Here is a 109059-nt window from a genome sequence, read left to right on the forward strand (position 1 = left end):
ACATACCACATATGTGATATTAAATAATGACCTTGCGATTCTTAAGCAACATGATATGCTTCAGCTTACGAGATTTATTCCAGACATGTAAGAAACTTGCCAAGGAAGATACAAACTAGGAAGCTGTACCTGGTGGAATTCAACAAGGAGGTTATTGCTTGCAAGATATCTCTCCACTGATAAAGCAGCAATACATCCTGAACCTGCTGCAGTTATGGCTTGTCTCCACTCGTGATCCTACGGAATGCATGACAGAATCATATAGAAACTTCACTTATGTACTAAAATGAATTTACAACTATCAGATATTAGCAGCAAGACGCAAGTGACTTCAATTTACAGCATATACAACTGAGAGATGACTGCTGAAGATTCAATTACTGCAGTCTCCTTATAGGTTTTAACAAAAACAAACCACCGAGAGAAAGATATCAGGAGGACTCAGATAAGGAGTATAAACAATTTATAGTAAAAGTGAAGAAATGGAAAAGAAAAAGGACAAAATAAAAGGCCGAACGAAAAAGAAAACATGTCCCTTCTGTGTGAATTCACTGTGCTAAAAACATAGTGCAAAACATAATCCTATAAGATAATGCTTATTGCAATAAACAAAGTAGAGCAGGAAACTGTTACCTGTACATCTCCAGCTGCAAAAACACCTTCGACTGAAGTTTTTGCAGTACCCTCCTCAACTAATACATACCCTGATGTGTCAAGATCAACTTGTCCTTCTAACAACTGGCTATTTGGTGAATGCCCTATCCCGTAAAATAAGCCTTTAGCCTCCAACACTGAGTTCTCAGCTGTATCTGCTTTTTTAACTAAAATGCCAGACATTTGTCCTTTTGTATTGCTGACAACGTCCACAGTCTCCGTATTGAAGTGCACCGTGACATTTGGATTGTTGAAAACTCTGAAAATTCGCCAGAATCAACCTGTTAAACAAACATTCAGGAAGTTGAAACTTAACACGTACTTTCGATTAGTAATTTAGTTGATGTAGAAACAAGGAACCAGAATTTCTTTGATTTATATATGATCTACAACCAAGGATAAGAAATGATATTATGTTTAAACTACATTCAAATATATGCAATCAACAATAAACAGTATGGTCCAGCATATGATATTGACAAATGTAAGAAATGGAAGTTCAATAAAATTTTGGCCAACCTATCTTGCATAGCTCTGGATGCCCTTAGTTGGTCCTTGCGTACAAGCAAGTGTACATGGCGGGCATATTTAGTCAAGTATAATGCTTCCTCTGTAGCTGTATCACCCCCTCCAACCACAGCAAGAACTTGTCCCTTAAATAGCGGTGATGCACCATCACAAATAGCACATGCACTGATTCCTCGACTCCAGAACTCTTCTTCACGAGGTAAGTTGAGCCTTCTTGCTGTGGCTCCAGTGGCATAAATTACGCTATGACACTTTACCTGAAGATACAAGACAACAAGAAAAATCAGGAATTTAAAAACCATGCAAGTTGTGATAGTTAAAAAGGAGCAACGAGGGGCTTCCTTGTGCAACCAGGAGTGAGATATTAGCATAGCCCAGCACAGAACTAGTTTACAAAGACACATTATTGGTGAATTTGATTTATTTAAGAGTTTATATGTATCCACATGGATGGTGACAAAGATGCAGGTATCTTCACACAAGCTACAAAAACTTTACCAGGCATGTTAACAGGGCTCATCTTCTCTTCACTACTCCCGTGACTATAGCCTCATCTTTCTAGAAATACTCATACAATATGTACAAAATGCAAGCTAGATGACACTGACAATTAAGGATATAAAAGCACCTGTCTTGATGGTTTCTGCCATGAATTACAATAAACAAATTAGATATCAGTATCATCACATTCTTACAGGCGACAAATATGAGGCATTAATGACACCAGTTTCTAAAGCGCGTCATATTCGTGGATTTGAGAGAATGCATCTCGCAACATTATGGATACGGCTCTATATGGTACTTTGTATTTTAGGTCAGAAGCCGTCCCTAATAAGAGCTCAAGCAACAGAACAGATCACATTTTTATTTAACATGGTGCCCACACATTCCTGGAAACTGCTTTTAAAATTTCTTCTTTCCGTTTACAAAATTGGTTTCAACAATTCCACAATCACATTATGATTGTAAGAGCAACAAACTGTGTTACCACTATCACAACAAAATACATTGTCGTGTTATGGTAGACAAGTTATAGTTAATCTGTAATGAAAGCAAAACTTAAAGGCCACCGGAATAGATAAGTTATTGGCAGCTCAAAGATTTATTCACCTTACGTTCACTGCTTTGTACTGTAAAAGGTCTAGTCTTGACATCAAGGAATTCAACATCTTCTTGAAACAATTCTGCACCCCAACGTTCAGCTTGCTTTCGCATCCTGATCAAATTAATTAAAATTGAGTTTCCATGGATAGAAATAAAAACTTAACAGCCATTTCACGACTGAAAAGTGATCTGCTCCCAAGTCCCTCAAAGAAGAAACGAGTAAATCTCAAAAGTTTTAATTACCCATCCATCAAGTCAGGGCCAGTTATTCCCTCCGGAAAGCCTGGAAAATTCTCTACTTCGGTAGTGGTCATCAATTGTCCCCCAGGAACACCTCCTATCTGATACCCTTCAAACACTATGGGCTTCAAATTGGCTCGAGCTGCATAAATAGCTGCAGTGTATCCAGCAGGGCCCGAACCTATGATCACCACATTCTCGATTCCTTGATCTGAGAGACAGGGAAAAAGGGTTATCTGATAACATATCAAATTTCAAAAGAACAAAAAAAAACAAAACCAATATCATAAAACAGAAACAATGAACTTGTTATAATATGAGCACTTCAAATAATGTGACACAAATGAACTTGTAAGATGAACAAGAAAGTACACAAACTTTTAAGTCACTGACATTAATAAGATTGCTGTGATCATATATTCATATGCAATTTGTACACAACTATTAACACTTAACAGCTTAATATAAAAAATTAATAGACTAAACTAATTAGAGTAGAAATGAGAGAGACCTGGAGATGCAGATGAAGAAGAGGCTGTGACACGTGTGGAGACACGGTGGTGAAAGAAACGAGGTGAGTTGAAGCAGCGAGTTAAGCGATGGTGACTCGGTCTGAAAGAGGACGGCAGAGTGGTAGAAGCAGGAGTCGAGCAAGTGGCGGCTACAGGGCGGCGGTGGTGGGTGAGAGGGATTCCGACACCGCTAGCAGCAGCAGCAGCAGCAGCTATCTTGGCCATTGGTTTCGGACCATACAATACGATACAGTCTGTTACTACAATATCGTATATATATGTACTTTATCTATCGACTTGCTTTCTTTTGCATAGTTGCTAAATACACTTCATATTTGCTTTGTGCAGTTCGCAGAGATTACAGTTGTGTCCTTCCTAAACTTCTGTGTAATACTATGATACTCCCTCCGTCCCTTTTTATCTGTCCATTTTGGAAAAAAAAACACATACCAAGGAATACTTGATTGTATAAACTTTTTCATTAAATACCTCTAATTAATATCTTGAAAATGGTGGAATACCCCTACTTTATGTCTTGAAAACATGAATTCAACCAAGTTTTAAATAAGTCAAGCCTTGAAAATTGAAATTATGAAGATATATTTGAAAAACTATCATTAAATTAGTTTTGAAAGTATAAATGGACAGATAAATAGGGACAAATTTTTACTTCCAAAGTGGACAGATAAATAGGGACGGAGGGAGTACAAAACAAAGTCAACCCTAATTTTTTGTGCACTTTGAACAGGATTAATGTAGGCGCACTAACTAATTACTCCATTTAATTATCTTTTTTCAACTATTAAGTGATACATGAATATTATTTAAATTATCAGGCTCTAATGGGTTAAAATCCCCGTAACTTAAAATATTACAAAGTTAACACTAATATTTGATATATTATTTTAGTCAAAATAAAAAGTGCTTGGATTTTTTTTTTTAATATAACTTTTAGTTGGCCTAAACTTTTTAATATGTATTAAGAATTTAGAAAGATAATTTAATTGTATAAATAATCTTTATTCGTATAATTTTTATTTTAACTTTATGTATAATCATATAATTTAAATACTTGACTTTATATATAATTTTATCAATGTCTTTATTTTTTTTATCGATGTGTTTAATTTTTTTACTTTGTTCATTCTCATTTAATCAAAACAACTTAAAATTTTGAAACTATATTATCACGGCCAATTTCCAATAATATAAAATATTAAAAAGTTAACACTAGTGTTTGATATAATATTTTAGTCAAAATAAAAAATACTTGATTTTTTTTATAAAATAATCATTAGCTGGGCTAAAACTTTTATTAAGTATTAAGAATTTAGAAAGATAATTTGTTATATATAATTTTTATTTGAATTTATGTTCACTTTGTTTCGATATGTATATATGTATGCACAGTTTATCATAATTGAATTATTAATTCATATCATACTTTTTAAATATTATAATCATTATTTTAGATCCCTTTGAACAAAAATTGCCGGGTTTTGTTTCAAATTTCATGAAGATTATGGATCCTCCTATAAAAGCTAGAGTCGGGGAATGGAAGTGGCTGAATGTTTTTATTTTTAATATTGAATATTGTCACGTATTTTAATATATTTTTAAAATACATTGTTAAATATAAATTTTAAATGCATTTTAATGTGTTAAATGTTTCTTCCCTTCTTTAATTTCCAATTCTTTTATTTAAATAAAAACTTTAATATATATATATATATATATATATATATAATAATCCATCCAAAAATAACGATTACAAAATATTGTGAAAGTATTTTTTAATAATTTTCTTGTGATTTTAATTATTTTTCTTGTGAATAAAATTTACTTTTTGCACAAAAATTTGAATGTATTTAAAATTTATAAAAATGAAGAATATAAAATTTGCCAAACTAATAATTACTGAAAAATGTGATAATCATATTTTATAATATATTTTTGAAAAGAACGTGTGTTTAAGAATTAAAATCTATATATTCTAAAATTTAAAATTAAAAAAATAAGAAACTGTTTGAAATGTGATGTTGTAGCGCAGTCTTTTAGGTCACATACTCACATGTAAACACGCCGTAATCAACGCCTATTTATTAGGTCTCACACATTTAATAAGCTAAAGGTCATATATGTAATCTCTGCAAACTGCACAAAGCAAAAATGAACTGTATTTAGCAACACCCTTCTTTTGGTTCCGTCTTGGGTTGTGTAAATTCATACGTGGAGCCTTGCTGGATGCCCCATCCTTATTGGTTATCGAAAGATTCGAAACTCTGGCCCTTAAGAATCACACATCAACAATTATTTTAATCTAGTTTTTCTTGTTATGTTTAAATTTTAGCAAAATTTAAAGTCCCGTCAAAAATATTTACGTAACATTTAAAGTATCCTTTATAATGATTATGTTTTTACGTAATATTGATTATTAAATAAATAAATCAAACAGGCCGTCCTCTGTTGTGTTTACGGATTATTGGGCCAGCAGCGCGGGAAGCATCGCTGGACTTGTCTCGGTGAACACTTTCAAATTGGGGTTGCGTTTCCTGTTCAAGCCCAGTGCAAAATTTTAAGCCTCGAATGGGCCGAAAGTTGTGGAGTTGAAATCGAAAAAACTAGGGATCAAGGTCCAAGGATCATAGATTCATGTTAAAATCGGTAATATTAGGGAATGTATTTCAATATTTTTTGGGGCCCATGAATAAGACTATTTTATAAATATTATATTTCCTTATTCAAACTTCACATTTTTTATTCTTTTCAAAAATATCGACACACATTATTAAAGTCGTTGTTTTGAAGGATCATTTTTTGATTGCATGCTAGTAGTGTATTTAGTTAGCTAAACATCTCGCTAATTGAATTTCCATCTATCCAATCTTTCTGATGTGTGTACAAGGTCACACAATAAGCACCAACTTTTATGAAAATGATTTTTTTGATTGGTAGAATTGATGTGAATGCAGAGTGTATTAATATTTATTATCTATCCATCAATCAAAAATCAGTATTCTCATAAGAGTTAGTGACTATGTAGCCATACACACACCACAGAAAATTCGTTAATTTTTACACAAACTCATCAAACTATCAGGTTTTATCCTCAAGAAAATCTAGCAATTTCTTCCCTTCCTCGTGTTGTTTGAAAATTGAACCCGTCAAGATCATATGATTCTTTTTCTCTCTTTTTTTTTGCCTTGTAAAAAAAAAAGAAAAAAAAGATTACATGATCTTTCTTTAATCATGATCGATTAATCTACATTCATTTACAATCACACAAAAATAAACTATTAAAGGTCTGTAAAAATCTTAAATGCATGCTACGAGAGGTATGTTCATTTTTCGAGATTAAAATTGGAGTGAATCAAATTAAGACGGAAAAAAATCATAAAAACTCAATAAATTCTGAAACCATTTATACACCTGTATTTGAGGGACTAGCATGTCCCGCAGTCAGTGTTTAAAAAATCCCCGATTAAACCGATAAATCCCCGATTAATCCCGTGGTAGGCCACCGATCCGATTTTTGAAATCCGATTAATCCTTATATATATAAGTATATGTGATAAATTATTAAAATTTAAAATACTATATTACTTTAAATATAAATAATTATAGTGTTTATGAATATTGTAAATTTATTAGTTACCAAATATCTAATATAATAATAACTAAATATTAAATAATATTTAATATTAAAATAAATCCGATTTTAACTCCGATTAATCCCCATTTCCGATTAATTCTTGAATCGGTACCTCAACCGATTAGGTCCGATTTCCGAATTTTGTAACACTGTCCGCAGTTAGGTATTTTTCAGTGGGAAAGGACGGGTTGACAAATGAAAAGACAAAGTAGATTGTGGTCTAGAATTATGTACACTTGTGTCGGGTACGATTGATATGTGGATGCACATTCTTTCTACTTAAACAAAGGCAGAGATAGAATAGAAGAAAATAAATGAAGAAGTTGAGGAAAATGCGCCCGACTAGAGTTCCAGCTAATTCCAGAACCAAAACCTCGTTTTGCCTTTCTTTTTCTAGTCTTACGTGGGCAATCGTCTTTGGACTCTCCTGTTAGCACAGTACTGTAAAAACTGAATAAGTACACCTGTTACGCACACGTATTTAGCATTTTGGTATTTTTGACAGAATAGTTGGAATTATTACTGTTAAAATCAGATGAAATTATCAAAACATTTTTAACCCTATAAAATTCTTAACAAAATTATTAATATATGTTATAAATAAAAGATATAGAGATTATATAAAATCTTAACTCCAATATATAATTCTTCTCGTTTATAGTTGTAGCTAATTTTTCGATTTCAATTTAATCAATCATTTATAGCCAATCTTGTTGATAATATTATTATTCCCGTCAAAAATTAGATGAGCCAACTGATTCTCAATTTAGTTAAGCTGGTTGATTCTGCATATGCATTGTAAGGTATATTGACCGCATCGTTACATAATTAATTTTTAGATATATTTATTTGCAAATAAAATTTATTAAAAAATTGCAAATAGAAGTTATACTTTTCTAACATGTCACTTAGATGCCGATGGTACATGCAGTGGCCAGCTCCAGCCGAGTGAAAGCACATAATTTTTAATGCTTTTTTTTATATATATAATTGGGTAAAATTTTGGAGGTAAAAATTAAATAACTAATATCGAAACATTTACTATATGTGTATATAGAATAGAACTATAGAGATTGCAAAGTTCATTTCTTTTTTAGACAGCACACTCAGTTTAAATAAGATATAATGTATTAATAATTTATGAGCTATAATAAAATATTTGCCGGGTGAATTTCTTTAGCTAGATCTGCTCATATATTTATTTTTCAAAAAAAAACAAAACACACTGATCAGCAATAATCAGTTCAAACCAACAGAGGCTGTAAACACTCCAATCCTCCATATTTTTGACGAATCTTAGAATCAGAAAAAGTATAAATTCCTAACTCCTAATTCTATAGTCCCGGTCTCTCCTTGTAAAATTACATACTAAAGACCATTGAACATGTACACAAAACATAACTTTGGTCTTCAGGCGTATTGTTTACGTCATAGTGAGGCACCTTCGTGACATGATGTTTGTGAATTTTATGACTTGGATATGAATTTCAGCATGTTTTCGGTCAAAATATGTAGCATATTATCTCCTCCGTTTAAAAGATATTTCAGTTTGTTAGGAATATCCTATATTACCTGAAAGTAAAATATAAAAATTCGGTGAGAGATATGTAGAAAGTGTTTTAAGGGCATATAGGAAAGAAATGGTGAATATGGAAATTAGCATTTCACCGTACAATGAACGAATTACCTTCAATTAAAATTATGATCGAAATAACAACATAAGTTTTTTGTTACTATTCTTGTTTTTTTTTTTTTTTGAGAATATTGTTACTATTCTTGTTAAACTGATCAAAACAACCCTGAATCTTGTAATAATATGACATATATATATTCGTAATATTTAATAACTATTATTATATTAATTTAATATTTATCTTCCAATTTTCTCTCACAATATTTAATAGCTGACTAATATTACTATTACGAGTAATATATAATTACGGTTTTCAATCAAATACATCTATATGCAATCAGAAATAACCTTTACAATCAAAACTAATTTCATTTTTCTTAATAAAAGTTGTATTTAATTACAAATCATATAACTTTTTTTGCATATAGTTGCCTTTAGTTGCACACTTTATTTTTGAAAACAATTTCAAGAAATGGTAAAATCACAAAAGGAATTAGAAAAATAAGTATAAGTATATATGTTAATTTGCATTATTGATGTAATTTATGTTTATAGATTTAATTATTTCAATAATCTAATTATATTAACAAGCTAATCTCATAAGTTCAAATTATTTTTAAAAACAAATAAATAATAATAATAATTTTTTCTTTTAAAATTTTAAATAATTATATATATATATATATATATATTTAAAATATCTTATATAGATGATCGATGATTTTTATAATTTAATATATTCGCCGGGACAATCAATCGAAGAGCGGCACTCCCACAAAGAGTCGGCCTTTTTTTTTTATAATTTTAAAAAATTATATTAAAATTTATTGTGTAGACGTATATCTCTACCTATTTGTCCAAGTCGTCCTCGCAAGTCATGGCAAATTAAGGAATGGGAAAGAAGATTGGATGACATGTAAGAGTTTCAATTCAGATAGATACCTACCACCTTATTTGACTCTCCTCTCCCTAAGTGAAGGCTTCTCGATCACGGTGTCTAACTTAATCAATAGGATTAATATTATCAGTTATAAACATTAACAATAAATATATTAACAAAATTGGACCAAAAAAATGGGAGGGCTGGCTGACCATCATAATGTTGTGTATATTATTAAACGACAGAGAAGAGAAGATAGAGAAGCAGCGGGTCTTCTGGGTCGAGCTAGCTAGGTCGAAAAAAATGGTAATGTTCTAACTTCTAACAAACTTAATAAAGTGGCTAGTCAAGATGATGACCATTCGTTTTAACGAATCAACGAAACTGGTTAATGCTCAAACCCTTGAAATAGCATGAAACCCCGCAAACATATATCTTCAACCTTATGATCATCAGCTTCCTGGTCTTTTCATTCTACGGCGTTTTTTCTTTAATTTGAGGTAACTCGCACGTAAGCTTAAGAATAATCAGTTTTTTATGAATTAAAAAATTATTAATACAAATTGTAATGGGAAAGTAAAGCTCTTACAAATAACATAAATATTTTCCCGAATCAGTTTTGTTTCTGAAAGCAGGAGGCTCTGAGTGTGAGCTGGTAGCGGTTATTTGACTGACTTATAAAACAAAGTAATTAAAGAGCTAGCCATCACTAACAAGTTGATTTGGCTAATTATCCTAACACGTACACGTCTTTGTGAAGAGCAGGTCTAGAATTGTCCGTGTTGAACATAAACAATTTCTACGCTCCAGCTAACAAGATTTGAATTTATATTTATATATACATTTTTATATGGACACACGAAACCCAGTCAAAACTCTAAATTAAATTATGTCCTTCCTCGGCCAAGAAAATGCAACTTCTCCGCTCCCAATGCGCTGTGCGCAGTCATTCACAAACAAATTTATATACTCGGGAAAGATTGCAGTTTATGAAAGTTCTGTTATTATACTAGTTCCTCGTCACAAAATATATTTTGGTTCTGACTTTTAACTAGTCATATTGATTATAATTAAAATTCATATATATTATATATTTGGAAAAATATTTTAAAAAATTATATCATTTGGAATACATCTAATCTATTTTAATAAACAATTGTTTATATTTTCAAAAAATATATAATTATTTTAATATTTAGATAAAAACTAGTCAATTTGAATTATAAAAAATCGAAATGAACATGTAATTTGCCACTTACATTTGGGACAGAGAGTATTATTATTATTATTATAAGAAACTGCATTATTGGCACAACATTTTTACCCATAGTAATCAACACCTCCCCTGCCGCCATGTTAAAACTGGTAAGCTTTTGGGAAGCTCGATCTATTACCCTACCCGAAGATAATTTATTTTATTCAGAATTTGTAATTAAGCAATATTCCCATATTTTGTCGTTTGTACATACGAAACAAAATCCTATATCGTGGCAGTTCACGAGACTGAGTATATATAATAAGAGAAGCGGGTAACATATCACATACGTTTTAATCATTCTCTGTGGAAGAGGAGAGAAAGAAGAAATATAAGAGTCTACTTCTCCCTTGCATTTCTCATGAACTGCGTTGTCGTGTTGGGTTTTTATTGTTGGGGTTGGAAACACATCACCGCCCTCATGCTCTATCCTTCCACTTCTTCTAATACCCCCGCTCCTTCCTTTTCTTCCATTTATTTCTGTTAGTTACTCATCTTACTCCGTTCTGTAATATTAAAACCGAAACATTAAAAGTTATCTCGTAGATTTTATAAATAGCTAGGTGGGTGATGGAGGGTGAAAGTGAGAAGGAATTGGTGGAAGAATACATGGCGAGAAAGTCATCGCCGCCACCTTTCTTGATGAAGACTTACATGCTGGTGGAGGATCCGGCGACGGATGCGGTGGTTTCTTGGAATTCCGAGGGGACGGGCTTTGTGGTGTGGCAGCCGGCGGAGTTTGCGAGAGATTTGCTTCCCACACTGTTTAAGCACAGCAACTTCTCCAGCTTTGTCAGGCAGCTCAACACGTATGTACGTCAATTTCTAGCTTCTTTTTATTTTATTTTTCTTGATTTTTGCTTGGTTAATTTATTATTGATTTCGTGATTTTCTGCGGGTTTAGTCTAGAATCTGTTTGTGCATGTCGTCGTTTTCCCTTTGATCAAATGAAGTGGTTAAGATGTCAAGCTAGTTACGTTGAGAGCAAATTATGCGTGTCCGACTAATCATTATTGATTTGCAGTGCTTAAGCTTTACTCCATATACAACGTTTTTCAAAGTTTCTATTTCTAACGATTATTTTCTAGTTATATAATTCTTCCACTGTTTTTAATATAGGATAGGACTAAACTCTATACTATTAATTTCTGAACACTGTTTTTTATATTTTTAAAAGTTAAGAATAATTTTCTTTTCATAAAATCAAACATCCTCTAAGATATTAACGATTTCTTTGACATGTTCTTAAGTAGATTTTTTAATATACTGGTTTCAGACGTTCCTTCAAAGTATTTTCAGAGAGCAAAATAACTCAATTTTTTTAGTTATGAAAAATATATATATTTTTTATTCTGTAAATTGCAATGTTATATATATGCACATGATATAATTACATATGGGCGAATGTAATAGCAAGTGATTTTGAAGACGTGAGAACGTCAATTACGAAGAAAGTCCATTTACGTTGATTGATTGATAAACATTTTTGACAAAAGCTGTTTTGACTTATCTTTTAACTCGTCATGGAAATTGTTTGGAAGTTGTACTCACTACTCAGTGCTCTTTCATGCTTAAATTCTTTTATTTAAGAAGATTCTTCGCTATACCCGTCCCGAGCTGGCTCCTTCACTTTCTATTCGGGTCATACGCCATGCATGAGCTCACCAGTATTTGGTTGACAGAAAACAGTTCTTCTTTTTACAAAAGCTTGCTGATTACAAGTCCAGCAATATACACGAACCGATTTAACCGGATAAAATTTGAAAATGACTCGAAAATCAATTAATTGATCTGAAATTAATTCAATAGTATTAGAATTTTTTTTAATTTTAAGTGATTGTATTTTCATCAAAATCGACAAGTTTGCCAACACGTACACATAAAAAATATACAGACACAGACACGTGTCTGTGCATGCAGATATAGTACAGCACGAAATAAAATTTCTTTTTATAATTAGTTGCTGAATTCAAAATGTAATCTTCTGTTCATGTGTATTTACAATGCTCAGGGGTTTCGAAAAGTGGCTACAACAAGGTGGGAGTTCTGCAATGACATGTTCTGCAAGGGCAAAAAAGATCTCCTCTTCAAAATACGTCGTAGAAAATCATGGACAAACAAGCCACATCCAGTCGCCCAGACCCTGAAAGAACAATCCGCAGATCACGATCAAGATGATGCCAATCAACGGTCCAAATCAACTTCTTCCACCTCTTCGTCGTCCGGATACACGAGTCTTGTGGACGAGAACAAAAGGCTCAAACAGCAGAATTGGGTTCTCAATTCTGAACTCTCGTCTCTCAAAAACAAGTGCAATGAGCTGCTCGATATGGTGGCGATTTACACAAAGAAGGAGAACATATATGATGATGATGAAAAAGATGAGGGGCCCAAGCTGTTTGGAGTGAAGCTTCAAGGCGAGATGAGGAAGAGAAAGAGAGAAGAATCGAATATCGGTGATGCGAATGCTCCAACCTATTTTGTGTCCCAGTTATGCAAATAATTATTTAAGAGAGTTAGTTACATAAATAGCTAGATTAATCAATTAATATAGCTTCGAAATATCTGTAATACAACTTCAAATATTAAGACCTAGATATATATTTAACTGTATCTGCCAGCCATATCAAAAATGTGATTTGGTTTGTGGATATACGTACAGAGACACCATGAATATATATGGATGCATGTACTTTTAAGTTTCAACTGTATTGTATGTTTTATATATGTAATGTTTTTTTTTTTTTTTGTGATGTGAAAATGGGGCGCAAGCCTTTAACTATGAAAATGTACGCGGTATAGAATTATTGGAAATCATGTCCTTTGCAAACTGATTGCGTTCAAATAAATTAATTAAGTTATTTACTTTTTTCAAATGTAACTTGTTATTTTTTCTGATTGTTTATTGCATAATAATTCGAAGTTGTGTAATATTCAAAAAGAACTTCTTATATAATTTATAATATTTAAATAATTTTTTTAAAAAAACAGTGAAATTAAAAGTTAATATCACTAAAAAATTAAATATATTTATAAATTAAATATGATAACTTAGGACGGGAAGGACTGAGGAGAATCAAGAAACACTTCTACGATGGATCTCACGAAATAAATTGTAACAATACAAACTCTGTGAAAATATAAAATTTATTGACCGACTATATACAGGAAATGTAGTAAAAACGCAAGAAGAAATTATTAACTCATAGTATAATCTTTATCATGAATAATATACATCATTGTGAATTTTCTTTGAAGCCTGATAATGCAATTCGTGTCTATGTATACTGAGGCTTTTAAAATTTGTAGGTTATGAAATGTGCAGTTTGCTGTATATATGCAATAATTATATAGTTATAATTAAATTATTATGTGATCACAGAGGGTGATAGAAGATTACAACAAAATTATTAATTAGAATACTCTTTTATTCTGTTAATTATGTTTATTAACTGTGAAGCAGACAGCCACGTATATCCGTTGAGAGTGTGGGGAAAACGCACACTTGCAAGTTGCAATAAGGCATTATGCAATATTAAAGTTGTTTTCACTTGGATGGATCGGAATTTGGATGAATGAGAATGGAGTAAGTTTGAAATGAATTTTATATTCCGATCATATGATGCTATATATGATATTGTTAGATTGTTAATTAGAGAAAATATCTAAAATTTTCATTTTTTCATTTAGTTCATTACTTATATTTTAGCTAAAATTCTAACTCACATGTTTTGCAAGAAATTCTCATCCCATTTTCACATCATCTTTTCTTATAATATTTATCACAAAAAATTTAAACTCATCCATATTTAATCATTGTTATTTTATATTTTGTTCTTCTCTATAAGATTTATATATAATTTTCATTTCATTCTACACTCATTTCATTCTGTCCGAGTATCCAAGTGAACACACTATATAAAACATGATTTCCAGACGAAGACAAAGTAATTTTTTAGATCGCAAGAGACTATGCTCCTAAAGTTGAAAAGAAAATTACAAAGCAAATGAGGACAAAGTAATTAGTCAATAATAAAAAGCAGTTTTGGTGTTGTAAAAGCAATCTAACAACCATTTACATGAGAGTATCCTTTTCCAGAAGAAAACACATTCAATGCATTTGATAAAGTTCGAAAACAATGCTTTCTTTGTCACGCTGTATCCTTTCACATTCACTCAAATCCATCCAGCTTATTCACTGTGGTTGATTTGTTTACTCTTTACTTTTTTTTGCTGATCGAATTTCAATCTTTTTCACTCTTTTCCGTTGAAATATTGATAAATATCCTTGAATTACAAAACTTATTCATTTATCAAAATAAGGTCGAAAATATATTATTTTCCGACTTGTCTATCAACAGATAGAAATCAGAATTAATACCCGTATTTGGTATTAACAAATATCTCCCGACTTGTCTGTTGATGTGCAGTCATTTAAATTATGATTATGATATGTAAACACATTTTTGTCAATTGGTTGGACCGAAACAGTAGTATCTCCATTGCAGGAAGTAGAAAGATGAGGAGTCTCTTATTTCAGTCTTGTTCACCTACTGAACTATTGAACTACCATCACCTCGCATTTCTCTTTCAAAAGAAACATATATAAACTGAAAATCAACAAAAAATATATATATATGATAATGCGCAAAATGCCAAAATCACAAGTCCACAACTACGACTCAAACAAATTTCATAGATACACACACATTGGATCCCTACTCGCAGTACAATTCTGTTGTTGAATCAGAATGTAATCACGTTTGTCAAATTATTGGTAGAGGAACAAAACACATTTGTCAAGACAAGTTTCACGTTCACATAAGTAGCCACGTTATTTCAACCGTGGCTAAACTGTGCAAATTATTTAATCCAAGTACTACTAAAATTGCAGATGCGTATATTATATATACAAGACATCGTTTCTTACATATCTAAAAATATTCAGAGAAACTAAAACTTTACAGGACAGACCATATGTGCAATCAGACACAATTTTACCTGAGCCTCCATCACAATTTTAACAATTACTGTATGCCATGCACATTTTCACTTGCACTCAGAACCTCAGTATTTAAAATTCCAACTATTTCTACCTTTTTTTTTGTGTTAAATTTACTCCAGTTTTATTAAATATTAAAACTTTGACTGAAAATTTATTTTCGTCTTGTATTTTCTTGAAATCAAAAACTTCTGATATTCGTACATAATTAAAATTTATATAACATGTTCCACAGCAAACCACAATTAAAATTGCAATTTGCAATCGGGTGCGATAACTAAAGCTCACCATGGAAAATCTATCCGGGAAAGATACAGGTGGACGCATGTCTCTTTAATTAATCTTTTCAAGATAAGGGAAGTCCCATTTCCACAGGGCAACTCTTGCACTCTTGTAATACTCCATAATTTCAAAATCTGACATCTATGAATATCATACTTAAAATTTACGGATACTGTACTTGGATAAAATCTATGATTTTTCAATTTTTTATCCTAATTTATTGAAAATTTTGTGCAAAATCCTGACTGGATCAGATCTGCACATGGGCTTTTCGATTCCCCCGCCCTATCTGGCTAGACAAGCTTTCCACATATTTTTGTGCATCTCTCGGGCCTATGCGTCTTGAATTTCAGATTGTGATGTTTATTCTCCTTTTTCATTTTTTTTTTTTCAGTTCCGGAACTCCTTATTTCCAGAGTTATTTGTAGCATTGAATATACTGCGAACCTGTTTACATCAAGTGCAAGTGTGTAACCCTGATAGTAGTTTATCAGAACATGTGCCTGTGTGTGGTTTAGCAGTCAGATCTTAACCTGTTTCTTTTAGCAAATAAGCAGGACACAATTGTTCAAAAAGAACAGAAACTCAACATTTCTAAGAGGAAACTTTTGTCTTTTATATACAAAAGGACAGAGTCCAGAATTCAATACAAAGTATATATATACACTTCAAAGTTCACTCCTCCTGACGTAAAATGAGGATCAAGTTAAGTTAGTTTGAATTTGCCGCAAAATGATTAAATATTGTTTCAAGTGTTGACTGACTAATACTGTAGTCTGCAATGCTCAACTGATTCCTGCAAATAGGTTCACATAATGCATTAATACAACAAACTACAATCAAGGTTTAAACAAATAAGTCAAGTGTTTCCACCTGTTTCGTTCTATATGTCCAAAAATATCAGCGATAGAATGATCTTCTCCGTGCGGCAACTGTAGTAATTTTGAGAACAATCATGAACAGGCACACAGCACATATAGGGAATGGCATGAAAAAATAGGCACTACAAGCTTTTGTAATCTTTAATTGTTATTCTCAACAGGTGTTTCATCAGATATCTGTGAATTGTTTTATTTAACATAAATGCATAAATTTCCCAGTTCCCACTATGTGTTCAAACAATGAGCATTGAATTATCTTCCCACAATTTACCCAGTCCCACATTTTCAAATGGAGCATTAGGTTTTGACCTCAAAATATATATATAAAAAGAACAGTATTACATAAATGAGATACTACCTAAGAAGGCTTGCTATAAAATTACCTGATATTTAATACTTAAACCGTTGCAACCTTGATAACTTGAACCAGAAAAGGAAGACAGAATGAAGGAATTTATTATTGAGAACTTTTCTTTGGTTAACCACCATTCAGAAAATATTGGCAATGGGATACCACCTATAAGAATACCAATGGAAAATTAGTAGTAGTCTTCTGCAAATAATAAAAAAACAACGATACTGTATATAGCATTATTAGCAACGCAAGCCACTACAAAGTTGAGGGGAAACTTAAGACATCATCTATTAAGTTGTCCCAAGACTCATTACTCAGAAGTCAAATTGCCTAGAACATAATTAAGAATGAAATTTATCATTGGTTCAGACAACCAACTGAAATGTTAAACATCTGAACAATTTAAGCTACCAACACTACTGCAAGAAAGGGAAAAAAGATAAGAGATGAAAAGTTTAACTATACCATCACGAGCTAACTGCTCAGATAATTGCTCATCAGAAATTTCATCAGAACCACGACTTGGAGATAGAAGTGTTTGTATCCTATCTTCATTACCAAGCCAGCGTCCAATTGTCACCATCATTGCTGCTGATAATCTAATCTCAGCAACTGATGCATTTTCTGATGGTACAGAGTCAGTACCCCCAATGCAGATCTCAAGTTCACCTAATATGCCCCTTCTCTGAGATGGAAGGTCAAAGAGCCTTTCTTGGATTATCTGACACATATACTCCAATTCTGTAGAGATAACTTCAGTAGGCTTGACCTAAGGAGAGGATAAAGACAGTCATCATACAATATACATATGAAAATTTTGAATATTGGGGTACTAACATTTAATTACCTCCAACTCAAGATGGTTTCCGAAACGCGTCTTTAAATGTTGAGGACTTCCAATGCATCTTAGCTGACCTCCAACCTTAAAATTCAATGCCAAAAAGAATAAAAAAAAACAGATCGATCAGATAACACTAAGCATTTTACCCTGAATGATTTGTATGGCTACTGATCATACTAAGCATTTCGACCTGTATGATAACTTGTATGGATAAGTACGTACCATTATTCCTATCCTGGTGCAGAGCGCTTGAGCTTCATTCATGCTGTGAGTAGTTAGGATAACAGCTGTTTTTCCTTGTCTGGTTGATAATCGAGATATAACCTCCCACATGAACCGTTTGGCAATGGGATCCATACCTAGTTATAGTTAAAGCACCAAGCTTTTCACATGAGTTTTAAACAAGAACATGGACCAGTTTATTTTAAACTAGAGTGAAAATTAAAAAGTACAATGTTAAATTTGAAGTAGTCGATCTAATTTCATGAGGAACCTGGATAGTGTTTGCTCTGAAGCAATAAAAAAAGCATCAGAAACTAATTAGAAAAAAAAAGGCACCAGAAACATGAACTCGACCCAGATAATTTTCTGTGCAGCTTTTTGTTATGCATGCTTATTGCTGGTAGTATATGACGAATTTTGATGATAGAAGGAATTAGCCAGTAATATATGACCTATAATTTGCTAAATCTTCAGGCATTCCCGTTAATTATATAAAGACTGACTGGCGCATTATTCAACGGACAAGAGTTCAACATCCAGGTCTTTTTATTTATGGAACATTTTAGCAACAAATGGGGTTTAAATTGTTTGTGGCTTAGAGGATTATTATGCACAAAGAACATTTATGATATTTAAGGAAGTGTATTGATCTCAATATCAAATATTTGTACAAATTTGCTTGAAAATATATTTCAATATATATATACAACCCGTGCCTTGCACTGGCTAGTTCTTTTCCAAATAGAATCTGAAAATAATATGCCCATGCAAAAAAAGGATTACACCAAGATTTTTAATAGCTTACGTAGCAAAGTTATACATTGTATACCATGTTTGTATAGAATTATTATCATCGTAAGAATGATAGAATAAAATGTTTATTAAATAATTTTTGACAGACAAAAGGATTGTTGAAAGCACACACTATCAACTAATGAACTTAACTTGTACTTGAGCAATATAGCATCAAACCGCTGAGTACTTTAATATGTCAGTCTTGTAGAAGACAAAAATTGGAAACAAGTGAAATATGAGATATATGATTACTTGGAATGTGAAAGTTAGAGAAGCATAATTACCTGTAGATGGCTCATCAAGTATTACTACAGGAGGATCTCCAATCATAGCAATCGCAACAGATAGTTTCCTTTTGTTACCCCCACTAAGGGTAAAAGATGGTTTATTAGAATGTTTTAACAAGTCAAACTCCAGTAATTTGTCCATAACAACCTGACAAGTGCATCAATAGAACTAGTTTTATGATTCACATAAATATATAATCATTAGTTATACTTATTCAAGTATCCCATGCACCGTAACAAAAAAAGAGACTATTCCATGCATCAATACTTTTAAAGGTACTTATGCCAAAGAGAGCCTAACTTCCTCGAGCATAGTTAACTGACCAAGGGGAGATCTAAGCAGAAGGATGAGAATCAAATTTGGCAGAACAGATCCACTGGTTGAGAGGTCCTGGAGTATGCCATAAAGGGGACGGAGCCGTGTCATGCAAAAAGTCTCACGTACGGTTCCCTGAGGGAGGGAGTTGGGGGGGGCATGGTAACTAATCGTGTTCACCAGTGATTGGACTGTGAAAATTGACTAATGATGTTCATAAGATTGTGAACATGGACTGTCAGAATAAGCATTAGGGAGTCATGCTGGTAGTGACTGGGTGGGAAGGTGGTTCCAATAGTTCTTAGCCAGGTTAGACTTTCTTCAAAATGAACAATTCATGACATTTTTTCCAGGCACTGCTTCCCCTTTCGTGGCCATGGAGAACTCACTACTCAGACAAACTTTAACATATCTATGTCACTATTAATGTTCTTATTCAGAGGGGAATGAATTAAACACTTCAGACCCAACTGCCAGAGGGGTTTTAGGGGTAAATAATTCCATCTCAGGCAATTGTGGCTAAGTTATATAATTTATGTGCACAAATCAACTTTTTGCCCTGAAAAGACTGGACAGCAAAAAAACCTACAATCACATAAAAATTAATATTCTATGCACTTAATAAGGCTCATGGTTTCGGAGATGGACCAGAAAGATCAAACTGGGTGTCCTATTTTCCGTTAGGTTTCCTTTCTCAGCAATAGTCATGAAGGAATTCTTAAAACTGTTCGTATTTTTCTCGTGAAGTATGGATTTTGTTCATTCCAAACCCATACCTGGGGTTTGGTTGAAGAAAAGATTTTTTCATAACCATACTTCAAACCCATAAGAGCAAGTTGCTAAAATAGATAGAGCTACGGCTGTAATTTAGCACCAAAAAGTGATTTTTGGTGCTAAAAAACACGTCTCCAAATGTTGGTTCTATATGTTGTTCCAAATTTAACTTATTCTCCAAGTACCCAACTACTTGAATACAAATTTAATATTTCAACTTAACTTAACATCAAGGACCCCACTATTTTTACTTTTTGGCGAGTTGATAATTATAGAGCTCCATCTATCTTTTGAAAACAAACTATTGTTCTATCTTAGCACAAAATATAGAACACCGTTGGAGTGGTGGATTTTAATTTTTGTTCTATAATATAGAGATAGAACAAGATATATCAGAACACTAGACTTGTTCTAAGGTACGAGATTTTCATACCCAAGGGTAGAGGTGGGTATGAAGTATGAGGTTGGGAAATCATTTTTTTTCCCATTTATTTTCATCTCTATTTATACCATTACATGTAAATTGTTAATACACAATGGAATTAATGACTCAAACATATATAAAAATTTAATTAATTTTTTCAAAATTAATTATAATAAATCAAGTAAAAAAATATCAAATCAATCATATTGATTCCACCACTCAACCAAACACATCATATAAGAAATGATATCTCAACCCCATACCCCCTTAACCCGATTCTTAATTCCAACCACATACCCCCTCTCGAACCAAACAATCCCTCAACTTTCAGCCCTCACTTGCTTCCACCTTACATAACATTGGCCAACAGCTTTAGATAGTCATCTTAACCTCTCCTTCCTCACGTGCTCTTGCCTTTTTGTTGGGTTTCCAAAAGGAATTGAAAGGTTCGACACTGTTTGAGGCTTTGAGCACCTTCTAAAATGGATAGGATCTTTTTTACATCTGTAAAAGACAATATTGCTTCTTTCTTAAGTTGTTAAGACAAAGAAATAATTTATCCTCATTGGTCCTGTTGATGGTTGGTGAGGCATTGAGACAGTTAGTGGACACTGTTTTTTCCAATGTCAATCAAGAGGGTCTACAGAGGGAATTTCTACTACTTCCCTCCTATGTTGTTCACTGACAACCCATCATCTCTGTAAGACAGACAAGCAATATATACTAAACTAAGCTTTGATTATTTTGGAGGTTATGCCATAATGCCAAGTTGGTAGTATAAGTTATGTTGTAAGCTCGAGAACTAGGATCTGACTTGTACTTGCCTGCATCCTTATGTAAATGTAAAAGTATGAACTACGCTGCTTAGTTGTTTCAATTTAATCAATAAAAAATTTAAGTTTCCGGTTAACCATATATGCTAGTTAGAATCAATAAATATGAGAATTGTTTTAAGCAAGACATACATCTGCGAGATTGTAATCTGGGACCCCTTTTATTCTTGCGTACAGCTGAAGATGTTCTTGGACAGTCAAAAATTCGAGCAAAGCATCAAACTGAGGGCAATATCCAATCTGAAATAGAAAATCATTTGCACTTCATATAATAGTGATCATTTATATCAAAAAGGAAAAAAAGAGATAAGCTTACGCACATGCTGACGAGCTGCTTTGGGGTTCATTCGCATGTCACTGCCAAATATATATGCGGTTCCACCAGTTGGAGATTCCTCACCTGCATAAAATAATTAAACCAAACATAATCATATTACATGGTCTTCCAGTTAACTATATCGATTACCCCACTAGATACTTATCAAAAGACTGGAGACAAAACTCTAAACCCTAAAGCAGAAAGACAAGAAACCAGATGACACAAATAATTTTCAATGCAACAAGAACAAGATGGAGAATGGTACTATCCTATATCATTCACGTGAGGAAAAGTATTCGGTAATACTAGGAACCAACTCATGATGACCACACTTCTTTAATCGGAGTTGTAAGGCTCTATCGCATATATTACGTGAAGCAAGAGGCTTCCCTACTGATATGTTATAGCTTCCTCTCATCCTCATGAAAGGAGGTACATAGATCTATCCAGCAACAGCCTTTACAGCGAATGAATATTATATTTTGTGACATTTTTTAATAATCTGTTGGTATGTCCAAGTATACTAAGAGCAGGTGCTTTACCTCCCCCTCCCCCATAGCTTGGACCATAAACACTTATGAAATACACCAAAATAAGAATACAAAGGAGAAGTAAGAGGAAAGGAAGCTCTCCTTGACTCAATTTTTAGTCAATGAGTCCAACCTACAACATGATATTAAACATCAGACAACGTTATTAGGAATAGGCCACTGTTGGTACTTGAATGTTATCGAGCTATGTTTTAACTTTTAATTATACTCATAATGACATTGCCGAAGATGGCAAGGTGCTGAAGTGCAACTGCGGACTGGCACAAAAGAAAGGAAAGGATTCGACATATTGCAAAAATATAAATCGATCCATACAACAAGTTCAACATGAAATTCATCATATACCAGATAACATCGACAGGGTTGTAGTCTTCCCTGCCCCATTAGTTCCTAGGAAGCCAAAACATTCTCCTTCTTGAACAGCAAAAGTCAATGAATGGACTGCAACTTTTGCTCCACGATGCCTGCCTCCAGGATACACCTGAGATGAGAGAGAAACTACTTAACACTTGCAGATTTCTTCCATGGATCAGATAAATGTGAGGAAATTCTGAACTAATTAAGTACCTTCCGTAGATTACGCAGGTACAAAATCGCTTTATCAACTGATCCTGATAGGACCCTATTTCTTTCTGATTGAACATCTATATCTTCACGAAGGTCAAAGTCAAGATTAACATTTTCGGATTCGGAGGACGAGCGTAGAAGAGGCTCTGAATGACTTTGGGCAGTCGGACGACATAATCTCTTTATACTTTCACAGCACTCGTTGGCAAAAATTGAACTTACTTTTTGAGGTGGTAACAGTTCAAACCCAAGAGTCAAAAGGAAATAAACAATTCCCTGTCACAAGTAAACATGATGACCATAGTTAATCTGGTTTTCCAAATTCAAAAGTATCACCATGTTAAGCTATGTTAGTTCTCAGATTTGAGAGTATGAGTCGAAATTGTTTATTATAAGCTGATGGTTCAGAAAAGTTTGCGAAAAAACAGAAATAATCACGTCAGGAAATATGTTATCCTTACTTACATCTAAAAAGTACATGGATAGAGGAACCCAAATCAACCAGATTGGGTTCTTGAAGAAGTAAAAATTGTGTTTGGTTAATGGATAATTCCCTATCTTAAAGAAAATAGAAAAATAACTGCATAATGCTTCGGCATGGAACTCGACTGTACTTCAGAAAGAAGACAATGCATGTTTGTTTTTAGATTAAATTCCGAAGCTAGAGTTTTCCTACCCCTACAAGCTAAGGACCCTACATTAGAAAGGTGTCAGTCAAAGTCCAAAGTACACTGTTTTCCTATAATTTCTTTTTGATAATTGTCCTCTCACACTCCAGTTTATAAAAAATCCTCAGAACATCATGTTTTGATGGCATAAGGCAATTTTCTTGATATATCTTCCTGACAGAACCAAGAGCATTTTCTTCAAGCTAATAATGTTTGGAACACATTTCATTAGTCAGACTATTTGATAAATAATGCATTTTATTAACTAACAGTGTATAATTTAATGGAAAAGTTCAAAAATAAACATTCATTTTATGGCCACTTTAATATTTTTTGCCTAAAATAAAAGTGTAAACATAACTCTAAATAACCCAGCTGTAGCACCCTACTGTATTACTCCCTCCGTCCCAATGTATTTGTCTTGTTTGACTTTTTAAAATCAAATTGACCAAACTTTGACTGCAATTTACATATATAAGATAATTAGAAAAAATTACAAAAAATATATTAATAGAATCCATATCTATTCTAGTTTAAAATATATTTTTCCGATTTTCAGGATCATATACAAATAATTACTAATTATCAGTCAAAGTTTGGTCAATTTGACCACAAAAAGTCAAAGTCAAACAAGACAAATAAATTGGGACGGAGGGAGTATATGCTATCAACAAGATTTATACTTGTAGAGAGGAAGCAAGGAGCCAGTAGGATTTCAACAATTATTAATAAATGATGTCCCAGGACTGAGAAAAGCACCTCTACAGCAAGATAACATATAGAGCCCCCCGTAACATTCCAGTCAAAAACACCAGAACCATTTTCATTTTTCACATCTTGGCGCAAAAGAGCTAGGGAAGCCAGTCCGTCAGCAAAGCAAAATCCTGGAGATATTCTGAAGAAATTCTGGAAAATGATTGTTCAAAGCTTAGAAGTGAAATACACTGTATAACAAGAACACATGAATGAAGGTTTTTTTTTAATAGAAAAGGACAACCGATCTTAAAATTACTGTAAACAAAGAGAAATTAAAAGGATCATTCAAAATTTTATTATTTATGGACATAAAATGACAATTTTAATAAATTTTAGTAGTAGCCATTAGCCAATTATATAAAGAATAGACAGTGCTTGGACAAAATATCCAATTGAGAAAGTCTGGTAGAAAGAGATTCCAATACCGAATTCCCTATCAGTTTTTAACAAATATATATCATGCTCAGCATATACAATTTCTAATAAATAAAAATCTTCGGCACTAGGCGATGTTTGTGATATGAACATAAAGTTGACAGTGCGAAATGTTTAAATCAAACAAACAGCTCTGACCTTAAGAAAAGAGTTAGCATTTGCAGTGGTCGGTATAACCCCCATTATGAATGATATCACCATCAGAATAATCCCAGAGAAGAAGTGGACCAAGAGAACCACGTTCTGCACACATATTGATTGCATTATCATAGAAATGTAAACAGGGATATCAACAATCTATTTACTTGAAAGGTCTTTTAAAGGGGTGAGAAGTAGATGTACCTGTGCCATGCTATGTTCAGAAAAGAAAAAAGTCAGACAATATGTTGATGACGAAATTGCAAGTCCATATTCCAAAAGCATGGTGACAGTGGGTAGGAACGAATATCTCCCAATAAATTGTTCCAAGCCTAAATACCGTACAGAGATTTTAAATCAGGAACTTGTAGGATACACAACACAAGTTACAGGCGATGAGCATAAAAAAAATAAAATTATTTTTCAAATTTTTAAACCAACTAATTTTAAATGAAACATTTTTTTATCAGTAACAATGTAGGATGGTTTACTGGCGGATCTAGAATTTTACCAAGGAGGGGGCTTCATTAATATTAAAAAAAAAAAAATTACTGAAGTTAAATCTTGCGGAAGGGAAGGGAATTAGTGAAGCACTGAACTACTGAAGTCGACCAAGAGCAGCAGAGCACTATTTTTTCTTTTAATTCATGCACTTCACCAGCGGCAGCCAGAGAGCAGTAGGTATAATGTAGTAGATTATTTAGTCAATGAGCTGGGCTTGCAATAAAAATGGACTGGCTCAAAATAATTAGGGTGGGCTCAATTATAAAATATACAAATTTTACAACGAAAACTGAAGCTGTTATGGACTCAAGGTGGGCTAAAGCCCCCTGAGCCCACCATATAAATCTGCCACCGTTTACAACACCAAGGTACAGGTGATGAGAGCAACAAAAGCACAGACAATAAAGAAAAATCAGTATCAGAGGCTCTACAACAATATTTAAGTCTTACGTAGAATATTCTAGATACAAGAATACTGTAAGGAGCTTAATAATCACAACACAAGGTGCATGATTGGTAAACCTTTCTTCATGATGAGAGATTCAGAAAACATAAAGCCACAGAAATCCACAAGGTTCATGATTGGTACATCTTTCTTCTGAATCAAGTGAGTTGAATGCTAAAACGCACATAAAGCCATCACCCAGGGCAACCATCTGTCATTAAATCTAAAGGCTTGGACTTGCATACTTTATCAATGGCTGCACAATGCCTAATAGAACTATGACTCAGTTGGCAATTTGATCGATTTGTCTAAAGGATCTATACAATTAAAGTGTGCAGTAACAATAGCAATAAGAATTCCTAATCATATCTTAATAATGATGATTAAAGAATGAAGCTAAGAAGATATACAAAGAATATAAGAAATGAAGGACAACGGTTGAAAATGCCCCAAAGGCTTTGGAATCCCATTATTTAGAAGACACAAAAATAAGTTGATTTATTACATTAGTATGACAACCCGGGTCAAATCCCAAGTCTTTTTTGAAAATCGGGTCAAGTCCCGAATTCTGAATCCGAAAATAAGCCGAAATACACCCGGCCCAAATGCCAACTTGGATAGTCCACAAGCCCACCACAGGCACCAAAAGATCATGATTTGTTGGTGCTTTTGATAGTCATACTTCCACTCTTCTCGATGTGGGACTGGGGTGTTACATTAGTATTGTAGATAAATTTTAATAACAAAGGCTATTTCTTAGATATGATTCAATTAGGAAATACAATTTAATTTTATTATAATGGGAAATTGGGGATATATTCTTGTAATTAGAGGACAGGTTGATATTACTGAAAAGTTGTTTTTTAAAGTGCCAACCCTATGCATGAGAACAAACGCTTTTAAAAACCCTACCCTATCAAGTATCAACACAAGCACTAGCAAAAATGAAAAAGACAGAACCCCAAAAAACAGTAACTATAAACCTCAATGCAAATGCAAATTAAGCTGATATCGCGATAGTTTACCACAAAGCAGATTAATAAATTATATATATACAGCCAAATCAATATAAATATAATACATAAAGGTTTTTAGGTACCAAGTTTTAGTTGGTATTTGGTAACTACTTTGGCTAAAAAAGTTTACATTAATTAACCAAAAATTATACCTTGGGATGACAGAAATACAATGGGGGATCTTCTGACTTACCAAATATGTAAAAGAGAAGCACCGCAAAAGATGAAGGAAATAAGAAGCTGATGAAGTCCCATGCATAAGTGGATGCCCAATATGATATTATTGAAACCTAAAAAAGTATAAAACCTTCAACGAAAAAGATATGATACTAGTGCACTATCAGGAAAGAATAAGAAGAGAACAGACATACTCCACTAATTAGTTGTTGATGCTTAGCTTTTACTTCTCGTTCCTGCACCAAACAAGTACGTCAGTACCTCTTTTCTTATAATTATATTTCAAAAAAGAAAATATACATTCATACATATTACTCTGCCTTTTCAGAAACTGAAAACACAATAAAGAAAAGTCAAACTGTATAGATCTTAAGTATCTATATATATGCTGTAAATGAGTTAAGATGCTCATGAATGGTTCAGTGTTTGGATCAAATTCAACTTGGTCGAGCTGACTTTATAAACGAAAAACGACCCCAATCTAAATCATAGAAGAATTCGGCTCGATAGTTTGTGAACGGATAAGTAGGCTCGTCTACATAGTTCATGAACAAGCTACATATAGGTTCAATATTTTATAATAGTGTATCTATATATAGGGTCAGATTCTATCCAAACCGGCTTATTATTATACTTATAACATTAGAAATCTGCAGAATGTAAATTTGTTATTTATTGTTGAATACATTTTATACATTATTACATTATTGTTAACGTGTTGTAATATTCTAGCCACAATAATATTGAGAGCTGCTATTTTAACAGAAGGAGGGTAAGAAGCTGAGCATAGAAAGAAAGCTCGGGTGCAAGTTTTACATTGAAGTGAGGCATCTATTTATAGCCTTCAAATTGCAATGCATCAGACAAGAAATTAATTGCATGCCAAATATATCAAAACCTAAACCTAGCCATACTATTCCATATTTGACCACATGGGTAATATGGCAATCAACTTACAACACTCCCCTTTGATTGTCATAATAACATGGATCATAGACTGCCTCGTTAAAACATTGTCAAAGAAAAACCCAGTGGGATAAAAACTTTGATGAAGGAAAAAGAGTACAATCTCTCCTTGGATGAAAACATCAATCACTGACGTTTTGCTGCAACATATCCTTGAGTCGACGCATTCCAATGTTACGTTGTAGCTTTGCAAATGTTGAATTCGGTAACGATTTTGTGAATAAGTCTGCAAGGTTGTCACATGATTGAATTTGTTGTACATCAATTTCACCATTCTTTTGAAGCTCGTGAGTATAAAAGAATTTCGGTGAAATGTGTTTCGTCCTGTCTCCTTTGATATATCCCTCTTTGAGTTGATCAATGCATGCAGTGTTATCTTCAAACATAACAGTAGGACTTCTCGTGATATCCGGTAATCCACACGATTCTTGAATATTCTTGATAATAGATCGCAACCAAACACATTCTCTACTAGCTTCGTATATTGCAATTAGTTCTGAATGATTTGTCGAGGTTGCCACTGTAGTTTGCTTCGTGGATTTCCAGGAAATGGCTGTACCGCAATATGTGAATACATATCCAGTTTGTGATTTGCCAAAATGTGGATCTGATAGATATCCAGCATGTGCATATCCAATCAACTGAGATGTCGAGTTTTCCGGAAAGAATAACCCAAAATCAATTGTTCCACGAAGATAACGAAATATATGCTTGATCCCATTCCAATGTCTAGCCATCGAAGCAGAGCTAAATCTAGCCAATAAATTCACAGCAAAGGCAATATCCGGCCTTGTATTATTCGCAAGATACATAAGTGCACCAATTGCTCCAAGATATGAGATTTCATGACCAAGAACCTCTTCATCACATTCTCGTGGTCGAAATGGATCTTTATCTGGTTCTAAAGATCTAACCACCATTGGAGTAGTCAACGGATGAGATTTATCCATGTAAAATCTGTTCAAAACCTTTTCTGTATATGTAGATTGGTGGAGGAAAATTCTTGATGACAAGTGCTCGACTTGTATACCAAGACAATACTTTGTCTTCCCAAGATCTTTCATTTCAAACTCTGTCTTTAGATATATGACAGCTTCATCAACCTCTGTAGCTGAACCTACAAGGTTTAAATCATCCACATATACAGCAATAATCACAAAACCAGATTGTGATTTTTTGATAAAAACACATGGACAAATTTGATTACTAACATACCCATTCTTTTGTAAATAACGACTAAGTCTGTTATACCACATACGACCAGATTGTTTCAATCCATACAATGATCGTTGAAGTTTAATGGAGTATATATGACGAGATTTCTTGAACTCGTCCATTTTTAATCCTTCTGGGATTTTCATAAAAATATCACTATCAAGTGATCCGTATAGGTATGCAGTAACAACGTCCATAAGACGTGTTTCCAATTTTTCTTTAGATGCCATACCTAATATAAAACGAAAAGTAATTTCATCCACAACTGGCGAGTATGTCTCATGATAATCAACGCCAGGCCTTTGAGAAAACCCTTGTGCTACAAGTCGGGCTTTATATCTCACAATTTCATTCTTTTCATTTCGTTTTCTTATGAATACCCATTTATTCCCAACAGGGTTCACACCGATTGGTGTTTGGACAACAGGTCCAAATACTTCTCTTTTGCGCAATGAATTTAATTCTGTTTGAATTGCGTCTTTCCATTTTAGCCAGTCTTTTCTTCGACGGCATTCATCCACACTTTGTGGTTCAGGATCAGAATTTATGTCGACATCCAATGCCGCAGAATACACAAATACATCATCGATTATGGCTTTACTTCGATCCCATCATTTCATATCATGCACATAATTTATTGAAATTTCATGATTGTTTAATCCCGAATCTTCAGGGACGGGAATCTCTTCAGGAGATAATACCACTTCAGGGGTATTTGCTTCTTCTGGAGCATGTGCCACTTCAGGGGCAATTTTCTTTGATTTTCTTTTTCTTGGTGCAACATCTTTTGCACCGACCGGTCTACCACGCTTCAGGCGTGGCTTTGAATCTGTAACCAATTCATTTGTACTTGATTTTTGAATTGGTATATCTACTCTAGCTGGAGTATTTACTGCAGGTATATGAGATTTTATTACATTTCTAGAATCGTTAAATGCGTCAGGCATTTGGTTTGCGATATTTTGCATATGGATGATTCTTTTAACTTCAAGTTCGCATTGACCGGTACGTGGATCTAGAAAATGTAACCCCGATGCATTCCATGTTATGTCAGGATTAATCTTACTCACATGTTTATCTCCCCCTAAGGGAGGAAACAAAGATTCGTCAAAATGACAATCTGCGTATCGTGCAGTAAATAAGTCTCCAGTTAGTGGTTCAAGATATCTAATTATAGATGTTGAATCAAAACCAACATAGATACCTATTCTTCTTTGAGCTCCCATCTTCGATCTCTGTGGTGCAGCAATAGGTACATATACAGCACTTCCGAAGATTTTGAAGTGAGAAATATTAGGAATTTGACCAAGTACCAGCTGTAGTGGCGAATGTTGATTATAGGCAGTTGGTCTAATCCTAATAAGATTAGCAGCATGAAGTATTGCATGACCCCAAATAGATGTAGGTAATTTGGCTTTCAATAACAACGGTCTTGCAATAAGTTGAAGTCTTTTGATAAAAGACTCGGGTAACCCATTTTGTGTATGTACATGAGGAACTGGGTGCTCAACTGAAATTCCTACAGACATGCAATAGTCGACAAAGGTTGCAGATGTGAACTCGCCGGCATTGTCTAAACGAATTGACTTGATACAATGGTCTGGGAATTGAGCTCGCAACTTGATTATCTGGGCAAGTAATTTTGCAAAAGCATCATTACGAGTTGAGAGATGACAAACATGAGACCATCTAGTTGAGGCATCTATTAGTACCATGAAGTACCTAAATGGACCAGATGATGGATGGATCGGTCCACATATGTCGCCTTGTATCCTTTCTAGAAAACTTGGACTTTCAAGCTTAACTTTAGTAGGAGATGGTCGAGTAATCAGTTTTCCCAAAGAACATGCTGAACATGGAAGATCATTTTTGGAAGGAACTTTAAGATCTCTCAGAGGATGTCCAATAGAATTCTCTATAATACGACGCATCATAGAGAATCCAGGATGACCTAATCTTTCATGCCAAAGGGTAAATGATTTTGGATCTATGAGTTTGGAAGCAATGACATTGTGTGACTCAATGGTTCTGATTTTCATCATATATAATCCTGAGGAAAGTGACTGAAACTTTTCTAAGATTTTCTTGTTGCTAGAATTAGCAGAAGTAATAAGGAGATATTCTTTACCAGCCTCAGAAGTGGTTTCGATATGAAAATTGTTAAATCTAATATCCTTAAAACTAAGAAGATTTCTAGTGGACTTACTAGAAAATAATGCATTTGGAATATGTATGTGTGTACCATTAGGTAAGACGAAACTAGCTTTTCCAAAACCTTCGATTATATTAGATACGCCAGAAATAGTGCCAACTTGAGCTTCGGTTTTGGTTATATGGGTAAAGTATTTTCGATTTTGTAGAATCGTATGAGTTGTACCACAATCAGCAATGCATATATCTTCAGAATCCATTCTGTATATAATGAAGAAACATAATTTATTTGATAAGAACATAACACATTACATAGATCAAATAAAGCACACAGTACACACTAGTAACTATAGTAATTCGGACCATTAATGCTCATTCCTCCGGTTGCTAATAATTTTATGAAACTAATCCTCAGCCTCCCACATGGGAGTTTCGTTAGACTCATTAGGACCATTAACGCTTATTCCCCCGGTTGATATTATAAGAGAATCATCTAAGTTGTTGGCGAAATTGGTTTCCATCATTTTTCCTTTCGATCTTTTAGATGACTGATATAAATCAACAAGATGTTGTGGGATATAACAATTACGTGACCAATGCCCTTCCATTCCACACTTGTGACATAAATTGTCAGTTTTCCCTCCTTGTGGTGCCTTTCTTTTGCTCTGTGTTTCAGGTTGCCACTTCTGGTGACCAGAGCTATTATAAGGACGAAAATGTCCACGACCACGGCCTCGTCCACGGTAGCGACCATGGCCTCGTCCACCTCTATGCCCTTTTCCACGTACATTCTGCTGGAATGTCGTGTTATTTACTTCTGGTAAAGGGGCGGATCCCGTTGGACGGGATTGATGATTCTTAATCACCAATTCATGATTCTGCTCGGCAACAAGGAGGGTTGAAAGGAGATCCCCAAACTTGGTAAACTTGCGCTCCCTGTAGAGATGGCAACGGGTCGGGTTCGGGTCGGGTTTCTTGAGATCCAGACCCGATCCATTATATTTCGGTTCGGGTCGGGTCCGGGTCTGGGTCTGGAAAATGAAGATCCAGATCCGATCCGTCGGGTTTTTTTGGGTTTCGGTTCGGGTTCGGGTCTAATTCGGATATTTTAAAAAATAAATAAAATTTAAAGATTATATATCTAAAAAAATGTGATGGCTTATTTTTTTTTTAAATTTAGGAATATAAAAAAGGATTTTACAGGTTTCATTTAGTACAATAAACACGTGAAACATGTTAACTTAATTATATACAATCATTCAATTTATCATTTATATTTTATATTTTTATTATATTTAGATTTTTTAATGCAAAATAATTGAGAAAAATATTGATGAAATGAATATAAATTATGTATTGGGCATATAAAATTAAGTAAAATATTAATATTCATACCTAATAATTCATAATATTTCAATATATATACTTTACATTAAATATAATATATATATATATATATAATATTTTGTATCGGGTTTTTATCGGGTTTCGGGTTCGGATCGGGTTTAAATCGGGTTTCGGGCTTCGGGTCGGGTCTCGGATCGGAATACCTGAGATCCAGATCCAGATCCAAACTCTTTCGGGTCTAAAAATAAGATCCAGATCCGGATCCAGATCCAAAAAAATCGGGTTCGGGTAGACCCAATCGGGTCGGAACGGATCGGGTATCCATCAGGTCGGGTAAAACTGCCATCCCTAGCTCCCTGTACATCTCGGCTAAGTTGATATTATTGGGATGAAAGGTGGATAATGTTTTGTCGATCTTTCTTTTCTCAGTAACAATCTCAGCACACATAATGAGCCTAGAACTTATTTTGAATAGTGCTGAGCTATATGCCCGAACACTCTTAAAATCTTGAAGCCTCAGATTAGCCCAATCATTTTCAGCTGCAGGTAGATAAACTAGTTTCTGATGATCGAACCTATCCTTTAGATTTTCCCATAAAATAAAGGGATCCTCGACTTCTAGGTACTCGGATTTTAGATCTTCATGCATGTGGTGTCGGAGAAAAATAATAGAGGTATAGTTTTCTTCAATCGTGGATGTGTTTTCTGCCTTTATTGTGTTGCTTAATTTCTTTGAACCCAAATGCAACTTTACATCTTGTACCCACGATAAATAATTCTCCACAGAAATGTCCAATGCAACGAATGACAAGTTTGTAAGATTTGTCATTATAATCTGAATTTAACACCAAAATTATTAACTTAAATTATCAATGTAAATATTACATAAAATCCTACTGAATCGGATGCGTTAACAAGTAAGCAATAATAAATGTGTACATCATTATTATCATCGATATTATGAACAGATCTATATATAAAATGACAAATGGATTTTCACCCGCCATACGGACGTCTGCGTATACAGGTTATCTCCAACCAATAATATATTTAAGTGGAAAATCCTGCATAAGTTAGTTAGGCACAAAAGAATTATTATCCGATAGGCAGGCAATTTATAAATTAAGGTTCCCACTATATTTCGGTATTACCCAAAATTATATGGTACCGTAAATAGGCGGTGCTCCGGCCATATGTAGTTAAAATATTAGTAGAGGGTGTAACCACGTCTACTCCGGGTATATATATAAATTATTAGTAGAGGGTATAACCACGTCTACTTATATATATGTACATAAAATTATACCTTCTCAGTTCTGGCAGGGCTTCGTGCTGATAACGTGTTGTAATATTCTAGTCACAATAATATTGAGAGCTGCTATTTTAACAGAAGGAGGGTAAGAAGCTGAGCATAGAAAGAAAGCTCGGGTGCAAGTTTTACATTGAAGTGAGGCATCTATTTATAGCCTTCAAATTGCAATGCATCAGACAAGAAATTAATTGCATGCCAAATATATCAAAACCTAAACCTAGCCATACTATTCCATATTTGACCACATGGGTAATATGGCAATCAACTTACAACACTCCCCTTTGATTGTCATAATAACATGTGGTCAAATATGGAATAGTATGGCTAGGTTTAGGTTTTGATATATTTGGCATGCAATTAATTTCTTGTCTGATGCATTGCAATTTGAAGGCTATAAATAGATGCCTCACTTCAATGTAAAACTTGCACCCGAGCTTTCTTTCTATGCTCAGCTTCTTACCCTCCTTCTGTTAAAATAGCAGCTCTCAATATTATTGTGGCTAGAATATTACAACAATTATAAGCTTTTATAATCATTTTTATAAGAGCGAGCAAAATACTGTGTATGCTAAAACAATAAATTATTAATTTAAATAATTATGTAATTCAAATAATGATATGTTCTGTAGAAGAACACTGTATTCAATGATTTGCAAATTAAGAAAATTTTTCTGGATCAAACACATGGTGTACTGCAACAGGACAAATAAATATGAGTTATATATTTAGCACATACATCTAAGGCTGGCATTAGTTCTGGGTTATGAATCAGACCAAAGTTCTAATTTGATTGGGATATATATAGGAACATTCTTTTTAATGTTATTTACTCACTACTTCTAATAATATAAATTGATTTACAGTATATGCTGTATCTTAAAATGTAACTAGTATAATGTAGTAACATAAACTTGTGTTGTTAGTTTGCAGATTTAATATTTATCTGATCTTTAAATAAATTTATGTGTGAATAAAATAAATAAGCAAACTCATAAGTAGTGTTACGAGACATGTTTACGAGTTGTCTATGAACAGTTCATAAACAATATTTTGTCCTACCAAGCGAACTCAAAGAAGATTTGGCTAGACCCAACCTCTATATCAATAACTTTAGCTGAACATGAGGGCTCAACAGTCAACAGTTCGGCTCCACTCATTTTTCGAGCCTATGTATGACGCAAGAAATAAACTAAAATGAATCAAATATAGTCCAGTTACTGGATTCGTAATCTGCCAATAATATAACTATAGTAACTAAATGATGCAACAATTCAGAAGAATACAAGAAGAAATCTATTTAAAATCAAAGCCAGTAGTTTATCTAAAATTGGTGACAAGCAAATAAGGACAATGATACAGCACATACGTCCAGAAACTCTCTATTTCAGTTTATCTAAAGCTTTTGAACATACCTTTACAATAGCAACAGCAAATGAGGCAGGAAGGAAGGAAAAAGCAATATTAACAATAACAGCAGCTGAGAAAGCATCCAAATCCTGACATGCACATGATGATACCACGATCAAGAAATTATCATATAAAGCATCGCATTTAATAACAGCCAATCAAATATTATTATGCAGATCATTTACAAACTTATACACAAGACGCACAATATTATAAAACAATTGCTGCTAAAGGGAGAAGCGGCCCAGAATTCACATTTCATAGGACATGTGCCAAGTTTCCACATTTAGTACTATAAGGGTCATGTTTCTCTGAAACAATTTTAAAATTATTTCTAGAAAGCCAAACCAATCGTGAGACTTTAACTCTAGCAATTTCATATTCAACTGAAAGGAGATCATATGAGCTGTTCGTAGACGAAAGAGAGAAGCATACATGACGCTGGACACGCTGGCTTTTCGTCATGGGTAGTGGATGATTGCGTGTTTGAATTGTCATGTTTTCTTTAGAAGTGGCAAGCCTTAGGATTGCTGAATTCATTAAACTGATATAGGTTGGCGCAGCGTGCTGACAAGTACTGTTGTGTAGAACTGTGTATCCAAGACTTCCATCATTATTCAGATCATCCATTACAATTGCTCCATATCTGCGACCAGCATATTATTGAAGTCATGAAACCAAAATAATTAATCGACTTCTAATAGAACTTAATGATACTTTAAATATGTAAGGTGCTTGACCCATTTTAAACACAATTTAAGCTAAAATGTAAAATGACACATCTGGAGAAGTTGCCTAGTTCTTTTATGCGATAAAAATAAACGCACACATATACGATGAAAGCAATCATAAAGTGCACTTTAGTAAAAAAGAAAAATCAATTGAAAAAAGAAAAAATGAATTTTAATATATGCTTAAAGTGTAACTCATTGTTTGAATGTGTTGTGGAGGCTAAAACTCGCCAGCTTTGCTGTAGTATCCCTTGTGGCCTTGTTTTCATGTTATTTTGGTGGTTTCCTGAGTAATAGCTTTTCTACAAGTCATTCATCATCCATGATGTGCAATTTGATGAAAGGATAGGATTTTAGGAACTTCAAAACCGATTGTGAATATAAATGTGTAGGCCCTATTCTGCCAACAAAATGAGACGGAAGAGGCACCTAACTTCTTGCATGTACATATTGTGGTTTAACCCAGATTGCTTTCTTTCAGTACTTTAGTTTTAGACTGAAACTTTAATTGTTCATTCTGTTTTGATTAAAATGTCACTCTTTTCTTTGCTAATTCATTATGTTTACGCAGACTTGTACAGCTTTCAGTCAAGTTATCACTAAACAGCCCTATCTTAGAATACAGTGTGAAATGTGAATTATTTAGATAATTATCTAAATACAAAGTTTCAAGATATTGACATCAAGACAACGCACCTTGACTGATAGGTCAGATTTAAGCTAGACATCAAATATTCACTCATACTTAGGAGGACAGGTCCTAGTGTTGTTCCTGCTGCCTCAACTGCGTCAGCTAGAACCTTTTCTGAGTCGGGGAATCTATACGTCGTCTTCTCAAATTTCTGAATCCATCCGCCTTGTACATATCGTGCAACCTGCATAATCAGAAGTAGTGTTTGGCAGCATATCAAGATTGGGGTGGGTGGGGAGGGTGGGGTGTGTTCCACATTTAGAAATAGAAGGGAGGCTTAAGAAATCTGCATAAAATATTGTGTGCACCAATTCCAGAGCTATTAATGCAGAGCAACTGGCGCATCTAAGACTGTTTACACAACCACCGTAAACATTACACTAGGACCGGCAAAATCAGACCCGACACAAACTGACCCACAAAGTACGAGTTCCACTTGAGTTTTTTGGGTCAGGGTCGGCTTCAGGTTGACCTGAAATTGACCCAAAAAAATCGGGTTGGGTTGCCCAAAACTGGCCCGAAAAATATACATATATATATATATAATGTTAAATATTATACAAAATACCTATTATATTATTTCTTTATTTTCTATTATTTAAATTAATAAATATTTTGTTTTAATCTAATATAAATTAATTCATTAGATTAAAACAGTATTTATTCATAAATTTTTTATATAAAATATAAAATATTAATAAATTATTATTACTTCGGCTCGGGTTCCGGTTACTTGTGGGTAGTACGCTCGGGTTTGGGTTCAATATTCTGACCAATTAAAATTTCGGGTTGGGTCAAATTTCTAACCCAAGTCTGTCAACCGACCCGAAACCCTCGTCAGCCCTACGGTACACTATTCCGGATATAAGTATCAACAATAACAACTTCTAAGAATAAGAACCAACCTCTTGGGAGATAGGCCTGGATAAATCATAAGGAATAGGACCACCACCTCCACCACCGCTCAACAAAGGATTAAAATGTGAAGTTGTCAATGTAACAGACTGTTGATCAGGATGTGGCTTTAGCTTGAGAAATAGAAGACCGAAAAACAAGAAAATAGCAGGAATTAACAGTTGGAAAACAATTGTCTTCCGGTCCCTGCGAGCTGATAGAGCCCTCTTTATAAGCAAAGCTTTAGAGTGCTTCCAGAACGTTGACCTTGTTAGCATACAAGAGCAGCAGCACTGCATGCTCAAGAATCTCACAAAACTTAGAATGGCAGCCACGAAGAGACTACAAGCTCTGTGTGATATAATGTATATAAACCCTACTATTTTCATATAATTTCCACATATTTTGGAGTAATTTTTTTTCTTAGGAGCATAATCATCGCAGGCTTGAGAAACAGCATAATCTGGTAAAGCTGTCTCCCTTTGCTCCCCCAGGCACTCTGCTTCATCAAAGTCACATCCTGCAACCTTCAAGAAAACCTCTTCCAGAGTTGTTACAGATATTCCATAACTCTCAATGCCGGACAAGTGTTTGTCTTCACAGTCTGTTTGTAAATTAGCTACTGATCTTCTGGTGCACTGTTCAATTTCCCTAAACATGCTTTCAAAGTGATGCGATGATGAAAGAGGAAGTTTGAAGGAAATCTCAGTTCCGACCTATAAAAACAAATTGAAGTATAACAGAAGTAGGCACCAACAGAATTAGTAAAAGTTGTGCATACAAATAAATGAACATAATTTTACTCTGAAAAACACATCATCCTTTCAAACATCTCAAATTAAAAATAAATAAGATTCAAGATTAGAACAATACTTCGCTCACGCATGTAGCTGACGGTATATGGCGGTAAACAATATTAGCAGCTACAGATGCATCAGGTGCAGTCTACAACAAAGAAAAAATTAGGAAAATAGATATTCATACCAATTATTTATCATCGCATCATTAGTGACTGTATTAGAAAGTCCATAGGCGTTTAAATTGATCAAGTGAACAGACCTTCACCATGGTAAGAGTATAACCAACCCCATACTGATGTTTCAGAAAAAGGGAACTACAAGAGATAAAATACTTATGTCAAAATGGTTAATAATAATTAAATTTCCAGCTCCATAACCACCCCCTTTCCCACTCACCTTCCACAGCATCTCAAAGAACCATTTGCCATTATGGCTATTCGATCACCTAGTACATCAGCTTCATCCATGGAGTGCGTAGTCAGTAATATTATTCTTCCTTTCTTTATTCGTTTGATTAATTGCCATGTCATCCTCATCGAATAAGGATCCATTCCGCTAGTAGGTTCATCAAGAACAATAATCTATGATAAAGTATCAATGTATTAAAATATGTCAAAAATCTAACAGAAATTAAAAAGAGATTCTGACAAAGAGTTTACCTTACTATCTCCTATTAATGCAATTGCAAGTGACAACTTTCTTTTCATACCTCCAGAAAGAGCTCTCACAACAATATTAAGTTTGTCAGCCAATCCCACCTGTGTCCATTATCAGTATGATCACACAAAAACAAACAGATAAATGCAACAGGACATACATTCTTGATCTGTTACCTAAATAAGCACCTTACAATACAATTTCATTGAATGCTATGAAGGTCAATAATCACTTAAAAGGTTGTCCAGATATTACTTTGAACAACTGATAGCATTTGTGAGGACGGTTAATATAGCAAAGTATTTGACTACAAGTTTAATCATTAATTGATGCGGTTGATAGGTTGCTAAAAAACTGCTGTGAATAAGAATTGCAAATTTGTAATTAAATCTACCACATCACTAATCTTAACTTCTAGAATCTTAATTGCTAAACTAGGTGCTGGTATGCTAGATAGGTTAAAGAACATGATTCGCTTTAGTATAGATCTAATTGCTGCATCAAGAACAATCTGTCATCCTGTATAGTAGTGTTTGTCAGTGGCTCTACATTTACTTAATAAATGCCAAATGGAAGTATATGGGTAGCATAAAGAAGATGTTCACCTTAATAAATAAACAGAGAAAGATCTCCATGACATTGAAATGTGGCAACAGTAATAAACAATTTCACCCTACTTATTAATACTATTCAAATTACAGTAACTAATGAAACTGTCAAACAGGACACATCATCTTATATGTTGAGCTCACATTGAATAAGAGGTAATATTATATATAAAACTATATATACACACAGACACACACACACACACACACATATAATACACACACACACACAAGTGTCAGGAACTTACTTCATCAACCATTTCACAAACAACATTATCCAACAAGTCTGCTTTCACACCCTTAATATTGGCAAATAACTCCAGATGCTCCTTCACCTGGTAGTATAACAAGTCAAGCTTAGCACTTTACAGAATACTGCATGCGCTTCAAGTACAAAATCTTAAAGCCTATTCCTTAGAGAATGATAAACATGATTATGCTTGTCTATTAAAGGCTTCGGTTTGTCTAGTTTGTGCCCATGGACACATGCTAAGCACTAAATTCTATGCATATAGCTCATCTTGATTGGTGTAGTTTTTGTATATGCAGGGGGGGTCCATCAATATTAAGAAGTAGGAGTCAATCAAAATAAGCTAAACTTATAAAATTTAGTGCTTAGCATGTGCCCATGGGCACACTATAGAAAAACCGTAAAGATTTAGTCCAGGTAAATCCGCAAGCGTAACAACCAGCACATATAAGGCATCATTCTTCAAAGGAAGACTTGCTTGAAAGCTTATAATAAAGCCACTACAAAAATATAAAAAATAAATATATATCAAATGCAATATTAGACATCTAACAGGAACAAAGTTCACTTACAGTTAATTCTGGAAAAAGAATGTCATATTGAGGGCACACCCCCAAATTTTTCCTTATCTCATCCTGCAGGATAAACAAACTGGTAAGAGATGGGAATATATTTACGATGAAATGAATAGATGTAATTATTGAAAAAAAGGTAGCAATAGTTGGATCAGTTGCATGCTATCATGGACCTAAAAGGACTGGTGTTGTGAGGTTACCATATCAGTGAGGATATTCTTCCCTAATACCACAGCATCACCAGATGTAGGAGAGAGGAGGCCAACGATCATGGATATTGTCGTGCTTTTACCAGCACCATTATGCCCTTCAAAAAATGAGCGTATATTTACGTACACCAAATTAAGGAACAAAAAGAACAACAAAGAGGTAGACTGAACATACTGAAATGCATTTTTTTTTAAAAAAACTATGAAAAGAGCATCATAAAGCAATATTATGGGACCCTTTCCGAACAGTCACTAACTTAAGCTTCAGTAACTGCAGGCTTCTGAATATAACTTATTAGGCATTCCGTCTGTGTCCAAGTTAAATAATATCAGTACAATTCCATATAACATTTCTCAAGAACAATCAATATAATATTAACCTCTTTTGGGGGTCAGGTTACATGTGTCAGGGCATTAGAATCTTATGTATGTGAGGGAGTAAGCAGTCAACCCACGACAGTTGGTGAGAGGGGAGGGAGAAGCCTTTACACTAGGCTATCAACAAATCATCTGAGTATTAACCTTTATATAACTCTCTTAATTCTAGCATGACTACTGGCAAAGACACTAAATGGAATGGGGGGAGTAAAAGATTATTGAGACACAAACTAATTTGCATCTTCAAGCTTAATTCTACTGCAAAAGAAAAATAAATTTGAAAAATTGTAATCAAGGTTATAAACAACGATCTACCATCCTCTATGTACTAATATTTATCAATGACAACCAGAGACTGAACCACAAGTACAAGAATGAACACAACAAAACAGGCATACAATAAGAGGCTCCCAGCCCTTTTTAGATACATAATATCAATCAGTACTGTACTGCTTTTTAGGAGTTGTCCCACATCAATTGTGGGAAGGGCAGAAAGCTGAACAACTCCAATAGTAAGAGGCCTTTTGGGAGATGTCTAAAAACAAAGCCGTGCGGGTGAACCCAAAGCGGACAATATCGTACTATTGTGGAGTTGTGACTCGCTACCCAACACACCTGGGCATCAGAGCAAGGTTGGAACGGTCCATAACAATCTCACCTGGGCGATGGACAGATGGACCCTAGATGGTCATAAGGATGAGGCAGGTGGGCTTTCTAGTTTGGGCCTAGAGGGAGCCAGCTGGCCAGACGGATTTCCAGTATGGGTTTAAGAGGGAGCCCGATTGCACACCAAGAGGCGGAAAGGGGGCAGAAAGCTAGAATATGAGCACCCTGAACAACTCCAATAGTAAGAGGCCTTTTTGGAGATGTCCAAAAACAAAGTCGTGCGGGCTCGGCCCAAAATGGACAATATCGTACTATTTGTGGAGTTGTGACTCGCTACCCAACAACTCCAATAGTAAGAGGTCTCTTGGTAGATAGAACTCCAATAGTAAGAGGCCTTTTTGGAGATGTCCAAAAACAAAGCCGTGCGGGCTCCACCCGAAATGGACAATATCGTACTATTGTGGAGTTGTGACTCGCTACCCAACACACCTTATACCGCTACTTTACATATAAATGTCAGCGCATCAAGCATTATGTTAAGCTTCCATGTAGAAGAATCATCATGATGCTTTGAATTCTTAGATATACAAATCTCCCATGTTAAAAACGAATGTGTACTAAAATTTAAAGAAATGCAAATTGCATCCCATAATTTTGACCCGCGCAATCATTTCACAACCCTTATGTTAATTTTCTGTTAAAATTGACTGTTATGGTTAAAAATATAAGGGTATTATAGACTTTTACAATCAAATTAATTCTTTTTTTACATAAAATTATTTATATAAATGTATTTTATAGTAAAAAAAATTCCACTACACATATTAAATAAAGAATATTTATTACAATATAGATTTTGATATATACATATAACAAGTAATAAAATTTAACATAAAATATAATAATTGACTAAATAAATAATAAATTTTTTAAATTAAACTTGATATTGTTGTTTAATATATATTTAAATATCATGCTAAAAATTTCAATTATTAATATATTCTAAAATTACTTTTGTATAGATAAAATACTAAAATTCCCTTTTTGCCCCTTATTATTTAAGGGCAAAAACAAACTTTAACAGGAAATTACAGAATGGGTGCTAAATAACTGCGCGGGTGAAAGTTATGAGGTGCAATTTGCGTTTTTTAAAGTTCTGTTACACATTTGTTTTTGAACAGAAGTTGTGAGCTGTAAAATGCAATTACCTATATAGTTTATGATTCAATCAAGGCCTCCTCCTAAGATCGGAAGGTTTTGGGAAAATCAGGTACTTAACATGCACATTATTGCACACAATTATATATGAATACCAAAAATGAGATCCGGACAATCATACCAAAAGAAAAATGATTTCCTTAAGATATATGAAATTGAACAGGGGATATGCAGAAGCTGACTCAAGGGCAAATCCTTAAGAAGTGCAAGAACCCAATTCCTTTCCTTGTCAAATTCCATTGTGAATTAGAACCACATTATAATATTCAACTTCCTAAGCCAGTGAAAATTTAGAGAACCACAGCCCATGACGAGTGAGAAATGAACTCATATATCATAATGTTTTTGTATTGTGTGAGAAATACGTTGCTTACCTAGAAGAGCAAGGATCTGATTTTCATATAAGGTGAGATGCAATGAATTGACTGCATGACACTCCCCCTTATTTGAAGAGTAAACTTTGTGCAGATTTCTAATTTGGATACATCTGCAAAAACGACATTATTATTAGATCGAATATACATATCTAATCATAATGATATAAGGGCAAGTTACTACTAGCACTGTTGTGTCCTTCAAATGCTAGTGTTTCACCTGCAATCTAGCTCTTGCTGCCTCATTTCCAAGCTTATGGCTTCCACAGCAGGTCCAGGAGAACTGTGTTCTTTGGTAAGCTTATCACTGGTTTCACCTTTGCTGATAGAATCATGGTGCTTAACGGAGATCTTCTTTCTCCAAAAATTCCAGCGATAAATAAAGTTCCAAGAGTAGGTCGGTCTATTTTCTTTGAATAGTACCTGATCGAATTCATAAAAATATTGAAGCTGTAATTTTAATCACACTAAGTATGCAGCAATGTATTGTACCTGGGACTACTACATCCAACCTTCCAACGTGATCTCCAACATTTATATCACAACATTATTGATGATTCATTACGACCACCTACCTTTTAATAAATATATTTTTAAGCGTTTGGTTCTTTAGGTAGAAACTTAAATTGATGAAATCTTATAAGCTTATGACATCCATCTTGCCTGATACTGAATGTGGGCATACGCAAAACTTGTAATCTCATTAAATTATATCATTGTATTGATTGGCTCAGTCAGAATTAAGTGACCAAAGCGAAATCACTTTATACCATATACATTCGGAAGGGAAAAAATTCAACCTAACAAATTAGGAAATTTTGAGCCAAAAAATATGATTAGATACGCTACATAATAAAATTACAATAGATAATATATTAAAATTATAATTTTTGAAGTTCTATATAAAAACATTTACAGCAATCTAATATTAATGAAGTTATATCTGAATAAATGACATTAGTTATTCAACTGAGCTAATTCTTAGCACTGGGTGTAAAAAGGCTGATGCAACATATCTTTTTATTGCCTATTGCATAACCTGATGAAATAACCTGATACATCAATTTTATGGGTGTACGGGTACTAAAGCCTCCTGAATAGGTGTAATGAAATTTTGTATGCAATGTCTTAATATATGTCTTAGTGAACTAAATGAACAACAGTCAAATTGACATCCTTGTGCATAATTTTAGTTGTATCACAGACCACCTTGTGGCTACATGATACTTACATTAATAAGAAAGCTTTGTGGTTAAAATTATCCAATATATATCTGTTGGTGTGATATAATACTCCAAGCTGGACTTCGCAGAGCTTGAAAATAGTGTATAAAAAGATAATATATATTTTTAAACATGAATTACGAAATTCGAAACAAAGACTAAAACAATAAACTAAAATTCGAAGTTATACCTTATCCAGGTAAAGACCAATTGCACAGTACAAAAATGAATCGAACAACATCATCAAGAGGCAGACCAAAAAGGACACTCCAGATGATGCCTGAATGGATTAAGAACCAAATCTGAGGAGACAGAAAAAGACACCGGTCAATTGTTACTATACAAGATTATAAACATACCCGCCACATGTTACTCCATCTCAGTCCAACATGAGCACGCTCATAGTCAGCAAAGTTGATTGACCCTAATGCAAAAGCAGTGGGTGAAAGCAAAGAAGCCAGGACCTTGATAATCCTACAAATCAAATGTCTTCATATTAAAATATCATTAAAATAAAAATTATCGGTAGAGAACCAACATAATGGGAAACTAACATTGAAACAGTCTGATCATTCACAGTATAATAAGGGAAAAAGGCCCCAAGAAATGTCAAAGTTCCAACTGCCACTGCTGTTTTTGCTCGGGTGAAGAATGTAGAGATAAGAAATGACAGCATTATTGCACTGAGTCCGAACAAGAAGAAGTACATAAAGACCAGTGACTTATCACTGTACTTGAAAAGGGTGCCCATTGTGCACAGAGTAATGATTCCAGCAGAAATTGCAAACTGTGTGGAAACAGAAGGCGTTAGCAGTGCTTTATTCATTATTCATGTTAACTGCAAGCATGAATTTTAAAATAACCAAACTTATATTAATGAACCAACTTCAGGAGAACTCCTCGGGGGTACAACTACAACCATGCAAGTATCAAGTACACAAAGGAAACTATTGTTATAAGAATGAGAAACCATGGACAGAGAAACAATTTAAATACAGTAAGATCACTTCCTACAATTGCGACCAGATTGATTCTTAATCACGAATATTTTTGAGGTCAAAAACTCGGGCATCAATTCAATTTCATGCTATTCAGGTTTAGCTCCAACAACAAAACAAAATAGCCAAACATATATCTACCTGGAAAGAATATGTAATAAACCATGAAAGATGGAATATCTCGTCTTTCAGACCCATCATGTAAAGACCTTCTTTTATCTTTTGTTCCTGGAGCATCAAAACAAGATAAATGCTGAACAAGAAACTTTCTGAAGCAAATCTTAGAAATACATAAAACAACTTTAACAGTTATTCTTTAACTTCACTCTGACAAATACGATTAATTTACAGACTTAAGCAGAAGCAGACCTTCTCAAAAACAGAGTAACTAATCAAGCGAGAAATTGGATAAAGAAAACCCAATAGGTACCTGTTCATTAGATCCAAAGAAAGCCAAATATTTGTCAATAAATTAGGAAAAACTGGAGTAGATAATAATTCTTTATAACATGACATTAACAGGAGGAGATTTGAGGACCCAAGAACTTTTCTTAACACAATAACATGTAAGCATAAACAAGAAAGTAATACAAGATACATACAGGACCCCCATGACTGTCTTGATTATGGACTGGAATTCGTCATCCGTATATTCACGAGTAGGAAATGGAGCAAGCCTTATATTTGAAGGACTGAATTGAGTCCAAGGCATCTTTATGGAAGAATTTATGACTGGTGGCAGTGAAGGTAGCTCTTCATTTTCGCTGACTGAGTCTGTAAGTGATTGTTGAGCAGCATAAATGATGAAAGAATCCATAAGTTGTTGGAGCTGGGAAAAAGAAAAAAGTAGAGATGTAAAATTATCAGTTCAATTATAAACAAGGACTGATACTGGCACCGAAGAGAGGATGCCAGCACATTGTATAAAGCTAATCAAAGTTTAATCTACTTGGTCCATAAGTAACAGTACACTTCTACTATGAACACATAAAACGATTATAAAGAAGAGCGTACATACAGTTAAGAAGCCACTGAAGCTATACTGCATAATTGGTAGTGTATTGACACCTAACTCAAGGTCATTAAGATAAGGACCATTGGTGTCCATGATGCTTTTAACATCAGGAAATCCTGAAAATGCCCATGAGTGGTTTAGACGTATACTGTAATCGAATGACTGAGGACCTTGATCATGAAACACAATAGCTCCTTTGATTTTTGGATTCCAGCAACTCCTAAACCGATAGGGAACAAAAGTAAGCTTCTTTATATGATGAACCATTATTCTTACACTTATCATATTTACAACAGGCATGAACTTATTATTTACTTAATATTAACTGTGAAACTTCCATGCCTAAGAAAGAAAAAAAGGTAATCCTTACCCTTGCCTGCAAGCTTATAGCTTGCTTCTGGAACTATTTTACATACAATTGTTGGTATAAAGGTCCTACTCCACTACAAACCTCCTTAAAATAAAAACTAAAATAAAAAAAAATTCAAAATCACATCAAGATATAGCACATATAGTAAGCAAATTGATCTTTGAGACATGAAGAAAAACACAATAAAGTTAGATTTCAAGAAAATTTCTTTGATTGACGGAAAAAATCAAATTAGAAACAGAGGGGATTATGGGGGCTCGTGTGTGGGAGGATGTATTTTAATTGTGTGCGGTGGCTTCTAGGGGGAACCAGATTAGATTCATCCAAGGGCATAGATTAGTTTATACTTTTCATTTTAATTTTGATTTGTATTTGAGAAATAGCATATATAGGGAGAGAGAGGGGGGTTCCAGTAAAAACTTTTCAGTTACAAACTTTTAAAAAAAATATTTAATTTTCGCACATGTTAATTATTAGTTATATAAAGTATCCATGTTTAAAATAACTGAAAAAGCAACACCATTTCATTAGAAAACCCATAAATAAGTTGTACGTTCAACACATATATAACTCGGGTTCAGCATTTTTTAACATATTTTGTTGAACATCGATTAATTTGTGTTGAAAAAGTACGTAAACTACTCTTCCAATGGTTGAAATAATGTAAATGTATTATATAACCAATATTTTCTGTATTTATACCCTAGTTGGGTATTGGTGAAACCCCAGAAAGAATAGTTTAAACGCCTCTAAAATATTCAACACGATGATAATAAGTGTTCAACACCCGATGTTGAACCCTAGTTATACAAGTGTTGAATGCACAATTTATTTATGCTTTATTTTTAAAATGGTGATGTTTTATCAATCATTTTCAACATGGATACTTTATATAAGGATTAACACGTAGGGAAAATTTAAAAAAAAAAAAAAAGTTTATAAATTTGTAACTTATACACACACGTATATTTATTTATTTACCTATATTTGTATATATAGAAGGCAGTGCTTTAAAATTATCATTGAAATTTTAAATACTAGCCAGACTGAGTTATAGAAGTAGCTCTGCTCACAAGAAGCTCTTGCCACACCCGGTCACAGTGTAAGGGGTGACTTGGAGATCAATGATGCTAGTCTTTCTGTCTAAAGAGCGCCTGGATTAGCCAACTACTTAAGACACAATACCATAGCTTGGCAGTAATGAAGGAAGGAGCTTATATAGCTAACGACTGCAGCCACTCTGAACTGCCATCTTCTCGACCAGTTTCCTGAGGTGTAAGCAGCCCAAACTGTCATTTTCTGGAAGAAATGCTGAGAAAAAACATATAGCCTGCAGGCTCAGCTCGCCACACCCGGTCACAGCGTAAGGGGTGACTCGGAGATCAATGATGCTAGTCTTCCTGTCTAAAGAGCGCCTGGATTAGCCAACTACTTAAGACACAATACCATAGCTTGGCAATAATGAAGGAAGGAGCTTATATAGCTAACGACTGCAGCCGCTCTGAACTGCCATCTTCTCGACCAGTTTCCTGAGGTGTATGCAGCCCAAATTGTCATTTTCTGGAAGAAATGCTGAGAAAAAACATATAGCCTGCAGGCTCAGCTCTTGCCCTCCTTCCAAACCAGCCTATTTCACATTAATCCTGTGTTGTTTGGCTGAGAGAATTTATGTGTTGGAATGGGAAACTAATTCCTGTTAACTGGTAATTCATGGGATTTCGAATCATTCGCATTAACCCCCATTGCCATACCTTTCTTTCATGTTCCCTTCAATAATCTAAAAGGCATCATATTATATAATTATCGTTAAACTAACAACTATAATTTAGAAAATAGGTAGACTATTCTAGAGGCGTCAGATAACGTTGATAGTCTTTCTCCTTTATATACACTGCTAATAATCGGTATATACTAGCTGATGACAGCCAGTGCGAAGCATGGGTCAAGAAAAAATGATATTAATATTAAAAATGATTGTAGGGAGTACTTTAAATTAAAGTTTATATATAATAAACATATATAAGTAGTTGAACATTAACAAACTTGAATACCATCATACTTTCATATCTATATGAAGTTTTAATTATAGCTGTAGCCTGTAAGCTATGTTACCCGGACTCTTCATTTTGTGTCGAGTACCCGTGTCGGACACTCAACACCCGGACATGGGTATGGACACTCAGACACTTATTCTAAGCCAAAAACATGTAACATTTTCAAATTATTGCCGAGTCCGACACTCGGACACGTATCCATGTTGGACACTTTTAGCCGAGTCCGGGTAACATAGGCTGTAAGGGATCAAATAATAAATTTGTGGGAAAAACAAATAAAAATCAATTTAAATTATTGAAACCAGATACAAAATTATGATGAGATATCAGTAAAAAAAGTTTTTTGGCTTTTAATGAAAGTACATACATAATAAATATATATCTGGGAAAATATGTTACATGGAACCCGGTTCGATACGATAAAGAGTACAAAAATGGATATACAGAATGTTATTTTGAGGGAATCTAGTTAAGTGGAACGCCTGGGGACGAAGGAACGTGTAGGGACAGTAATTTCATTTTAAAAAAATAATTACATGTCCTTTAATTGTAAGTATTATGATATTATCCAATATTAACATAAAAGATATGAAAATTAAAACAAGCATTTGGATTCATAATCTATCATTATATGCAGTACTTTTACTTTTTATACAAGGATTTTGAAGGTAAAATTATAATTATAATTATTAATTATTTATCTGTACTATGAAAGACAAGTACAATTTTAAAGGAAAAAACATGTTACAGTTAATTTTAGTTTCAAATATTTTACAGCTATACCAGATTCAAACAACAGAAATGCAGATGCAGTAGATGTGAAGCTCCAGTAAAACAGCTGTCCATCCATCACAGTAGTTGAGGGAACTTTCTTCTTCTCCCTCATTGCCTTCTGTAAAGTTTTCTTTATTCCTTTAATTTCTCCATCTTCCACTCATTTACATCTTTTCATTTCCTCCTAATGTGCTTTCCTTCTTCTTTTAATTCAGATTTGGTTTTGTTCATCATTCCTTAACTAGTTTGCCAGAGTTATTTAGGTTCGCGGGAAAATACGAACCATTGATGATCTCATCGGAAATGGACTGATTCAGGATCTCTAACACGTCCCGCGTTCCTTGTGACATTGCTCGGGAATCGTATCCGGAAATATAAATATATATATAGACACACACACACATATATATATATAAATATACATAAATACATACATATACATACATACATACATACATACATACATACATACATACATACATACATATATATATATAGAGTTTTACTCCAATAGAAACCTCCTTGTTCTAGGAACTAGAAACTATCACTAAATTTCTAAGAGAATATCACTAAATTCTCAAACAACCCTACTTTCTCCTTCTTCTTCTCCAACCCACCAACCCTCCACCCCACTTCCGGCAGCTTCACCCTACCACCCCCGCCAAGTCTCTGCTACTCTCTCCACCTCCATGCCGCCCGACCCTCCATAGCCATCACCTCCATGTCGGCCTCCATTATTTATATCACCACCAAATCCAACCCCCCTCCGGCCTCCACCGCCCCTTCCATTCCACCCCCACCTCCACCTCCACCTGCACCTTCGTCCCCACCTCCACCTCGGTCTTCCTCACCTACAGTACCGTATATCTAGTTTAATGCCGATTTAAATTCCATATCTTTGCCAAAAATCTGCCGGACAAAGCTAAAGGCTCCTTCCATGTCCACCACCTCCATCTCCACCTTCACCTCCATTATCTCCACCACCGCAACCACCACCTGAATCGGCAACTAGAACAGATTCAGAAATTCTGGGCAGTTTCCGCAAGTTTTCACTAATTCGTGCAACACATATCACTAAATCGTAAAGAGAATATCACTAAATTGTACTGAGGATATCACTAACTTGTATTGGTTTCTAGTTTTTATTTTAAAAGTGGTTTCTATTTGATCATGAGCCTATATATATATATATATATATTAAATGACCTTTGATAATTGTCTGGAATTGAAAATAGGTTCTTTTCAAACTAAATACATAGTATAAATGTGAAATATTAGCTTTCAAGCTGTCAATTTAGGATATTGTCAATGTGATGTGATCACATGTTTAATGATACGTAGGATATTGTACTCAATTATCTCACTTATAGCCGTGTTTGGAGGGTAAGATGTGACCAGCCTAAACCCTATCCAGGCAATGAGTAAAGAGGTTGTTCCCGTAAAATGATCCACCACATGTCGAATAAGCTAGTCGAACCCATGACCATTTGGTTATTAATTAGGCACCTAACTTGGGGGCCAGCCTGACTTCTTGATAATTGCGCATATAATTACCACACTGATTGTCAAATCCCTTTTTAGTAATTGTAAATAAATAGAATTTTATTTGTAATTAATTAACAAATTAAAAAATAAAACGTCCAGCTAGAGACTGACACTAAATAAAATATTATTATGGGATAGTATAGAATAAATTATTATCAACCAAACTCATTCGACATGATATCAACACTCAGATTACAAAGTGAACTAAAACTAGGTAAAATTATGTGTATACATCATCTCTACAAAACACACAAACAAGTTAAAATGCGTGAAATTATTTTACTAAATAAGCATCATGTAGAACAATCAGTTAGAATACAACTCACTTGACTTCATCGAAAGCACCATAAAGATCTGATCTTATATAGGTCTCAAGTTCCAATTCGTCATTGTAAATCTTAGATACACGCTGTAAGCATAAAAGTAAGTTGTCATTAGATCTACAGTAAATTGCAATATCTTTGCAAACAAAGTTTAACAAAAGTGATTTTATCATCTTTTCTACTTTAAGGAGTCCTAAACATGTAAATACTTCTAATTTCATAAATTTAATTCAAGTAGAATTTGGGAAGAAAAAAGTTGGGTCAGCAATTGCATAACTAGAAAATTCAGCTAGAATAAAAAAAATATAGTTAAATGAAGTACAGAGCAAGTAGATATTTATGCGTGAACAACTAATGAAAAATCAATGAATTTCTTAAAAAGGTACAATCTTAACCAGAACAATTCTTTATTTATAAAAATTTTAAGTTTCACAATGATAAGTATCTCATATCCCTCCAAATGATTCTGATTATCCCTGATTTTGCCTCATTCGCTATGATAATTAGAAGTGTGAAAACAGTTATATATAGAGAAGGGGGTGGGGGCTACAACAAAAACAAGAGAACAAAAGATTAAGAGTTCCCTTAATCTTATCTTCTTACAAGATTTAATTGCTATTATACAGGATACAAAAGCTGAAATACACAGTAGATTAATCACCATGGTTGCTTGGTTGTCAACTTTGGTTCATGGTTCAATTCTGTAAAGGAAGTTCAGTTGAATATCTTCTAGTTAATTTGTACAATGTTGGCATGTTGCTCATATGGCCACTATCTATCAATGTTGTTAGAAAAGAGACGAAAATCCAATTATAATCATCTGGGAGCATATATAGTGCATAATGGAAAAACGAAGGAACAAACCTAAACATGATGATACCTTTAGTAGGGGAAATTTAAACGATAATATATTGATCATCATTCTTGTCTCTGTTGTATTAGGTGTAAAAGCCAAAAACTCGCCCTTGGCCAGCAAAAGTTCTAAAACTTGATCAAAACTAGGGGATGCGTCATGTTTACCAACTTCAATAAACAATTCCTTCTTAATATACCTGCATAATATAATAGAATTTATAAGAAATGTAAAAAAAAAAAAAAAAAAAAACCAGGGTTTAATGAGAGCAATGTCAGCAAACAGTTAATTAAGATACAGGTCATTTTCATATTTCATTATCACTACTAACTTTCAGCTGATTATAAGTAAAAATTTGATAATTGCAAATGTTAAAAGCCTTAAAGCAACTCCGCTTATTTAACTGTTATTGTCTTACTTAAACACATGATACAATACTATATTGAACTTTACGATCATATAATGTCTCAGTAGACAATACTTGTAGCATAACAATGAGAGGAGACATACGACTGAGCCGGGTGGATCTGTGTATCCACTTGAGTCCGTACAGCTATTAACATCAGCATTATAACCGTTGGAAGTATAATCTGCACAATTAAAAAGCACCACCGCAAACTCAATTTCAGCTTCAAATAATTTTTGAATATAAACAAAATGCAGGAAAATAAATAAACTATCCAGCACAATGATCACTAATATTAACAAATTTTTACTATTATTATATGATTTACAGCAACAGCACTTCAATATAGATGCACAATTAAAATAGTATGAACAAGTATGAATATGATAAAAATTCAAGCAATTTGATTAATTTGCGTTGAAACTTGAAAGTAAGTCTAAACAAACAATTTGCGGTTGCAGTTAAACTTCAATTATGCGTTACATTATACTGATGTGTTTGTGTGTGTGAGAGAGAGAGAGAGGGAGAGGGAGAGAGAGAGAGAGAGAGAGAGAGAGAGAGAGGGAGAGAGAGAGGAGGGGGAGGGGGAGATAGAGGGGGGGAGGGGGAGAGAGAGAGGGGGGGAGGGAGAGAGAGAGAGAGGGGGGGGGAGGGGAGAGAGAGATAGAGGACCTCAGCAAAAGTAACAAAAGGATGGCGAATTTTGAGAAGCCAGTTCTTGCGGAGCATCGCCTTCAACTGGCGTCCAGAAGACCTCATCTTCTTCTTCTTGTCACTTCGAAAACCCTAAATTGTCACTAATATAATAGTTTGAGAGAGAGAGAGACATGGGAAGGAAATAGAAGAATAAAGTGGTGAGAGAGGAAGCTTGGTGTTTACTTTGGCGTTGAATGAAAAGCAGCAGCAGACATTTGGTAATACAGGGGTGATGGATACTAGAAAAGTAGAAAGTGCTTCTCTTAAGTACGATGTCGTTCTCCGCTTTGGTAATTGGTAGTAATATTTAATGAACCAAATCTAATTATGCTCGTGCCTCGCTCATTTTACAAAATAGTAAATCCTCAATGTTGTAACATTTTATTTTATTTTATTTTTAAGAAGCTCAATGTTGTAACATTGATTCAATGTTGTAGTACCTGACAACAAAGCACATCATGTAATTAGATATTTAAATGATACTCCCTCCGTCTCAGTCAATAGTATACATTGGGGGACGGGAGCGCGGCACGGACTTTAATGCTTCAATATAGTATAGTTCTGTAAATTATTTTTAAGATTTTCTTTTTTTGTATAAAAGTATAACATTTATATTTTTATACAAAAAAAGAAAATATTAAAAATAAGTTGTGGAACTATATTTTATAAGAGCCTTAAAAAGCGTGTCGAGCAGTGAAAAAGAAACGTATACAATTGACTGGGACAGAGGGAGTATAGATTATCCTTTTAAAAAGGTTACACATGTAAACTACATTTTTATATTTGAAACACATTTCTTATGCTTACAATAAAATATTATCATCATAAATACAGGCAAATTTCGATCATTCAAGTAAAATCACAAAAGAAATTTTCATATGTATAATGTAGATGTATGTTCATTTTATTTAGGGAAACTTATTCTAAACAGAGTAAAATATAAAGTGGTGGCCGAATTTTATCCATTTTTTTATTTTATTAGTCGAAATATCAAATTTATAGATAGGTGCTTAGGTGGCCAGACTTTTCAAAGAAAAAAATAATTTTTTTTTCTCAAAAAAGTGGCTTTTAGCCACCCTTTTGATGAATTAAGAGAATATATGACAATCTTATTTTAAATTTGAATTTTCGGCCACCAAAATGAAAAATATGGCTAAAGTTCGGCCACACATATATTTTACTCTTCTAAATATTACTTGCAAGTATTTATTACAATAGTAAAATTAACAACAATAATAATTATAGTGTACAACGGATATAATATTATATGTTTGAATAATTTATTTCATTCACGTGTTTTGTTAAAAAAAGAATAGTATTTGAAACAATCAAATATAGAATTCGGTTGTAATGATTTTACTGTGCACGGAGTCAGTTCTTCATTTATTTTTTTTGCTAAATAGTTCCGGCTTATCAACGAAGACGCTGACTGGTCGACTGATAAGAATATATCTGTGTTTGCCTTTATTCTGATGGTGGGTTCTAGACGCTAATTAGTCGTTATAAAATCGTCATTTTATGTGAAGTTGGAAACGTATGGTACATTCATCTCAACGTCAAGTGATTGTTGCCATTAAACAATGTCAAATAGGTGGGTCCACTAGCACATTTGGAGAGCATATTCGTGGTACTTATCTGGACAATAAGATATTACTCCGAGTAATATGTTGGCATTATCCAACGAATGGCTACCGAACGGGCGCAAATGTTTACCATTTCTAATTAATTCGAAGTTGTTGATCTAAGAATATAAATTATATAAATTCTAAAAAAATAGCAAACATTCACACGGATCCAAATCCTTCAAGTAACAAAAATTTACACCGTACCCAAGCCGGTTATTATCTGGAAAATGAGTCATCGTACTGTTTTGAAATATGTTTCTATCACAAGGATTGAGCTGGTCATCACCAAACAATTAAAAATTTTAGGCGTAGAAAAACTTAAACGGCAAGATGCTAGTACCACCACGCCTTCCATATAAGTTGAACTTTGGAAGAATTTTCATATATCGATGTAGACTTACTCCTTCCAGTTTAGCAGTACACAAAGCATAGCAAATCTCGTTTGATGCTTGTCTAACTTTTTCTCTGGGAGAAGTCAAATTGTAACATATTATGAACATGATGTTCCTATATAAAGGATTGTATATATTTGTCAGTCCATACATATGAAACTACTACATCAAGATCAAACTAGTGTAAGTTCACGTACATGGGCAGTTTTGTTTCACAAAAGATTCTGAAGGCTGTTTAATACTTAAACACATAAACACCAATAAAGTTCTCATGCTCAAATCTACAACGTTCCCCCACTTCTCTAAAGGATTACAGGATTGATAAGAGTTGCACATAAATTACAAGTTTCAGTACTCCGAAAATAATACTTCTGATAGCAAACATCTCAGACACAGCCTACAAACATCACGGCTGGAACTGATCACCCATACAATGCATATACACTTTTCCATTTTTAATGAATAAATAATTCCAGAAGAAAAAAATGGAATCTGTAAAATTTGACAAACCTTGATACATTCTCAAATCAAACTAAAGAATTAGCCTGCCCATATCTTTCTATACCTACAATCTATAAGCAAAACAAATGCAACAGAAAAAAAAAAGGGGAGGGGGAACACTCAGGGCAGGCTTAAAATGCCAATAAGCGTAGGTATGCTCATCACGTGGCAACCAGAAGAAATTGGGGCACCATCATAAAAGCAAAGTTTCCTTGTCAAGACAGTAACGAGGCCGAGGCACACTAAATATTGTAGGCAAAGACAATGACGAGGGGGGAAATATATATAGGATTTTCTCAAGTTCAATGCTAAAAGAGATCAACTTTTTTCTTTAGCATGTCTTGCTTCCACTTTGGCAACTTATAGAATGCTTCTTTCAACATCCCAAATATAGTCTGGAATTCCTCGTCAGAGAGATATGCCTGAAAGTAGAAAAAGGGTAATCAGAAAAGAGAGGGAGGCAAAATGAGCTGGTGCCAAATTATTTTCAAAATAACCAACCTCTCTTTGCTTAAAATCAATTCCAGTGACCGGGTTATCAGATTTTGCTTTCAACCGTTCATAATCAAATGTGATTTGACTTCCACTACCATTTTCCTCCTGCTCTACTTTTGGTTTTGGTTCTGACTCCTCATTCTCTGATACAGGCTGAACAATCTGTGTCTCCTCAACTTCCGTAGTTTCTTCGGAATCTGTAACCTCAGGTAAGTTCTCACTCTTTCCTACAGGACACAGGTTACAGGATAAAGAGAAAATTAACTTAGCAACAAGGGTGGTGTAGCTTTTTGTATACTAGATGTGAATGTTTTTCTGCTAATCAATGATTCCTCTTCCGAGGGGTACCATTGGCCCCAAGTGTGAAACAAAACCAGAATTCATCAGGGCCCCTACTTTTTATTCACATGGTACTTCAATGCAATGGTTAGGCTATCTTAAATTATATTAACTTGCAAATGTCTCGTGTAAGGGAGTACATTTACTCTAGGTCAGTCATTGCTACAGTGCCTTAGATTATTCTGTTGTGTAATTCTTTCAGTTTTATCTATTCATACTTCTCAGGTGCAATGGTATGTATATAGGCATAATATATATACATCATAACAACTATTTAACACTCGAGCTATCTAACTAAGTTTAGTAGTACCAGAGTGCATTGGTTCTGTGGGAGGAATTTTACTGGACTGGGCTGGTGAGGAACTAGGCGAACCCTTCTTTTCAGCAGTAAGAACAGAAGATAAGGCAGCTACGGCTGCTGCTCTTTGCGATCCTCGACTCACTCCTGCTGATTTTGGAGAAGCATCGCGTTTAGGCCCAGGAGACGAACTAAATGCAGAGTTTAGTGCAGCCAAAGCTGAAGCTCTTTGAGTTGGTCCTCCTTGATTTGTCCCATTTGATTTATCCTAATTTAACAAAATATGCCTAATCAAAAATCTTATTTTCTTATTACCTCACAAAAGATGAAGCAACAAAGCTCACATAGACAAAAAATAATTGATTAATATAAACTAGAAAATGCATATTACTCAACCTCATACACTTGTCACTGTTAATTAAGATATATCTAATGAATGATATGAGAGTCGCATAAAGTTCAAGCACATTGCTTTCTCAAATTAAATGCACTTCTATTTCCACCTTTTGGTGTTTTGCTTGCTTCCTATCGTTGACAAGATTTATAAATATATATACTACTCTACCTAATCAGCATTCAAAGCAAAAGAGGAAGCATAAAACAAAAGGATAGATGGAAATTATGATTCACTGCTAAGAAATTCCATAAATTAAGCGGCTAGAATATATGGTGTGTACTATATTGAGGTTCAATTCAGTGTTTACCTCTGCCGAGTGACCAGTCCCAAAAAGCAGCATAACTTTCTTTTGGAATGAATTTCCGTAAGCCTTTTATTTGCATCCAGGGGAATAAAAAGCCAAAAAACACAATGGATAAGCAAAAATATGAAGAGATAAGTGCATCTAAAAAATAGAAAAAATATAAAGCATAACAGCAAAGAGCATGAACATTTCTCATATATTCAAAGAATACTTCTGAACTGACTTGGCAAAAGCAGCATGATAACATTTAATATATATGTGCAAATAGGACATCTAAACAGGAAGGGTTTGAGTACAGTGCACATATTTAGTAAATGTATTTGTCTGTGGCTTAAAGAAAAGAGCTTTGCTTTGTGAAGAAATCAACACCCAATAACAGTAAACATTGATTATGGCTGCTACAGCAAGCTTTGATCATTTGCAGATTTCATTTATGTTTCTTTTGCCGGTTAATATTTGTTTAGATTCTTAAATGTAACACACAATAGCAAGGGCAAGCTAACTTCCCTTAACTTGGCTGGGAGGTCCATAATATTAATATTCAAGTGTTATTCAAATGTGGCCTCATATATTTAATGTATTACTCCCTCTGTCCCATTCATTTCTATACAATTTCTATATTGGGATGTCCCTCTCATGTCTATACATTCCAAAAATAGTAACTTTTTATAATATAAACACAGTTTCATCCACTACTTTCTTCAACTATCTCTATTCTATAAATATAAAACACTATTCCACCCACTACTTTCTTCCACTATCTCAAATCTATTATTGAATATAAATTGGTCCCACCACTTTACTCACTTTTCATTTAATTTTACTCATTGTTTACGCATTTTCTTGGTCTCCGTGTCCAAACCAAATGTATATAATTCAATGGGACGGAGGGAGTATGTGTTATTACTTGGGTTCCCCCAAATTTGATTACTTTTGAGTTTTGATACCACGCATATAACTATTACTATAAGATAAGCACGGGCCTAAAAGCTTGACGTATTTCAAGTGCCAAGTGTATGATGCACAGAATAAACAATGCAAAGACTGTTCAGACTCCCTCCCTCTTATGATACCTGCAACTGGTCCCGGAATTGTCAAATTGGCTGCTAATCTTAGTACCTTTATTAATTTAAAACCCTATTTTCTTACTAGTGATGTGAACAAATAGGCATATGTTCACTCTCATAAGCAGGACAAAATTGGTCTTAAATTGGTTTAGTTACAGTTTTAAATTAACTCCTAAACAGATATGACCCATGCGGCACAACTTGAGCTTAGCAATTAGTTTGAGTATGCAAATAGAACTTGAGCTTGACTCACCAAGTGAACTATAATCTATTTGAACGAGCATAACTGACTTCAGCTGACAAGGCTAAAGTCTTAGGGGCAGCCTGATTCTAAATTATTCAAGTTAGTTCTATCTATACTTTTGAAGAAGTTATAGTTGTTGCCACCATTATCAGTGTCAACATTACCACCACTATTGGATCATAGATTCAGCTACACAGAAGCAATCAACTTATAAGAATGAAAAGCATAAATGCATATGATGCAAGACATACGGTTGCTTTAGATGAATCCCATGAAAAGAATGTTGTGAAGAAGCATGGTTCATTTCCTTCTGTGACTTTGTACAGAGGTACATACGGGGACAGCCCATCAAGAGACACGGCCATATCAATATATTTCTGCAATAAGTTTCAATGGTTGATGCGAGCACAAACTGAAAACCATAATCCCCGCAAGGCTAGATTAATCCAACAGTACCTGGCCATACTCGAGCGAGTCTTGCTTTTCAGTTGAATCTGCAGACTGACCAACCCAGACAAACACCTCCGCATGTGAATCAAGAATCAAAACATCCTCCGTCAACAGATCATCTTGTGAAAAATTGTAAACTTCCTCCACCTGTCAAAATTAGCAAATCCAGATTGTAAAAGCTGCTAAAAATAAAACTTGGATTTCAGGGAGTGTAAGACTACAAACTCTTACCTCAAATTTTCCTGGAAGTCGACATGGCAGCAGGAATACGAAGTAAAAGTAGTTAGAAGGGGTGACAAATTTTACTGTGCAAGCCATTTATATATGTAAAAAAATATTTGTTTAACATCTATTAACAAGAAAAAACACCTTTATCAATTGAGAAGGTAAACAAGTGGGGATCACGAACGACATCCGGACACACTTTTTTGCTGGTGTAACTTTGTTTTCCTCCAAGGGCAAACCAGAAAGATGAGTTTTCAGTTCCTTCTTTAGCATGTTTCACAACTGCGCCAGGCTAAATGTACAAGGAAAATATATTGAATTGCACTTGATATTCCAAAACAATGTTCATTAAGTATGTAAGGCTTGATACTCTTATTCTCTTCACTTGCACAGTAATTTCAAGTCGATTAGCAGTTTTACATGCAAAATGGAAAAAATCAAGGGAAGGCTATACTATAAGCTACATAACTAATCAAAAACTTCACAACGATAAGCTAATATATAACGTCTCACACATCAACTTCAAGTGGCCCTCCATGACGGTGTTTCTTAATCCTGACTGCTTTACCCTCTGTTTGGCATGTAGTCTTTCAGGTCTTTTGTGATTAGCTCTAACTTTGGTGGAATAAAAAGGCTACTTAATCTCTTTCTCAATTTAAAAAGCTTAAAAAGGATTTGTACCACTTTTTGCTCCTAAAATAAAATAAGGATTAGCTTTCGTAACTGATTTTGCATATTCAGTCCTCTAACTTTCACTTGTCAGAAGCATGGTTGTCATGTCGGTCGACTAGTCGACTACTAGTCGACTAAGCGGTGAATGGATGTCGACTCAACTTGTCGACTAGCTGAATGTTGATATTTCAGTCGACTAGTCGACTAAGCGGTCGACTAGTCGACCGACTAGTCGACTAGTCGACCGACTAGTCGACTAGTCGAGCTGCTAAATTTACTGCTTTAGTTTTCTCTGATTATATTTTCTGCTCTGTTTTTCTGCAATCTGCACAATAAGTTCTGCATAACTCGGTATATATTATTTCTGCGCATATTTGTTGCTTACTTGCTGCACTACCACATCACATCACAGTATCACACAATTGTTATATATCAGTTGTTACATATTTTACTTTGTTTTATTGTTATTTGTTAACTCTTTTCGCTTTTCCATCATTCTCTTTAAGTTTCCGATTCTTAATTCCTTAGAATCTGAATAAAACATTGTGGAAGGTGTTAGAACTTAAAAATCTAATTTACATGATATATATATGTGTGTGTGTGTCTATATATATATATATATATATATATATATATATATATATATATATATATATATATATATATATATATTAATTTTAATTTATAATAATATTTTTTTTGTCGACTAGTCTACGACTTGTCAAAGACTAGTCGACTAGTCGATTAGACAGAGGTCCATCGACTCGCCTCGACTCATCGACGTGACAACCATGGTCAGAAGTAACATCCTTTATACACAACTTTGATTCTTTTTTATATACATACAAGTGATGTATTCAATGTCAAGCACCTGTTGCCATACAAGGGTGATGTTCCCGAGTAAAACTCGAGGACGAGGTTCCAAAATACCCAAGTTGCAAATTAAAAAAAAAAAAAAAAAAAAATGCAACCATATGTGCAACCTCAATTGTAAGTGTTGCAACCTGAAAAGCAACTGCTTGCAACCAGCGCTGCAACCTCATATGCCACTTTAACTACTCCCCTTGTCCCATAATAAGAGTCGCTTTGACTTTTCACACGTAATTTGAGGTGTAAAAAAAACATAACTCTATATATTATTTTTCAAATTTTCTTTTTTAAAACAAAATTTTGACATCTATATTTTTATTCAGAAAAAGAAAATTTGAAAAATAATATGTAGAGGTATAATTGTTTTACACCTCAAATTACGTGTAAAAAGTCAAAGCAACTTTTATCATGGGACAGAGGGGGTATATTTTTGAAAATAAGTTTAAGAACTACTCCCTTCGTCCCTTTTTACCTGTCACATTTCTATTTTTATTGGTCAAATTGACTAATTTTTTACCAAAGATTATAAGTCACTCTTACATTATTTTAAAAACTTAAAATTACACATTAAAGTAGATTAAAAGTTATTTTCGATGACACATTTTTTTTATTTTATCAATTGATAAAATATTAATAAATTTCAGTCAAACTTTGGTCAATTTGACTGTTCAAAAGTCAAATGTGACAACTAAAAAAGGACGGGGAAGTAAATATATACTAGCCTTGTAATCCGCCAAAGCAAGTTCAATAAATTTTCAGGCTTTTTCAAAAATACCCAAGTTGCAATTTTAAAAAAAATAAAAATAAAATGCAACCATATGTGCAACCTCCATTATAACTGGTGCAACCTGAAAAGCAACTGCCTTTAACCAGCGCTACAACCTCATATGCAACTTTAACCATATTTTTGAAAATAAGTTTAAGAACATGGGCATTTTTCAAAATTTCACTTAATATTTTCCTAAAACCCTCTAGCAGCTATCAAAGTTTGCTACATTCAGTCATCATAATCAGTTTCTCCTTCCAACACCTATTTCCAACTGCTTACTTGGCTGCATCAAAAGTATACTTCCGAATTCTATATTATTCTATAGATATCTGAATCACAACTATGAATTTTGACCAATTTATATTTTTCTGCATGTGACGTAGTGTATACCTTTAAAAAGTCTGCAACTTTGATAGCTAGCTGTTGTTGCTCTACTGTACTTTGACTTCCATTCCAAATGAAAATAGAAGATCCAGATTGCACAATAAAACACTCATTAGTGTTCAAAGAGGTAGCCACCTGAATGAAGGAAAAACATGCCAGTTTAAACACTTTAGAGTACTATATAAATAACACGCAGAAATTGCGTTTAATCTAGCATATTTAATATATATATATATATATGCAAGTGACTAAGGGTAATCATTTTTAAAAACATACTGCATCAACTTGAACAGCTTTATTGTGATGCACAGCAGTTCCTGATATTTCAATCAGCGCAACACAATCAGCATTGTAAGTTTCATCATTCAGACCTTTGTCAGCAATATAATTTTTGTAGCCAGAACTTATTCCGCCCTATCATAAAGAAAATTGAATAAATAAAAGCATATCTTGGTAACCTCAAAGAAATCTAAAAGCTAATGTCTTCATCTCTTTGCCAAAAGGATATAGAGTGAGGATAGCATATGTGTACTGATACAATCATATATAAGCATCAGTACAAAGAGTACTGATTTAAAAATAACATCACATTAATGTACCTTAAGGACCACCATAGGTTGAAAGATGGCAATAAACTGCGGTGGCTCTTTCCCTTGAAATATACGACCCTGCGAAAGCATATATTATATATATATGTCCCCAAGGTAACTGAGGCTAGGAGTGGATAATAGAATACCTGCACGGGTCGTCCTTTCAATGAATTAGACATTGTGACAACTAATCGAGCTGCCATCTTCTGGTCTTCCTGAAATTGCACAATAGTCCTTACAGTCACATCTACTTCTCAACTCCTTATAACATATACACTTTCAAACACCCACTAGGAATTTGAGTTTATTAATTTGCTTTTGAATATGCTACGATCTATGTCTCTGGCTAACAAAAATTAATATTTCCACTAATAACAATACAAGACATTTACCTCAACACTGTCCTTCCCAATCCAGTAGCATAAGTAATAATCTTCTTTCTTATCATGAGGGTGATAGGTGTAGAGAACAATGTAGCAATCTCCACCATAAAATTTACCAATATCTTCTTTTGGCACGGGAGTCTTAGCACTTCCATTGATGCGCCATACCTGAAATTTTTAATCATTTACATCTGCAATATAATATCACCTGATAATATACATGCACAGTACACACACATTTCCAACATGATAGTTCATTAATCTCCCCAAGGACCCCAACATGATGGGACATTAATCTCCCCAACCTCTTAAAAATGATTTCTTAATTTTATTAAAAAGGAAAAGTTTAATCCATGATAATATATAATGCAGACTGCAGAAGTATAGATGAGCATGTATGTAATAGGTCCATTTTATTTCAAAATATAATGTGCTTTTTACTTTAAGTGTGTACAAGTAATTTTTCACAATCCTGCGGATTTCTATGTGCAGGTACAAACTTACTAATATAATTCTTCTTTTTGTCAATACTTTTATAGTGTGGATAAAATACAACTTAAATGAAACTAAGTTCTAAATTTTTTATGTAGTAAGTACTACATGGTATTCAATATTATTATCTAAATCATCTTCTTAGGAAAACCTAAATAACCTTGATGTGTAGCAAAGTTGGCTGTTAAGTAGGGCTGTCAATAGATAAAGTGTCTATAATCAAGATCTTGCTTTAAACATTAAAGAATGGCCTGATTCTGCTATCTTACAGTTTCATGCTCGAAATTTAAATTATACTAAAGAAGCAATCTCATTTTTTTGTATATGAAAACAGAAAATTCATTGGATGCTCAAATTGGGTTGTTCAATTAATTAGTTGATCTTGACAACAACATATTATTTTCATTGCCACTTAAACATCTCAACATGTTTAGTTCAGTAAAGGCCCATTCTAATTTACCTTAAGCTGAATTTGACTAGTTTACAAAACTTTCCCAGGCACTTCTGTTAAATAAAATAAACAGATAGCCTAGATGGATAGAACTGTATAAATAACACACCCCTTAGGTGGATAACCACACCATAAAATGTCTTAATAGCCAAACCTCAGTTTTTCCACCTCCTTCAAGCAAAGGTGGGATTTCCTCATTAACGGGAGAACTCTTAGACGCTCCCTTTAGGCCAACACCTTGTTGCTTGAGCAAAGCTACAAGTACGCAGAGGAGTTTCATGGTCAATTTGCTTCTTAAATTTCTGTAAATATCTAGAGTTTTTACAAGAGTATTTACCTGCTACTTTTCCTCTACCTTCTTCAGGAGCAGATGGTGCTGAGCCTGAAGGCCACGAATCAAATTTGGACTTAAATGTATTTGTTTCATACCCTTGAATGAGACGGGTTACATGTGTTGACTTTGGTCTATTTTGACTAGCAATGAATTCCTAAGATCATAATCACGACAGAAGGGAAAAAAAATATAAGGATAGGAAGCATCTAGCATCATCTACACGAGGATCTGAATCAAAGAACTACCTCAGCGACTTGAATAGCAGCTTTTCTATCATCTACTTGTGTTACCCGACCAATCCAAACAAAAACTTCAGCACCACAATCTAATAAAAAGCATTTGTTATTTTCCAATAACGATTTGGACAGATCACCATCTACTTCATTGACTTGACCAGCTATAATGCTGCAAAAGAAAAAAGGGGAGCAAATTTCAGCACCTCGAGTCTATTAATGCTTGTAGCATCAGTCATCAATCATTATATTATGACACACGGCCTGATAAAAAAAAGGTGACCACAGCTCCCCTCATTTGTATTAAGACAAAAAACATTTTGTCTTGAACTGTTGCAGAATAATTTGTGTAAAGTATCTCGAGGATGGGAAAATTAAAAAGATATCTTGTGAACTACTAGATAGCAAAAAGGAGGCCATATATAAAGTAAATCTTATAATTTAAGACATAAAATTTTCACTCTCAAGCTCCCTACTTCAACATAATGGTACAGCAGCTTGGCAAAAAGAAGTTAACACCACAAGCAAGGGGAAAAAAAGATTACCTATACAGTTTAGGAGCGGTCTTCTCGGGAATAGCATCATCTTCACTAGCAACTTTTTTACCAATTGGAGCAAAACCGCCAAATATGACCCAAAATTCACCAGAATCGGACTCCGCCTGTAGCTTTCCGTCATCTGGAGTACAGCATAGCATCACAAATATAAGTAACTAGGGTTGATTCATCAACCATCACAAAGGAGAACCAGATTACTAGAAGAGTATATAATGAATTGGAAAGTAACTAAAGAAACCAAGATAAAAATCTCAGATCAGATGACCTGACCATGATCATAAAGCAAAAACAGGAACATTGTATATCATGAAAGTCCCCATACCAACAATTGCGACATCACACTTTCCCTCGTGATACTTTTCTTTTAAAAACTGAATCACTTCTAAGGATTTGGCCCTTTCCTGAATATTGGAGTTTGCGCCGTTAAATTGAAAAATTTTCTCTTTGGTGTCCAGAATAAAGACATCATCATGATTCAATGAAGACCGAGAAAAGGGGACCTGAATAAGAAAAAAAAAACTTATATTCCTCCAAACAAACTTTGAGATTGACAGACTTTTACCGTGTTCTGCACATGCCATACCTGCTTCAATCTAACAACTCGTTTTCCTTTACAGACATATAGCCGTGTTTCAAATTCTTCCTCCTCGGGTTTCTTAAATCCTGAGGCAACACCTCCTTCGAGTGGTATAATACATGGTTTAAAGTATGATAAAAATTTATCGGACTCATGACCTTGGAGTTCTCTGTACTGCACTGCACGTCCACCAAGAATTGCATCAAGCTCTACAGTCTTTATAGCTGCTGTTCCAGCTTCATCCTGTTATATGAGTTTTATTTATCTCTCAGAACATATTATAGGCTAGTGAAGTGACGAGATGAATTTTTTTTTTATAAGGATGAACCCTTACCTGGCTTGTATCTTTTCCTAGCCAAAAGTGTATGTCATACAGATAAGCACCTCCCCTTCCAGGACTTGTCTGCATGGATATAAGTTTATGAAGCATGTTTCACTTATAATTCAGTTATTGACATTGTCCCGAACAAAAAAAAAAAGAAAAAAGAAAATTGTATGTAGGGCATAACCACCTGCAAGATAATATACGAATCCCCCGAATAGAACCGGCCATAATCAGATTTTGGCAATGCTACTGGTAGAAAATTCTCAATTCTCCAAATTTCAGTTCCACTAATAGGTGTTAAGCACCAAACAACATAAAGAATGCAACTGAAAAGAAAATCACTTAAAAACTGAACAGTAAAAACAACCTACAGACCTAGTATATGAATGAATTTAAAAATGGTTGTGGCCTATAAAAAGAACAAAATTGCTATCAGCAGAGGCAAATTGTAATTAAGGATACAGTTTCTGCCCCGCACCCTGAAATGCAGGCTCCAAAGCTTTTGTTGTGCTAGACATTGCGTAAAGACCTCTCTTATTACTGTTACTCCCAGAAATAAATAAGAGAAGTCCTTGTTACTCCCAGAAATAAATAAGAGAAGTCCTTGTGAATTCCAAGTTGTACAATCTCCAAACGGCTGCAGATATTATAGAGGGAAGTAGGTAGGTTGCAATCATACATATACATCAATAGATGCTATAATATCTAAAGATGAAGAACACAAAATATTATACTTATCATGTGACATCGTGGGTTGTTATGCGTACCGGACCCAACAACCCACCACAGGTCGGCCCAAAAGTGATAGCAAATTTTTGATTGTGCTTATAAAGGGCCCAAATACTCTTTAACTATCGATATGAGATGTTACATATCAACTCTAGATGACAACATATTCTTTTGTTTTTCCAGTCAGTAAGCAAAAAAGGATAAGGTATGGTTCATTCACAAGTAATTCCCTAAAGTAGACATGTTGATACAAGACGAGCAAAAGCGAACAAAAAAAATCATGCAATCAAACTACTGTACAATTTGACTACAGATATCATCTTATAGTAGAGTGCATCTCCACCGCAGGATAAATTTGTGCACATTTACAATGCCGCAAATATAGATATCAGGTATGGTTCTCTGCTTTTATTGATTCTACTACTGGACAATGCCAGCGGGCAATGAATCTTAAGATTGATTCGTGTCTTGCATAGATATTATAAGAAAAGAAAAATGTACGCCTTGGAACTTCCTTCTCATTCATAATCTTAGCAGAAAAAGAACCTACTCTCTCTAAACTAATCACGTATTAAGTTGATCACAAGGAGACAAAACTCGAAACACTTGACAGCCACCCAATCTCCCAGCCGAAACAAATTCACACACACAGACCTATCCTAACCGCTACGATCCACTAATCACACGCCAATCCACCACTAAATACACATCAAACGTCCACACTCACTCAATCACTTGACATATCCCCAAATTAACCAATCAAAATAGCACAAAACAACATAAACATATCTCCACACACAAACACACAGATTTCAAATATTCACATCATAATAATCCAATAAAACAAGAGATCTGCGATCGATCTCATTGACTGACGATTGACTGATAACGACTAAACAACAGAGCATCAAAAACTACCTTTATGACGAGATCGCCGCGCTGTGTTGCTGCTGCTTCTCTCTCTAAAAGATGAAGAAGAGTGAATGATTTGATGAGTGTAGAGAGAGAAAGGTGTGTTGCAAAAGAGAAAGGGGGATATAAAGCTGGCAAAAATATAGAAATGGAGGAGACAGAGGGTGGTAAAAAGGAAAGGTGAGATAATTATTGCTGTAGGTGTTTCTTTGTGTTTTTTTTCTCTCTCTAACTTTTTTTTTTTGCTTTTTGGGAATTATTATGAATCGAAATTGTACTTTTTGACAGATGATAGGAGAGTATATACACAAGATGATAAGCATATACTTTTGCTTGAATTACCAAAATTTTAAAACAAATTATTAATTTATTTTAATTTTTTATTATTTATTTTCTAATTTATGTCAGAATTAATTTAAAAAAAAATTGAGAAAATGGTCCGAACTTTGAATGCAAAAAAGGAGGGGGGGCACCGGCCTTGCTGGATTTTTATTGCAATAATCAACTTTAGGACTTGCTGCTCCCTTTTCGTGCTCTCCAATCTCTTCATCACCCGTTTATTACAAGTAAATGCACCCGTCGTTTTCAACGTTAGACGGTTCGAAGATAAAATAGTTGTAATAATATTATGTTAATTAAATCGGTTTTTCTATGGCGTGCGCATGGGCACATGCTAGGCGCGGAAAATTTTGTGTTTGGAAGATTTTGATTGGCTCCTCTCTCTTGATAATGGTGGATCCCCTGCAAATACACCAACCAACACTAGACAAACCGTAATTAAATTAATTCCTTCTAACAATTGTATGACACGTTTAATTTAATAATATTTACTCGGTGAGATAAGTTAGAAAATGCAATTCGTTGGGTCAATTTTACATTCTGGGCTTCAGCACCAAAATGTGTTGTGTTTATCTTCTTCAAGGCTTTCTAACTAATTTGGAGGCAGTGAACAAAACTTTAGTGCGGGGCTTTAAATTATCGTAAGAGCATCTCCAACGGCGTTGGCTATAATCGTTGGCTAAATTGGACCTGTAAGACTTTATGTAAAATTTGCTGAATATGTAACACATTTTGCTTCAATGGTATTGGCTATCTTGGTTGGCTATAATTTAAAAATAGTATGTTATTAATATTTCAAATTGTTAAAATAGAATATATCAGTTCAATATGGTAATAAATGATGTGCAATCTTCCTACAGATTTTCTTACAGACCTGTAGACGTTCGACAAATTTAGCCATCCATAGGAGGTTGGCTAAAATTATAGACAACAGGTGGACGTGGTTGGAGTGTACTTTTTTGACGATGTTGGCTATAATTTTTAATTATGGTATGCCAACTCACATTTTAGCTAAGGGTACTCTATGGTTGGAGATGCTCTAAGAGCATCTCCAACGGCGTTGTCTATAATCGTTGGCTAAATTGGACCTGTAAGACATTATGTAAAATTTGCTGAACCTGTAAGACATTTTGTTTCAATGGTATTGGCTATATCGGTTGGCTATAATTTAAAAATAGTATGTTATTAATATTTTAAATTGTTAAAATAGAATATATCAGTTCAATATGGTAATAAATGATGTACAATCTTCCTACAGATTTTCTTACAGACCTGTAGAGGTTCGACAAATTTAGCCATCCATAGGAGGTTGGCTAAATTTATAGACAACAGCTGAGCATGGTTGGAGTTGGGTTTTTGGAGCTGTTGGCTAAATTTTTTTATTTTAAGTATGCCACCTCACTTTTTAGCCAAGGGCTTTAGATGGTTGGAGATGCTCTAAAGGAAAAAAATAAAACACTGGTGATATCAAATTTATATTTAAATGACACGTCATAAATAACTGTTTCAACAACGGATCTAATTAAATTTTGTTATTAATAGTTTTTAATAAAATTACTTAATAATAGATAGTAAGTATTTGCATTTAAGGAAAGATATTTTGATTATTAATAAAAAAACGTTGTATAATTTTAAAAATTACACCACATATATATATAATTAATATATTTAAATTTGTTTAAATGAATTATGACAAAATAAATATATTTCAAAATGAAAATTTAAATGATAATAAAATTTTGGTATTATAGTATGCTAGCATAATAAAGATTTCAAAAATTACTATAATATGATGATGAAATACATAAATTAAAGTTATATGTTAAAAAAAAAAAAGGAACGACTAGAATTATTATTTTTGAACTGTGACATTATTTTTTTAACAAAATTATTGGTATGTTAAAAATTCGTATAAATTGTAACATTTAGTTTTAAAAAATATAAACTAACTTAAAAATTGTAACAATGAAAATATAATACGGGAAATAGATCATTTCCTCGTATCTTAAACTAAAATTTATTGTTGTCCAAATTAGCATGTGCATATTTAAAAGGTTATTTTTGATTAATAATTGAATCGAATATTAGAGTGAACACTAATGTATAGATTATATAATAACTAAAATCATAACATACGCTCATTCCATTTAATAGAGTAGTATATATGTGGGGATGTTACATGAAGGTTAAATGAAATTAAAATTTAATTTAAGAAAAAGGTAGACGAAATGTTGAGATCCACTAATATTTGATATATGAAATAAATAAAGCGGAAATAGTTAATTTTTTATCATAATTTTTAAATATTTTTTAAATATATACAATTAAGAGGACGTCAAAAAATAAATTATATAGAAATGAACAGACAAAAAGAGTATCAAGCAAATATGTGTTTTGGGAGTAAAGTTAATATTAAATAAATTTTACATGTTTTTCATGAATGCTACCACAAACAATTACAGGTATTATATTTATATTTTAAATTTTGTATCCACTATTAATTTTTTATGAAATCAAATAAACATTAAATAATGGATAAATATTTTAAGATCTAAATATATGTAATAAATAATTTAAAATCTAAATAAAAATTAAATAATGGATAAATAATGGTCTTTCTAGTGTGTCTACTTTTTGTTGAGGTGGAGGACTTTTACTGGTTATGATTTTTGTGCATATGCATGAGACCATGATTATTAATGAGGTTTGGCCAATAAAAACTTTCCACCTCAACAAAAAGTGGTTGTTAGCGGCACACACTAGAAAATCCATATCTTAAATACAAGAATTCACAATTTCATAGTTACCGGCGGTAAAATTCACGAAAAGTGTGTAAAATTTATAAAATATTAATTTTAATTGTTTAACACATTTAAATTATATTTTATATTGATTATAATTTTATAGATTCAAGTGATACCCAATTGATTCGAGTGATGTCCGGTTAAAATTTGAGTGAATTATAATTCTATTTTAAAACTAGTTATATGCAAATTAAAATTTGAACTGAAATCAAAAGCCAAAATCAAAATCCAATAGATAACGGGAACCAGGAACTAAGCACAACTCTTAGTATAAATACATGTATCCAGTTTAAGTTATGATCATCAGTGTTTGTTATTTTATTTCTTCCAATCATCAAGTAATATTTGTAAAAGAAAATATGGATAACTTTATGAATCCTTTGTTGAATACTATTATGGATTGTTCAGAGCGGAAGATTCTAAAAGGACAAGATGATCTTAGACGTAAGCAAAACATGAGGAAGTATGTCAAAAAAATCGAAGGAAGCTTGTTCACTGAGCATCTAAAATCAGTCACAAACACTGCAAATAAAGTTGATGGAAGAAAAGAGAGGATAAGGTGTCGTTATGCAAATAATTTATTGAATCCGGTCAAAAATATATTTGAGTGGAATATGCTCAAGAAGAATCATACCGAATTCGAGATGGCAATCGATGAAAATATTTCTAACATGCTTAAGGAAGAAGATCGAGATTTGAGGGAGAAGTAATCGGTCGCCCGAGATTGCAAGCAATTCCTCGGATGCTCAAATAATTAATTGATCTAGACAACAACATATTATTTTCATTGCCATTTAAACATCTCAACATTTTTAGTTCAGTAAAGGCTGATTCTAATTTACCTTAAGCTGAATTTGACTAGTTTACAAAATTTTGCCAGCCATTTCTGTTAAATAAAATTAACAGATGGTCTAGATGGATAAAACTGTATAATAAATAACACACGCCTTAGGTGAATAACCACACCATAAAATGTCTTAATAGCCAAACCTCAGTTTTTCCACCTCCTTGAAGCAAAGGTGGGATTTCCTCATTAACGGGAGAACTCATGGACACTCCCTTTAGGCCAACACCTTGTTGCTTGAGCAAAGCTACAAGTACGCAGAGGAGTTTCATGGTCAAGTTGCTTTTTAAGTTTCTGTAAATATCTAGAGTTTTTACAAGAGTATTTACCTGCTACTTTTCCTATACCTTCTTCAAGAACAGATGATGGTGCTGAGCCTGAAGGTCACGAATCAAATTTGAACTTGAATGTGTTTGTTTCATACCCTTGAATGAGACGGGTTACATGTGTTGACTTTAGTCTATTTTGACTAGCAATGAATTCCTAAGATCATAATCACGACAGAAGGGAAAAGAATTATAAGGATGGGAAGCATTTAGCATCATCTACACGAGGATCTGAATCATAGAACTATCTCAGCGGCTCGAATTATCAAGAGCTTATAATTAATAAAGTATACGGGGAAGGTGTCATTGGAAATTGCTAAAGTCTTAATTAGTATTAAAAATACCATAAGTTTTTGATCTGCTGGGAACTAAATATATCCTAGCCTTGTAATCCGCCAAGGCCAGTTCAACTAATATTCATGCTTTTTCCAAAATACCCAAGTTGCAAATTTTTTTTTTTTAAAAATACAATGCAACAATATGTGCAACCTCAATTGTAAGTGTTGCAACCTGAAAAGAAATTGCTTTCAACCAGCGCTCCAACGTCATATGCAACTTTAACCATATTTTTGAAAATAAGTTTAAGAACTAAATATATACTAGCCTTGTAATCCGCCAAAACCAGTTCAATCAATATTCATACTTTCTCAAAAATACTCAAGTTGCATTTTATTTATTTTAAAATAAAATGCAACCATATGTGCAACCTCAATTGTAACTGCCTAACTGGGGCAACTTGAAAAACAACTGCTTTCAACCAGCACTGCAACCTCATATGCAACTTTAACCATATTATTTAAAATAAATTTAAGAACACGACACTTTTGAAAATTTCTCTTAATATTTTCCTAAAACCCTCTAACAACTATCAAAATTTGCTGCATTCAGTCATCATAATCAGTTTCTCCTTCAACACCTATTTCCAACTGTTTTCTTGGCTGCATCAAAAGTATACTTCCGAATTCTATATTATTCTATAGACATCCGAATCACAACTATGAATTTTGACCAATTTATATTTTTCTGCATGTGACGTTGTGTATACTTTAAAAAGTCGGCAACTTTGATAGCTAGCTAGCTATTGTTGCTCTACTGTACTCTGATTTTCATTCCAAATGAAAATAGAAGATCCAGATTGCACAATAAAACACTCATTAGTGTTCAGAGAGGTTGCCACCTAAATGAAGGAAAAACATGCCAGTTTAAACATTTTAGGTTGTGTTCACTTGCAGGGAATGGAGGGAGAATGAAATGAATTTTGTACTCTAAAATGGTGTTGATCAAGAAAAATGGATATAATTTTCATTGTTTCAATCATTCCAACCTTAATATTTTAACTATAACTCTAACCCACATGTTTTGGAAGGAATGCTTATTCCATTTAAACATCATTTTTCTTCACAATCTTTCTCACAAAAAAATTAACTACATTCATATTTTGTCACCATTATGACATACTTTCTTCTTTCTCCTTAAAACTTCTATATAATTTTTCATTTCATTCTCCCCTCATTCCATTCCATGAAGTGAATACAGCATTAGAGTATTATATAAATAACGTGCTCTAACATATTTAAACTCATAATTAAGTATCTCAGAACTGTAATAAATAATCTATACAATCCGAATTAATACTTGGATTAACGAATGATATTTTTTAAATTCTTTTTAATTGAATGGCCCTAATTAAATTATTATTTACCATGAGTCGATTTTCATTCGACGGATTACCGCATTATACACTCGCCTCAACAATCTTAATTCTTACATAAAAATAACCATCCCGAATTGATCCCAGGACTCCATGGCGACATCGATGGACACTGATGCTCTCGACATTTCTCAGTTCAGTCACACTCCTTATTACTGGTACATCTCTCTCTCTCTCTCTCTCTCTCTCTCTCTCTCTCTCTCTCTCTCTCTCTCTCTCTCTCCCCGCATATACTAACTTGCCCTCCACCATTGTCTTAACCCCTAACGTGTGTCATAATTCTCAAAATTTGCTATATTTAATTTTCCATGGCTAGCTAAAGTCTCAACTAGCAGATTTATACAGATATATGTTGATTGTATGTTGCGCTTAGTCTGATTCACAGACGCCCTTTTGGTTTTAGAAGCTGAATTGCAAGATTGTGTACACACTTTGCTGATGTGATGGAAAATCAAGGCCCTTTTTACGAATTGAATTATGTATTTAGTTTTATCACTTGATTTCGATGGTTATTTGAGTGCTTGAATAGCTTGAGGAATGAGGATTGTGGAAGTTCATAAGTGGATTTATATATTTCTATCTTGAACCTGAAGAAAACATATGGTAACACAAATTTAAAAGATAAGCATAGCATACTTGCGTGCGCTGGCCGTTGGATGTAATCTATAGCCAATGTTTTGAGTTGTATTAATAACTTGTTATAGTCACGTGAGTCAGGTGATGCATTTTTGTGGTAAATAAATGTGTTTCCTAGTTTACCCTCTAAGCATCTGATGTTTTTAATGTAGAAGGAAGCATAGCGATTATGGAATACGAGTAATAAGGAATTTCTTAATCAATATAGTTGCAATTGACTAGTAGTGTAAATTGTAGTGAATAGTATTAAATAACCAGCACTCGTAAAGCATCAACGTGTCACTGTGTTAGAAGCAAGTGAGAATCTTTTATTATATCCTCAAAACCCCCATTACTCGAAACTTAATAGCCCTTTTTGGGTCAAGAGTGGATCAGTAGCAGCTCATCTTTGGAGCAATAGTTCTTCTATTGTCCAAATTTAATATTTAATAATATTGTGATATGAAGCCGAGCCCTCTCTCAATACCATCATACTAAAATAAATTAAATAATGTGACACCATTGTTGCAGAAATGTCGAATCAAAGTAGGATTAAAATTAGAGAGTTATATTTCTTTGGTACTCGTTAGACTGGCTACATGATCACATTAGTTCTCTATATAGAGGGTTTAAATAAACAACTAATTTACCTATACTATCATTAAATAATGAAATATATGTTGAAGTAGAGCTTTATTGTCAAAGAAATTTTTAAATCAATAGGTTGTTTCTTTCTCAGTTGAATTACTTGCATATATAAGTTTTTTGCCTGTGCTCCTCGGTCCTTGCTGAAACTCATATTCCCATACCCATCAGCTGTCATGAAAGGTGACCAGGTTGACCTATGATTCAGACACAGCTAAGATTTAGGTGTGTATAACAAGACTATCTATTCTATGCATTGTGAATGAAGGGATCTTAATGTTTCCTAGCTTACCATTTTATAATCAACTGTATATTTAAAGCTGCTGTATGGATATTAATGACCATTCAAATTTTAGTATATGTTTACTGATTCTGTTTACTACGTTTTTGTAATAACTGTAACCAGAAATCTTAGATATTGTGCCGCATACCTCTTTGTTACCGAGCAGAGACCTCGATAAAGTTCTGCCTTTTTCTAGACTATAATTTTTCCACTAAATTATTGATAGTTACTGAATGATGAAGACTCATCTGGCGTCACATTAACAATGTTTCAATTAATATCATTTTTCATTCATATCCTTCATAAGCAAATTCATCCGAGAAAAAAAATTCAGTGTATGCCAACATAATTATAACGGAATATATTGGCAAGATACAGAAGTCACTATAATTGTGTGCCTTATATAAAGACATTTGTACTTCTTTGTAGCTCCGTCATAGCATATATGTATTTGTTTCCCAGCATAATGATTTCTAATTGATGAACTAGGGTCAGCTGTACCTTATCCGAATCTTTAATATTCGAATTTCAACAAGTTCAAAACCTGAGTCTAAGGAAAATTTAACGCTAGTTTTGATCTGTATCTGATATGTAAAGACCTATCACTACATTTCCCATTATTAAGGCACCAGTTCATGGTTAAAATTTGATCGATGCCTCTTGCTGCAAAGTGTGAGGAATATAGATATATTGTATCTCTGTGCAGTTCAGTCATTTAGAAAAGAATCTTGTATGGTATCTGCTCATAAACATGTGGAATGTTACTCTATCTCTGTCATATGTTTAGTTCTGATATCATTTCTATAAATTTCTCCCGACTCCTGAGCTACCTTTCTAGCATACCAACATGAACAAGAATTTTATTAATATAAGAATATCTTGATACTCTATGTTGTTTCTACAGCGAGGAGAATGTGTACCACCTCTGCAAGAAACTATGGACTCGTGGCACAGAAGGACAGGGATCTGACCTCTTTGTTGTTTTCATTTCCAATGAGAAGAAGCAGGCACGTACTTTCCTGTAGTCTTTGTGATTAAGATATGTGAAGCTTTTCAGTACATAGTCCATATTTTTACAGGATCTGTATTTAGTTTTTCACAGGCATCGGCTTCCTGATATTCAAAAATCAGATAATTATTCTTCGTATCCTGAGCTGCTGTAATGAATACATACATACATACATACATATATATATATATAGATAGATAGATATAGATATATTTGTTTCAGAGTGTGCTTAGGGGTCTGGTCACATCTTTGTCTTTGACATTTGATGTCAAATAATTATTGTGAACTGAGTTCATAAGCTTGATACTTGTTTGCTTCTCGTGTAAAAAACCCTACATCTAAAACTAAGCTTTAACATCTGGCTTTTAGTAAATGGCTTTGGTTCATGTCATTTATTTGGAAAAAACAAGACCGTCTTTTGTGTCTCTGCATATATAATACATTGTCCGTTGTGTTCAGGTATTAGTTCAATGAAAAATATATTAGGGGTTTTCATGTTGTATCCGCTGATCTTATTGGTTTGGACTTTTGACTATACAATTATTGTGAATGTCGCACCTTGTCTACAGCAAGTATTCAACCTAATTGTGCAAATATGTAATGTATACTATGATTTTTTACATCGATAACAGGATAAGCGATATTACTCTTATGCAAACAAATATTTTTTTCCTCAAAAAACTGTTTACAATGTTGCAAGCTTAAGTGGAACATTTGCATTATGCAGATTCCTTTGTGGAATCAGAAGGCTAGCCAGAGAGCTGAAGGTCTTACTTTATGGGATTATCATGTCATCTGCGTTGAGGTAGGAATTTATGTTTTTGTTATAATACTCAGTGAAAACTCAAAGTGCACCTGATGGCTGGCGTGGCTAATTACTGGTCTGAGTGGCACTTTCAAATTCCACCATGTCTTTAAGGCAATCTTCAAGTAGTTCTACCATGTCTTACTGTATTAGGAAAAAACTCACCGTCGCATATCTCATTGCGCAGAATTGTATTCATCCTTTTCCGTGGCCACAATATTGTATTCATTTAGCTTATTAAGAGTTCAGTTCCTAGTCTTTTCACCAACGGAGGTAGTTTATATATATAATATTTTTCTGTTGTTGCCCTTACTAAGATACCTACCTTTTTTACTTTATGATCACCCATCTGACATTAATATGCACCTTTCGAAGATGGACCAGAAGTCTGTCTTTCGGATTCCCAGTCAATGTTTTTTTATTTTCTACTGTTAACCAGACTTAATCAAACATGCAGTGTCTCCCGCTCGCATAAGATGTTTGATTTATGTATAATTAAAATGGAAAATGGAAAATTATGTTTTGTTTGCCTGATCAGCCACTTCCATTGCAGTTATGGTAAACAAGGAGCCAGCAGATTTCAACTGCTGAATTTAATGAAAAATATTATATGTTAAGGATACATTTACTTTAATATCATGTCAGGGACTTAATCTAGAAGATGTAACTAATGGAGTGACCATTCAAATTGATTGAAAAAATGTAAACCATCTTGTAACCACAATTTAAGTCTACTTGCAATGTTTTGATCATGTTTTTTTTACAGAAGAAAGAAGGCGACTCCCCTCTTCTAGTCTGGGATTTGGATTCAACTCTTCAGTTTCCTTGTCCCCTAGCATCCTATGTATCAGAAGCTATCAAACCATCTATACAACTATTCTCCGAGTTTCAGAGGTAATGATTGAAGTTTTGTCACACTGGTGGACTATGTAGACGACGTGTACTTTAGAAGAATCATCTCATCAAAATTGATTACGCATATCAATATCATAGATTGATATTCAATTTTTGTATTTACTGCACAGTAGTAAAGATTAACTAGCAGCCATAAAATTGGAAAATAATATAATTAAACAATGGAATTTATACATTCGAGTTTGTCCGAAATTTACTTTATCATTTATATATTTGCATACCTAAATGCTTGTACAAGCAAAGATGAATTATTGGCAGAAATCTTGTATAGAAAGCCAGCTTGGCACCTTTTCCTCTTTAAGTGGCTATTATATGCCAAGGGGATTCCAAGTTGATATGTTTTCAGGGTACTCTGGGGTATTAGGTTCAGGTTTAAAAGTTTATATATGTCTTTGCATGCCTTCACTTGGACCTTGGTTAATATCTCGATAATATAAATTATGCATACATGAGCAAATCATGATGCTGAATGGAAGATTATTGCTCAGATTTTTCAGAATCGTGCATGCTCCGATATTTCTCCGCAGCTTTGCATCCGATAGAAGGCACATGAAAGATTCTGAAGGAAACTGGATGTATGAGCCACCTGAACATGATCCCATCGTTGCTGAAGGTCAGTACAACTAATTTCCACTTGTGAATATTTCAGAGAATAGATATGATGCTTCTGTTTTTCGAGGTCAAGTAAATTAATTACGTACACAGCCTGATTATTAGTTTATGTTCTAAAATCTTGTGAGTATGATGACGTCAGTTATGGAAACTAGACTATAATTACTGGCGAGTTGTGGTTTGAACTCCCGACTGTTTTACTTGCACAGATGGAACGGTCCACAACCTGAACGAGTACATGACAATGTCTGCAGCTGACACCGTGAAAGCAATAGAGCCCCAGCTAGTGAATGCAGTTCGTTCCCAGAAACTGGGTGTTCTAATTGGCGAAACTCAGTTGGAGGAATTCTTCTCTCTTTTGTCCTGATGACTCGTGCAGTTCTGTATAGAATGTTAACTTGTCATCTATGTTAGTTTGTTAAGGTATCAGAACGGAAGAGAACGAGGGGGTATATCTTTTAACCTTTTTTTTAAATAATAAAAAATGCGATCTCCAGTAAATGTTTGATGGGTTGGATTTCACCCATCGGGTGTGAGATTGCTTGACTGCTTGTGACATTTTCTCTCTGAGATTTGGTGGCTTCTCTCCAGATTATATGGCGTTTATCTGTCTTTTTAAAAAAATAAAAATTCTTCTAGCATTAAAAAAAATAACGTCCAATGTGCGCAGCAGCGTATTGTTGATCAAGTGTATCTTCCACACTCTTCTTCATTGTATTCAACGAGCATTACTCCGATTAATTTCTAAAATATTTTTTAATTCACTAATTACACTATGATTTGACTAAATTTTTTAAATAAAATTTTAATAAATCTTGAATCAGGAGTCAATCGAATCAGATTTCTGATTTCTATGCAAATCTAGAATGATGCTCCAGCTCCACATTAGAAAGTAGAAACTACAGTAGATTATTGTTTCTATTAAACAGACATAAAACATGCGACTAGTAGTAACATATGCAGCGTAACGACCCAGTACAGTATACAGCGTGATTGACTAATGCACTATCGAAAAAGGAGAATATTATTTTATTCAGACAAGGAGACTAGTAACATATATGAATATGATATGAGTGGTGCAAGAAAGAGGATGGAAATAGAGTCAATGTTGACCAGCCCACCCCCTTGACACCATATATATACGCATTACCCATCTTCTTTTTCTCATCAAACTCTCTTCTTTCTTCTCTCTAGCTGGTAGCTCTTTTGTATATTCAAATAAAAAATTCTACAAAAATACAAAATATTTTTTCCATTATACAGGCTTGGAAGGCTAGTGATGGGGAAATATGTGGAGATATTAGATGTGGGAGTGAGATTAGTAGCCAGATTTCATTCTCACTGCCCTCAGACAGCTCGTTTGTATTACCACCCTCCCTCCACCTCCACCTCCACTCAACAACATCAACATCTTTTCGGTGAAGATCACGCGCCACCGCAGCCGGACAGTTTTTCTATCAAGTCTGCTGCGCGGGAAAATTTTGACACTTTTGATCCAACGTTTGACTATGTATTTTTGGTCTGAACTATTCGGACGGCTGGAAATTCAGCTTTTCATACAAATTCTTTATTCTTATATGATGATGATCTAATGAGTAGTGAGTTATATTCGTTTCTGGCTGGTATATGATTCAAGTCGACTTTAGTAATACGATCGTTGAATTTATCAATTTTTATCTAGAAAAGGTTTTATTTATGATTAATTAAATTTATTGATTAAAAACCATACACAATCAATGAAAGTATTTAAAATTAAATGTTGATATAATGAATAGATTTGATCACCGTTTGTTCACTGAAACTGTGATGTTCGAGAAGATCTTGCACCTCAAAGCATCCTAAACTCAACATTTTCCTTTGCAAAGATGATAATTGTGAAGAATAATTTTGACTCCCATTGATTAACTAAATCAATAGATATATTACTCCACCCGTATATATTAAGAAATGCAAAAGCAACACATATTTTAATATTTGTGTAAAACATAATTCATATATTAGACTTTGGGTCGAATTTATAAAGAATATCTTCTTAACTTAAAATGAGTGGAACGGAAAAAATATTATATTTATGATCAAAATTTATACATTCATGTATTCAATAAAAATATTTTAATGCCATCAGAAATACGATAGCATGTTCAATATCCAAAATTCAAAGAAAAATTAAAAATTTGAAGTTTTTTAGTAAATTAAAAATTTGAAGTTGATCATATATGATGATAATAAAAATTAACTCATTATAAGAATGAGAATGACACCCCATCTCATTTTATGTCATCAGACATCAGGGATGAAATACTTCACAAACACACCCTATCTAATACCTCAACATTGATATAATCTTCATTTAATTATCCGATCAAATAATTTTTGTAATTTCTCAACTTATACACCCTAATTCAAACAAGTTCGGTTCTCCCATAAAATGATAGAACAGACACTTCGATTATTATATATCCGTAATCAAAAGTACTTCAGACGGTCAAAGAAGCCATTAGGCATAGTATTTAGAAATTATGCAAAGTGAATGAAGATAAAAATTATGTTTCATGTTAAGAAATTTTAATCTGTGCAATTTGTTCGAAAGAGACTATATTATTATAATACAGAGAGATTATTTGATAGAGCTAAGAAGATAACAGAAAATGCTAATGTTACAAAGGCGTTTATATTTAATTTATGAAGCTCTAATAAAATTATGCAATTATAATTTTTAACCGAACTTTATTATCTATAGACCCTCAGGAACAGAGAGAGCAACTTCCTCATAGAAAGTTAAAACTCGCTGAACTAATTTGCAGAACCTCCTGTTCTTTACTGCAGCCATAGCAATAACCTGAAACCCACTCGTCCCTCACAATTTCACATGCCCAATGCCTCCCTTAAATGAAGGGTAAAGAGGCTGCGATCTCCTGAAACTGAAGATATCTTCTATCTGAACATAGTTCAGTTCCAACGTTTCCTTCTTGTCTTCTTTGTACTCAGAAGAGTGGGAGCTCCCGTATACTCGCACACTTAACGACTTCTTTTGAGGGGCACCCACTTTTATATGTTCATTAAAGAAATCAATCAGGTCTTTCTGAGTTACCTGCTTTAATGCTGCAACCTGATTTATAATATGTTTGGTTAGCCATGCGGATCATTTTTTTACTGAAAAGGTTTAAAAGATGGACACTATCCACAAAAGAAGCAAGAAGCTGACAAAATTTATCATGTTACACAGGTGTAAGCAACAACTACTATTACCAACACAACAGGTCTTCTTACCTCGCATTCTCTTCTATCAAACTTCAGAGTTCCATCAGAAACCTCACGCCAATAGAATCCAGATTCTTCTCTCAAATTCTTGTGCTTCTCAAGCTTCATCTCTATTAGGGCGTTGACATTGCTCTGTGACAATAGACACAAGTGTTTGTGATGAAACTAAACAATGATATGACCAGAAATATTAAGTAAGAAATTAGCATTAAAATCTTTGTAACAGAAAGTATAACTAGATTGTTAATTAATATGCTTAACTTCACCCTGTCGTGTCTGATATGTCTGCTCACCAAATTTCAAATACTATTATCAATTCGCCACTGACCATTAATTTATTTTAAAACCTAGTAGCAGATACATGTAATTAAAAAGAACCCCGTTATTTATATATATAAAGCCCAAGTTAGATGTTTGTCATATATTCTTCCAAATTAAACTCCAGCAGTTTTTCTACATAAGATATCTGTTACGCATTGGCTTCATCTTAACAGTAGGTGCAAGATTGTTGACCAAAATCCATACATGACAAGTTTATTTTCATTCCCCAGATATCTAACATATTTTTATCTTGGAGACATTTAAAAAAAACTAGATTATTGCTTGATTGGCCATTATTTACACTATAAAAGTACACACCGGTATTATCAACCGTCATTTTAGCTAGTCAAGATTTTTAAACCCAATGCAAAAATGAGATATTCAAGGTGGTCACATCAACAGTCAAGGTAAATTCAGTTCAGCATGAAAGACAGCTAGATATCTCACCTTGAATTCTTCATTGGACATCTCGTGAAGTTTAGTTTCAAACATCTTCAGGAATGATTCCACTCTTAAATCAATATTTCTAGGACCCTGTCAAGTTTTTTCAAAGATAAACAACATTTCTAGAAAAACAATAAATTATGACCAAGAAGCGAGAAGATATACCATAGCTGTTGATTGAATAATAAACTGCACTCCTCGTACACCAAAATCATTCCTACACTCATGTTAACATAAATTCAATTATTCACAAAGACTTTGAGGAATTAATTTTATCTGCATAATGCAAAATGTTGTGCTCCAAAGAAGTTTGGAAACACAGATATACCTTTGCATGAGAACTGTAATATAACCAAGTTGCTCAACTGATCTTAGCTGATGGAAAGCTGGTTGTTTTGCAACCAGGGCAAAGAGCTGGAGTTTGACATTCAACATAAAGTCATCTTGGTGTACCTGCATTTAGTAGGTGTAAGTATAAAAAATTGTTTTTAAGATAAATAAGAGAGCTGGTTGTTTTGCATAGTAAGGTGCACATTCCACTTATTAGACGGAAATGTATAAATATAGCCATAAGTGATTGTTTTCTAATGCAATTAATCACTTTTTTTGGAAGCATCCTCCCTATCACTTCGTGTCAACTTTTGTAAAACTTGTTAACATGCGGATACTTTTAACCTCGTAAGAAGGATCCGCTGTACATTATATTAACAGAACAAAGTACATAGAGGGAAAATGTACATCACAAAATCACATCTAGTTTTTTGGGGTTGTCCAAACTACAGATATACCTGAATATAGTGAACTAGGGAAGAGTTCTCGTCACTTGGATTCAGGCCTTCAGTAGTGTAAAAGTAATTTTTCCCCCTATCAAGCTTGACTACTCGATTTGTCAGATGTTGGGAAGGAAACAGAGCTTTAGATTTGGGATTTGGGCCCTTGTATAAAACATTTTCTACGTATTGAATCATCGATTCTGCTTCATTTGGTTCAAGATTCCCTACAAGAACAGATATTACCCAGTCATACATACAATACAGTGAATGGTAGTTTTAGACTTGAGTGCACCCAGTATAATTTATGTACCTGCGACATAGCACTCAATGAAAGTCCTTGAAATCATCAGTGGATAGAACTTAGCAAGATGATCAGCATCAAGATGAGGAAGAGCTTCAAGCTGATCACTCCACGGCCATGTCTGATCCTGTAGTATTAATGAACAATAGTACATCGCTTGCTGGTATGGCTGTTGAAACTTTAAGTTTTGATAATCCTTTGTGATCGATTCCTGGTAACAAGTCAAAAGTCATATATTATTTGCAATATTAATCAGCACCCTTAGCAGCCTTAAGAAAGAATAAGAATTCCTGCAAAAAGAGTAAGCTGTAAATAGGTGCAAGGGCACAGACGTTGAAGTATGGATTGAGGAAGACTGTGCTAAACCTAGCTAGGTAACAATTCATAGAGACAGACCACTGATTCCAGTAGCAGAGCATCTATATCCACTTTGTAGGTTTCTGTACTACACTCCAAAGGCAAAGCAACTACTTCGGACAAAGCTGGATTTTGTTTTTCTGATTATGATCATTTGAAGAAATTTGATTATTCACACACTCCGCCTTCACCTAGGTTTGAACCTAGAACCTCTTGTTACCAAGAAGAATACTCTAATATATAAGAGATCCTAAAGAGCTTGTAAATAGAAAAGAGTCCAACATTTTCATTTATCAAATAAGGGCAGAACATAATATATGAAATACAATGAACTTTAGCATCAACATGGAATGGGTAGCACTTTAAATATGCTGGTATAGATGAAATCCCATAATGAACAACATAAACTAGATTGCACAAGGTTGTGCTGCTTTTGAATCTTTACAAGGCAAAGATTTGGAATAATTACCTTTATCACTAAGAATCTGTCAGGTTTCACTTCAAAATTCGCAATCTTTTCAATTACTGTTTCAAGCAATATCTTCAATTTGTGGTTATATCCAACTACAGTCACCTGAAGATTTCCAACAGTAATTATTAGTATGTGCTAAGCTCGGCAAATGTAGATATTATATTCATACAAAAATTCCTTAGTTTAAATTTTGTGGTTTTTGAGGCATGAAGGTTTATCATATAAAACATAAGAACTGTATATTTTTTCAGTTTTCAGCCAATTTTAACTGGAATTTTATAGATCCGGTGAGGGTAAAATTGGAATAAACTTTAAAAGAGAATTCAAGATGGATAAAGGACAAACTTCAGGGCGACAAGGTATAAATATTTTCTTTCAGCATTTATGTGTCCATTTGGACAATTAAAGGGCCAATGTGTTAATTAACCCAAGCATTATTGCTGTTGATTATACTAAATCAGGTGAGGAAACAAAGCTTCAACTTACTAGAACTATGCTCAAGGAACTAAAAGCAGGATCATTGGGTATCTAAAGCAAGTCAAGTTTGTATCTGTATCAACTATCAAGCATATATTATAGTGTCCCATTTCCACAAAACTTAATAAGAAGAAAATGCGGAATCTTGGAGAACTAGGGGGTTGTAAAAGCAGACTAAAACTTTGAAATGGTACCTGGAAACCGTTATCTGTGTGATTCACACCATAATAAAGACCAGCAACCTGAGCATAGTAGGCTGAAAGATAAACATTAATTACAATTATACAGATAATAGAAAAATAAATATAGGAATGTGGTATGTATACGTACATTTTACATAGATCGACACAGTTTTATTCTGCTACTTGCAGTGTGTAACATACATTGTAAATGGCTTACCATATTCATTCAAGTAATCAGTCACTAGTCGAGTAAATATGTCCGTGAGAACTTCAGCTTCAGGTGAATTTCCAGCAAAAGGGCAGTTAAAATCTATCTTAACATATGCCTTTGGAGTGAAAAAAGTCGAATCAGACTTGTACCATAACCTTGAATACGGCGATTTTCTCAGCAAAACCGGAAGTTTGGCCTATTAAAGAAGAAAACTCATTAAGAATCTCGCTTCAATTACAAGATCTTATATTATTGTAAAAACAAAGTAAAATAATAAAACCTCCTCTGGGCCACTCTTAAGAGCCAAATCAGTTGGTATAAACACATTCTGAGTGGGTAAATGAAGATGTTCATCAGGTGCTCTTTTAATCCATTGCTGAAAGCACATTAAGATGTCATATTAATTCATCAATATCTTGTAAAAATCGGTATAAGCTTGCTACAGAGTAATATTCAACATTTTACTTGTTAAGAAAGCAACCACCAACATACCTCAACAACACTCCTCGTAATTTTCTCCACGGAATATGCAGTTCCATACCATGGTTCAGTCTTGTCAGTTTGTCCCTCAAACTTTATTGACGACCAAAAGATTCTGTCAAAAGGATGGCTTGTTAAAAGATAAATACACATGGTACAATAAATAAGCAGCTAATTGCTTCTTATGAGCCAGGTCAGGACACTGTAGATATAAAAATCGGATTAAACTTCAATTATTCATGCATGAACTTCCATAAAACTTAAGATTTATTATAAAAGACACTCATAAACTGTTTAATATTTCAGCATTTATATTAGTTGGGGGTAAGGCTTCATGTCTACAAAACATGTACATAAGAACATCAGTGTTATATCTGAAATTTCCAGCATTGGAATCTACTTTTGTGGGGGGGCCCGAGTTCTGCGTCTACCGATTTAGCAAAAAAAACTGACATTAAACAGTTTGAACCCTAACCGCCCAAATAAATATCAACAATAAAATTGGAAATAAAATCTATCATATAATTACAGTTTAAGGTTCTAAAGTTTAAAGGGCACAATTTTAAAATTATGGTTCAGGAGTTCAGATGTACAATTTGGATAAAATTCTCACCAAACTAATATACAATTGTAACCTTCACTAGCCATTGCATGTATAAGCAGGCAACACCGTACAAGATGAAGGAAAGATTATCATGATTGCATACCTGGCACTATCCGGGGAAAGTTCATTTAGCATTGATTGAATAATGTCTGGGTTGAACATGGATGGCAATGATGATCCAACCAGCCAATCTCTTGTAGGATACAACTGAATATGACATTCACCCAAGTCAGAAACAGAAGACTTGACCATAACACAAACATTTGTTTATGTTTCCAAACATGCAATTAAAAGTTCATAGCTATGTCTAATCACACGATCGAAAATGAAAGGAAAAGAACAGGAAGAGACACCTAAACTAAATAAGGGGAGCATATATAACAATAGAAGCATATAAACTATCACAAAACCACAACTACTATATATACAACCACAGAGCCATCAATTGTCTGTGACCATTATATTCTAAAATAGGCTGTTCTTTTGATAAAAATATTGCTGAGCAGAATATATTCTTTAATGACGACTATTTAAACTGGGATTGTCCTGTCTTAAGGCACTAGGCATAATTTACATGTTTTCAGGCTGATCAGAAAGTATCCTTTAAGAGAGAGCAAGAGCTATATTAAAACTAGTGTCATTTATGATGTAAACTGTGAGCAGTCAAGGCAAATTTGGAAGAAGAGCTCCTCACAAATTAGTAACCTGAAACTCTGGGTTATAAGGTCTTTTGGGAGTGCTGTCAAAACTATTTTGCTGCTAGAAGAAGTGCTGATAAAAAAAGTGTTGTTGCAGATTTCAGATAATATTTGTTAATATTTTTTAGATTTGCATGTTTTAAGGTATAATGTAAAAAGTTAATGTTTTGGGTGAGGCTTGATATTGAAATTTGTGATAGCTTCTCACAAAAACTGAAATGCAACTTTTCCAAAATTATGGGGGACCAGGTTTCTCTAAAATATTCAAAAGCTCCTACTCAGAAAAGTTGCTTTTCAAATCACCAACAGTTTTTACCTACTATTTAAAAAACCCCGTTGTCTGCAACAACAATACCAAACGGAACCATAGTAGGCACACAGTGAAATGGCCAAGTAGCCAACAAAAACATGAATATACAAGGAAAGGTGTGTGATAATCAACTATCCAAAAATATTCTTAGTCCCGACGACAGACACACACACACATGATATACATACAAGTCTATGTATACAACATTAAATTTGAGTTTTAATAAGAATTCACTCCTAATAGCAAATATGGAAGTACCTGCATGTTAGATGCCACATTGACCACATAATCCATGGGACGAATTTTATCCTGATAATGGAAGGCTGTCTCACAGATGGCGGAAAGCTTCATGGACAAATCCAAGTGACAAAATATCAGAATATCTTGAAACAAGTAAAAAACAAAACAGGATGATGGAACAAAGGTGTAGGATGAAAAATGACGTAGCTCATTAGTATCACGAATCCGAGACCAATTCCCAATTATCCATATAAGTGAAACCATATATATAAATAAATAAATAGATAAATATTATATATATAGAGTTGGGCTCCTTAGAAACCCATTCACTTTAGAGTCTTTGGAGTCCTCTCTCAACACCGCTGGATCATATCATAATCCACGGTTTTGCAGTACACAAGTATTTAATCTATTTTAATTTTTAAAAACTTTTTAATAATCCCAAAATATAAGCTCCTAAACAACTGTGCATACCACAACTGCTAATAACACGGGGATTGGCTCGACGATTTTAATTTTTAAATTAGTGGGGCTGATATCCTGCGGATTCTTTGATCCTGCAAATCAGAGCTCGACTGTATACTATAAAGTCCTACTTCGGTCTAGTTTCAGACGGCAAGACAATTGCGCGTGCAGAACAATTCATTGACTTTGAACAGGATCCTTGTAACTTTACACAATCATAACATATCTACTTCTAGTGCAGAACAACATAGAATTAAACCAATGAGAAACATTATCCTCACCTCAAAAACTACAAGAAAAAAATAGAATTTCTATAATAACTACAGGACAACGAACCGAACAATGAGAAGGAAAATAATAACAATGGAGTTCATGAAAGAACAAACAAAAACATTCTCAACATGAAATCTTGTTTACGGGGGACAATAAACAAACTAAATAATATTTACAGAAATTACATAGTAGATCCTTTCTCATGTCAGTGTCATGATTCCAAAAGGATGAATAAGCTAAGAAAATACAGTAATGATTTGATGTAAATCGAGAAGGAAATAAAGAAACCGCCACGAAACTAGAAAGGAAGTGAAGATGAATGCAGGAGATGGGGAGTAACAAATGGCATGATAATCTCTCTCCCACAAACTCAGCAACAACATAAACTGACGCTACAATCGTGGAAGAGATGAGTGAGCGCTCAATTTGGAAAGATAATGTAGTTAATGATTTAAATATTATAAAAATCTAAATAAACTACAGCCGTTAGATGAGAGAAAAATTGAGGGTCAGGATTGGAACTCCGGGAACTCCAAAAAAAGTGGGACTCCAAATAACTTCTCTCTCTCTCTCTCTCTCTCTCTCTATATATATATATATATATATATATATATATATATATATATATGAAATGATAAATACAAACTAGCTTTAACCTAAAAAGTAAAAACCATTTTTTAAATTTAGCATTATGCTCCCTCTATTTTTAAAAACTTACATTATACCCCCCTGGTTTACACAATTATTTCAGGCCATGGAGGTTTCTAGTGGTGTAATTACCTATTTATATTTGTGCTGCGTGTGTGCATAATAGCTTATAATCCATGCAATGCATGGGTGACTCATAATATTTTTTCTTTTATTATATGTTTTAATATCTAACATTTATATTAGAATAATATGCGGCTTTCAATTTAAATAGGTCTTCAGAAAATATAGGCGAGTTCAGGTTAATATATATTTATTGTGTATGTTAAATAAGTTCTCATAATTAATCCCGTCAAAAAACTTATAAATAGATAGGGCCGAGAGATATGTTTTAATGAGGATTTTTAATGTGTTTTTAATTATAATCAAAAAGACCCGTTAAAATATGTTATAAAATAAAGAGACCTACAAGCCGGCCCAAATACCAACCGACCAAACTTTTAATGTTTGGACTTTAATAGTATAATAACAATAATAATAATATAGATATGCATAGTCCAATTAGATAATTGTAAACTTTGAACACAAGTTCGATTCGGTCTTGAATTTCAGAGAACAAACTTGCAAGTTGTAACTAGTTGGCATAAATACAAAATTGTTATAAAACAAAATACATGGTAGGCAGGGCAAGTATCATGTTTTTGAACTCGAAAAGGTATATGGAGATAAATAAATAAACCTGGACCAATTATGATATGAAATTATACTAACAAACGCAAAACAATATGCTTGTAAGGTTAGAAGGCCATATTTCTATGTGGCATATGTGACTATAAGTAATTCAGCAATGTAATCACGGCCAAAATGTGATTATGTACCTCATCAAAAATCCACTTGCAGACTCCTGACTGTTGGAGAACACGAATATATTTGAAAAGCAATGCAACAGTATCTTCAAAATGTTCTAAGAGCAAGTAAAAAAACCAGGGTAAGATGAACAAGTAAAGTAAACGTAAAGTTGCAAATATATTTATACTGGTAATGCAATTGAATTAAAAACTGAAATGCCAAATTCATGCACCAAGTGCACAACAACCATAAAAAATAATAATTGCAAGAACCAATATGAAATGAAATTTCAGACAGGTTGTATACCACAACCCCCTTCATCATATATATTTTCTTTTTTTTTTTTTTTTGTGTGTGACAACAGAAGTCGAACAAGAAAGTAAAAGAAAACTTACCATGACCTGCATCAGTCAATTCTATATTTACAGTGAAGAAAGAGAATTCACGAGACCATTCTGATTCACCAGCTGATAAACTTGTAGCCCAACCTTCAGATAGTATATACACGGTTTAGCAATAATTATGCAGGAAGATGTAGTGGTGTACTATCATGAAGATTTAGTGGTTGGCTCATAAGCAGCCATTTTTTCAGAGGTAAGAAGCAGTAAACAAGCATTGTTTCTTGTTTTTAATAACCTTTCAATGGTTTAACTATATTCACGAGTCGTAATGAAGCTGTATCTTAAATACATAAAGGTATTAGAGCGCAATTTTAAAATGGAACCTCAAAGAAAAGATATCACTGATAAACATAGCCTTGAATAGAAGGCCAGTACTCACCACCATACAAAACTACACATAACTATTGTAGCTTAGACTTTGCATCATATGCAGGTTTGCAATATCAAAGAATGTGAATTACGTACGTGTGAGAATGGATACAATAAGAGAGAGAACGATGAAAACTAACCCAACTTTTTCAAGACATAAAATAAAGATCCTTCTCCTTCATGGCCAATCAAGTGACCAAGATACCGGCTAGGCCCTTCCCTGTAATGAAGAATACCAGGGGTCACTGGCCATACGATCCTTAACTTGTGACCTTGTTTTATCGGGACTGCTTTAACAAGAATCTGCACAGCAGATGTACCAAAGAGTCACCATGAAATCATCCTCAATATCAATCACTATAAAATTTCATACAACGGAAGAGACTCCAAGAGCTTGAAAAGTTAAACTGCAATACTTTCATCAAAGAATAAAATCTGTATATATTGCCTGGCCACATGTCCCATTTAGTGGATTAACCAAAAGATGCCATGGACCGACACAGTGTCTCCCATAATAACAGCTGGGGAAAAAAGAATCTATTTTACACATATAAATTAATGTAATTTTTATCATCTCCTATTGGGTCTTTTATAATGTTGTGAATAATAACCAGGATAAGAGATATCTTATACTAATGGTGAGGTTAAAAATATTACCCGAGTGCTGGGTAATATAGATACATTTAATTAAAATCTACTATAAAGTATGGATTCAATTTTTTTCCAATTCCATGTCATTCTCATTCAATTTTGTAGTTTGATCTCAGATTACTCAATTTAATCACCTTTGCTGTTTATATAAACCTTTCCTATCTACGCTACAGTCACAAAGCTGACAGCTAGAACCATGCTCATAACTAGAAATTCACATATATTTCCTCTAAGAAACTCATCAGCTACAAATAAAGTTAAACTGCAAGTCTGCAACAACCTGAGTTTTTCGCAAGCAGCAATAGAATATTTAGGCCAAACCTTAAATCTTAAGGCACCCAAAATATCATAATAATTTGTTTACTGACTATAATAATAGAAATTAGAATAATAGCTTCATCAAATAGCCAAAATATTTCAATGCGGGATAGGAAAGTATTGCTCTGATTTTTCTTTCACGTGCATTTTTCTTTTCAGAACTGCATTCATTAATTCTTATAATGGATTCAGTTTTACAAATATTTGTAAATACAAAGATGTATAGAATATTAGTACAAGTCTGAAGCTAATGAGCACAAACAATAAACAAGTAGCCGTTCTATGAAACTTTATATACAGTACATCTCGGTAAGAGGATTTTTAAAGATATTAATAAGAAATGCTGCAGCTAGCTACTCAATGGACTTCATTGCATTAATATAAAGAAAGAAGCTATATGACCATTATGGTTTCTAGTCATCATAAATCAGAAAAGGAAGTGCATTAATTACCTGAAGGTGTTCTGACATGCAAGGCTGACCAGGAAAATGGAGACTACTTCGATCTCTGTTGCTGATGTCCTGAAACTTTTTTTGCACCTGACTTTCAATTTTGTCAAGGCTTTCTGCAATTTCAATGTATAACAAATTAATATGGCTCATAAATTATGAGAGCAACATAGAACACAGCTAAAATTTCCAATTGTAACATTGTTTCTATCACCTTTTCCATACACAACTAGACACATGAGGTTGGACGAGTAATTCTGTTCATAAAACTTTAGAAGCTCCTGTCTTGTGTCTACACTTTCTGACTTTGGTCGTACCTCCAAAGTATCCCAATTACCTGTAGAAGTAAATATTATCTGGCACATCAGTATTTAAACAAACAGTTTGTGTAACTTTATGGCTACATTGCTCAGTTAAGTCATGCTTATTGTTGCAGCTATACTTAATTAACCCAGTTTGATATATTTATTTATGTTTGTCATATAAAATCTTGTCGCTTGACAGTAAAAGTCTAATCAAGACCTGTGTTTAGATTCAAATTTGCAATATATGTGGATATTGCTAGTCCTGACAGCTGACACCTTCTCAATTATTGATCCACAGTATTTTTTTGTTTATTTTTAGCTGTTACATCTAGTTAAGTATTACTCCCTCCGTCCCTCGGAATTGTATACATATGGATTGCGCACGGAGACTAAGAAAAGGGTATAAAGTAATGTAAAGTAGGAAGAAAGAGAAAGAAAAGTGGGTAAAGTAGTGGGACCCATCAATATATAATTGATAGATTTGGAAAAGTAGTTGAAAGTAGTGGGCGGGTGGGGTTTTTATATTATAAAACTGGACTACTTTGGGAAAGTTTTGAAATGTATAGAATTAAGTGGGACATCCAAAAAAGGAAAGTGTATAGAATTAAATGGGACGGAGGGAGTACCTTTTACTGTAATATGAAAGTATGCCTTGCAGATGAAATATAATTTTGTAGCAAGTGCATTTGTAAGTTTGAGAAATTACTAAAAGTCAGATTCTGTGGTGCTGGCACAAGATATTTGATCATATTACCAAGTAATCTATCCACAAAGAATAATATATGCAGACCTGTACTAAATTTATGGTATGGATGATCTTCTGCGCTCAGATGCTTTTGTAGCTGCACACACACATTAACCAAAGGGGATGCAGTTAAGACTCTATATTACATTCAAGCGTATCCTTATGTATTAATATCAATTCAATTACAAAGACAAAAGCCTCACACAGAGCAATACAATGTGCAATCATCAACCACAATTCACCAACAGTAATAGGATAGGAGCTCAAGATTCGCAAGATATCACAATTTTCTAACTAATTATTGTCAACACAGTGGACATATCTCCTATTGACTATATAAAAAAAGGATCTTAAAATTTTATGGCTGAGTTTATCATTTAAACATCTAATAACAAACACAGGTACACCAGTTAACTAGATAATAACCATACTATTTCGTAAGAATTATTAACAAATTTTTTGCTTTTGTGCTCTGCATAGATACCAAGACGTCAAAATCGCAACAGCTTTATTCTTATGTTGAGATTTCAGATTATTTTCAATTATCTTTGAACTAAAAATGTACAATACTGAAATATGATATAACATGTCTTCAATCCATTCAGAGATCACAAATGGGAAGTAAGTACTAAAGCATTTACCAAGAAAAAGCATCAAAGCAGATAACAAAACTACTCTACATAAGTACATATATATACATATACATACATATATATATATATATGCATTTGTCTAGATCTTGTGAATGGCATATACAATTAGTTATTAGCCTAGTGAGAACCCTTTTGAACACAACTTTAACACCTAAAAACCATATGAAGCTACTATACATTACACTACAAGTAAAATTCGATACCTGATTAATCCTCCAAGCATCAGAAAGTAAATTTTTCTGGTTTTCTGAGTAAAAATATGGAAAGGGAGAAATTAAAATACAAGTGGAAAACATTAAAGCTTTAGATAGCTGCAAAAAAAGGATGCTAACCAGAGTCTACTGCTTTTATCTCCCTTGTGGTAGCATCAGCTGACATTAGTGGCTTGATAAAGAACTGTGCAAATCTGATGTAAAGCATAATGCTACATTATAGTTGTACAGCTTCATTATAAAAATAAGGAATAACAGAGAAATGACTAGCTTCTACCTGTCCAAAGCCTCTTCGAAACAGTCAGCATTAACATCAAAATAGAAGTTTGTTTGCTCAGAAGAAGTAAAAGCATTTGTACTGCCACCATGCTACAAAGTGAATGTTAACAAATAGAAGAAAGAGCTATTATTGAGTGACAGCTCATAAAAAATTCCAATCATCACAGAAAAAAGATGGTATCGTGTTTGTGCTACAAACTTGTAACAGTTATAAAACAAAAGATGACGTAGTTCAGACTGTACAAGGGAAACCGGGGTCTGGGGCCTTTTAGATGAATGGCTATAGCTATCAATAAGACAGCCTATTAACAAAAACAAAAAAATTGAAACTATAGAAATATTCTAAACTAGAAAATGAGAACATGAATTAGAGCAACTATCCACTTCAACATAAAATTATTTTGGATTAGTGGGGAAAACAAAATCACTCAATTAAATGCAGAAAATTTTAAATTCCTAAATCGAAATAGTTGATTGAGTAGTCTACATTACAAGAGCCAAAGAAAACAAGACGCTTGGTGGATTTATAGTTGGGAACATACGTCACATAACAATTAACGCATAAGAGGCATAACTGTTTCAAAAATCAATAAACTAAGTTACCTCTGTAATATACTTCGAGTAACTATCCTCCAAAGGATATTTTTCACTGGCATAAAACAGCATATGTTCTGCAATAAATCAAATTTAACATCAACCTGCGGAACTGATTTATATATATGACTGTTTCACTACCGGCACTGAGTACTCAGTATATATTTATAACACATATGTCTATAATATCAAACAAGTTACTGACTTCTTCAGCTTCCATTTGTTCCAAATCTTATTTAGTTTTTTATATAAAGCGTCAAATGTTAAAAAAAGAAAAAACACATGTAATTTTCAATTAGAATAGGTCTTGTACTAGAGTGTTATCGATTGCTTGTTCTCCCATCATGCAGTAACCATAGATGGGCAGCCTAAGGCTCGGTCTACGGCATTAATATGTCGATGAAGATGGCCTTGCTACCACTGTTATATATACATATGTTGCAGTTCCTTTAGAGACATTCAAACACTTAGTTGTGATAGATGTACTTAGGAAAATAAACAAGGAGTTCCTCAATTTCCATTTGCAAATGATGCCATAGAAAGTAGATTCTGGAAATTCAATACTCCTCTGGTTAGGTTAGGGCTACCCACTACCTGGTGCAGAAGTCTCCCTCGTCCCCAGGAAGGTCCCGGGCACGCAGCCTCATGTACATACACATACACATTTCTAGTAAAGAGTATGTTTCTAGCCGTTTGATGTTGGAAAGCAGAACCTAGCTGCATTCAACTAAACTCTTAAGCATCAAAAAAACAAAACCACTAAATACTACCTTAGATGGCCAATCCATAATTCATCATATCATCCCGATATCAAGAAATCAACACAATCACAAACACGAAACTCAACAAATCAAGAAAATCAACCCCAACAACAACATCATCACCAACAACAAAAAGGCTCTGTTTGAAAAACAATAACTCACCAAGAAAATGAGCAAGACCCTCCAAACCCTTGGGATCACTGAAGGAACCAACACAAACATTCATTGAAGCAGCACACTGCAACATCCAAATCAAACCCCAAAACAATTAATAACCAATCAAAATACATCTTTTTTTAATAATTAATTATAATCAAGAACTTTAAAATAATAATTTAGAAAAAAAAGAGACTAGACAAGAACCTTATCAGTTTCAGGATCACTAATAAGAAGAACTTGAAGAGAATTATCAAGAAGTATATTCCTGTACTCTCTCTTGTCCGTACGAGGCTTTAGTATCTCCACCGCTCCTTCCTTTCCGACCGCCATTCTGTCTTGCAGAGAATGTGTTTATATGTGCACGGATTTTTAGATCTGCGTCAAGAATCTCTCTTCTGAAATCTATGTGTGACCAATCACAACTCCAAAGTAATCTGCCACACAGTTGTGATTTTGTGTGTGTGTAAATGTGTTTTATAGGTCGCGGAGACTTGACAGAAGCGGCTCTAGTCTCGTACGACCAATCGGAGTTCCCAAAGCTCTTGTTATTTGGGGAAACGTTATACTATTACACTTCCTGCCACACGTGCATATATCATTCATTTATTCCTTCTCATTTTTCAATTAAAAAAAAAATTACTTCTTAATCAAAATAATATAAAATAAAACAATATATTTTATTTACTTTTTTATTATTAATGTATATATACATATATAATATCTTAACATATCTTAGATAATAAAATATTAAAAAAGTTCAGTCTAATGTCTAATCAAATTGTTTTAAATCATATGCCGATGTAACACACTATACCAAACTATAAATGAATTAAATAAACAAACAAAATAAAATGATTATATAAATCAACAACGCAACTTTTTACACACGCAACAATAAAATGATAATATAAAAACTAATGTAAAATCATGATACATAAATTAAAGAGTTGGTCTTAATTTTTTATTTAAGCATGACAATGAGTTTAATAAAAAAATTCTTTTTTTTTTTTGGAAACTAACATAAAACTAGACATATCGATAAATGAACTGATTAATGAACCTTAAACACTGACATTTGATATAGATTCCATAAAAAAAAGGTACTACTAGTTCACTGTAAAAAAGATGCTTGCTCTGTTATCATGCAAAGAATATCAGAATAATACGAGGATCAGCTGAGTAAACACTTAAATATTTTATCTTCCAGAACTTTTTATATCTTTCATCCCATCTCTGCGAATTGTCAGAGCCCTTCGTGCATACTCCTTAGCGATCTCGAGTAGACCACCTGACAATTCTTTAACTCTGACTATGTTTCTGGCATCATCATTCCCACTTGGTGGTATAATTGAGTGATACAGATGTGCCAAGGCAGCTGTAAACGTAGCACAATTCTTTGTTTGCAGTTGACTGAAGAACTGGCTGTTAAAAACTCTGGCATACTTCCACATCTGTCTCTCCATTCCTGGTTGCTCACATGATCCGTAAAGATTGTTAAATATCACCTCCAGTGCATTCAGCTGGGCTTTAAAATAATCTGAGCGCAACACATTCATCAGTTGATTGTTGGTAACCTTCATAGCTTCCACACACTTCAAGAACAATGGAAAACAATGCATCCCGGTATACAAGATATGATACCCGTAGAGAAACTCCTTCAACTGCTTACCATATTCAACAGACTCTCCAGCATAGACCAAATTATAGAAAGTATTCCTCAATGTCTGATTCACATCGATCTGAAACTTGATACGATTGACAGCTTCAGGAACTGGATGAAAATTTTCAAAAGGCAAGGCATAATCATAGAAATCTTTGAATCGGTTTCTCAAAGGTTTTTCAGTTCTCGTATAGTTTTCTGCTGATTTGGTATATAGTCTCATATAACTTGTTGCAAGATAACAAAACCCATTGGCAACTCTTTCTTTATACTCTGGTTCTTCACGAGAGATCATCACAGTTAATGTATTGCAAGGTCTAACTATAACAAGTGTATCATTGGAGACTTCATCAAAATCTGTGTCTTCCAGTATCAATTCGGGTGAAATATCTCCAAAGCAGTACTCTCCAGTAGAATCTTTAAGATTATACGCCAGATTCATCAGTTGACATATGGCTTGCGCAGTAATATTTCCTTGGATGGAATTAAAAACTTGTAAACCCAGAGTAATTAGCTTCTCAACCTCTTTTATTCTCTGCAGATTATAGCACCTTCTAGCACCAGGTTGTAGATCAGTCCACATTTCCAAACTGGGAACGGGATTATAAGGATCTGGAACGTTACAAAACATGTCAGTCAGTGGCATGATAGGTAGGGAGAGAATCCTGTCCAACCTTCTATCGATATCATGGTCACCAATAGGGTTCTGATTTCTTGGGATGCCCTGTTGCTGAACATAGACTTCTGGTTCAGCGCTCTGAACAATTCTCTTCCTTTCCATACCTGCATGTGCAAGACCAACAAAAAATAATACGCATACCCATCATATAGTAAAGTCTTTACTTTTTGAAATCCATACATAAACTATCATTTCTGGGCATACTAATCAATTATGATGTGGTTTCAATACTGTGCCTGATCAATATAAACAAATATAATGACAAAGCTCTACTACTGCTTTTGTCTATATGAGCACATTCACATAAAAATATAACACTAGAAAAAAAAAATCATATGTTTACGTATTTGGATTATTCATTAAGTAGAGGCAGAATGGAAAAGCGAAAGCCCTTCGGTCTCTCAGATGTAAAGGTCATATATTCTTTTTGCACCAGAGGAACCGGCATCATAATCTGGGGTTAATCAAGTATTCAATTGTTGAAGCTACATTGTTAACAGCTTAACATTACCTCCTAAATAGCTACTCCCTCCGTCTCCTTCTACATTTCCTTTTCGAAAAAAGAAAATGTCCCAAAATATTTTTTTAATTTCTTTTTCAAGAATACCCCTGAATCATTTTCTTTAACGCAATTCCTGATGTTTGATTAATACATGTACACACAACTCAATTTAATTTAGTACAATTATCAGACAATGTAACCGGCACTTGTGCCATTAAAGAGCCACTCAGACTATTTCGGTAGAAAAAAGGCCCCATATGCCATAAAACTTATAGCTAATGCCCAAAATAGCATAGTTCAAAAAAATGGTCTTAAATATCATTTAGTAATTTTGATAATCTAGCATTTCAATTTTGGGAAGAAAACACTAGATAGTGTTGCGTTTAGGGTTGAAAATCACTGTAAAATGCTAAACGATCACATAAATTAACGTCTAGGGCTTCTAACACTGGATCGTGCAGCGTTTAGGGTTTGTAAACGAGCGTTAAAAAGAAAAAGATCAAAGACGCTACACGATCTAACGTTTTGAACGAAGAAATGATAGATCAGGCCATCTTTTCCGATACTGGTATTTGGGGCCTTTTCCTCCCAAATTGTGAGACTAGAGGCCTAACACCCATTTGGATACAACCATAATCACACTAGAAACACTTCTAAAATGATTCTACTGGAACAGAAAACATTGTACAATATAACTCCTTCAGCTTAGCAACGATCTACTCGATTTAACATTTTTCAAACACTTTTCTTCAACTTAGGTAAAACATAAAAATAAGCTTAGTAGAGTTAAAATAGCAAAGATGCATGAATATATTATGGATACATATGGGGAGAGTAGAGCAAAGAAAATTACCTTCTAGAACAATCTCAGAGGAAGATGGATGGATATATGAGTACCGAGCTTTGTGCACAAAGATTTGTTTTGGTCTTAAAGGAAGCCTGGGAAGACCAATCGGAGTCCGAAACTCCAAATTTTTGTTTGTTATTATTAAAACGTTGTACTACTCCCTCCGTCCCTTTTTATCTGTCCATTTTGGAAAAAAAAACACATACCAAGGAATAATTGATTGTATGAACTTTTTCATTAAATACCTCTAATTAATATCTTGAAAATGGTGGAATACCCCTACTTTATGTCTTGAAAACATGAATTCAACCAAGTTTTAAATAAGTCAAGCCTTGAAAATTGAAATTATGGAGATATATTTGAAAAACTATCATTAAATTAGTTTTGAAAGTATAAATGGACAGATAAATAGGGACAAATTCTTACTTCCAAAGTGGACAGATAAATAGGGACGGAGGGAGTATTAAATTTCAGTATACTTCCTTCGGTTAAATTTTGACGTATATATTGAAAACTCATGCTTACGATTTGTTCCTACATAATTTTAAACGATAGTTGAAGCCTTGGAGGTTAGTAAAAAAATAATCCTACAAATTGATATAAATAATAATAATATCCAAAAAAAATTAAAATAATAATAATATTCAAATTCAGTCCGGTGATATTGGCTATTGGCCGGGCGTAATAAAATTATACAATTATGTCTCACCACAGCACATGAGTAATTTTAAGCGGTCATTATTTTATTAGTTGTGTCAATCAATTTATCATTATTAATCCTCTAGAAATAACTATCGATCAATTTGTAATCGATGACAAGGCATTTTAGGATCATTAATTAGAAAAATTAATGCATATATAGTACATTATTAATAAAATATGATATAATATCATTTGTATCTATTTTTATATCTAATTTGATAATCGATACTTATAACATTTTTCAAAATATAATATATATTATTATTTTATTGATTATTATTTAATGGATAGGGTTAAATATCGAAGTAGTCACTGAAGTGAGCTTCATATATCAAAATTTTAATTAATTTGAACGGGATCTCAAATGCACCATTCTAGTAACGAATAATGAACCTACCGTTAATTTGACTTTTTAATTAAACGGAAATCCTAACGTTGCACATGTGAGTTGGCCACGGTGGAAAGTAAAACTTCTTTGCTTCTTACGTGGACAAAACCAGTGGCAACATGTTCTTATCTCAGCTTATATATGTATTTGAATGTAATATACTTATAACCCAGCTAATATTCTCGTAGAAAAATCCCATCAATTAAAAACTCGTATGACATAAATGATACCAGATGCACCACTGGTAGTTCCTCATCTTAGCTCGCAAGCAAGTTAGGTGCTTCTTAATTTCAGATGACATTTCCTAGAAACTGAAAAACCAATAACAAGGTTCTGCATGTGCCTAACATAAATATTTTTTTTTTAATTTTTAAGATGATTAACGTGTGCAGGTGGTTCATAAATATACTCTATAAACTAATGTAACTGGTAGATGGATAAATCAATTCATAATACATCAAAAATAAAGAAAATTAATTCTTAAAATCACCATCTCATAACAAACTTGGAAATACTGTGACAAATTCTTAAAGTTATCCTAATAAGCATACTGAAATACATTCCAAGTCTCAGAGCGCAAAAGTACTGCTGAAGTGTTCAAATATACCAAAATTTAGCAAAACGACATAAACAAAGGTTCTGCTGCTTATAACAAAAGGTTGGTTATAACTCATTTCAATCTCCACCAGTAGGATCATTGTTCTTCACAAATGGCAACTTTTGCTTGTCAACATTCTTTACTGCTCTTCGAACTTGTATTTTCTGTCTTTTTGCTTCTTTTGGTGTTTTCTTCCTCTGTGCGACTACATGATTTTCATCCTGTGTCACCACCGGTTCCTGTGCTGTTTGAGTCACCACTGGTACCTCATTCTCAGTTCTTGTTCTTGTCTTTTTGTTGCCAGGTGGTTGAGTCTGAGTGCCTTGATCATTGTCCTGTAGTTGACTCTTTGTTGGACAATTACTCTTTCTATGATCTGGTGATTTGCACAAACTGCAATGCATTTTCCTTCGGTTACTAAACCTCTGCAAGATAGGTCCAGTAGTTTTGACTTGAGAAGATTGGATCCTGTTGCCACCTTCCCAATCTTCCCTCCTTCGCAACCTTTTAGGCCTTCCTCTAAGTTTTTTTGGAATATCAGGTGGTAGAAGTTCGTCTGTAGAATGAACTTCCCAAAACTCTTCACCCTTTATTGCTTCAAGGGAGTGTTGATATGATGCCAAATACTTGCTTCTCTTATAGTAATCTGAGATATAATCAATTACCTGGTGCCTCCGGTCATATATTGCAGCAATTGCATGCTCACAGGGGATTCCTGTGAGGTCGAATACTCTGCAAGAGCATGACATTGTCTCCAGGTCTACAGTGTTAACCCTTGTCCCTTGTTTCACAGCAAACAACTTTTGACCATCCCAGGAAGCAGTCCAATTTCTCGACTCAGTGATCAACAGATCCAACCTCTTCTTAATTCTTGGGCAGATTAAGTAATCAGTCTTGAGCATTTCATCCCTTTTCTGTCTCATCCTAGTCATGAGTTTGAAGTGTATTTCCTGCATCATAGTCAGCAACGGCATATATCTGCAACATATATTTTTATAAGCATAATTATAATAATCTTATAACATAAATTCATACAACTACATGCTTTAAAAAAAAAAAAAAAATCATACAACTACATAACTTAATGATATAAATTTAACATTACCGTTCATTAATTATCCATGCATTAAAACACTCGCTCATGTTGTTTTCTACATTATCTGCCTTACTATGTGTACCAAAATATGCCTTACTTTTGACAACTGCTCATGTGCAGGCTTGGAGATTTTTTGAAGGTCTTTCATTGCTTTTATGTGTGCTGCAAGGTGTGTCACACAACAAGCATTCCAGAAGGCTCTCTTCAAGGCCAAAGATGGAAACCTAAATATAAATAAAAAAATTATATAGATTTTGTACAGGAAGCATGTAAATTAGCATGTTAAGGCATACAACATTATTTACCTTTTCCTGAAATTACTGTAAATGTGTCTGCTGCAAAGTCTATGTTCAACCCGAGGGAGCAAGTCCTTCAAGGCCTTGTCAAGGCCCTTTTGTTGATCGCTAATCACAGTGTATCCTTCACCATTACCCAACTCAAGATCCTCACTCAATTGCTCAGTAAACCACTTCTATGACTCCGTGTTTTCACTTTCAACTACAGCATATGCAATTGGGAACATCTGATTGTTCCCATCCCTTCCAACAGCAGATAATAACTGTCCCCTGCACACTGTTTTCAAGAAGCATCCGTCAAAACCTATAATAGGCCTACACCCAGCCTTCCACCCTTCCTTTAAAGCGTGGTAACAAACATAAATCCTCTTAAACTTGTTCGAGTCAGTTTCATTCAATCTTGTTGTCCTAATCTGAACTGTATTATTCTTGTTACTTTTAAGGATTTCATTGGCAAAGTCCCTTAGTCTGGAATAATGCTCTTTAAGTGCTTCAGCCACACTTTCTAGTGCTATTTTTCGAACCCTCAATATTTTTATCCTTGGCACCTCTACCTCCAGTTCCTTCTTAATTGTCTCAGCCATCTCCTTAACCTTCCACTGTGGATTTTTTCTAATTCTATCACCATAGACTTGCAAATTTCATCCCCGCTTGCCAATTGATCACATTACTATCAGCACCATGTTTTAATCCTGCCATTTTTCTTTTTATTTTCTTAGGATTTGGAGGACCTATATATCCAATTTTGCTATTCTCGTCTTCGCTCGAAGAGTAATCAGACCTAAGTTCCATAGAACCAAAATCAGATTCGTCACTTATAAGCATTGGACCTACAGTGACAATTTCATTTCCAACCTGTACACCCTGAGTCATGTCATGGATCACTCGCTTCTCATTCCCTCTATACTCTGTAAACTCCTCATCACTATTAATAAAGATTTCGTCATCACTAAAACTCTCAGACTTCTCACTCTCAGTTACTACATAATAATCTGGATCATTGTAATCAGCATCTCCCCTTTCATTCTCCTCATTTCCACCCAACTCAACATTTTCACTTCCTTTTAATTCACTTTCTTGGGCTACGTCAATAACCTCATCAAATTCATAGTGATCAACATATAAATCAATCTTACCCAAGGGTTTGTGAATATCTACCATTTCTCTTACTGTATTATCATCATACAATAGTTTAACACCTTCTTCGATAGACATTCCAGATGTTTGAAAATAAACCAAGTCAGTGGGGCTATAACCATGTTTTTCGGCAAAATCATCCAAGTCTCTAAATGAAAATACATCAGTGTCAAAACCAGGAATAAAATCAACTTTGCCCCCTTTATATTCGACTTTTGGTATATGTGACAACTCCCCATGATGATGCACATATATAGTTATCAATGACTCCATACTGTGACAAATAATTACAATTAACAACAAAAAGAAAGCAAACACGATACCGAAAAATGCATATAATTAAAGAAAACAAAGCAACACATAGACCCAACAAAAACATATAAGAATACATGATCTGATGTTCATACATGAAGATAAGAGTACATACCTCTTATTTAGTGAATATTCGACTAACTAAACGCGATTTCCCCCTGATTGCGTCGCCGATTAGATGCATGTAGTTGAAGCTCAGAGGGATAGGGTTTTTTTATCTGAGTTTGATCGGGATTGTTTTGTGTTTAGTACGTAAGAAGGTGTGCACTTACAGCTGGCACTTTCAACCCAGTCAGCTGCCACATATATATCAAGTCAGCAACGTTAGAAATTCCGTTTAGTCAGAGAGTAAAACTAACGTAGTGTTCATTATCTATTACTAAAATGGTGCATTTGAGACCCCGTTCAAATTGATTAAAATTTTGATATATGAGGCTCACTTCAGTGACTACTTTGATATTTAACCCTTAATGGATATATAAGGCCTGCACCATTCGAGCTTCAAGAGTTCAAAATAAGTACCGGATTGCAGATCGTGAAAGTTACTTTGCTATTCTACCTTAAATCACATATCATAACTAGAACAAGAAATACAAATCATTTATAGAAGGTTTCAAGACAATTTAACTCAGACAGAAAAGACTCGCGTCTCTGACAAACAAACTCAGGTTTTGAAAATACTGTCAGTAAGTTCATATCATGAGAAGCTAACTTAACTCCTTTCTTCACTGGCATTGGCTGAATGGTAAGCTTCACTTCCGTGCACCAAAGTCCAAACACACCAACATTGTCCAAAACAGGGCCACAGACATGACCGTAGTTATCAACACTTGAATGATAAAATGCACTGTAGAATGTTATTCTTGTTCTAGCTGATATGGCTTGGAATCTCAGACTAGCAGTTTTGAATCCTCCTTTTCCTTGTAATGTATAGGGCACTCTGATAGTCCCCCTGGCCGCGAAAGCTTCAACCATCATCGATCCCCTGCAGCCATTCTTAGCGTCTCCAATACTGAAGTTTAGGTAGTAGAATTTGTAAGGCACTGTCCTTATGATTTGTGCAATGGCACTTTCTCTTCCTGATACTAATTCTATCGCAGTGTGCCCTGAGGGAATGTAGAAATGCCTCGAGTCAATGTACTTGACTGGTTTCAGAGATTCGATGATCCAGCCAGCCGCCAGGAAGTGGAGAAATTTGATCTTCTTGTTGTGGCAAGACAAGGACCCCTGTTGAGAAGGTCTTGTATACATGAGGGCCAACTTCAAAATCTCCATTCTTCATTAAGTTACCTGCATACAGTAAAATGATCAGCCACTTGGTAAAAAAAAATATATGTAATTTTGAACTAACCTCTAGTGTATCTAATAGGCAGGCAGCATTTTAATTAGCAAAAAATAAATAAATTAGGCAGCATTTCTTCGATTGCAATAGCATCTAAGAGAGGACCGCAGGTTGGATCTTCTTCGGTGCCAATGTTATGAAAGGTAATCCTAAGAGAAGCTGAAGTAGCCTTAAATTCTAAGGAGCACATTAATAATTTAAGGAGCACGATTGAAATAGCCCAACTGATTAAGGATCAGCCACCCAATTATTATAAAATTATAAGTCATATTGATCAAAAATAAATAAATAATCATATCATTTATTCATGCAACTTCGCAACAGAAAACATACATTTCCATATTCATCTTTAAAAGATCTAAACTACTATAAGATTAAGAATGTGAAACTAAAATGATCATACAAAAACTCATGTAACCCATCGTGATCATGTTACATAAATCAAAGAGTTGTTCTTGATTTTTAATTTAAGCGTGACAATGAGTCAATAAGATGATTTTTTTTTGGAAACTAACATAAAATTGGACATAACGATAAATGAGTTAACACGGACATATGATATATTCAATAAGAGAAGGTACTTCACTGTTAAGGAAATGCTTGCTTTGTTGCTTTGTTATCATCCAAAGAATATCAGAAGTAAAGACTAAATTTTTCTTTCTCCAGAACTTTTTGTATCTTTCGTCCCATCTCTGCAAATTGTCAGAGCCCTTCGTGCATACTCCTTAGCGATCTTGAGTTGACCACCCGACAATTCTTTAACTCTGACTATGTTTCTGGCATCCTCATTCCCGCTTGCTGGTATAATTGAGTGATACAGATGTGCCAAGACAGCTGTAAACGTAGCACAATTCTTTGTTTGCAGTTGATTGAAGAACCGACTGTTAAAGACTCTGGCATATTTCCACATCTGTCTCTCCATTCCTGGTTGCTCACTTGATCCGTAAAGATTGTTAAATATCGACTCCAGTGCATTCAGCTCCACTTTAAAATAATTTGAGCGCAACACATTTATCAGTTGATTGTTGGTTACCTTCATAGCTTCCACACACTTCAAGAACAATGGAAAACAATGCATCCCGGTATACAAGATATGATACCCGTAGAGAAACTCCTTCAACTGCTTTCCATTTTCAACAGACTCTCCAGCATACACCAAATTATAGAAAGTATTCCTCAGTGTCTGATTCGCATCAATCTGAAACTTGATACAATTGACAGCTTCAGGAACTGGATGAAAATTTTCAAAAGGTAAGGCATAATCATAGAAATCTTTGAACCGGTTTCTCAAAGGGCCTTCAATTCTCAAATAGTTTTCTGCTGATTTCGTATATAGTCTCATATAACTTGTTGCAAGATAACAAAACCCATTTGCAACTCTTTCTTTATACTCTGGTTCTTCATGAGAGATCATCACAGTTAATGTATTGTAAGGTCTAACTATAAGAAGTGCAGCATTGGAGACTTCATCAAAATCTGTGTCTTCCAGTATCAATTCGGGTGAAACATCTCCAAAGCAGTACTCTCCAGTAGAATCTTTAAGATTATAGGCCAGATTCATCAGTTGACATATGGCTTGTGCAGTAATATTTCCTTGGATGGAACTAAAAACTTGTAAACCCAGAGCAAGTAGTTCCTCAACCTCTCCTATTTTCAGCAGGTTATAGCACCTTCTAGCACCAGGTTGTAGATCAGTCCACATTTCCAAACTGGGAACTGGACCATAAATAATTGGAACGTTACAATAACTGTTAGTCAGTGGCTTAATAGGTCGGGAGAGAAAACTCTTCAACCTGCTATCAATATCATGATCACCAATAGGGTTCTGCTTTGTTGTGATGCCCTGTTGTTGAACGTAGACTTCTGGTTCAGCATTCTGAACAGTTCTCTTCCTTTTCATACCTGCAAGTGCACGTCTAAAAAGAAGATACTCTTTCTTCATAAAATCTAACTACAAGAATCAAGATACTAGCTAGAAGATATGGAAGCAATGCTAAAAGAAGATACTCTTTCTTCATAAAAACCAAGTGCAAAAAATGCAGCTAAACGACCAAGACAAACAAAAAAGGAAATACACATACCCATCCCATCATATAGCAAAGTGTTTACTTTTTGAAAACCATACATAAACTGTGATTTTTGTACATACTAATCAATTTTGATGTGGTTTCAATACTGTGCCTAATCAAGATAAACAGATATAATGACGAAGGTCTACTACTGCCTCTTCAATCCATATGAGCATAATCACATAAAAATACAACACTCAGAAAAAAATTATATGTTTACTCCCCCGGTCTACATGCCCTTTTAGTGGAAAAAAAATGTCCTAAAATATTAGTTCATTTCTTCTTTGAAAACAATTTTTGAATGTTTTTTTTTAAAAAACTAGAATTTCCGTTAGAAATCAACTCATACAATCAGTTCGGATCATCTCCAACACATCAGGCGGAGGAGAATAATACATATTAACACTTCCAGACAAACAAGGCATAAAATACACTCACTAGAGCTAACATAGCAGAGATGCATGTATATATTATGGATACATATGGTGAGTGTACAGCAAAGAAAATTACCTTCGAGAACAATCTCAGAGGAAGATGGATGGATATATGATCAGTACCGAGCTTTGTATACAAAGGTTTATTGTGATCTTTTAAAGGAAGCTGCCTGGGAAGATCAATCGGAGTCTCGAAACTCCAAACGTTTGTTTCTTTTTATTTGAAACGGTGTAGTACTAAATTACAGAATTCATGCTTACGATTTGTTCCTGCATAATTTTCAGAGATTTCTTTTTTTGAAATAAGAAAATTTTAAAAGGTAAGTTTGGAGTTCTGGAGGCTAATAAAAAACAACAGAAATTAAAATATAATTTTTTTCAAAAATATTTTAATGAAAATGTAACATCCCACATTAATTAGTTAAAGAGTATTTGGACCTTTATAAACACACAAATAATTAATGTATATCAATTTGCTAGCACTTTTGGCCCGACCTGTGTATTGGGTTCTGTATGCATC

At 34.0% G+C, this 109059-nt stretch overlaps 8 protein-coding genes across 11 annotated transcripts in view; 2 read left to right on the forward strand and 6 right to left on the reverse strand.

Moving 5' to 3' along the window:
- LOC108192904 (thioredoxin reductase NTRC) overlaps positions 1-3315 on the reverse strand; it is a 5806-nt gene extending 2491 nt beyond the window's left edge. Inside the window, exons 1-6 of the mRNA XM_017359438.2 lie at positions 3038-3315; positions 2530-2737; positions 2293-2398; positions 1174-1439; positions 634-913; positions 130-237 (exon numbers count right to left, since the gene is read on the reverse strand). Coding sequence (XP_017214927.1) covers positions 130-237; positions 634-913; positions 1174-1439; positions 2293-2398; positions 2530-2737; positions 3038-3263 — 1194 coding nt within the window. The 5' untranslated portion in view covers positions 3264-3315. The remainder of the gene's footprint in view (positions 1-129; positions 238-633; positions 914-1173; positions 1440-2292; positions 2399-2529; positions 2738-3037) is intronic.
- Positions 3316-10716: 7401 nt separating this feature from the next.
- LOC108225158 (heat stress transcription factor B-3) lies at positions 10717-13164 on the forward strand. Its single transcript, XM_017399976.2, has 2 exons — positions 10717-11271; positions 12470-13164. Exons 1-2 carry the CDS (start codon positions 11029-11031, stop codon positions 12959-12961), a joined length of 735 nt encoding a protein of 244 aa, XP_017255465.1. The 5' UTR covers positions 10717-11028; the 3' UTR covers positions 12962-13164.
- A 3169-nt stretch (positions 13165-16333) lies between these two features.
- LOC108226432 (ABC transporter A family member 1) lies at positions 16334-53930 on the reverse strand. Of its 2 annotated transcripts, XM_017401391.2 has the most exons (40): positions 53669-53930; positions 53101-53180; positions 52618-52789; positions 51741-51823; positions 46675-46891; positions 46259-46485; positions 46026-46086; positions 45798-45884; positions 45213-45445; positions 45018-45132; positions 44849-44938; positions 43656-43858; positions 43436-43548; positions 40851-40957; positions 40648-40710; positions 40074-40160; positions 39220-39318; positions 38957-39141; positions 38820-38874; positions 38634-38705; positions 37772-38476; positions 36872-37050; positions 35880-36090; positions 35450-35533; positions 27241-27282; positions 27063-27159; positions 25109-25236; positions 24905-25009; positions 24335-24481; positions 22908-23183; positions 22686-22821; positions 21791-21870; positions 21603-21710; positions 19121-19271; positions 18042-18178; positions 17826-17900; positions 17444-17747; positions 17007-17140; positions 16616-16674; positions 16334-16538 (listed from the first exon to the last, which is right to left on the reverse strand). In XM_017401391.2, the coding sequence occupies exons 1-40, from the start codon at positions 53753-53755 to the stop codon at positions 16454-16456; spliced, it is 5679 nt and encodes a 1892-aa protein (XP_017256880.1). In that variant the 5' UTR covers positions 53756-53930; the 3' UTR covers positions 16334-16453. The 2 variants fall into 2 exon arrangements, with proteins under 2 accessions (XP_017256880.1, XP_017256881.1); XM_017401392.2 differs by lacking the exons at positions 46675-46891; positions 52618-52789; positions 53101-53180; positions 53669-53930.
- Positions 53931-56061: 2131 nt separating this feature from the next.
- On the reverse strand, positions 56062-68474 carry LOC108226433 (villin-3-like). Its single transcript, XM_064080353.1, has 24 exons — positions 68314-68474; positions 67240-67303; positions 67129-67207; positions 66854-66953; positions 66676-66744; positions 66348-66584; positions 66087-66264; positions 65753-65885; positions 65220-65379; positions 64978-65128; positions 64795-64895; positions 63707-63865; positions 63461-63529; positions 63324-63392; positions 63001-63138; positions 62731-62859; positions 60174-60321; positions 60036-60046; positions 59811-59951; positions 59606-59731; positions 58047-58109; positions 57355-57610; positions 56712-56932; positions 56062-56632 (listed from the first exon to the last, which is right to left on the reverse strand). Exons 3-24 carry the CDS (start codon positions 67182-67184, stop codon positions 56519-56521), a joined length of 2829 nt encoding a protein of 942 aa, XP_063936423.1. The 5' UTR covers positions 67185-67207; positions 67240-67303; positions 68314-68474; the 3' UTR covers positions 56062-56518.
- A 5857-nt stretch (positions 68475-74331) lies between these two features.
- On the forward strand, positions 74332-79805 carry LOC108225154 (protein N-terminal glutamine amidohydrolase). The gene is made up of 6 exons (XM_017399971.2): positions 74332-74489; positions 76779-76881; positions 77611-77688; positions 78455-78582; positions 79092-79216; positions 79425-79805. The coding sequence occupies exons 1-6, from the start codon at positions 74425-74427 to the stop codon at positions 79580-79582; spliced, it is 657 nt and encodes a 218-aa protein (XP_017255460.1). The 5' UTR covers positions 74332-74424; the 3' UTR covers positions 79583-79805.
- A 1941-nt stretch (positions 79806-81746) lies between these two features.
- LOC108227588 (insulin-degrading enzyme-like 1, peroxisomal) lies at positions 81747-97077 on the reverse strand. Its single transcript, XM_017402824.2, has 26 exons — positions 96682-97077; positions 96481-96556; positions 95567-95634; positions 94962-95053; positions 94805-94878; positions 94676-94719; positions 93865-93916; positions 92984-93106; positions 92773-92885; positions 91492-91654; positions 90977-91069; positions 90611-90696; positions 88365-88451; positions 87202-87305; positions 86507-86609; positions 86295-86390; positions 86021-86210; positions 85816-85877; positions 85142-85246; positions 84325-84526; positions 84030-84238; positions 83570-83694; positions 83407-83458; positions 83245-83331; positions 82486-82608; positions 81747-82324 (listed from the first exon to the last, which is right to left on the reverse strand). Exons 1-26 carry the CDS (start codon positions 96805-96807, stop codon positions 82073-82075), a joined length of 2907 nt encoding a protein of 968 aa, XP_017258313.1. The 5' UTR covers positions 96808-97077; the 3' UTR covers positions 81747-82072.
- A 335-nt stretch (positions 97078-97412) lies between these two features.
- Positions 97413-100303, reverse strand: LOC108224724 (uncharacterized). The gene is made up of 2 exons (XM_017399430.2): positions 100172-100303; positions 97413-98920 (listed from the first exon to the last, which is right to left on the reverse strand). The coding sequence occupies exon 2, from the start codon at positions 98916-98918 to the stop codon at positions 97674-97676; it is 1245 nt and encodes a 414-aa protein (XP_017254919.1). The 5' UTR covers positions 98919-98920; positions 100172-100303; the 3' UTR covers positions 97413-97673.
- A 1416-nt stretch (positions 100304-101719) lies between these two features.
- On the reverse strand, positions 101720-105147 carry LOC108226663 (uncharacterized). Of its 3 annotated transcripts, none has more exons than XM_017401655.2 (4): positions 104810-105147; positions 103255-104656; positions 103047-103173; positions 101720-102831 (listed from the first exon to the last, which is right to left on the reverse strand). In XM_017401655.2, exons 3-4 carry the CDS (start codon positions 103061-103063, stop codon positions 101931-101933), a joined length of 918 nt encoding a protein of 305 aa, XP_017257144.1. In that variant the 5' UTR covers positions 103064-103173; positions 103255-104656; positions 104810-105147; the 3' UTR covers positions 101720-101930. The 3 variants fall into 3 exon arrangements, with proteins under 3 accessions (XP_017257144.1, XP_063935091.1, XP_017257146.1); XM_064079021.1 differs by having other exon boundaries at positions 102959-103173; XM_017401657.2 differs by lacking the exons at positions 103047-103173; positions 103255-104656.
- Positions 105148-109059: the final 3912 nt, after the last annotated feature.

Source organism: Daucus carota, chromosome 6 (genome assembly GCF_001625215.2).
Source record: "Daucus carota subsp. sativus chromosome 6, DH1 v3.0, whole genome shotgun sequence".
Lineage (NCBI taxonomy): Eukaryota > Viridiplantae > Streptophyta > Magnoliopsida > Apiales > Apiaceae > Daucus > Daucus carota.

Bases quoted from the DNA above. Each gene is read 5' to 3' on its own strand.
- LOC108227588 (XM_017402824.2), bottom strand. From the start codon at position 96,807: ATGGCGGTCGGAAAGGAAGGAGCGGTGGAGATACTAAAGCCTCGTACG. The intron at 94,720-94,804 runs GTTAGCATCCTT...ATTTTTACTCAG, and splicing joins GATAAAAGCAGTAGACTCTG to AAAACCAGAAAAATTTACTT. The intron at 90,697-90,976 runs GTAAGTTTTCTT...ACTTGCTCTTAG, and splicing joins ATTGACTGATGCAGGTCATG to AACATTTTGAAGATACTGTT.
- LOC108226432 (XM_017401391.2), bottom strand. From the start codon at position 53,755: ATGAGGTCTTCTGGACGCCAGTTGAAGGCGATGCTCCGCAAGAACTGG. The intron at 27,160-27,240 runs GTATGTCTGTTC...ATACTTTTTTAG, and splicing joins ATCAACAACTAATTAGTGGA to GTTTCAATAATATCATATTG. The intron at 17,141-17,443 runs GTATAGTTAAAC...GTATTCTTATAG, and splicing joins TGAGCAGTTAGCTCGTGATG to GTGGTATCCCATTGCCAATA.
- LOC108224724 (XM_017399430.2), bottom strand. From the start codon at position 98,918: ATGGAAAGGAAGAGAATTGTTCAGAGCGCTGAACCAGAAGTCTATGTT.
- LOC108225158 (XM_017399976.2), top strand. From the start codon at position 11,029: ATGGAGGGTGAAAGTGAGAAGGAATTGGTGGAAGAATACATGGCGAGA. The intron at 11,272-12,469 runs GTACGTCAATTT...TACAATGCTCAG, and splicing joins TCAGGCAGCTCAACACGTAT to GGGTTTCGAAAAGTGGCTAC.
- LOC108225154 (XM_017399971.2), top strand. From the start codon at position 74,425: ATGGCGACATCGATGGACACTGATGCTCTCGACATTTCTCAGTTCAGT. The intron at 74,490-76,778 runs GTACATCTCTCT...TTGTTTCTACAG, and splicing joins AGTCACACTCCTTATTACTG to CGAGGAGAATGTGTACCACC. The intron at 76,882-77,610 runs GCACGTACTTTC...TGCATTATGCAG, and splicing joins TTTCCAATGAGAAGAAGCAG to ATTCCTTTGTGGAATCAGAA.
- LOC108226433 (XM_064080353.1), bottom strand. From the start codon at position 67,184: ATGTCTAGCACAACAAAAGCTTTGGAGCCTGCATTTCAGGGTGCGGGG. The intron at 65,380-65,752 runs GTAATCTTTTTT...TTTCTTTTGCAG, and splicing joins ACCGCTCCTAAACTGTATAG to CATTATAGCTGGTCAAGTCA. The intron at 56,633-56,711 runs GTTGGTTATTTT...TTCTACTTTCAG, and splicing joins TTGATTTTAAGCAAAGAGAG to GCATATCTCTCTGACGAGGA.
- LOC108226663 (XM_064079021.1), bottom strand. From the start codon at position 102,996: ATGAGCGAGTGTTTTAATGCATGGATAATTAATGAACG. The intron at 102,832-102,958 runs GTAATGTTAAAT...TATATGTTGCAG, and splicing joins GCATGGATAATTAATGAACG to ATATATGCCGTTGCTGACTA.